Source organism: Amblyomma maculatum, chromosome 1 (assembly GCF_055883805.1).
Source record: "Amblyomma maculatum isolate TAMU_Amacu chromosome 1, ASM5588380v1, whole genome shotgun sequence".
Taxonomy (NCBI): Eukaryota; Metazoa; Arthropoda; class Arachnida; order Ixodida; family Ixodidae; genus Amblyomma; species Amblyomma maculatum.
Genome location: NC_139344.1, coordinates 96162025 through 96306203, shown reverse-complemented (window position 1 = coordinate 96306203; position 144179 = coordinate 96162025). Strand labels below are relative to the sequence as shown.

General features: G+C 44.5%; 4 protein-coding genes and 1 pseudogene across 5 annotated transcripts in view; 2 read left to right on the top strand and 3 right to left on the bottom strand.

The window, feature by feature from the left end:
• The window catches only part of LOC146203248 (palmitoyltransferase ZDHHC3), a gene marked incomplete in the record, with an annotated part of 32049 nt that extends 19040 nt beyond the window's left edge, over positions 1 to 13009 (bottom strand). Inside the window, 4 exon segments of the mRNA XM_084588614.1 lie at positions 5735 to 5816; positions 7246 to 7467; positions 9438 to 9750; positions 12660 to 13009. Coding sequence (XP_084444740.1) covers positions 5735 to 5816; positions 7246 to 7467; positions 9438 to 9750; positions 12660 to 12679 — 637 coding nt within the window.
• Positions 13010 to 25716: 12707 nt separating this feature from the next.
• LOC146203247 (uncharacterized) lies at positions 25717 to 28703 on the bottom strand. The gene has a single exon (XM_084588613.1). The coding sequence runs from the start codon at positions 28207 to 28209 to the stop codon at positions 26299 to 26301; it is 1911 nt and encodes a 636-aa protein (XP_084444739.1). The 5' UTR covers positions 28210 to 28703; the 3' UTR covers positions 25717 to 26298.
• Positions 28704 to 39977: 11274 nt separating this feature from the next.
• On the bottom strand, positions 39978 to 45401 carry LOC146203246 (cyclin-dependent kinase 2-like). The gene has a single exon (XM_084588611.1). It carries the CDS (start codon positions 45322 to 45324, stop codon positions 44392 to 44394), a length of 933 nt encoding a protein of 310 aa, XP_084444737.1. The 5' UTR covers positions 45325 to 45401; the 3' UTR covers positions 39978 to 44391.
• A 1238-nt stretch (positions 45402 to 46639) lies between these two features.
• On the top strand, positions 46640 to 116598 carry PIG-O (phosphatidylinositol glycan anchor biosynthesis class O). Of its 2 annotated transcripts, XM_084588610.1 has the most exons (12): positions 46640 to 47514; positions 53673 to 53848; positions 57575 to 57743; positions 62459 to 62641; positions 63908 to 64084; positions 64507 to 64707; positions 65591 to 65715; positions 71017 to 71311; positions 79296 to 79512; positions 85557 to 85852; positions 90179 to 90231; positions 116211 to 116598. In XM_084588610.1, exons 1-12 carry the CDS (start codon positions 46927 to 46929, stop codon positions 116221 to 116223), a joined length of 2493 nt encoding a protein of 830 aa, XP_084444736.1. In that variant the 5' UTR covers positions 46640 to 46926; the 3' UTR covers positions 116224 to 116598. The 2 variants fall into 2 exon arrangements, with proteins under 2 accessions (XP_084444736.1, XP_084444735.1); XM_084588609.1 differs by lacking the exon at positions 116211 to 116598 and having other exon boundaries at positions 90179 to 97429.
• Positions 104435 to 105207, top strand: LOC146203245 (uncharacterized; annotated as a pseudogene).
• Positions 116599 to 144179: the final 27581 nt, after the last annotated feature.

Here is a 144179-nt window from a genome sequence, read left to right as displayed (position 1 = left end):
AAAAGCCAGTATTTCTAGCACGCATGTTGCAACAAACTGGCTATTCTTATAATAGTTCCAGCAGGTTACAGAAGAGAATTAAGAAAGTGCTGGAACCAGGAACACAGTGAGACAGTGGCTTTGATATGAAGTTCCACGGTTGCGAGTTTCGATGCAGCACTGAGCTGTGAACTCGGACAAGCCATTGCACTTTGTTTGTGTGGTGAAGCCTTTTTACATAGATGCAACCACTTGTTAGTACCGCTACCGCACTGCACCAATGAAGGAGGCTGTGGAAGGCTTTACCATTTTAGAGCAGCTCTGGTTTGATATTCCTGACAGTGGGCATGCAGTAAAGCATCAAGAAATTCTGAAATGTCATTTCTGTGGCATAGTTTTTGCTCAAAAGCAGATGACCACTCCCTATTTTTTCATAAACTTACTGCAGTTTGATGTAGCTTTCTGATAGTCTTTTATAATGATTTGAATATTCGACTTTCAGATTATTCACATTTTGGTACCGCGAGAAAAAAAAAATTAATTGAAGACTTTCATAAGCAACATCCCTAAAGGAAAGTCTCTGAAATTTCGTGCGAGCTCATCGACAAAAGGCTAACGATGCTCAATGGCCGTGGTAGGAAAAGAGCTAAGCGTCCTCCTAATTTTTCTGAACTTTTCTCAGATATGGGACATAATCGCATAGGTGCCTGCTCGGTCTTTTAAGAAATTTTTTAATCCCAATAAAAGAGAGGGGGGGGGTCTTATTTTAGCACGGGCAGATGCTCGGTATTTCACGGTATATTATCTTTCTCTGGTAGGCACTTTTTATCATGTCTCATCAGCAAGGAAGAAAATTTATATCTTTATCACAGTCATCTCCAGTACGATGGAACAAGCATTCTCAAAATCAAACATTTAATCACACATTTTGAGATGTTTGGCTCTAAAGACAATGGAACCTTTTCAGGCAATAGCACTGCAAGAAAGATAGTGACCACTGTGCCACTCAGAGACAATCGCAAAAAATATACTCGATCTAGCTGCTAGCTTTCTTGAAATTAAATTTCACATTAAGGTAGCATTTAGTAGAAATTTTTGTTTTATACTATTCTTGATTAGTGTACATGCCTGATTTGGTCAAGATTATCATTAAATCTTTATTGTCTAAGGAAATGATGCATCAAAACAAGCTTTTGCAGCCATGGCAATGATAGTGCCATCTCCTGCCAATTCAGGGGAATGAGTGCCCTACCATAGAGGCCGAGGCGATACAGTACCTGTTTCCTCTGGTGGGCACAAGATGGCGCTACCGATGCCACACGTCGCAAAAGTGCTAGCCGGCAGTTCAAATCAAAAGGAGCTGTGCCAAATGACAAGGCTAGATATGCCATTAAAATGTAAGTCCTTGTCACCCAAAACCATGCTTCCACTTCAATAATTTAAAATATTGTAAACGAAGCTCAGTCACTAGCAATGCAACAATTCCTAAACGCAACAATTTTTTGCATGCTTTGCCACCGTTATAGCTTCACATACGTTGTAGATACCTACCTATTAAACAAAATACTATGTTTGCTAAATTTAATTGAAACAAGTGCTGCATACATTCTAGGAGAAATGATGATAGCCAATGCAAGCGAGCGGTTTAGAAAAGGGGACAAGGCCATCCACTCTGTACATTTGCAAACAATGAAAAAGAGCTTTCTATGCTGCAGAAGAACAGCCAATTCACAACAGTTGGTTGAAAAGACAAGAAAAAATAATTACAGAAAACAAGAAACATGATATATTCCTGACCGAGTTCTCTTTAAAAAGAAATGTGAACCTTTCATAAGATTTAAAATTTTTCTCTCCTGCACCCATTGAAAACCACATATTTTTTAAAATTTCCACCTTAAATTTAGTAAACCAATATTTAAATAGAATATAAATTTTTTTTACCCTTTGTTTCATATTCATGCAAGCAAACTGCAAAAAAAAAGGGGGGTATAACAACAAGGTACGGGACCTGGCTGAGTATTATCTCAGCCACGAGTAAATGCCACTGTTTGCCAACATACAGCCATAGGCCAAAAGCAGCAAGTGCAATGCATCATAGCATTATATAAGTGGCCCTTTACTTTTCAGGTTTCATTCCATAGCATTCAGGAAATAAAGACCAAACCACAGATTTTATTTTGAAATCATGCAGAAAATGGGCCAGTCTTAAACCTACTCCAAAACTGATGTCTCACAGGTTAGTTTTACAATTAGAAGAGTTGCCTTTAGCACTCATTCCGTAGGGAAACACAGGATGCTTTCCTTCACTAAAATAACCATAAACGCTTCGTTGCAACAACAAAGTACTAAAAAACTCTTACGTTGCACTTCTTTGTTTATTTTTGCTTTCATTATTATCTACAGAGTGATTCTTTCAACTGTTCACAAATTTGTACTTTAAGAACTATAAGATGGACCTGTGTGGTCTGTGCAGGTGGGTTTTACAGCAAGGCGGACATCATGCCCATGAGAGATCCTGATGATTAGTTGATTATCAAATGAAATCAACTAATCAACTTTTTATTCTTGATTTTAAGGAAGTATATTATACCTGTGAAATTCAAGGTCATCAATAAGAAAGATGAGCCCTAGTTCAAAATTTTATTACTTGACAGTGTGGTTCAAAATTACCAAATGCCTTAATTAAGTGTTTGAAAGCTGGCAGAGCTGGCTTTCTGGCATAGTAGATTTGTAATATAGTGTCTACTGCAATTCTTATGCAACAAATACAAGCGTGATTTTCATAATTGATAACCCAGAAGATGTTTCTGCAACACTGCCATGTGTAATGACTTCCTTATATAATTAAGCAATGCCAGAGAACTAGCTCAAAAAGATATAAAATGTGCATTTTTGACATTCGATACTTCCAATTACACTGCTGATTAACAAAATTTAAAAGGGGGACTCACCTTTGATGTTTACAGCCTTAACTTTAAAAAAATATTACCCCTTAAAATAAAAAAAAATGCTGAATACCTAATTTTACTATTTTAGTTCATTTAATCATCCAACCATTAAGTCCTATCATGTACCCCTGCGGACAGAAGTAAACGGAGCATGCTGTTTGCTTCTAAATTTTTTTCATGTGTTGCATAATTGAAACTGGCAGTCGTGGTATGTGCGAACCAGTAGTAGGCTCCAGGGCTCTTTTACCTGGACAAACATTGCTTTCTTATCACCAGTGCCGAAGGCGCGATTTTAATTTGAACGGAAAAGCGTGCTCCGTTTACATATGTCCGCACCTGTACACGATGTCTGCTTTACTGTAAAACCAGCCTCCACAGACGTATCTCTTGTAGTTTTTGAAATACATTTTTGTAAACGGTTTGTAAAAAAATCACCTGGTACATTTGTTACTCTTCAGTTTATATTCTAGCCCTGCAAGGCATCTGCATGCACTCCAACTGCAAAAACAATTTTTCAGCCTCGCAGCTGCCGAGTGGGACACACAACAGTTTTAGAGCAGCACAGGTAAACAAGACATAGCATTATGGCATAATGATCAAAACTAGTACTCTGTGATCCAGCTTTTACTGAATACTGTTTGGTCACTTCAAAAGGTGACAAGGATAAAAAAAGGGATGAAAGGAAAGCAAAATAAATTTGATCATCAGCGTTTAATTGCAATGCCGCTGTGAAACCCCGTTAGGGTTGCTACTATAAATTATGCACTGTAGTGCAGTCCACATATCTCCTCCAGTGATGAAATCAATTTTGAAAAAAAAAAAAAAAAAAAAAAAAAAAGGGTAGAATTGTGCTTTACCTGAAAGCAAAGAGTGATTATTATATGCCGCTCCAATTACTTCTGATAGTGAGTATTAGGCACGTTTCATTGATGCTAATGAATATTCTCAGAGGTATGTGAGCAGCAGCCAGTCTAAGCTTCTATTAATTGACAAAAGGACAGAAGTCAGGCCTAGCTGTGTTTCTGTGGCTTTTATGGTTCAAAAAACAATGTTCATACTCTGAAACAGTACATCCAGAAAGACAAAGCCAGCACATCAGCTGCTCTATATTGGCACTAAGAGCATTTCATGGTGCTCACAAAAGCCTCTAAGATTAAGTTTTGGCCATCTGCACGAATCTTGGAGGCTGTGCTTTGTTGTGTCAGTGCAAGGGGCACAGTCACCACCCCAAAGCGAGAAATTTTACATGGAAAACTATGCTGTACCCCACTTTTTCTACAAAAAGTGAAGCAGAATTACATGGCTCAAATGGCACCACCTCCAACAAGAGTGGCCAATAAATCCATCTCAGGTCAGTGCCACCGTCTTTCTCCACTACTGTGACTACTCACCCATGTGTTCTCCTCGGCATGTAGGCAATATATTTGTTCATGCTAAAATTTTATTTATTATTGCCCATTTGCAAGGTATTTAATACAATATGGCCCAGGACTAAATGTGATTTATTTTCCGATATCTATGCATACAAAAAGTATTTTCGAACTAGTTTTCTACGCAACTGTCAGTGGTGTGAAGAACCTCTTCGCACTTCCACACTCGAACGTCTTAAAAAGAGTAAGCACAATATTGCATATAGATGAATGGCACTGACATGTTTACTCAAACAGCAGTCTTCAACAAGCTGCGTGATTGAAGAAAGTTGTCAATAAGGCAGTGGCTTCGTAAGCTTTTTAACATAGTAAAACTATGTTATGTGCGACCTCAAGGGACTGGAAAAGATGTCTGAATTACCCTGAGGTCAACTCATCAAACGGCCAGAAAAAAAAAAAAAAAACTAAAAACCATTTCACACTGAAGAAAATTTAAAGGCTAAAAAAATGACAATGATGATCTGCTTTCAAGTGAAAATTGTGCAGCAGTGACAATTTTTCACAACTCCATCATCCTGTACTGCATGCCCACTTTCAGGAATACCAAGGCGGACCCAAAGCCATAAAAAACCTTCCGTGGCCTCCTTTACATATGCAACAGAGTAACGGTGGTGTCTTCTCACAAGTACTGGTGTCCATGCCAGGAAGCTTTACCACACAACAGACAGCTCACGATGAGCACACAGGCGAAATACCCTCTAAAAAGGGGAAAAATCAGCGACGTGCCAATCAGATTTGGAAACAATGCTCAGTTGATCTGTGGCCAATAGCCATCATCGCCATGGACTGAGCAGGCTGGTAGTAAAGCTCAGAAAACTAAACTACGCAACAACAGGGATGCTTTGACCAGACTTTAACTTCCCCCTTCAGACTAGTGGAAAAAGCTAAACTTTCACCTGACATGACGCCACAAACCTGACGTATCTATTCTGATAAACCACCCTGTCACTTGTGAGGAGCATGAAGTGGGTCAAAAATTTAGAATATCATGAATTAATCAAAACCACAGTATGGCTTCAAAATGCACTGAAGATACTTTTGGCTGACCAAAATGTAAAATCATTTTGAAATACCCATAATGCAAGTTATCCAAGTTTGAACCATATTGCAAGCCTAATACAGTTCCAAACGTGGAACCCTATGTGATAACAAAATTTCCTTCATTATATCGAGGCACAGCTGCAACAGAAATTTTCAACTTATTCAAGGATTAGTGACAAGCAAATAGTAAACAAATTTGATATACCAGTACAAAAGAAGTTACATGTCACCAAAAACCATAAAGTAAGCACAGGGCACACTTCGTGAATTCAGTCCCAGCAAGTACTGCACACTTTTGTTAGACACACAAAGAAAAAAAATCTAAGCAAGACTTACTGCTCCATTCGCTGTTTATGCATCCAACAAAATGGTTAACCGCCAGGAAAAATGCATGGCAGGAGATGACTGCTATGTACAACTGAAACAAAAACAAAAATTATCTTGACATAAGAGGAAGAAAGGATTTAGCAGGCTTAGCTTATAGTTAACAGAACTGCATTTCTGAAGAAGTTTAACACTTTCCTGTCCATGCCTATTCCTATCGATAGCCCACTATTGATGGTTTCACGATTCGAATTTTCCCGCTTTCGAAGCGCATTTGACAAATGGCGTCACCAGTGGGAAATAGAGGAACCCTTCTTTCAGTTTTGTTTACGGATTTTTTTTTTTTCCACTGTACCGCGCCCGTGGTCTCTGGAGTCAGGTGATCGGCGCTCCTTGTTTGCATCATGGCATCAGCGTCGCACGCTCCTGCTACACGGAAACAGCGTGGTTCCGCGAATGCTCACGCATTGGGGAGCTCGTTTTTGGATGCGAACAGCAGCAGTGATGACTCTGAAGACGAATTCACCTCATTAGACTTTAAAACTGACAGCAAAACTATGTCAAACCGACCCAAAACGTCGACAGCCACACCCCGATAAGTTTTGCTTTCGCCCTGAAAAGTTCCGCTTTTGCTGCACGCTGATCTGAAGAGATCACTGTTCTGAAGGTCAGAACTGTTATCTGCAGGGTGACGTTTTTTGGGCAGTATTACTTGCTGCCGGCAGTGCAGGGAGTCGTGTTTTCCGCTAGAGGACAGACAGGAGTTGACCTCAACGTAGTCAACCTCGACTACTGTTTTCTTTCCTAACTCAGCGAATATTGTACACAGAAAGCTAGAATTTGCTGCAATGTTGCACTGGTCCTTGTTGTAAAAAAAACATGTATTTTGAAAATTTATTGTTTTATTTGTGTCAAGAAACTGATGCTTTTGTGTGTTTCTTTTTCTTTAACTACAATTTTTTGCTGATAGGTTTTTTTGTTTGTTTTTTTTTCATTACTTACTCAAAAGGAGTAAGTAATGAAAAAGGAATTCTTCCTCTAAAATTTGATACTAGACACTCCTGTCCTAAGCGAGTTTTGTTAAAGAAAAAAAATATTAATTACACCACCCAAAAATCACCCCTTTTCCCATGGACAGGAAAGTGTTAGACTTATAGCAAAGTATGTACTGCCACTTTTACCGTGCACTGCACTGCGCACACACCGATTGATCCCAACACAGCAGGCATGAGCGCATCTAGCCGGTGCCTGGCATCATCCAGCACCCTCAGGATAACTTGTGTAAGCACAGCAAGAGCGTGCGCACGTGCCAGCAGTAGCAGTAGTTGTATGCACTAAGCATTAACAGTTCTCGTGGAATATTCTGCAACACATATTTTCCGGCTCTGAGCATTGCCCAAAGAGCTAAATGCAAAACTGACTCTACACCCCTCTGAGAGCGGTTTGAATACTACTGTAAATTTTCCTGAATTCCTGTAACCAAAAACCCTGAGTGGCTGCTTGCTAGCAGAAAAGGTGCTCACAGTGAAGAGGACGAAGAACTTCTGGTTGTTCTCGCCAATGCAGTTGTTGACCCAGGGACAATGATGATCCATCTTGCGAATGCACCGCTGGCACACACTGCAATGGTGTGCCCGCTCGGGCTTGAGGCAGCTGCACTTGGGACACTTGTAGACTAATCGTCCCTCGCGTAGACCCAGCTGCTCTACAGCTTCACGTGTGGCTGTGCCCCGAGGCACTGCGCCCTGCAGAGCCACAGGTTCGGTGAGTCCCTCAGAAGCTGATGTACGAGCACTTAACTCCAGTAAGAAAAACAGAAAACTATTGCGACTACAAGTTCCACCGAGTAGAAAGCAAGCATGGAAGCTATTATGCAAACCAGCAAGTGCCGGAAGTAAAAGGAGGAAATTTCTAATTGCAGAAGTCTTTTGTACACAGTATGTTCAAGCACTGATGAAATGATAACTCTGGAAGAAATAACCTCTGCTGACTGACGCACCACAGCCACAGTACTTCTACCCAACAGTAGTGAAAGTGATCACAACTATTCTGCAATAACCTTCCAGCAACTTTCAATGTCAAGGCAGCACTGAAACTGTTCTGCTGCACTACTGGAAACTGATACCATCAGCCTTATGAGCCTTGGAAGAGACAAGGCTATATGCTAAATGATGAGATACACTAGTATGACATCGGCTCATTTCATTTATCTGGGTGTTCTTGACTTGCCCACCCAGTTGCACTCGCTTTTTGTGGCTTCGACAGAACACAGGCACTCGTGCCTAGGCATTAACACTAGCAGGTGATGTCACGAAAGCTCCGTGGATCCTATTGAAAACTGCTTTCCTTTCTCGCTAAGCTGTGTGTTACAGCCATGCGATTTGGAAGAAAAACTTCATTGCAGGTTGGCCATACCATCCCACAGTTGATGTTGCTGCCATACAGGGCTTTAAGCAAGGCTTTGTTACATGTGACATTTCATAGCAGCAACATTCTACTACACTCGCCATTAAAATTCCCTTATGTTGCATTTAAATAAAAGCTTTGCATGACAGAAAGTTACACCATGGAACACCTTCCTTCATATTTTTTTTTCCCCTCAAATCTCTGCTAAAAGGCAATGGGGAATATGTAAACGCACACATGGAACATTTTCTTTTGAGCAGATGTATTTTCATTTATTTTTTGTCACACTTGTGACAGTTATGGTACATGTGGTTTAATGCCCCAAAGTGACAACGGTTGCTAGGAGGGATGTCGTCATGGCAGGCTCCCATAATTTCAACCCAATAGGGTTCACTACAGTGCACCGACATCACACAGTACACAGGCACCTTGCTGTTCAAATCCATCGAAAAGCGGCCACAGTGGAGCCAGGATCGAACCTGCGTCTTCAGGATCAGCAGTCGAGTGCCCTAACCACTGAGTTACCATGGTGGGGCTTGCAGTAGTTATGAGGATAAGGAGTACACTAGTCTTTAATTGCCTTTATTTTTCCTGGGTTACTATGCAGGTTAATGATGTACCTGGTATGAGCCAAACATATCAAAACATGCCAAAATATTTTAACAAAACATTTCTATAGGCACTCCACCACCCTCTACTAAATAAGCAATGCAGAATATACTAGGCAAACAGCTACATTCTGGCTTAACAATTAGAGGACTGCAGTAAAGTCTGCTTAAGAGTGGAAATGGCGACAGTTTACAGGACAGTTTTCATTAACTGCCAACATCATCATTATTGCTAACTGCGACGTCATTACCATCGTTACTATTATCCTTACGCAACACAAGGAAAATTACCTCTTCCCTATGAGCCCGGCGTGAAGTAGTGGTTTACGCACTCGACTGCGGATGGGAGGGACAGTGGTTCGATTCCCGGTGGAGACATTTTTTTTTTTTTTTAGTTTTTCTGTTAGTGCCAGTTTGAAGGACGTTTTCTGATGGCACTTTCCAGTCACACTTACTGTTTACACCACGCATAAGCCAAAAAAGGCTTTCGCCTTAAAAATCTCTAACTGATGCAGGACATATGAAGATTCTGCAAGCATACATAGATTAACAACAAATGTTAAATGTAAGAGTGCAAGCGAAATGTGCAGTTCCTAATTAAAGATATGCCTTACATCAAGTAAAATGGAGAGAAAACACAAATAATGAAAATAGCAAAACTAGAGCCATTCACAACAGCTCTTAAAAAATAAAAGCCTTACCGGGTCTGTCACCATGGTACGGACATGGGAGAAGACAGCCAAAAAAGCCAGCACTTCAAAGAGCAGCAAGTGGAAGGCTCCATAGTAGGTATGCAAGGATGGCAGTAAAATGACGCCCACCACCACGTACTGGGCGTACAGCACCAACAACCATGTCATGACGGCACAAATTATGCCACATATGTCTCGCACAAACCACAGCCGTTGGCCACAGCAGTTCAATCGGTCATCTGTTGCAGGTGAAACATGGCCTTGCATGGCCATCGGCAGCACAGGCCCTGCCTGCACCACACGATGGCTACGTCGCAATGGACTGCAGGTGAAAGAAGATTGAGAGACCCAACAACTGATATTAAACTGCGATATACATCCGGCAACCAACTAGTGACTTGCACATTGATTTTTTTTTTGTAATAGCGCTTCAGTTTACAGTCCAAACAGAAATAACAAAGCAAAAACTTTCCTCTTAACCAAAGCAACCTTAAACGAATGTCTCGACCTCTTGACCATTAATTAACTACAGAAAAATCTAGTCGCCATGCAGTACATTAGTACTGCACACTACCAAATCTCTTCGCTGTATTCTGGGTAAAAAAAACCTTCTTCAAATCCCTTCTTGAATGAAAATTAGAATTATTTATAAACATGCAAATCAACTAATATGGCCCTCAAACATTTCCTTGCTAATCATGGGGATGCCTTAGAGTCTCTTTTTTTTTCTTTAATTTGCCATATGGCTCACTGACACATGTTGACTTTACAGCATGCACACCAACAGAATCTTGAAATTTATACATGCTCTATAATGAGGCTGTACATAGCTTTTCATTTTTGTCTTTTTCTGCGCAAGCTGCCAAATTCTGGTACTTGCATGTAAGACAGAGATCTTGAGGGCTTTGTTGATGTATTTCTTCACTGTTCCTTCCCTCAGCTATCTCCCGATTCTAATAAAACTTGCCCAACCAATCTTAGAATGTGTCATTCTTGCAATACTTTATTTAATTTCTTGTTCAGCAACAAGAGTCTTGCCTAGTTCAGACAACAGTCAGCCACTTGGTTCTCTAAGTGAGATACACCAGGGAGGGTGACTGAGTAAAGTGGTCGGTCCATAAGGTTTTTTTAGCAGCCAATTTATCTCTAAAAATAATAAAAATACTTTTTAATGTTTGCTGGGAATCACGCTTGGCCACCCGTCGTTTGCCCCCCCCCCCCCCCCCCCCCCCACACACACACACATACATACATACATACATACAATACTAAAAGAAGATAGCACACTTAAATTTCTTCAATGCTGTTTGAGCCCAAAAAAGTATTTAAGTCTGGCCAACTTGCTCTGCAATGCTATGCATTATATTTAAAGCTCTAAATCAATTTAAATATCATGAGTAAGAATCACTTTACAACTCGATGTTGCTATAAGCATGTATGTATATTTACTTTGCCTCCCCAGATGGTCTACATTTATTTGTGCTCTCTTAGCCCTATGTTTGCTTACTGAGGTCGCTGCACAAAGTGATTCATTTAGCTTCAGTACTTTGCCACGTGAATAGCAACAAACAGCTCTAAGACTTACAAATAAGGAAGAGTAAACTTAGGCATTGCCATTTTCTCGCAAAGCATAATACTCACAACGGACAGTGACGAGTTCACCTTTTATGCTTTCTCTAAAGGTGGCAACCTGCTATCTGAGCTCACTGTCCTAGGAACCTTGTTACAATTGATAGTAGTGTTACGTATCTACTCCACAAACGAAGCCAGAACTCAGGCTGTATGCTGGTTTGGTCTCATTTATGGTATTTAACGTCCCAAAGCAACTCGGGCTATGAGGGACGCCGTAGTGGAGAGTTCCAGATAATTTAGACCACCTGGGGTTCTTTAATGCGCACTGCTATCACACAGTAATGGGAGCCTTTGTTTTGCCTCCATTGAAACACAAACGTCATAGCAGAATTTGAATCCAGGTCTCATGTTGTTACTACCACCCGGCACAGTAGCTGAACGCCCTAACCACTGAGCCACCGTGGCAGGGCCCAAGCTGAAAGCATTACTGAACAATGCAGACAACAAAGTGACATACATGCATGAAATCTGCGCTGAAACAAGTCATATCAGAGAAAAAACTTCACTAAAAGGTGACAAAAAAAAAAAATGCAAGTATCACAGCGATCACTGCTATACGAAAGTATAGATTACAGAAAATAAACGGTACTGCGCAGCCTTAGTAAAGAATCTATGAGTAGAAGAGTAAGCAGTTAAGCCACAGAAGACGAAATACACATTAAAGAACAACACATATTTTCCAGAAAATTATGAGGCTAGTTGTACCACAATGCTTGGATAGTAATTAGCACTTAAGGCAAGAGAAAAAGATGCTTAGTCTGTTCCAAACAAGCAGCAAGGTCCAATAGCAGAAACCTTACTAGCAAGCTTAACAAAGTGGCACACTACAATGAAGATTGGTGACATATGCGTTTACTTACGTAACCGAAATGCTGGAAAATTCATGTTCACTTGCGATATCAATAGTTCATGCTAAAAAACTGTAAGTGTTTAACGTACGAAATACACATGTATTAAAGAACACACATGAGAACGAGTATAGGAATAAAATTTCCTAGGTAAAATTTTCGAGCAGGTTGACAATGAATACGCTTGAAGACACGGACTTTTCTGCGCAAATTCTGATCTCTTAACAGAGTATAAAAGGTGGCAAGTAAGCATGAGCCCCTGAACTCTGATCTTGATAGGGCGCTTGGAGCAACGGTCATATAGATGATCATACGCTGCTCTTACAACTCGGGTGTAATCATTTCATCAAAAATTTGCGTAAGAACCAAGGCCGCTTCGCAATACTAGGCAGTAACTTTTCTGTTTGCAACCGGAAAGCAGCAGTCATAGCGAGAAAGTGCATTTCTGCAACTGATGGCTATCAGCCACAAATAATATTAGATTCTATCAGAAAATCAGCGCTCAAAACTCTCTTATACATTGCGCGCAGTACAGCACATTTACATCCACTACGTTTTTCTTTCAATTATGACAATGAATGCACGTACACCTTCAAATGTTGCAAGACTTCTGCTACAGAGTAATGTAACAGCGTGAATGTAGCCTTCGGCCATGGAAACTAGAGCTTTGGGTTTAGCTTTTGCTTCAGCGCTTAACTAAAAACATTTCTTCAATATGCGGCTAAAGGCGCGTAAATTTCCCCATACGTACCAATCTAGTCGCATTGCCATACCATTATTTAGAGCTCTCGAATCAGAGATCGTCGAGGAAAATTGTCAAAATCGGAATCACAAGTATTTACCACTACCCGCTTCCACACGTTTCAGCCGAGCCTCCCATTACCACCACTTCATAAAATGTGTTCGCAGACAAGAATGTGAAAATATCCAAGCAACTTTTTGCCAACTCGTCTCGGCTGCACTTTCAACTCGGGTTTTGTGCAGGCTATGGTTCGCGACTTTTGGAGTTGTCATCGTTATCCGGTCCGCCCGTCCATCGTTGTTGTCATAGCGACACTCACTCCGCCACCCACAACCAACCACACGACCACACTACGACACTACCACTACCTGCGCTGATGGCCTAAAGGCACCCGAGGCCCGTCACACAACTATAATTATTTTTTATTGTTTTTTTTTTTTTGTGCCAATGCCTTGAGAGCGTCGCGTCCATGACATGTCCATGGCGTAATTATCACTGCTCTATTGTATGGTGATCCTCCATGAGGGTCCAGCCACTATAATGAGGGGAACTAGGTAAACTAGGCGCAGACTGGGATGTTCTGAGCCTTTTAAATTGATAAAAATCACTAAATCTCGCCGCTGAAATTGACTGTTTCCGAATAAATGTCTTTATTTATTTTCCGAAAAAAGGTCGCAAAATTCTAAAGAGTTGTTGCAGTTGTCGGGTTGTCGCTCGACCAATCTCTTTCTCTATGGTTCGGCGCTGTACGTCCCGGCTGTCCTCCACACGAGTCATGCGAGTCACATGAGAGCCGACGCGGCCGATGGGCGGCTGTCAGTCGCTCGTCGCTGGTCCAAGGTCTAGGAGGTAATGCCAGGTAATGGCTGAATGCGGCTGATGGTATGGTCCCTGATATAGTAGTGGGGTCACAATCATGTCACAATGGTCACGTTCGGACGGACAGATTGAGGACATATTTGCGTTCGAGGCATTCGAAATTCCATTTGGTTATATCGTTATATGTTATACCTGCAGCGACTTTTTTTTTTTTTTTTTTTTTTTTTTGCGCAGCAGGGGCAGTCAGTTTTAGAGTTAATTTCTAAATATTATAATAAGAAACTCGATGGTCGTTGTTTTGGCAGGCTTTCTGGTTAGGCGTTAGGCCAACCAATGAGTTGGAAAGGTAGGGAGAATTGGGACAGAAAAGCAGTTCGAGGATTGAGACTTGAGAGGGAAGTGAAATTGTACGGTTATAGTGGAGCGGAAAACGAGGTCGGCGGGGTCGAAGGCCGCGCAGCTGCGAGTAGCGGCTGAAAAGCGGGTGGTGGCCGGCTCGGGAGGCTGGTTTTGCCATGGGTTTTGCAGATACCGAGTGCGCAATCACGTGACACAAAAGTAAAGTAGGGGCTACGTCACTTTTGCGCGCCCTATAAATTGTTGTTGGGTTTTTTTTTTTTTTCTTCTTTTTTTTTTTACTGGAGGGAGCGAGAGGGTGGCTGCAAGCTAGGTGGCGTTGTGTTAAGTCCCATGCGCGGGGAAAAATGAAAGGAGGCGATTGGCTCATAGAGAAAGAGATTGATTGGCTGTCGGAGCGGGGCTTCGAGCTGGAGGAGGGTAGGGTGCTTCGATATGTAGCGCTGGTATCGAGGCACCCTAGCTAGAGGGGGAGCGCCTAGCCTACGTCCTGTGAGCAAAGAAAGCACACAGCAGCCGCTTTCTGAAAGGAGAAGATAGCACCGGGTCGAGTATACGTCGAGTAAGCGAGGTCACCATCAGGGGGTTTACATATGAGACCGACAAAGTCGGGTACGGGGAGGCCTGTCGGGCTAAAAACCGGCTATCGGGCTCATGTATGCGCTATGGGGTCAAGCTAAAGGACCGTCGGGTCGGGTCCCGCCAGCCCGACTGCAGGGGGTGGGTTGGCTCGCCCTACCCGATGGGCGAGGGGCATGTATACTCTGACGCGTCGGGCAGGCGCCTCCTCTCTTGCCTCCTTGCTTGTCGGGGACGGGACCGTGAGCTGTTCGTCTGAGCATTCCTCTTTTTCCTCCTCTCCTGCCTGCGCCTGGTTCTCTCTTTGCCCGACAGAAACGAGCTCATGTAAACCCGGACGGGTCGGGCTGGCTCAGCTCGACAACCGGCTCCCCCCTACCCGACCCGCTTGCGTCGGGCTCATGTATACAAGGCTCATTACTCGACCCGATTTGTGTCTACATAAGCTCGCTTTCTAGCGAGTAAGTATCGCAGCGGCGTGTAGCGTCGAGATTTGAAGTTATTGTGCAAGTGTCTAATTACTTGTGTTTGATTCCGTTGTCTTTTACTATCGAGAGCTTCGATTAATATTTTGTATCATTCAGGGGGTTTACATGAGACCGACAAAGTCGGGTCGGGGAGGCCTGTCGGGCTAAAAACCGGCTATCGGGCTCATGTATACGCTAGGGGGTCGAGCTAAAGGCCCGTCGGGTCGTGTCCCGCCAGCCCGACTGCAGGGGGTGGGTTGGCTCGACCCTACCCGATGGGCGAGAACATGTATACCCTGACGCGTCGGGCAGGCGCCTCCTCTCTTGCCTCCTTGCAGGTCGGGGACGGGACCGTGAGCTGTTCGTCTGAGCATTCCTCCTCTTCCTCCTCTCCCGCCTGCGCCTGGTTCATTTGCTCGACGCACGGTGTAGCAGCGATCTTTGCCCGACAGAATCGAGTTCATGTAAACCCGGACGGGTCGGGCTGGCTAAGCTCGACAACCGGCTCCCCCCTACCCGACTCGCTTGCGTCGGACTCATGTATACAAGGCTATTGATGAGGGCTAAAAAGCATTCAACTTCGCTTACGCTCCTCGCCGCTCCGGTTGCTTTTTAATCTCAGAGTTCGCCATAACTCGACTCCCTGACTCGACAGCGTCTACATGCTTTTAGACAAGCGGGTCAAGCGAGAACCTATACCCCCTGCAAGCGAGTTAACGCGACCCGCTTCGCGGCTATTTTACTCGACCCGACTGCGTATACATGAACCCGACAACTGGTTTTTACTCGACAAGCTTACTCGACCCGACTCTGTCGTATATTGACAGCGCGGTTTCAAAACAGTGACGGCATTGAGCGCCGGTTCTGTCAGTTGCTTTAGTTCTTTTTCTTTCGGTGGTTTGGTGGGGTGGCTGGTATTCGAGGCGACGCAGGGATTCGGAGGAATCTTTTGCTTTCGTTCTTTTTCTTATTCCAGGCGACGCATGCAGGGACTCGGAGCACTCGGGAGTCGTGAGTCCTCGTCTTCGCAGCGCGCTGCACGGATCGTGTGTTTGCTTTCCTCATTGTAATGAAAACTTGAAGAGCACTGACCGTATGCGGGGCCGCACATATATTGAGTACCTGAGCAAGGGTTATCTGCACACACGCGCGCGCACAAACATGCAGTTTTTTAGTGGCAGAAAAGAAAGTACTGTCAAGATTGAGAACATCTTCCAAGGGAGCCTAATTGTTGACGTTTGGAATTATAACTGTGAGATTATACAATATGTTGCTTAACTTATATAGACAGACAATTTTTCGTCTCTATAGTTGTTTCCCATAAAAGGCGCAATCCAAGATGCAAAAACATCCTATTGAGAACTATATACGCGCGCACAGAAGCAGTCAAATCTTTAGCGCTACCTAAGCTGCCGCTCAGGCCAAATCAGCCCATACCTAACTGCTAAGAAAAAATAAACGATAGGACTGCTCTACGTGTTTTGCCGAGGGCAGCTCAAAACCGCGCTGTCTACGTTGGCTAGCCTGCCCGCTTTCATCCTTTCAGAAGGCTTGCGTGCGTGCTAGTGGGTGCTTTGCTCGCAGGACGGCTAGGCGCTCCCCCTCCTCCAGCTCGCCAGCCCCGCTCCGACGACCAAGCGCCTCCTTGCATCCTTCCCGCGGCTACCGTGGCCACCCTCTCAGTCCCTCCAGTAAAACGGAAAAAAAAAAAAATTATGATGAACACACATAGGGCGCGCAAGAATGACGTAGGCCTACGTCACTTTTGTGTCACGTGATTGCGCCCCCCCCCCTCCCCCTCTTCCCCCGCTCAGGACATAGAGAAAGAGATGCTCAGGATCTGCAAAATCCTCCCGCTTGGGACGCAGAGACGCAGACGGCGGAGACCTCGGGTCGGAATGGCGTTGCCAGAAGACGGAGTAAAGGCAAATTTTCCCGGGCGCCGGTGTCCGTTCGCCGCCTATCAAGCCGGGCCATATTTTCTCCGGCAATCGGCCGGTCAGGCGATCGGCCGCTGCCCAGAGCCGACCAGAGCCGTCCGATGACAGCACTGGCACTCAGCTCCGTGCCGGCTGCAGCTCATGCGCGCGACGACAACGAAAAACGTCGTGTGCTAAAGTTTGTTCTCCCGAATAATTAGGCGTATGTCAAAACTGTATCCTTCTTGAAGATCGCTGCAGCCGTACCGGGTCACTGGCAGAAGCGACAGCTTAAAGTTTTATACAAAAGAGCGCAGTATTTTGAACGTGTTTTTTGTTTACTCAGTTTATGACAAAGTGTTTTACAAAGAGAAGATATTTTTAAAGTTTGTTTTTGCTCAGTTTATGGTGCAAACAACAATTAATTAAGCGATCCTTGCACTCTGCCAGTGTGCTCGACAATTTCTTAAGTAAAACATCTTGCAATGATACGAAGCATTGGTAATTGTAATATGTATACTTTATTATACGCGGAACTATTTTATAGCATTTTGGTTGCGCTCGAGGTTAACAGTATTTACCGAAGCAGTATGATAGTGAACAAAGGACTGCAGAGAACTGCATGGATACAGAATGAAAATAAGAAAAAAAAAAAAATGCAACCTAGAAAGATCACTATAATTTAGCGCTGGACGCAGGGAAAAGAGACTAGACGGCTGGGAGCCGTTCTGTAGATTTGTGGAGGCTAGAAGCTTTGTTAGCCGCGAGTTGGAATTTACTTGTGTTCTGAGTGCATAGGTTCCCCATTTTCTTTCAGCCTGTGTGTAGCTCTACCGACTTTCATTCTTCCATCACGGATTTTGGAAAACATGCTACGAATCTTGCTGAAAATTGCACTAAAATTTTCTAAACGATTGGGACCAAATTTTCCGACTATCACTCAGACCCCTTCAGACCCCCCCGAAACTCCCCTGACCACAATACTTGTCTATAGGATTCCCTCGTTGCCTTTGAATTAAAGCTGCATCGCTTCAGAAGCACTAAAAGTTTTTGCTTTTAAGTTTTTTAGGTGTTGGAGTTTTGTTACTTGGCATCACTGAAAACATTTGTGCAATATCTGTCTTAGCTTGCATACAAAAATGAATCTGTGAGTAGGTGAAATTTCTTTAATCAAAACAACATTCCTATCGTAAACATTGTGCTGTAAGCTAGCTGCTTCATGATGCTCAACTGTTTTAAGGCTCATATGCAGCTAACTGAGTCATTGCCGTATATCGTTTTTTTTTTGCTCTAGAGGGAGGGAATCGTGAAATTCAGTAAGCCTCACCTGAAGGGGGGTATGTCAGTCGCACAGCTAAAATGAACACCATGCATCTATCGATTCCATCGATGCAGTTCATTATTTGCTCTTGCAGATAGGATAGGAAATAGCTAATTTCTCTAGGAAGGTCTTGTGCTAGTAGCAGAAGAGGTCCATCTTTCATTTTCTCACAGGGTCGGTGCCCCTATTCCAGGGCTCCGCTGAGCTTCGCTGCTCGCTGGGCGTGCTGGATCAGACCTAGTTGGCAATCCAGATCGCCGCTGGAGAGCCGGCTCTCCCACTGTTCCGCACTCGGGTCTTTACGAAAGCTATCATTATTTCTACATTGCCACGTGATGTGGTATAACGAAGGTTTGCTACCACACCATGGGCAGGTGTCCCGATATTGTGATGGATAAATTTTGCTTAGGATATGCAGGTTAGGGATTTTCGTTGTGCTTTTTGTGTGCTTTTCATCTGCAAGATGAAAAGCACAAGCTGAGGCTATGCAGATTACAAGGTGGTAACTCTTCCCCCACTCTCACAGTTGGCCACAACTCTTGCCTGTCATTCATGAACAGCCTCATTGAGGCTACTTAATTGCTTACAGTGCCACGAAACTGAGCTTTTCAGATGCACGTTTTGCTGCGGTTCTTGATGTTAACTGTTTCGATCTTAAGCACAGGCTTTTTTTCATCTTGTTTTAACTAGGTGTAAATACTGTATTTTACACGATACTTACCTCATACTAAATTTCTGTGGCTATGGGCTCAGTGCACTTCAGTTTCAGCAGTACATGTGGCGCCATCTGGGAGCTGCAGCTTCAAAGGTGAAAGCTACGGGTTTAACCTAGTTTACCCAGTTTACCCTGCTTGAGGCACCATCTGGGATGTGCCGTGTCAATAGGTGGATATTTAATCCTACTTAAACTTTTGACCCCGCAGCGGTGCCTCAGTTGTTACGACGCTTGGCTACTAAACACGAGTAACCTGGTTCAAACCCAGGAACGGTTCGAATCCGCTACAACTTTTTTAGTGTGAAAACACTACGAGAGTTCACCATCAGTCATTTGTAAGTGATAGGCTCCATGACTCTCTTTGTTTGCTGGCGAACTTGAAAGACATGTCGGGGAGAGAGTCGCACATTGGAGTCGCTCTAATAAACTTAGTTTGAAGTGCCCACGCGAGGTGCATGGTTGAATCCCACAAAATAGCTTAGCCAATCAGAGTGATTGCACAAACAAGATTAGACAAAATTCGTGGTTGGTGGTGGTGAGCGCATGAGTGCATTCGCACTAACGAGTGCATATTTGCAACTCCAGATCATTCCTAGCTGTCTCAGCGAGAAATATCCGAAACAAGATCAGCGAAGTAGTGCGTAATAGATATCTGCTATACCCATGCTTTGTGAAACAACTTTTCTAATTCTGACTCATCATAATGCCACCACATGAAGGTAGGAAACGAAAAAAGGAAATGGAAACTGTTCTTCTGTGCTCCATTTTATGTGCCTTCTCGCGGGAAAGTTCACATAGTGTATTCGGTTCTTTTGCCTGGTAGGCAGACTACGTTGTCTGCTGGGAAAACAACAAAAAACACTGTAAAGTACATGGATAAAAACAGCACTAAAAAATTGTTACTATGACCATGGTAAATTGTTCGAAACCTTTCACTCGTGACGACTTTTTCCTTCTCGGCAGTCATCAACTTGCTTGTGATCACTGATTCAATGTCGCACAATTGCATTGTGATCCAGCAGTTTTGTTTTCTAAATGCACTGTCACTGAAAACTGAATTTTTATTATATGATATCTCAAGGTGCTTTTACGTTGTTATAATTGGTGGTTTCTCTCGGCAGCTAAGCAATGTGGCTAACATTTCACAGCACTTGAGAGGCTGATAGTCTCTCGCTCAGCATGGCTGTATGATAAAGCGACTGTGCGTGCTGGACTGGGCCTTAGCTAGAAGTAGAGGATGAGCTGGTTAAAAAGTTTTTACGTAGATTGTGCATCATCATCACCAGCCCGGCTATGCCCACTGCATGGCAAAAACCTCTCCCATATTCCTTCAATTAACCCGGTCCTGTGCTAGCTGCATCCATTTCACCCCTGCAAACTTAACCTCTTTCGCCCACTTAATTTTCTTGCCTTCCCTTAAATTCCATTTCGTTACCCTTAGCGACCATTGGTTATTCTTTCTTTGATATTTGTGCCCTGCCCATGCCCATTTCTTCTTGATTTCGACTATAGATGCCACTAACTCGAGTTTGTTCCTGAGCCGCTCTGCACGCTTTCCATCTTTTAACGTTGCACCTTCCGGTTTCCATTCCATAGCTCTTAAGCAGAACTCTTTTCCTGAGCCTACACGTTTCTTCCCATAGCCTGATTTACTTTTTGCCTTTCACGTTCCTTTCTCGCAATGCACGACATCGCCGGCGCATGATTGTGCCAGTGCGCCAGAAGTAGACGTTCGACATGACTGGAGCGTTGCTTTTTACGTCGGCGTTATGCATGTCAGTACCATGGCAATCAAGAGAGTGTCTATGACAGTTTACGACAAGAATATTCCGGGTATGACGGCGCAGCCACCACTATCTATCATGCCTAGACAATGTGCATCTGAAAACTGTGAGAAACCAGTTTCTCTACCTGCTTTGAAGCCAAGCAGTGCAGCGAGGCCTCCTCTCGAGCTTGCCTCCAAAATGAAGAACTGTTGTTTTTGAGTTATAGGTGACCCATGGGCATTTCCTTTCCACCTTTCGCTTCATTATCAATTTCGTTCACCTACTGAGCATATATTTGGACGACGGCCCAAATAAACTGAAAATAATCAGCACTGCAAGGTTTTAAACACTGCTAACCGTTCCAAGAATTGCATTATATTTTTTAGAGAAAATCACTTATCTTCAATTTTTCCGCCTTGATAAAAAACCGGACATATTATTCAAAGCCAAAACTGGCTGAAATAGTTTTTGGGAATATTTCGCTGAGAGTCAGGTACTATGTGCCATTTTCAGCTGACAGACCAACCACCCAGGAATTCCGATCAAGGGGATCTTTTTCAGCAAAACGTTGTTTATGAACGCAATTTTTTCGTATTTTGTGAGACTGCATGGTAGAACTATTTGCGCATCATCTTTAGAAATGCTTACATTCTTTGTTATTGCTGTCAAAAACATACTATTCTTTTTATGGCAGTCTTACCTACTCGATGCGAGCGCAGTACAAAGTTTAAAACCGAGTGTTCGCTGCTATCTGACAATTAGACCAGTATTGTCGATTTGTCCATTACAGTTTCTTGCTATATTTCATAGTTGCATCACGATTAGAGGTGATGACCGTCCCGCTCCGATGAATCAGTTTTTAAGGCACTTTGCTGATTTGGAAGACTCCGTCTTGATGCTGGCGAAATGTATGCTTCCGTCTACTATGTGATGCAAGTGCAGTTAAAAAGCCGCAGGCGGTGTAAGTTTTTTAAATTCTCTGCTGCGCTGTCCCTCATTCTCAGTGCCTCTTTGGGGCATTAATCTTTAAAATCAAACCAAAAATATTGAGACCCTTAAGCTCTGCCTTTAACTGTTGCATTACTGCAAGAAAATGACCATTTTCCATAGGCCTCAGAAGGTATTTTTTGCCAGTAGAAATAATACTGCAACATGCAAAATTGTACATAATGGAATGATCTTTCCAAAAACATAGGCTACAATACAAAAAATTTATTAGGAAATATAAAAAAAAAATTGAAGAATTGCCATTTTTGTAGCGAGTTGATAAGGGTAAGATAGAAAAGGCACAATGTCTGCAGACTTATTATAACAAAGAAAATTTAGAATGTACATTTTGAAGATCAATGGCCCAGGAACATTGCATAAAAAAATAAACTATCTATACAGCACCATTCATCTGCATTAAAAAAAAAAACTTAGCTGTTGTTTAGCTTGTGGTTAAACCTGGAGTTACGCGAGAGCAATCTGCATGGCTACGCTTAGGTTTGACTTGAAAGTAAAGACATGGCTTTTGCACATAGTAGTTTACTTTATGGTTTCAGCTTTATTTATGCCATAGGGGAATCACTTCATATTTGAGCACCCCTTGCCTCTCGTTGCTGACCATTCTCATTTGGGTATAGAAGACTTCTAGACATTGTCTCACGTCGAACTCCGGGGCACACCGCCGTCACAACGTTCGAATGAACCTTCTGTCCTAGCAACTCACTGTTGTTGTTCACCTCTACCAACTACCAAGTAATGTCTTCTTCTCCTTTTTCTTCTTCCTCTTTTATTCTCCTTCTTTTTCTTCTTTTCCTTCTTTTTGTTGTTCTTTTACTTCCTTTTCTTCTTCTTCGTCTTCTTTCCTTCTTTTTCTTCTTATGGACAGACAGCGAAATGGCGAGACTGTGGCCAATGTAGCTCTTGTTACAATACTCCAGGTGGAAACAGTCTCATTTCTCGTGCCATGCGGTGAAGTAGTTCCTAGTTTTCATGAGGCGCACCAAACCACAACTGCTGCAAACTGGCTGTAAAGGCCGGGTATACATGTTGGACATGCGACGAACCTTCAGGAATGCATTTTCACGGAATAAAATCACCCGGACAGCTCACTAGTGAATAGCTGCCACCATTTAGGTAATTATCACCACTCAAAACCGCCAGATAATGAAGCGGCAATATGATTCGATATTTGACATGCTAGAAGTCTTTTGATCACAAATGTTTGATGTTAATGCTGCATTAGCATGAGTGGTAGGTCTTTTTTTTTCAAGCGCGGCCGTCACGGCCTCTTTCGCAACAGCACGTGCACATTAGCTCTCAAAAAGGTCCATCAAAAATCAGAATGTTACCAGAGTAGGTAAATTTCAACTGGTTGTACAAATGCAAGCAGTGCATAGACTAACCAGTGGTGGCACAGGTGCACGAGAAACAATTCCAACATGTCGAAATCTACAATTTAAAGCATCGATCACCGGTGATTGATTTGAAGAGGCATGGTAACGAAAAAGTTGAAGGTACGGACAACAGAGTTCATGGCTCCTGTCTGCGACTCTACTTGCGGATTCTCGCTTGTGTACATGTACTTTGCTACTCGCTTAATCACTAATCACTTAACTCGCGCCTCTTATCTTGCACATACTCATCAGCATAGAGCCGTAAGCTATAATGAAGGAGCACCCGCCATTAAAGCCCTGCTTCAACAAGGTCATACGAACATACTTGCGTGGCGGGGGTGTGGGAGGTCTTGCAAAGTGTTCTTACTCATTTTTTTAATGTCTAGTTACGTTGTCATTTTTTAATTATGAGATTTTTCCTCCTGTAGTAAGCAGTAGCTAGCTCTTCCAGTTTCAAGCAGTCCGAATCCAGCATGACCTTCGTGATCATGCCACAGAAAACAGTTGTGCGATTTCGATAACTAAGCAAAGGGCAATCTGAGAAGAGGTGTTGAGAAATGGTTGTACCACATTGTTGAGGCACAACTGCTGTGCAGAGATTGCTGGCAGACACTTAATATAAATAAGACCAAACCAACTCAACGTGTTTAACTCTTTGGAAAACACTGTGTCAGTCTCTGAATGCCAAAGTGCCAAGCAAAACGATGCCAAACCATGCCAAACAGTACTTTCACAAGTCCTAAATGGCTTAAGCGGAGTTGAACCTCGCGTAATTTTATGCGATAGTGGATGCAGCTCGTCACGTGGAAAGCCTTCCAGTACCGTGACCTGGCATCCAGTTGCCAGATGTGCCGGGAAAAAATACACGCTATCGTGCCAAGCCTTCGGTGTTGCCTAAGTGTCTCCCAAGTATTCTTCCTCCCATGCACAGAGAACGTTCGCCTCAACTTTTAAAAAGTTCAGGTGAATATGAAAGCTGAGCCAATATATAAAACCGGGCAAAGGCACAGAACAATATGTGCACAATCCAGCTTTGTTTTTATGTATATACACTAGAGCATGCTAACGCTACATTATAAGTGTTAGAAAACATTATAAGCAATAGAAGAAAGATAATGAATTAAAATGAAAACAACAGATAGAGCAACGTGACATCTGTGTCAGCCGCAGCGTCTTCTGTCTCGGCTTGCAGCTTGCCAAAGACGCCCTCCTCTTGAAGGCGAGAGAGCTCTGTCTCGAACCCGCATATACCACATCTCCGCATATCCCGGTTGTTCAGGCGTGATGGCTCAGTGGCACGCTTCTCAAACTCAAGGAACAGAGTCCAGAGAGCTCCCCGTCACTGAACTTTCAGCACGGAACTCATTCAGCCTTTGCAGCCCTTGCTCGAGTTGCTCTAGCCTCTGGTCCAACAGGCCTTTGGGATCCTCATCTAAGTAAAGTAAAATAAAGCAGCAAGTATAAGCAACTATTTCATTTCCAGCCATTAAGCCAGTGTAAGCCCCACAATGTTCACTGACTTCTGTAAAACCATCATTAGATGTTTATTTATTTTATTTTATTTATTTAAGCATACTGTAAGCCTTGGTAGGCTCTTACAGTAGTGGGTGAGTTGATGGGACCGTTATACAAAATGAAAAACATCAGAAACACAAAAAAATGGAAAACATACGCACTGCAACACTCTAACGGGCATTCAATTTTTCGCATATGAAGCACTGTAAAGAACCGCGAAGCGACGCAATAATAGAACACGTTAGACAATAGGTACTAATAAGATAAAATCCTAGACTGAACACTCGCAGTGAATAACGAAACACATTTTAGGAACGACTTTTTTTTTGTTTCGGGGCAAATGCCAACTCTTAGCTGCAATAAAACCTGTTCGGTGCAATGCGCTGTCACTCTATTTCATTTCGGGGCAAATGCCAACTCTTAGCTGCAATAAAACCTGTTCGGTGCAATGCGCTGTCACTCTATTTCTGCAGATTTACTCCCCCATGCAAGTCTGGCACATCCAACTGCATTTATCTCTGGGACCATCAGTTTATTACTTTCCACATTGCATGCCCTACCCTCGCAAATTTCATCTTGACCTCAGCGAAGGTATTTTGAATTTGTGCTTGTCGCCTAGCCCACTCCTTGCTTTTTTTACTAACATTGGCTTTATCATTATCAACAAATATCTATATTACCTGTTTTCTCCAAAGGTCTAAAAAAGATCATTTACCTACGCCGTATAAAATTTTGACAACACTATACTTCGTTTCATACATCAAGTGCAGCGCAGCGAAAGCTACGAAGTAGTCCAGAAGAAAAAAAAGGTGGCGTACCACTACGCGCTTGTTTCGTGGCCGAGTGGTTTCTGCAAAAATGGGCTCTATTCTAAGCATACACGTTTGCAATAACTTGCTTTGCTTGCCTGGACATCTTCACAGTGCGGATCTTATAGAAAAAATCTACTCCGAAGAGGCAGTCGAGGTCGCTGCGTTGCGCAGTGCGGAGGGTACCGCTGGCAGGGTTGCGGGGCAGCGAAAACGCGACATGAACGAAAACTACAAACAAAACATACAAATTCATCGAATCCAATCTTTTCTCCCTAAAAAAGATGCTTTTTATGTAGTTGATGGCAAATGTAAGATGTATTAAGCTTGCCGACAAAGCAACTATTATTTCCTCTCGTCAAGAGCAGGCACTATTTTTCATTGCGGACGCGGAGAGCGCAAACAAAAGCACTTAAGGGGAGACACTGGGGTTTGACCTTTTTTCCTTATTTCTTAAGCTACAAGGTTGAAATTTTTATTGCTGATGTAGATTTTTCTGCTGATAACAAATATGTAATTGGATTTTACCTAACTTATATAGATGTGAAGATATTCAATGTGTCATGTTGGACCACCTTGCCCAAAATTAAGGCAACTTGCAATGCAAATACTGGCCTATATTTTACATTTACATGCTCTAGAAGGACCAGGGAATGCAACCATAGCATAGGCATAATTTTAAACCAATCCCCAAAAAAGTTACAGACTTTGGAAATTTCTAGTCTGAAAATGAGATTTTCTTGAACCAGATAAATTGGCTGCTATTTATATTTATGCACAAAAATATGTAAATGTATTAGTATGATTGCAGAAAGCATCTCATAAGCTTTCAAATGCAACAAAAATGATGCAAATTGGGCCAGTAGATCTCAAGATATTGTGGGCAAGGGTTGTCAGCGTGGAAAAAAAGTCCATTTTGAGAAAACAAGAAAATAAGTTTTAGAACACCATAAAACTTTATTATGGCCAAAAGCAACCATGGATACGAAAGGGCTGACCTCTAGAATGCACCAGGCATGTAATCACTGTCTTTTACAACTGTGCGCTTTCTTTTCATTGCGCTGCGGAAGCTTTCTGCGCGTGCATGCTTTGCATCAGATGCCACAAGCCGACGCCTATCCTTCTCGGCTGACCTTTCAATGGCTGTAGTGCCATGGTTCACGCTCAGCTGCTGCAAAATGGCTTTGGTAGCGCATTCCTTGCCGGCATTGAATCTAATGACTGCTTCGGCCACAGCAGATTGCACTGCAAACAATGAGGCATGCTTAGTCTTGGGCACCAGGGACCAAATGATGGAATGGAGACTCTCATTTGAGTTTTGGGTCTTTCCCCTTTGGCAGCGCTGCAGCAACTTCTTGTCGGAGAGGCGGATGAAAACAGGCCTCAGTGCAGCTGCGACATACTCTGGCAAATTATAGCGGTGCTTTGGTGGTGGCTCATCTTTAGCCAAAGCCTGGTTATACTTGCACCAGGATTCTTGCCCTTGAGGGCAGAGACTATGGTTTGGCTCTGCATCCGTTGATGTCACATGGCTATATGTAGCAAGCACCGCATTGTGCATTTTGTCAATGTCACCCTGGTGCGTTTTCAGTGCCCAGCCATAGTACATGGTGAGCTTTGTAATGAGCTCACCAGTCAACTTTCCTTTCCCGCTGAGGCTTGGTCCATTTTCTCCCTTCCTTTTATGCACTAGGTTTCTAAGTGCTGTTCCCATCCTCTTGCTGACGTGGTTGGTGCAGTCTTCTTTTTGAATCTGCACATATCCGTACACATTCGCGTCTTGAAGACTGTTGAAGGCGCGGCTGTCACCATCACAAAGCATGGTTACATAGCGCAGTCCATACTTTTCAATTGACCGGCTGAACAGAATCTTGGCTGCTTCAACTTCCATCTCACCTGGCTTGCTGGAGGTGTTTTTCTGGCATTTGTGGCCCGCTTGCCACGCTTCAAAGTTTGGTTCGCCCTCCTTAGGACCAAAGCGGCATCCCAGGCAGAAATTACACAAAACCACAAAATCGAGAACATAGCCCGTAAAAAGCTCAATTACAGTTCCAACACATACATGTGAGGAATGGCCCCGAGTGAGCCACGTTCCATCGAACGACACAGCTATATTTCCCGTGTGTCCAAAGTTCAGGTTTCGGTAGGTAAGTTTCACAGTATCAGCACAGTCAATCATCACTTGTGCGGCAGCGTTCAGAGCAGCAGGGTTTAACTTGCCTTTCAAGTAGTCTTGGTATGTTTTACAGTGCATACCACGCCGCGAAATATTGAGCGCGGAGAAAATGTCATTCAACGCGGTCTGCCCGTTCCCCGTGCTTGCAGCAGCACGCGCGGCGAGAACGTTGACTTCGAAAGGCTTGCAGGTTGCGTTCGTGCCTACCCTAGGCGAGCTCCAAGTGGTTTTCACCTGCCCACAGACTTCACAATTGAGCGCGAGCTTAACAGCAAGCCCAAATTCCAGCTCACCTTTTGCAATGCTTACGGAACCGCCGCACACTTTGCATTTCACGCACTCAAGTAGCTCGTTCACGGAGGTTAGGGTTAGCACAGTGAACGGCGTTCCTGACGCGGGCGCATCTTCGATCGTTGATCCCAAAAGAGACCGCTTTCGCCGAGTGCCTGAAACTGACGAAAGTTCACGCTGTGCCTCCGTTGCGCGATGTTCTAGTTCTGTTCTATCGGCGTCGGACAGAAAAGGCGTGTCTACACGGACGGCTCTCCCGGCTCCGTCGGTTGTTGCAGCATTTTGAGACGATGCCGCAGCAGGGCTCGAAGTGTCGGCGGTCTCCGATGTCGGTGCATCCGGCAGCATTTCGCGTGACTGCAGCCGTTGCGGGCGCGGTTGCCGTCGTTTTTTCTTCTTTCCGAATGCGTGCGCAGTGCGGAACTTTCTATTACCACCAGCCATCGTAGCGTTGTAGCGTGTTCGAGAAAGCTCAATCCAAAATGGCGGACGCGATGGCGTTTTTTTTTTATCTTTTTAGCAGACGATTTCGCAGTGTCCAATAGGGAGGCAGGATTCGTAGCACGTGACACAAAAGCGCCAATGCGGTGCGAGTATTCTTTATTTTTTTACTGGCTTGTGGCTCTGCTGTTGCCAGACGCATGCACGGTTTCCCACTAAAAACGGATAGCAGAGAGCTTCATGCTTCAAACGAAACCAAAATGGTGGCGCTCCGCAGCGGCGTTCTTGTATGGCACGCTTTTGAATTTGACCGTTTTTTCAGTCATTTTCGCGAGGAAAACTGTCACATTGATGACTTTGAAGAGCAATAAGTCAATAAATACTTAACTGACAGTTATAATATTTTATGTATGGGTTCCTCAGAACATCTAGATTCGGAAAAAAAATACTTTGAAAAGTCAATTTTTTGGTCATTTTTCGGCCGCAAACCCCCGTGTCTCCCCTTAATGTATCAAATGGAGTATAGTGCTCAGAGAGTAAGAAACTCTATGGCTCAGACCAACGTTACTAACGACGCTGCAGTCAACTCTTGCTCCTTGCCAGGCACGTCATCTGCTACACGCGACGTGGAAGCATGGAGTGGCCGGCATACAGGTAGCTTTTGCGTGCTTCAGTTGCACTCTACATGGCTACAGTAAAATTATAACCACATTACGACAGCATTACGAAAAGCGGCCGCCGAGGCCAGGATTCGATCCCGCATCCTTGGGCACAATAGTCGAGCGCCCTAACCACTGCGCCACCCCGGCGGTGTGGAGTTCAATATATTGAACGTTCCGTTGTACAGGAGTTCGATAAATGCGAGCACCATTCCTATACTTTTGCACGGGATGTTCAAGGGGATCTTCCAAAAGTTAATTATAAGCAATATATAATTCGATACATTCAGGTTCAGTATATCCTGAATTGACTGTACACCAAATCAGGGGGTACAAGAAGACTTGGGATGGTCATCATTTGAGGACGGGAAATTAGGCTAAATGCAAAATAGAATTTTAGAAGCGATTGCTAAAAATGGGAAAAAAGTGGTGGTCTAGGCAAGTTTTCAGCTACCTGTATATAGGGATATTCTATTAATGTTGACAAAAATGAAGAAAGGGAGCTAAAATATTAGGAAGCTAATATTTGGAGAGCAGTAGAGGGATGAAACGGGAATTATCAGTTAAGGAAAAAGGTTAAAGAAACAGAGGAGGGTCTGTGGAAAGTAGGGGTGCAGACCAAATCAGCACTGAAAATGTACCGAACATTGAAGCAGGAAATAGCTAAAAAAAACATCTACGACAATTCTAGGGGTAGCTCATTTTAGTTTGAGGTTAGTACAGGACTATTGCGGACTAAGATGTATCGAGGCAAGTACGAAAAGAGGTATGTTATGTGGTGCGTGTGGAGGGGGATGGATAGATGAGTTTATTGCTTAGAAAGGCAGAGAAGTCAGCTGGGAAGTTGAATATCTGGCCTGTTACTCTGCACTAGGGAAGGGGAAGAGAACAAAAAGGGTCATGGTGGGCGACAATATGATGAAGAGGAGGAAACAATTGAACACGTAACAATTTTCTGTAAAGGGCCTCACCCATCTATTCACTCACCTGTCCATCTGTCTGTCTACGTACCCATGCACCCACCCAACTAACTGTTCACACCACGCCCCATCTAAAACATGTCATCCCTAAGGGTTTGTCTCTTGCAAATTGGCTGTGGTGTATGGACTCCCGGTTTCTAATTGTGGAAGACTTACATGGGTTAAACAGCAAAATGTCTGAGTGTGTGACTGAAAGAACATGAAAATCATCGCGCATAGAATCAAAGTCTTCATATTTGGTTGACCACTGGAATGTAAAGGGTGTGGACCCTTAATTTGAGCAAGGAGAAATGTTAGCAACACACTTGTAAGAAGCAACTTATAAATTTACCGAAGCTTATTGCATTTCAAACCATACAGATCATGTCTAATAATACCATCAGTGGGCTAACTGTAAAAGAAATAACATCTAGTTAACTTGTAGGATTAGCGTCCTTCAAATGTTCCTTGTTTGTGGCGTTTTCTTTTTTTAGGTATATAGGGTACCATATGTATTGTCTTGTTACGCAGCCTTTCTGCTCGGTGCTATTTGTGCATCTTTCACCCATCTCCTCCCCTCCCCATTTTTTCTTTTCTAATTCTCTTAAAGTATATTTTTTTGTCATGTCTTCATACCTTGTCTCTTTTTTTTCATTTGTCCTCTTGTCTTCTGCACTGTCTTCACTATGAATTCAACACAACTGGACCATTTTTACTCCTTACTACATTAAGAGTCACAGGTGATCAAAATTATTAGTTTTTCACTACAGTGTCTCTTATACCCAATGTCACTTTTGAGTGTTAAGCCCGATATACTGTGCCAAGATGCAAAGCAGACTACGCAAGTTGCAGACACTGCAATGTATTAAGATATATACCCATGTGCTGCAAAAAGGCTCAAACCTGCAGGTCAGCTCGACATAGCAATATTGACTTTTAGCATTAAGAACAAGTGCAACTATTATTCATATTTCTGCAAGAAAAAGCCATTCAGTCTGCCCACTATGCCACTGATGTTTCTGCTATGCAACAAACTCCCCATGCGTTCACCAGCACATGTGCCAGCACATTAAAGCTTTCATAGAGAGCTTACTGCTTCCAAGAGACATATATTATACAGATACAATTTTCTGGGGCAGCTATACTTTCTCAACATTTATAATGGCAAATGCCACCCAGGCATGATTTAATGGCAGCTTTTGCAGGGTACAATTTGAGTGGTTGTTGTATTAGCTAAGAGGGCTTTTACGACTGTTTTCATTAAAAAAAAAAATTGCAACAATTCATGATCCCTGAGATGAACTATATCCGCTAAGAGGGGGGGGGGGGGGGGGGGGGTCCCACGTGAACCTGGCCTATTTGTGCTGCATGGGAAAGCAAATTACTTTACAAGGGCCAACGGCATGTCTTCATGGAAAGGGAGATTAAAGGTAGTCAAGAACCACCGAGATAAAGGAGTACCTAACCAGTTTAGAGGAAATGCTTCCATTCAGCCATCAATAGGCACTGGACTTTTGAGTTTTATTTTCAGAAATTTCGCTGACTTTTTCCAGTGTTTACTACAGAGCGCAGCTTTTTTTTTTTTTCAGAGAACACACACACACATATATATATATATATATACACATATAAAGATGAAAGGTGAATGAGTTACTCGCTTTTTTCACCGATTTAATATTGCAATCCTCTGTGTTTCAAAGTCCATCTTGCTGTCTTTAATGTGGCCAGTTTTTTAGCAGTAATTAAGTTGCGCATGATAGATCTTGGAGCTATGCTTGTAAAATTAAATTGCTATCGCCATTGAAATGGCTTGTCATGCTATCTTTGGCTACCACACTGTAGAGCTAGAGGCACAGGTCAAAGGACGTGGGTCATATCACACGGTCTGCTTGTTGATGGCAACTATATAGGACTTTGTGCTCAATCACCACGGTAGCTGGGGCATGATATTTTTCACAACTGCTATTCACATTTTCGTGTCTGCGTCCTACACACAGCTAATAAACCTATATATTGTGAGATGGTGTCCGAACTTTCACCTCTTTCCCCTGTACATGCGCATCATTGTCACCATTCAGCGGTGTTCAGAAGATCACAAGCAGAGTTCCACATACTGGCTGAAATAAAGATGTTTGTTTGAGTGGTGGCTCACAATATAGTGATTAACAGCTCTCGCTTCCTTAGTTAATTTTGAACTTTCGCTGTGTTAAATCGCACTTAACAGTTGGCTAGCTATGCTTTGCATGCTAAGAATATTAAGCTTTTTTGGTTCAAACCGGACGTGGAGAACCTACTTCAGCTTAATTTTATTGTTTTTTAGAAGCTTCAACCACAAATTCCCACCTTTTTTTTGTTATATCTGCAAAATATCAAAGAAAAGTGATGGTTGTTGGTTATGGTGAAGTTTGATTTTGACAGGTCAATCAGTCACTTTTAATACTTTCTACCTTTTTCCTCTTTTGTTTCCAACAAAAGATCACCTTTAGATACAATTTACTGAGTACCATGACTATTAGTTACAGACCAGCAAGATGCAATCGCACCATTATCAACCTACCTGCACTAACATTTTCCAGAGCAATATGCAAATATATATCCCTTATTTTTCTGTGAACAAAAAAAAATAGAAAAAAATAAATTCACAAGAAATAAGAGCACAAGAATGCTTTTATTCTTGCAACTCATCTCTCCCATTACACTAGCTGATATACTAGCGTGGAACTGGTGTTGCGAGCAGTCGTCACATTTCTATGAGGAATGTAGCATAATCTTACCCAGTTCAGTTGCCTTTATGCTTTGCGTTATGAATACAAAGAAAAATAAAATACCCAGGACTAATTTTCATTGCAGCCAGCACAGAAAATACCTAACACGTCAGCTGGTGATAGGATGTCAATGTGCAGCTGCAGTGACTCGATTGCACATAAAACGGACAGCAAATAATTGTATCATTACTGCCTGGAGGAAAAAAAGATACATTCTGCCTTTTTCAAGTTCAGTTGTGTTATTGCTGTTAAAAAGCCATTGCAGAGAGACCATCAATGAAGCATATTGCTCGATGCATGCAACTCTCGAATGGGACGCAACATATATGCCTTTGCAAGAGGAACACGGCAGCGTAGGATAGTACAGAGGAACATCGCAGCGTGGGATGGTACAAAAGGCACCCCCATGCTTAAAGCAGAAGTAAGGGCATTGAGGCATCTTAGATCGAAAAATAAGGTATTAAAATAGCAAGTATTTCTGCATATCATGAATCAGTATTTTCTCAATGTGTCCATATCACATAGGCAGTACCATACTATCATAAACAAAAAGATCTCCAGGACAGAAGATTGGCAATTTTGATGACTAGTACATGTTGTCCTTAATTGTATGCCAACTGGTTTAATTCACTAGCAGACAGGAAACTGAAATGCACATCTCATCTCCACAAGTAGGGTCTAAAATCATTATAATTATCTGCACTACTATACCTACTGCAGGGCGAAGAGGTCTCCCATATTCCTACAATTAACACAATCCTGCGCTAGCTGCGCCCGCTTGACCCCTGCAAACTTCTTAACCTCATCCGCCAACCTAATTTTCTGCCGGCCCCTGCTAGGCTTTCCTTCTATTGAAATCCAATTTGTTATCCTTAGTGACGACATCGATTATTCTCTCTTCGCACTACATGTCCTACCCATGCCGATTTTTTCTTCTTAATTTCCCCTAGAATCACACTTCTTCGGGTTCAGCTGAAGGCCAGCTCTTCGGAAGACTCCAAGAATGGCATCAAGGTGATGAAGATGGCTCTTGAAGGTCGAAGAAAATACAATGACGTCATCAAGATGACATATATAAGCATGTCGTCCATTTGAAGCCATGTAAAAGAGAGTCGATCATACGCTCGAATGTTGCAGGCACATTACACAGGCCAAAAAGCATCGCTTTGAATTGGTGCAGGTCATTGGGAGTGACGAAGGCGGTCTTCTCTCAGTCCCGTTCATTGACTGCAATCTGCCAATAACTGGAACGAAGATCAATCGAGAAATAGCTGGCACCGTGCAAGCAGTCGAGAGCATTATCTGTCCTGGCCAGTGGGTAAAAGCCCTTCTTTGTAACCTTATTAAGGTGTATGTAATCAATGCAGAACCTCCAGGTATTGTCTTTTTTTACAACCACGACAGGTGACACCCGGGGGCTGCTCAAAGGCTCTATAATGTCTCTTGCCAATATCCTGTCTACTTCATCTTGTATGACGCGACGTTCAGAAAAGGCGACTCGGTAAGGTTTTCTGTGAATAGGGCTGGCGTCTCTGGTATCGATGTGATGAGTAACTAGGGGCGTTTGACCCAAGGGGCGGTCACCAAAATAAAAAATATCACTGTACGAAGTCAGAAGGCTCGTAACGATTATGACGCAAGTCAAGAACAACCATTCCTGATATGCGGGCTTCTAGAGGTGGGGATGGTCCAGGTCATTGCGGTACTTTAGCATTAGGGTCAGGTAAAAGAGCAGACACATTAAATTCAGACAATGGGGTCAATCTGGCAAGAGAAATGCCCTCGGGAAGCACTTACACAAAAAAGTTGATGTTCAAGACTGGAATATAAGTGTGGTTGTTCGTTACGTGCATAATGTTGTAAGGGAGAGTGATTCTACGCTGCAGAGTCGCATCGGTTATAGAGCAAACAACGTAGTCGCCATCAGGAACGAAGGGAAAAGGCGACATGAGCACATCATTAGCGGCTTCTGGTGGCAGGCAAATAAATGTAATGGAGTGGAGATGAAGCATTGAAGTTGGAGGAGCTTGTTTGTCAGGACAAAGCGGCAGGTCTAGATGAAGCAGTCCAGAAGAACAGTCAATGAGAGCGGAGTGTGCATTTAAATAAAATTAGCTGAGGCTTAGCTTTAGTTAAGCGCGGTAGGTTGCGAAAGCAATAAAAGCATGGCTACGCTATAGTTCAGCTCGTAGTGTAGCCAATTGTGGTGTACCATGTTGACCGTACGATTAACACAGGATACACGCGTCGTTGACGCCTAGTTGCATTCCTACGTTCTTGGCTGCTGAGTGAACACGTCAACACAAAGTCTTCACTGTTCAAAACATCCATTACATTCCATTCGGAGTCGTCACCGATTGAGGACGATTCAAGAGAAGCGCGACGCGCTCGTCTAGCTGCACACCTTGAGAGCGCCATCGAGCGAGACGCTGTTCCCGTTCATCTGTCTCCGTAGCCCGCTGTCGTTTCCTGGCTTCATTGAGGTGGCATGACTTTTCTTTCTGTTTATCAGGATGCGTAGTGCGTGCCTCAGCTGAGCAAGCGCAAGCATTTATATACCCATCGTTTTCCTCCTCCTCCTCTCTACTGCGAGAGAAGAGGTGACAGCAGCGCCTCCACTCGGTAACAGCGCTGTTTCAGCTGCAGCGCACCGTGCCTATCGACCGCCGCCCGACGACTCAACTTGGTAGCCCATCTCTCGCAGCTGGTATGACGTCACAGTGATATCATCTCATCCGCGGCACGCCGTGTCTACCAACCACCGCCACCCTACGACTCGACTTGGTAGCCCATCTCTCACAGCTGGTATGATGTCACAGCCATCTGGGGTCATTAAAGGTCAAACTCATCTGCCGACCGTGGCTGCGTGAAGGGCTGAAAATGGGAGTAGTATTGCTTTCACAATAAAAGTCGTGGCCTAATATAATGTCTTGAGGGCAACTGGTGAGGACTGTAAATAGCACAGGGATGTGGCGGTTGGCAGTGCTAATTCTCACAGTACAAATACCAGTCACAGTAGCTGTGTTGCCATCAGCAACACGAACGGTAGATGAGGTAGCGGGTGCGAGAATTTTCTTGAGGCATCGAAGGAGCGAGGAACTGAAAACAGAAATGTAGGCGCCAGTGTTGATAAGGGCAACTGGGACTACGTCAGCAAGTATATCGATGAGATTACGTCTCGGTGCATGGGTCAGTAAAGAGATTGCAGTCCGGGTCAATAATGCAGCGTCACTCTGGGGTGCTGCACTCCCTAGTTTCCCGAGTAGGTGGCGGCGTATGATGGGCAGGAGCTGCAACGGGGTACCGGTAAACTGGAGCGATGAGGCTGTGGAGATGGAGATCGGCTGGAGCGACGGACACTTGGGACGGCTTCGGTGTGAAGCTCATCTGGTTGAGTGTCCAGGTCCATCATATTCGGGCAGAGCTCCTCAGTGCGGCCAGGAAACCTTGAGGTCCATAGTAGTACTGACGATCAGCGTTGTAATAGGAGCGACGGGTGGGGAAGGTACGGCTATAGCAATAACTCGAAGTGTGACTGGCTCAACAGCAAGTGAAACAAATTGGCCTGTTGTCTGAGGTGCGCAAGGTAGCGACGTGTGGGGTTTGGTTGGTGGTTGCAGCAACCACTAACGGGATGTGATGGTGCAGCAACCACTAGAGGAACGGGATGTGATGGTGAAGGGGGCGGCACGGGGCTCGAGAAGAGGCCGACATTGGCAAGTTCCCGGCGGACAACGGCCTGTATCATGGCCACGGTGTTGGGAAGTGGAAACTTGGTGCAGGAGCTAAGGCCTCGAGCTCTCACCTGACGATCAGAGTCATGTTTGTTGGATGAGGAGACTGTTGCAGAGGGCCAGGTCATTGCAGGATGATGTCGCCGTGTTCAGAAAGTGCTCAAAACGATGCAAGAGACGTCATTGTTTAGCCTGCTTGAATTTTCGGCAGACTTGAAGCACTGAGTCGACGGTAGAGCAATTCGTACAGAAGTGAATGTTGAATGCGTCATCCGCGATACCCTTGATGATATATATGCCCTACCTTTTCACTTTCCATCATGGAGCTGTCACCTTGCGACACAGCGCAAGCACATCTTGAATGTATGCAAGGTAGCACTCCGTGGGGGATTGGGCACGAGATGAAAGTTCTGTTTTTGCTGCGAGAGCCTGCCCAATCGGCTTCCTGAACAAGTCCTACAGATTTCCCAGGTCACCAGCTCTTGTTTGTGATTTTGGAACCACGTGCGAGCTGTTCCCTCCAAATAAAAATTAAGGTTAGCCAGCAGGATGGTCGTGTCCCAGTGGCTGTTCCTGCTGCCACGCTTGTACTCATCCAGCCAACCGTCAACGTCTAGCTTGTCTTCATCATTAAAAATGGGAGGGTGGCGAATTTTCATGAGAACGACTGGCTGAGCTGATGTTGCCGCGGTGGTAGGGGCTGCCTCAGTCATAGAGGCTGTTGTTGACGTAACCTCATGTAGGTGGCAGCCACTGTGTAAATCCAGCTTTTGGTAGCGTAAATGGGCTTATTTGTGGGCACGGGCATCTTTAGTCACCTCCACCAAGGTGATACGTGGCAAGGTTGGTCCAAGAAACACAACAGATGAGTTGCGTGAATGTACTGGCAAGCGCCAACCTTCTTTTAGCATCAACCGTTGCTACCACTTTGTCTTCTGTTTCTGTTGTTGATTGTTGTCTTCTGCCTCCTGCAATGGCGTATATGTAACAATATAACTCGAGTTCGTTCTCTGACCCACTCTGCAGGCTTCTCAACGTTACACCTACCATTTTTCATCCCGTTGCTCTCAACTTAAGCAAAATCCTTTTGGTTAGCCTCCACGTTTTAGCCCCATAGGCGAGTACCGGTGAGATGCAACTGTTATATACTTTCCTCTTGAGCGATACTGGTAAGCTGCTAGTCAAGATCTGCGACTTCTTGCCAAATGCACTCCATACCAACTCTCCTAGTTATTTTCCTTTCATGGTATGGATCCACAGTGACTGCTTGTCCTAAGTAGACATATTTGCCTACCACTTTCACTGCTTTGCTACCTATTGTAAACTGTTGTGCCTTTCCCAGGCTGTTGAACATTACCTTAGTTTTCTGCATATTGATTTTAAGGCCTGCCTTTTTGCTTTTTCTGTCTAGGTCATCAATCATTCTTTGCAGTTCATCTCCCAAGTTATTTATCAAGGTAATTTCATCAGTGAATCGCAGATTACTGAGGTATTCTCCATCAACCTTTATCCCTAAGTGCTCCTATTCCGAGTCTGAATATTTCTTCTAAGCAAAGGGTCAATAGTACTATACTCCGTTTCATACATCAAGTGCAACACTGCCAAAGCTACAGCTCTTGTTCGCGCTTTCTGCATTCGCGATGAAAAATAGTACCTGCTCTTGACGAGAGAAAATAATAGTTATTTGGTCTGCAAGCTTAATACATCTTACATTTGCCATCAACTTCATAAAGAGCACCTTTTTTAGGGAGAAAGGATCGGATTCGGTGAATTTGTATGCTTTTTATGTCGTTTTCGTTCATGTCGAGTTTTCGCTGCCCCACAACCTGCCAGCTGTGCCACTAGATGGCGCTGGCTGTGCCCTCCGCGCTGCGCATCTCTTTTTGAGAAAATGGTTCTTCGGTGCGCATTTTTTCTATAAGATCCGCACTGCGAAGATGTCTAGGCACGCGAATCAAGCTATTGCAAACGTGCATACTCGGAATAGAGCCCGTTTCCGCAGGAACCACTAGGCTACAAAACGAGCGTGTAGTGATACGCCTCCTTTTTTTTTTCTTGCGGACTACTTGCGTAGCTTTCGCTGCGTTGCACCTGATGTATGAAACGAAGTATAGGGAGATTATATCTCCTTGCCGAATACCTTCATTTACGGGAATTTTAATACTTTCATTATGAATCAGTATGGTTGCTGTGCAACCACTATAGATATCATCCAGTACTTTTACATATGGCTCATCTATACCCTGATTTTGCAATGCTTGCATGGCGATTGAAGTTTCTATTGAATGAAATGTTTTCTCATAATCGATGAATGCTATCTATAGAGGCTAGTAATGTTTCGAGCACTCTTCTGTCACCTGGTTGATAGTATGGATATGATCGTTGAAGAGTGCCCTCCCCAAAAAATTTACTGATCCTTTGGTTGAAGTCTAAGGCTGCCCTGATTCTATTAGCGATTACCCGAGTAAATAGTTTGTATGTAATGAATAGCAAGCTGATTAGTCTGCATTTTTCAAATCCTTAGCATCTCCTTTCTTATGGATTAAGACAATGTTAGCGTTGTCCCGAACTGTCAATGTCATCATGAATTACGTATACAGGGTGGCCAGTTTCTTTAGCACAATATCCTTACCGTCCTCCAACAAATCTGTAGTTACCTGATCCTCCCCAGCTGATTTCCCCCTTTTCATAGCTTCTAAAACTTAACCTCATCCTTCGCTACTAGCGGAACATCATTGCTCTTCACTACTGCCAATCCCAATATTGCCCTGTATACCTGTTACTGTATAGTTCAGTATAGAACTCCTTGGCTACTTTGACTATCTTAATGACACTGCCTGCCTTGTCTCTCAGTACACAGGTATGATTTTTGCCTATGCCTAATGTCCTCTTCACCGCTTTGAGGCTACCACTTTCTCTAGAGCATGCTCGATTTTCTCCATATTATACTTTTGTATGTCAGACACTTTGCACCTATTGATTAGCTTTGACAGCTCTGCCAGTTCTACCCTGTCTGTTGGGTTGGAGGCTTGCATTCTTTGGTGCTTCTTTACCAAATCTTCGTCTGATTAAATAGTTTACCATTTCCCCATTTCCAAAATATATGTCGCATAATTTCGTTTTCGTTTTCTTTAAAGTCATGCCATCCCATGCACACTGTTCTAACGCTTATGCATATAACCTTTGTGTGCATCCATGTGCCACTTTCAGTACACTGAGGCTGCACGCTGGTCACGAGTTTCACTGTATTGCTTGCTTCCCCGTGGTGACAGCGCAGTGAAGCATTCTTAAATGTGACAGGGCTGTTTTGTGAAGAAGCACCACTGCCACTGCTACTGCGCTGCACTGTGAAAAGGGTAGCAGATGCCTTTACAATTTTGGAGCATTTCAACATTCCCAACAGTGTGCACAAAAGCAAAGCACCCGATGAAACCTGGAAACACAGTCATTCTCACTTGGGTTTCATATCAAATGCAGACCACCACCACCACGCAGGTGTTCATTACATAAAATTACTGTGATGCAATTGGTATTCAATAATACAAACTTTGTCTATTTGAACATTTCTTCTGGTGTCTACCAAATTAATGAGTTCACTGTAGTACTACCTTTTAAAAGTAAAAACCAACATAAGAGCAAAGACAAGTGAGTGTCACAAGTGCTTGTGTTTGCTCTCATATTCAATATCAGCTTGAAATGTGCCCGTTAAATCAACTTATCTAAAGCCACCAAGCAAGAGAATGCTTTTTGCCAATGAATAACAGGCTTCAGAAGACAAAGCAAGTCTCTGAGAAGCCTTATTGCATTGAAAATAGTCTCTTTATTCACAGAAACCCTTATTTTATAACTTATTTATGAACATAGATCCCAGCCTCACAATGTAAATACAGCTTCATGTAACATGCTATGTGCATTGTTTCTTTTGGTAGCAGGAAGAATTCAGTGTAGAATCGTAGTCACAGGTTTTGTTTAAGACTGTAAACGCCTGCTTGTTAAGGTTTCATCTTCAGCAAATGACAGTACACTTTTATGTCTCTGCAAACAAGAAACAAATACCTCTGTAAACATTGTAACTTGAACACTAAATGTGAAGAGTTACTTATAGAGAACCCTACATTGCTACCTTGTATTTAACCTAAATCTAGCATTGGAACAGCTTTTAATGCATTTCATTAACAAAACTCATTGCCAAAAACATCACACACACAACACACAAAAATAGGGTCAGTGAACCGGTTACAGAGCAAGCGCAGTGAAGTTATAGCAAATATAGCCTTTCATACACAAAACCATCCCCTAGGACAGTATCGGTGGCTGAGCGCTCTTTTCGGCTGGTATGTGGGCTCCGGGATCAGTCATGAGAAGCTTTAGAATGAGGTCCTCTCCGTCGGGGTCCAGGCCTGTGATGATGTCCACAAGCGACTGCAGCTCCCAGCATGGGAAAGTGAATTTGTAGTCGGGAAGTTTGGTTACGTCCGGCCAGTAATCCTCGCCGGGAGTGCCAAGGGTACGAAAGATGCGGAAGAGCTGGTCGAGAGAGCCCTACACTGCTACCTTGTATTTAACTTAAATCTAGCATTGGAACAGCTTTTGATGCATTTCATTAACAAAACTCATTGCCAAAAACATCACACACACAACACACGCACACAAAAACAGGGTCAGTGAACCCGTTACAGAGCAAGCACAGTAAAGTTATATCAAATATAGCTTTCATTCACAAAACTCATCCTCTAAGACATGACAAAAAAAAAAGTGCCAAATAATTCATTGTAGAGCAAATATAGTAAAGGGAATCGTACATAGTATAGTGCTTAACTCAGAAAATTCATCGTCAGATGGTGAAAAAAAAAAAAAAAAAAGCGGTGCTAATAAACTCATTGTAGAGCAAGTACACAACAAAGTATATTGTATATAATAAAGAACAAACAAACAAATGAAAAACGGCAGTAGGAATCACAACTTGATAATCAAATAAGGTGTAAGTGGAGAGGATAAACATGCGCCGCCAATCTAAGGATGACGGTTCACCATGGCCAGCACAGGTCGTTGAACGGTGATCTCTCGAAAGTATTGGTGGCTGAGCACTCTTTTGGCTGGTATGCGGGCCCCGGGATCAGCCATGAGAAGCTTTAGAATGAGGTCCTCTCCGTCGGGGTCCAGGCCTGTGATGTCCACAAGCGACTGCGGTTCTCAGCGTGGGAAAGTGTTCCAAGAGCACGAAAGATGCGGAAGAGCTGGTCGAGAGAACCCTACACTGCTACCTTGTATTTAACCTAAATCTAGCATTGGAACAGCTTTTGATGCATTTCATTAACAAAACTCATTGCCAAAAACATCACACACACACAAAAAATAGGGTCAGTGAACCCATTATAGAGCAAGCACAGTAAAGTTATAGCAAATGTAGCCTTTCATTAGCAAAACTCATCCTCTAAGACATTACAAAAAAAAAAAGTGCCAACCAAGTCATTGGAGATTATTATAATAAAGAGAATCGTACATGGTATAGTGCTTAATTCAGAAAATTCATCGCCAGACGTGACAAAAAAAAAAAAAAAACGGTGCTAATCATTATTGTAGAGCAAGTACACAACAAAGTATATTGTATAGTGTTCTACAACTCTATCGGAACCGGTCTAGGCGGGAAAATTTTCCAAGACGGTTCCGATAAAGTTGTAGAACACCATATAATAAAGAACAAACAAACAGAAAAAAGTAGGAATCACAACTTGATAATAAAATAAGGTGTAAGTGGTGAGGATAGGCATACGCCAATCTAAGAACGATGGTTCACCATGGCCAGCACAGGCCGCTGAATGGTGACGCCTCGAAAGTATCGGTGGCTGAGCGCTCTTTTGGCTGGTATTCGGGCCGCGGGATCAGCCATGAGAAGCTTTAGAATGAGGTCCTCTCCGTCGGGGTCCAGGCCTGTGATGTCCACAAGCGACTGTGGCTCCCAGCGTGGGAAAGTGTTCCAAGAGTACGAAAGATGCGGAAGAGCTGGTCGAGAGAACCCTACACTGCTACCTTGTATTTAACCTAAATCTAGCATTGGAACAGCTTTTGATGCATTTCATTAACAAAACTCATTGCCAAAAACATCACACACACAAAAAAAATAGGGTCAGTGAACCCATTATAGAGCAAGCACAGTAAAGTTATAGCAAATGTAGCCTTTCATTAGCAAAACTCATCCTCTAAGACATTACAAAAAAAAAAAAGTGCCAACCAATTCATTGGAGAGCAAATATAATAAAGGGAATCGTACATGGTATAGTGCTTAATTCAGAAAATTCATCGCCAGACGTGACAAAAAAAAAACAAACAAAAAAAAAAAAAACGGTGCTAATCATTATTGTAGAGCAAGTACACAACAAAGTATATTGTATAGTGTTCTACAACTCTATCGGAACCGGTCTAGGCGGGAAAATTTTCCAAGACGGTTCCGATAAAGTTGTAGAACACTATATAATAAAGAACAAACAAACAGAAAAAAGTAGGAATCACAACTTGATAATAAAATAAGGTGTAAGTGGTGAGGATAGGCATACGCCAATCTAAGAACGATGGTTCACCATGGCCAGCACAGGCCGCTGAATGGTGACGCCTCGAAAGTATCGGTGGCTGAGCGCTCTTTTGGCTGGTATTCGGGCCCCGGGATCAGCCATGAGAAGCTTTAGAATGAGGTCCTCTCCGTCGGGGTCCAGGCCTGTGATGTCCACAAGCGACTGTGGCTCCCAGCGTGGGAAAGTGTTCCAAGAGTACGAAAGATGCGGAAGAGCTGGTCGAGAGAACCCTACACTGCTACCTTGTATTTAACCTAAATCTAGCATTGGAACAGCTTTTGATGCATTTCATTAACAAAACTCATTGCCAAAAACATCACACACACAAAAAAAATAGGGTCAGTGAACCCATTATAGAGCAAGCACAGTAAAGTTATAGCAAATGTAGCCTTTCATTAGCAAAACTCATCCTCTAAGACATTACAAAAAAAAAAAAGTGCCAACCAATTCATTGGAGATTATTATAATAAAGGGAATCGTACATGGTATAGTGCTTAATTCAGAAAATTCATCGCCAGACGTGACAAAAAAAAAAAATCCGGTGCTAATCATTACTGTAGAGCAAGTACACAACAAAGTATATTGTATAGTGTTCTACAACTCTATCGGAACCGGTCTAGGCGGGAAAATTTTCCAAGACGGTTCCGATAAAGTTGTAGAACACTATATAATAAAGAACAAACAAACAGAAAAAAGTAGGAATCACAACTTGATAATAAAATAAGGTGTAAGTGGTGAGGATAGGCATACGCCAATCTAAGAACGATGGTTCACCATGGCCAGCACAGGCCGCTGAATGGTGACGCCTCGAAAGTATCGGTGGCTGAGCGCTCTTTTGGCTGGTATTCGGGCCCCGGGATCAGCCATGAGAAGCTTTAGAATGAGGTCCTCTCCGTCGGGGTCCAGGCCTGTGATGTCCACAAGCGACTGTGGCTCCCAGCGTGGGAAAGTGTTCCAAGAGTACGAAAGATGCGGAAGAGCTGGTCGAGAGAACCCTACACTGCTACCTTGTATTTAACCTAAATCTAGCATTGGAACAGCTTTTGATGCATTTCATTAACAAAACTCATTGCCAAAAACATCACACACACAAAAAAAATAGGGTCAATGAACCCATTATATTGCAAGCACAGTAAAGTTATAGCAAATGTAGCCTTTCATTAGCAAAACTCAACCAATTCATTGGAGAGCAAATATAATAAAGGGAATCGTACATGGTATAGTGCTTAATTCAGAAAATTCATCGCCAGACGTGACAAAAAAAAAAAAAAAAAAAAAAAACGGTGCTAATCATTATTGTAGAGCAAGTACACAACAAAGTATATTGTATAGTGTTCTACAACTCTATCGGAACCGGTCTAGGCGGGAAAATTTTCCAAGACGGTTCCGATAAAGTTGTAGAACACTATATAATAAAGAACAAACAAACAGAAAAAAAGTAGGAATCACAACTTGATAATAAAATAAGGTGTAAGTGGTGAAGATAGGCATACGCCAATCTAAGAACGATGGTTCACCATGGCCAGCACAGGCCGCTGAATGGTGACGTCTCGAAAGTATCGGTGGCTGAGCGCTCTTTTCGCTGGTATTCGGGCCCCGGGATCAGCCATGAGAAGCTTTAGAATGAGGTCCTCTCCGTCGGCGTCCAGGCCTGTGACGATGTCCACAAGCGACTGCGGCTCCCAGCGCGGGAAAGTGGATTTGTAGTCAGGAAGTTTGGTTACGCCCGGCCAGGAATCCTCGTCGGGAGTGCCAAGGGTACGAAAGATGCGGAAGAGCTGGTCGATCTCGGAGTCGCCTTGGAAGAGTGCTTTGAGCATGAGCATTTCGGCAAATATGCAACCAATGCTCCACACATCGACGGACGTTGAATAAAAGCGCGCACCGAGCAGAATCTCAGGTGCTCGGTACCACAGCGTAACAACTTCGTGCGTGTAGGTGCGTAAAGGCATTCCGAAAGCGCGTGCCAGGCCAAAGTCGGCCAACTTGATGTTCCCTTCGAGATCAATAAGCAAGTTCTGTGGTTTCAGGTCACGGTGCAAGATGCGGTGAGAATGGCAGTAGGCGATACCTTGTAAGAGTTGCCAGAGGTAGCTCTTCACCAGCTTCGCGGTCATCGGGGTCTTAGTTGACACTGCTCTGTCCATGTGTTTCTTGAGGTCTTCCGACATGTACTCGAAAACGAGGTACAGTTTCTTGTCATGAGGAACGACATCAAGAAGGCGCACAACGTTCGGGTGGCAGAGTTCTTTCAAGAGGGCGATTTCTCGTATGGCAGTGCTCGGTACACCTTCAGCTTCATGAGTAAGCCGTATTTTTTTTAGGGCAATGTACTTTCCTGTAGTGTTATCACGGGCCTTGTACACCACGCCATAGGTTCCTTCGCCAATTTTCTCAATTTTCTGAAACTTCTCATTGAATCCGTCGTCCATTAAGGCTTGAACACAGAAAGAGAACACTGTAACCCTGTAACTGCAAGGCTTCGGCGAGCATGTAGCGAATGCACATTTGCGCGCGCAAATGGCGAGATGATGATCGCTACACAGCGTTGCTAGATCGGCAAATTTTCCCCAGATTTCCCCAGATTTTTCCAAATTGCTATAAAATGCTTAAAAGTGACCAAGAATTAGCTGTCCATCACTCATTCTATTAAAATAAAAGCATGTCGTGCAGTCCCTAATCATCACTTTGAACGTCATATATGTCTGAGCGGAACCCATGATAGAATGGTAGAATTGCAGAACCTGCGGAGCGTACCATCGGCGATAACGAATTTCATGCAGCACATCATGACCACGGTGATCATGACCAATTGGCACATCTGCCTGAAGGCTAATGTTGAGCGAATCCGTACAATGGCATCCAAAGTTTTCAGCGATCTCTTGCTTCGGTACATGGTCTTCACACATGTGATTTGAGACTCGCTCCACAGCTGCTGCATTTGACACTGGGCATGAAAGACAGGCCAGTGCATACAATGCCAGTTCCTTGTAATGCTTTTCACCTATGGCGTTTTCGTACTTGAAAACGTTGACCCTTCGACACATAAGTTGCACAGTCCTCTGGAAGTTTGCCGTCGAAGCTGGCCAGCTCACTCCAAAGATGCATAACAATTATCGTGTGTTGCACTTCAATAACTTCCAGGTTTGCTTCTCTTGAGATTGAGCGGCCGCTTGCACAGCAGCGTCGGTGAGTGGTTTTCCCCCAGATATCACCAGATTTTGTCTGGTGTAGTAGTGGTGGTAGTTCGTGGACTTGGACACCAGGAGCTCTAACAATTCTTCAGATTTCCTGGTGGCGAATTTCACCAGATGGCAACGCTGTCGCAAGGTAGATGCTAAAGTACAGTCTAGCCACTGTAGCATAACTCTATGTGCCTAGAATATGACTGTAGTATACTGTAGCTAAAGTGCTAGAGCCGCTAGAGCCGCCAGAGGGACCAAGCCTGACGTGAAAGCAACCACTATTCATGAAAAAGCGCAGAGTGAATGAATTATTAAAGTTTATTATCAAGTGAAAGGTTCTTGGAGTTTAATAGTCGAGGGTTCTGCTAGCGCTTGCCGCATCTCGATGTACCAAACAGACGGTTGCTGATCTACCAAACAGAAACAAAAAACGATATAAACAAAAACACAACACTAACAATTAGGAAGCAAATAAATATCGTTTATAATTAGTCACTTAAAATTGTTGTCTAAGAAACAAAATATTTCTTACTTTTGATAAGACATAAATCCAAGTCAATTCGAAGTAGTGGCCACAAAGCGGATCTTGACCGTAGGCAGAATGTTTGAATGGTTTCTGATCGCCCAGTCAGTGCCAGTTGCGCATTCTTAGAATCTCCCGTAAAATTCCTACATTGAGGTGAAAGAGCTACTGCCTATTTGCGTATCGTTTATGAAGTTTTCGTCTGTCATTATTTGAATGCCGGACTCGTGGTAGGGCTCTCCGGAAGTTCTGTTCGGCATACTCGTGTGCCCTTCATCGTAACATGCTCACCAATCCTTGCGTAGGCTGTGTTTCGTGAAAACACAATGTACCGCTCTGTGGCATTAGCAGTTGGTGTGGGCATTGCTGCCTGTGGTGTCTGCTTGTTTTGTTGCGGCTTCCTGCTACAAAGACAAGCAGTTGAAGAACATAGTGGGTGTTCCGACAAAGCAGTCTTCTACCGGTCCTCTGGCGAGTTCACGACCTTGTCTAGTATGCACTGCTGGAATCCGGCGAAGTTCAAGAAAGTAGTCATTTTGCTCATCGATGCCCTGAAGCTGGAATTTACTCTGTATGGGCCTCCATGGGATGAGAACGAACGTTATCGGAACAAGATGCCCGTCTTCTCTCAATTGTCTGCTAAAAGTGGCCCTGAGCGCTCTGCACTGTTAAAGTTTGTCGCTGACGCTCCTACCACAACCGTGCAAAGGCTGAAGGCATTGATGACTGGAGGCCTTCCTACATTTATTGACGCAGGAACGAATTTTTACCAGACTGAAGTGCGGGAAGATAATTTAGTCCACCAGTTGTTCAGTATCGGTAAGAAAGTAATTTTCATGGGTGATGACGCGTGGGTGAATCTCTTCCCAGGGAAGTTTACCCGTGCGTACCCGTACCCTTCGTTTGTTGTCAAGGTAAGGCTATACCCGTAATATTTGGCTGTCGCAGCTGTAGCTGCTGGCTTGTGTCGGTTTTCAAAAGCTGAGTATTGTTGTTGGAGTGCAAGTCAGTATTACAAGCATTTCGGATGTAGAGCAGCGTTAGTGAAGTGGCTATGATTCGTTCAGTTTTGTTCCCACGTTTAATTTCGCTAGTTTAGTTTTCCATACTGCTCGTGCTACCCATATGTGCAGTCTTGGTCAAAAGTCCTGAAACCAAAGGATTTTTGTCTCAGCCGCAAAATGAACCCGTCACGCCATCATTAAATGCCAAAAGGCATTTAAACAGCCGGGAAATGATTTATTATCACAGCCAGAAACTGTCTGATAGCATTTCACGGCAATTCGTTCTTTAATGACACTTTGATGGCTTCATTTTGCGGCTGAGACAAAAATCGTTTGGCTTCAGGACTTCTGTCCATGACTGTACATAAGAAATTGTAAAAAGTAGCGTGAAACTGTAGGTGTTGTGGCTGAGATCCCATAGAAGTTGTGCGCATAATGAGCTCGCAACACTTTCTGTGAACAAACTACACCTAGAAACTGTTTTTCTGCTTCAAACGAATTCTTTTCTTGTTTGTTTTTACTAGACTATGCAGTGTGAAACCCTAAGACAATCTCCTCATGAAGAAAAAAAGAAAGCTAGCTAGGGGCTATTAAACATGGTTCTTCATGCTTTGTTATGCACTTTTCAGCGTCATGGACTGGAACCCCGCACTTCATGGGACACTTAAACTCTGATAATATTCTTTTGTTAATTGGGTAGTAAGCAAAGGCTGGCACTATCTTCAGTGCATATCTCAATCCAACGACTTATGCTACCTTAGGGAGAAAACAGCTGCAAAAAAGATTTTAGGAATTCTTATGACAAATTATCGCAGGCTAGAACATGTTTTCTTCAGTTCTTGTTTTCACACCCTACCAGGTGTTTATGCCTGTGTTGTGCAGCCATTGTCTTATGTCTTCTAGCCATAATATCTCTAACCAATGTGTTGTTGTATCTACTCTTCCATATGCAGTCAGTGTGCATTCTTCATTTTTCTTGCAAAATATCCTCTGCAATGATGCCTTCAGGTAAAATGTACATATTTAAATAAGTACTGTTGCAATCATGATATTGCGGGATGTCGGAAAGCGTACCAAAACTGCATTCTGTGCCATCTAATGGCACCGTCTGCTCTATCGCTTACCGCGATAATCTCTGTATTGTCATTCCTAATTTATGCATGTCATACTAAATTAGAACCAGCGCCAGGTGCCGCTTCGATACCAAGCTATGGTGTGTACCCCAGCTGCTGCAGTGGGTGAAACACATCGCGTGGCACTGTCGCAGAGACTGGAAAAAGGGTTGGGGGCCAGCAATATTGTTTTCTTTCATTTACTGCATTAGTGGTATGATCGACATTTCCCGAAAATGGCGGCATTTTTAGCATCCGTCGCCCTGTGCATGAGTCCCAGCAAATGAAGTCTTCACCTTTGAATGGGTCACCCTGCCCCCTTCCATCTTCCCAATTGATATGATGCAGTTTCTATGTATGCACCTGCCCACTGATCGGCACCCTCTGAAAGCGCTGCCTTCCTACAATACCCTCACTACATAGGGTGTTGTCATCTTCTACCTACCACTCCACCTGCTGTCACCTTCCAGAAGCACCACCCCCAACCTCCTCCTCATCATCTAAATAGTGTGCTGTTCCCATGTACTCCCTTCCCCACCTACTGTCCAATTCCTTTGACCCCTTGTGCTGACCTTTGCACCAACCGTCGCCTTCTAGAAGAGCCACGTCTCTCCCGTTGTATAGCATGCCGTCTCTGCAACCCTCTCCCATCGACCAACGCCTTCCAGGAGTGCCACACATTAGCTGCTTCCACCCCAGTATGTCCCACCTGCACAGTACCCAGTACCGACCTCACTTAACATAAACCCTGTACGAAAAACCTACTGCTAATTGAAATTGAAAGATATCCTGTGAGATTGATGAACATTAAACTGAAAGGGCAACTACTACTGCTAACTCAGATTTCTGGTGACACAACGTATGGACGACATGTAGTGTACTTCCGTTCATGCCAGAACAACTGACCCCAGAGAGTGCCATCGACTCTAGGTTAATTGGGTAGGCTTCGTTTTTACTGACTTGAATACATGCGGAGGCTTCTGATAGAATTAATGTCAATCAATTTCATGTTTTTGCTTTGTCTTTCATGTGAACAATAAATCACAGATTCCCTTCACAGGTATGTTCAGCAAAAGTGCATTTTTCAAAAAGGGATTGACAGTCCAAGGTTCTTCCTGACCAGGAGCGTTTAGCCATCCTGACATTCTGGGTATTATGCAAACATTCAATCGACGGGCGCGGATTGAAAATTCATGAGTATGTATACCAGTGAAGCCAACAGAGTAACAGAGAAAGCGTGATTGCAGGCCCCACGGTCGTCGTGCCGAGTTGTGGCACCGCGAAAGGTGGCATGCAATTTGCTTCACCCATCACAGTGACTGGGGCATATCGTAGCTGGATATCGATGTAGCGCCTGGTGCCGATTCCGATTTAGTATGATGAACAAAAAGTAGAAGTGATGATAGATTTCGCGATGGCCGATAGAGTGATAGGGTGCCATTAGATGGCACAGAATGAAGTTTAGCCACGGTCTTCGACGTCCTGCAATATTGTGATCGCAACAGTACATAAATTGTGGCATTTATACGTCATGTAAAGAATACAGAAATTATTTTTCAAATTAACTCAATGTTACATGCCTTGTTATGGCCAGGAAGGGTAAAATTTTCAATTTGTTGTGGGTCTTTTTGTTCAGTTTAGTTTCGCTTGGGGGGTTTAAGGTCCCAAAGCAACTCGGGCTATGAGAGATGCTGTAGTAGAGGGCTCCGGAAATTCTGTCCACCTGGGGTGCTTTAAAGGTATTCTGAATAAAAACATTGCCGCCGAGATTTCCAGCGCAGATGGTAGCTATCGCATTGGGAGTGACCAAAATGATCCACTTTATGAACAGAAATGAGCGGAAAGTAAGTATTTTAATGAATATTTCTCAAATCGCCGCACCTAGCGGGCTCCTGTGAAAGCTCTGACAAAACCGGATATCACGTCACAACTACCCCCATCGTGGCTTCGCACCTGTTCATTTTTCCTTTTCCCCGTGGCGCTCACAAAGCGCAGGGATGGACGTGGTTTTTTTTTTTTTTCTGCTTGTATTCCTGTGCACAATTGATCATTCCCTCCCACCGCGCAAACAATTTCCACAATACGCGCTCCCCATACGCGTCCCCCTCGACTTCCCTCGTGTGCAGCATTCCACACTTCGCAGCATTGCGCACGGCGCGACGCGGGGGAACCAACACTGCGTGTAGCCGGTCAACCAACTTTAGGTGTGGGAGCGACGGCGGCGAGGTCGCGGGGCCATGACGTTGCTGAGGGTAGTTGTGATGTCACACCTGCCGGCTCACAGTTGGGAGCGCACTACTTCTGACCCAGCGGCTGCTCCAAAAACGTCAAAAATACAGCCATCCGCTCAAAACTAACCCGAATTACGTGTTTGTACTAGCGTAATTGTGTCTTAAGAATGCAGTTGGGGTGGTTTCTGAATATTCTCGGGTATTTGTTCAGTATACCTTTAACGTGCACCAACGTCCTTAGAGACAATTGAAAAACTGCGCGGAGTGAAGTCGGTCAAAACGATCGCCGATCTGGCGTGAGTTGATCGCAAAGCGACCACAGCGCCCCTCTCCCCCGCTACGGTAAATGGGTGAGGCCATAGAGCTAATACACAGGCGGAAATTTTAAAATATTACTAACCTTTCTTTTCAGCAACACAATCGAAAATAAAACTGGTTAAATATTTAGGGGAATCCCCCAAGGTGGAGTATATTTCTAATAAGGGAGTAATTACTCAGTGACATTGACCCAAGCGCAGCCAACGGCTGCAAAGGAAAGCTGTACAGCTTTCTCAGAAATTTCGTAGCTAAAGAAAAATTCATCCTGATCCGGGGATCGAACCCCACACCACCGCCTTTCCGGGGCAGTCGCTCTACCGACTGAGCTAACCAGGACGGCCAGCAGATCAGATGGTAGGGCGAGAGTGAATTGTTCTATAGCTCGAAGTGGGAATGGTGTTGGTCAAATATTTGGGGGATCCCCCAAGGTGGAGTAGATCTAATAAGGGAGTAATTACTCAGTGACATCCACCCAAGTGCAGTAGTAGTCGGCATTGCGTGTCTGAAATATTCTTACAGAAAAATCCTGATCAGCTGACATTGTTAAGACATTGCAGCCACATGATCTTGTGTGGGAATTTCAAACACCCCAAATTCAAAATAAAGCTATATAATGAATTGGGAAAGGGTCCAAGCGAACCCAATGGGGAGGTGCCTCTAATTGGGATATTTAAGAAAGGATAAGTGATTCAATGAAATAAATTCGTCACAATTCGGGTTCAAATCCAGGTCCTCTGCATGCCAGACAGGAATCAAGTGTATCAAGTGTTTTAGAGGGGCACCTTGTGAATGCGTTATGGTGTGTATGAGTTGTTTGTGTGTTTAGGATGCATACTGATGTTACAGCAATAATAATTTTAAAATTGAAATAATTTAAATGAGAAAAATTAAAAAAAAAATGTGCAATGAAAAGGCAATGGTAAAGGCACTTTGCGTCTACTCATAATGAACTTAAGCGTCCCCCTAATTTTTATTCCAGCAGTCTGCTTTCTGTCTTTCTTTTGCCACTTCTTATTTTTTCAGAATATTTTACCTTGCATAATGGACCATTTGTGAAATTCCGCAAGTCAGCTTTGCTGTATAGCAAAATTCCTTTTACCATGGTGGCATGGCCCGACAATGGTGTTGAAGTTCGGTGCAGGGCAGAATACTTCTATATCAAGCCTCATGTCATGTACGAACCTGGTGAGCAGCATTGCTTCATTATTGAAAAGCTGGAAGGGAGGGGGTATTATGAATGGTACCTGCAAGGCACTGGCGCTCTCGATCCCTTAATCACAAGCGCAACACAAAGCAGAGGAGTGCTGGAAATGGACATGGTCATTATGTCACAAGAGACGTCTCCTGCACTGAACCCTATTTCTGCTATCAGAACAGGCTTTGGCACCATAGTGAAGGCGTTTTTGCTGTGCATAGAAGCTGGCTTGCAGAGTTTTGCAAAGGGTTCATAAAAAAAATCGTCCCCCCCCCCCCCCCCCCCCCCCTTCGTATTTTCAGAGACATTATAGGAAAAAGAAAATGTGCTTAAATTCGGGGTTACCTTTGGCTTCTGGAAAAAAGTAATAGTATACTGTAGAATAACTATTCAAGAAAGCTTGATGTCTGAAATTTAGTGGTATATTTTGTTAGCAGTGTAAGTTGTGTGTGTCCAAAATTGTGCATTAAATGTTTTAGTATAGAAACCATAACCAGTCTAGTTTGCAACCTGGAAGCGTGAACGGTCATGCATGGCTTCAGATTTAGGAGTTGTCACAGCCATGGATGTGGTTTAATGTAGGTAGTCAATATCTGCTTATTGTTGCAAGGTGCTCATTTATTATATTGTTTTATTTTTCTGGAATCACATCTTTTGTTTTCTTTTTGTGTGATGAAAATTTTATACACATACTCCTCACCCCCCTATACATTCTAGGACCTTCACCCACCATATTCAATTTCAAAAATGGGAAAAATGGGAAGCCGATCAATGCAAAAGAGAAGATATAAATGTACAATTGCTGTATCAGTCATACAATCGAAATGTACAGCTCACACAGCTAATGCAAGTTTGTTGCATCACTTTGCTTAATTATCTGTGACATTTTTTTCAATTTCTTTATTTCATGCTTTTCATTACCTTATGGTCCAGGGCACAAATAAAACTGAAATAATTAGTTTTTACTTATAAGGCTTATGATGGCTACATTCCCGCTCTCGTGAGTGTGCATGTTTATCTCTGTTATAAAACACAGGTCTTTTCCCCCCCGTTAAGATAAACCGGCATTATTTCTAGGTTGATGACGTTTCATTACCTCGTTCCAATTTGCGAACAATGACCCTGTGCAGAAATTTACTGCAAAATTTGCTTAAGCCTGTAAGCAAGTTGCTGAAACATGACTGACTGACTGACTGGTTTGCTGCTGTGCAGGATCTGCACACCGTTGACAATGGTGTTTTGGAGCATCTCTATCCAGAGCTGGAGAATCCAGACAAGTGGGATGTTCTTGTGGCCCATTTTCTTGGTGTGGACCATTGTGGTCATTGGCTGGGGCGAAATCATCCTGCTATGGCTGCTAAACTCACGCAACTTGACGAGGTGATTAGGTAGGCAGGCAGCAGCTAAGCTTAGATTGACAGAACGGTTGTTGCCCTCATCTCTTGTGGTCATTCTTACGCTGCCTACTACAGGCTGATCCAAGAAAATACTTTCCTGGGCAGTCTATGCTTGCCTGATGGTTCTACGAAAGTAATTTTAAAGGTCTTGGTAAGATAGCAAGTTGATTGAATGCATTCAGAGTGTAAGAAATTTGTTAAGTTCTTTTAGCACCATTATAATTTTAAGCCTTTCAAAGGCATGTTCTTTGTTTTTCTTAACTCTGCTTACCTCACCTGTTCAAATATTCAATTTGAGAAGTGTCACAAAATGGCCCATTTTTAGCAATCTGGGTCACTTCTGGACAAGTAACGCCATTAAATATGTCTCAAAAGGACTGTACTTGTTGCAAAATTAGAATTTTTTTTGTGTGTGAGCCGCATAAGAGAGTATAACTCTGCGTCAAACTTGTCAATGTAAAGCAGTATCATCAAGCATGGTGTACAAGGTGGCGTCTATGCCTTGCACTGATACTGCTTGGCAATGATGGTGCTTTCGTGATTGGACTGAATCAAGCTTAACTTTTTGAAGGTGTAAGTGACAGCTTTCTGTGAAAATTTGACATTTATTCGTTGTATTTTAATTTGTGAAAAGAAAGTTATGCTCGGCTCAGCCTCAACTTTTTTTATTGCTTTTGGGATGTCTCTTTATGAGAAATTTTTATTGCATTATGCCATCAGTAGCGGACACAGTTTTCTGCATATTGGCGTGGTGTCAACCTTTGCTATTGAACTGCATAATATCTCAAAGCACTGCATGTGAGATATTGGCTTTTTCTTTGCTGACCAAAGACATTATATTTAAGGAATATTGTATTTCTAAGCCCTCATTCCTGCCGTTCTTGAGCACAAGATGCATATCCTCGATTCTTTTATTCTCCTATTTTTTTGTACGTATTTATAATGTTTGTGAATTTTTGAGTAAGCCTCTGAAATTTTGCAAATCAGTGATTTTTTTTTCTTCATAAGCAATATATCCTGGCTTTGTCTTTATGTCATTAAACAGAAAGTTTTATTAGCTACACTGTGATGTGTTGTAATGAAGAAAAATTGTGAAATTTATGGATGAAAAATTTTTGTGCACACTACCCTGTTTTCTCTTAAGCAAATAGCTAATATAGTAGTCTCTAAAACTAGAATAACTCAGAAAAGCATGGCTCAAAGTGTGAGAATGCAAAGCAGCCAATAGTCATTAACATTGAGAAAAGAATGAGCAAGTCTTTCTTTTTCTAGTAATTGCGTGTGGCCAACTGTGTATGTAAAATTAATGTGTGTATTATATCAAGTGTGACATTTAAATAAAAAACAAAAGTCTTTACATTTTTTAAGTGCAGGCTAGTGTAATTTTTCTGTTCAGTGCATTTTAGTCCACAATGATGGTAGTGCTTCTCAGCTTAGTTTTCAGTGGAAGTCAAGGCACAAAATATTTGCACTTGTGCTGTTCCTTTCTGTCTTGTGTCTTCGTCTTTTTGTTGTGCTACAGATTTTTGAAGCTATGAACCAACAAGCCTAAAAGGCCACCTTACTACACAAATTATTGCCAGTCACGAGATTTTCTTTTTGCTTGCTTTATGAATAACATTGATGCACTTCTTATCTTTTAAATTTGGTTACCACATAGAAGTTGAAAAATTCAGTTAAAGAAGGCAGAAAGTTATAGGTAGGAGCAGCCACTGTTATAAGTTTATAGTGTGTTACTCTGCCTAAGAAACTTAATTTTTATCCACAGTGCATATCCTAATAGTTAATGGCTCATCTTGTAACCCGTACACTCAAAAGTGGGTTGCATATATCTTTTCCAGACTGCGTATCAAGATGGCAGTGAAATTGATTATTTTTTTCTATGCTAATATTGCATTCCACAAGCGCATAGGTTTACACGGATTTTGCATTTTTAACAGGGGTGGTTCATTTTGTGCAGGCACAAAAAGCAGGCACAAAAAGCAGGCACAAAAAGCTGCCTTGTAAAGTACTACAGGACTGCAACAAACTGAGAAATACCAAACCAAAAGGCTGGGTTATAATTTCTAACGGGTTCACGCAGCTGGGGAATAACTTACTTTACTTCTCTATATTTAGTGCTTAACTGCTGCATGCATGTGTCAGCAAGCATAGAGCGAGTACACTAGTTTTAAGCATGTTCGTAAATATCTAGAAGTTCTATTTTGACCTTATTGTGTAAACATTGGAGACGTATATGAGCACCTCCGTGAACTTCTTGTGTCATACAACTTGGAAATTTTTCTGTTGCGCTCATAGTTTCAGTCCTGGAGGGAATAAGCTATTACTTCTGCAGAAAGGCTGCAGTTTTTGAAGCCATAGGTTTATTTAGATTTTCTGTAGAAATTTGTTTTGTCTTCCATTTGCAGAGCAGTGGCAGTTTACAATAAACATTGGAATTGATAGCATTTAATTTTGAAGACTACCTCTGTTATTCTATCTTGACTAGGCTTGGTGTAAAATTTCAGGCAGCATGAAATATCTGCTTTTCCCAAGAAGATTATGATAGATGATGATCACAAAGGCTTTGGATAATTTTTTACCTTTACAAGCAACATTGGAAGTGCGCCTTGTTGCTCCAAAAGGCTAGCACTCACTGTTTGTATCATCATTATTTCATAAAGGGAGAGACATTTCTAGCTGGCCTGCATATACCTGTTCTGTGTTGTATTTATTCTTGTGTAGAATGGAATCAAAATGGGCAAGCAAGCCAAGGTGAATAATTAGGAAATTTGTACTTCCTTTTGGTTTTGTAAGTGACTCTAGCAAACGACCCCTTGCCTACCCATCTGCTTTTGCTTATTTGTAAACCTCCATCCTGACTGGACTTAGCCAAACCTATTGTTATGGACAAATGCCATAACAAATGGCCAAATTGTAATATTTGAAGCTGCTGGAGTTCTCTGACAGGGTGGTTTCTTGAGTGATGATTTCTCAACTGCCTGTGTCACACTGAAGGATTTTAATATTTGAGATGGAGGCTAGTTTCCCTGTGTAGTGAGTTTCTATTTTTGTTTCTTACTTGGGTTTTTCATCATTGTGTTTCCCTAATGTATTCATTTCCTAATATTTTTTAGTCATACCTTGAAAACGCAAAATTGCACCTTCCAGTTTCTAAGTAACTGATAGTGTTGAACTATTTATTTGTTTAATTATTTTATTGGATAAATTGGGTAATTGCTTAATAAAATATAGTGCTTCTTTTAATACTATCTTTGTAACTAATCAAAACATGTAATTTAACTCTGAGGCTGAAAAAGCTTATTTATCTATGTAATTAACAATGCATGTAGGAAGTTGGAACTGCTGCTTGCTGTGTACACCTGCCATTAATATTGTTTTATGTTTATTTCAGCAGTGGGTATCAGTATTATATTTAAATATTTGGCTCACATTGTGTGGGGAGCTCTGTGCAAGTAACATGTAAATTTGCTTCTGAAGTGACTTGCATATAAACTCTAACATAATTAACCATAGTAAGGTACACATTACACGAAGAAGGTAAGAAGAAACACATGCGGCATGTACAGGACGCAACTTCCAACTGATTTATTCTATAGAAGGTGGCTACATTTATACCAGTGTAGTTGCATGCATTTTTTATGCAATTCTTTGGCCTGCTAGGTTTTTATGTGCTATCACCTTATCATTGTACTTGTCTTCCTTGATGTTTGCTAGATCGGTTGCTTCAAAACTCACTGAGGACACTCTCCTTGTGGTGATGAGTGACCATGGCATGACCATTGATGGTGACCATGGTGGGGAAACAGAAGATGAAGTGGAAGCAGTCCTTTTCCTGCATGCCAAGAAATCTTTTCTGTCCCCTGACAGCAACATAAGCTTTTCGGTGAGGCCACTTTGATATTCTCATTGGATGCTTGATGACATTCATAGTGGTTCTACGCAATAACTGCATTGTGCTCTTTTATACTGTCAATTATAGCTTGTATGTATCAGTATTTTAATATCTGTTTAATTTCCATGCTTATATCATAATTTGCAGCAATTTTGTGCATTCAAATACAGGTATGTACTATCGTGCACAAAAGTTGGGAGACCATGGCTTCGATGGCCGGAGCGGCTGCAGGGACGCACCGCGTCGCTGCTATCTTGCGCGCCTCGCTCGTTGCAAGAGTACCCATCGTGATGCAAGAGTTTCCCTCGCTCTCGGTATGGCGCTTATCATGACTGACAAACTTCTAGTGTGGCATGATAAGCGCCAGCCTGAGAGTGAGGGAAAGTCTTGCGTCACGCCTGGCACTCTCGAAGCGAGCAAGCCGCGCAAGATAGCAGCAACGCAGTGCATCCCCGCAGCCGAAGCCGTGGTCTCCCGACTTTGGCACACGATGGTACATGTTCAGGTACATGGAGTCCACATTAAAGCACTGTGCCTGCACAAGTTAGCTGCAGGTATTGCATGGATGATTAACTAAAATAATAGTAAGGGCAATACTGTAAACTAATTCAGCTGCTGGTGGCTAATCGATTGGGCTTGTTCCTGGGTAGGACAGGGCAGCTTAGAGACATGAAAAGCTCAAAACAGGGTGTCGAACCGGGTTCAGTTCGGGCTCGGTTTCAGCTCCGGAGACACATTTCATTCCAGCTCAAACCGGTCCAACCCTGCCCAAACCGGTTCAAATGGGTTCAGAAAAAAAAAGCTTCGGGTGTATTTTTTACTTAAAGTCCCCTCCACCACATATTGAGGTTGGAGTCAGTGTCATATTTGCCAAAGAACTGCATTAACATTAATTGGCTCACTCTTGTGGCCGCGATGTGATGCGACCACCGTCTTGTTGCGCATCATGGTTGCCTGTATAGGCGCCTATATAATTCTTCTAGAACCACTTTGAGGCTAGACTGGTATGTTAAGTCGCACAATTTACAACAAGCATCACATGACATCATGGCTGCTCGCAAATATTTTGTTATGTGCCAGCGCAGAAAGACCGAAGGAAGAGGACAGTGTCGAGGATTGTTGAAGTCATCCAGGTTCGATGACATGAGAGGATATATACTTTATTCCAGAAAATGTTCTTGCGACACTGACTTGTCTAGATGGCACAGCAAGTGCTACTGCAGCAAGTAAATACATTTCTGGGCACCACAACTTTTCTTCTCCCGAAATTTCAAAATACTCGAGTCTTTGCTTTTCTGGGCACCTTTTCAAATGCATAGAGCAGACTCTATACTTCATCAATTTTGAGAGAATTGCCACTATGTCTAAGTCCTTGCAGGCAGTCTTCTCTTTCCATAAAAAACGCTTCAAGCTTAGTCTTATCTTTTAAGCTCTTAAGGGGAGATGCGCGTTGAAAAAGCGAGTTTTCCGAGTAATTTTTCAGTTTTGAGTTTTTGCCTGTAAAATTATCTTTGAACATTTAGCTACAACTTTCTAAAAGATCAAGGCAAAATTCGATTGTGAAGTTAGTAAAAAGTCCATTTTATTCAACCACGGTGGCTCGAGAAAGTGCTATTTTCCGCGCAAATAGTCAATTTTCGTGCGCCTATACTTCGAGAACGCCGCGTCGCCCGCCATTGCCGTTTGCTGGGAGAGGTTGAGCAAGCCTTTCTCTTGTAGATAGCATCTCTCGCAGTTTCGTATCTCGGCTGCAAATAATAAAAAAAACGTTTTCCGCGCACGCTTCGAGCGTCCCTACTGGACCTTTTAAATCACGTGGTGCTCTAGAGAGGCCGTCATTGGCCTAGACTGATACGACGCTGTGGCGAAGCCTACCTCCTGCTTTCGTTTTGTGCAGCGTTTGGATCGCGCTACATCGTGCTCTGCTAGTTCTTTTCAGCGGCCTTTTAGCATTTGTTGAGTTCGCGATGAACGACACGCAAAAGCGCAACTTCCGAGCTCGAAAGTCTCGGTCGAAGAACCCGTACCGAGGACGCCGTCGCGGACCTCACCGGAAAACTGCAGCGGGAGACGCAAGCTAGTCCTAACCAGGCCAACGTGCACTCGGACGAGATCGATGCCGCGGTGAACTTTGTGAGCACCTCGGAGGTGAAGATTGGACTCTTCAAGGAAGATAGGGCAGCATGCGGTCATCGATATTCTAAGAGTGTTGCGATATGCGAGATTAGCACGCTTACGGTGCTGGTAAGCGGTGCTGCTTGCCCTACGTGCCGCACCTGTACCCTTGCGGTACGCGAACCGGTGGAAAAGCGAAAGGGGATTTCGGCCTTTCTTGAGCTGCACTGTGAAAGTAGCGAGTGCCTAGCATCAGTGCTTTCTGCTGTGCACGCGTTGTGCCCGGTGGACTTGCAGATAGCGCCAGTGGAAATCGGGACTATCGGAGTGGAAGCTCTCGCGACAGCTTCGCCGTCAATGTGAAGGTGGTGGTGGCTGCGCGTGCGATTGGCATCGGACACGAACAGCTGTCGCGATTTTGTGCAATTCTTGACCTGCCGAACCCATTACACCACAAGAACTTTGCTGCTATCGGCAAGAAAGTTCATGGTGCGGCCATGAAAGCAGTGGCAAGAAGTTTCATGTGCTTTTGTTGTGTTTATGAAAAAATACAGATGTTTGAAACTTTCAAATGCAATTTTCTCCATTCGTAGTTTTCAGCATTTTTTACATTTTGTGCAACAAATTTTGAGTACTTTCAGTGGTCAGATTTGGATGAAATTTTGCGCACAGCCTCTTCAAAGTGTGTAGAATGTTGTTATCTACCTGGTTATAAAAAATCTCTTGAACTTTTTTTTAACAAAATTCAGAATGTTGACACATGGTGCCCAAAATATACACATTGGTGTTCCTGAATTTTTTTTACAATTATAGGATAAAATGAATAAATTTGAAGTAGCTTTCGACATACTATATTACCAAAGCAACATAATGAGCTATTGCAAGCTGGTCTAAACATGCATTTCATTATCAAAAAAGTGTGCACAAAAGGCCCTATATTGTGCTTTTGCAGACACTTCTACACAAAAACTAATAAAGATATGTGAAAAGTAAAAACATATTTGGAATCAGCATTAAAAACTCTATAAATGGCCAATGTTTCATAACCTTAGGTTCAATATTAAAGAAAAAGTGTTTTCGAGGAGCATCTCCCCTTAAGGGGATATTCTGCTGTCACCTGTAGCAGTACTTGAGTGTTGCCAGCGTACCTACGATGTCGCTTCCATTTGATGACCAAATGCTATTTTGCTCAACAACATCGCTCGCTGGTCAACAGAAAGTGGTATCGAGGGTCTCACGCTGTAGTTCACCGGTTGCACTATTATACTGCCATTTCCCCCCCCCCCCCCCCCTTTTTTTTTCTTATGGCCTAGTCGCAGGTTCCTTTGGTCCGCTTCACCTTGTCCCTCTCTCTGCTTTTCAAGGTTTTTGTCCAGACCTCCCTAGTCACCGTGCAACACATAGGCCAGGTTACTCATTAGTTAGTTGTCTCTCAGTAGTGCACTTATAACTTTCAATACCACTTTCTTAGGTAATACCACGTCTTAGGTATTTGCATTAGTGATGGTGGATAAAGCGATGAAATGCATTCTTTTTTTCGACACCCTAGTTTTATGGGCCAAAACGATAGCACCCCAAATAGAGCTTGTGAACTAATACTCCTACCAGTAATTCCACTGAGTTTCTTGCTCCACCCAGACTTCACATTTGAACATCGGAGCTTCAATCCTGGCATAGTTTAACTTGCCAAGTGAAATAAAACAAGCACTCATCGATAGGGACAAAAGGAAGAGAAGACAAAAGAGAAATCGACTTATGGATTCATCTTTGTGTTCAGTTCAGATACAACTTAAGGACAGATCAATAAATTGCTGCCCAAGGCGGCCTTTCCCCCCATCAGCATCGGCTTATAATTCTGAAGTCTCGGTCAACCAAATTACATTTGCTGGCGTCGCATCGCAAACGGCTGCTATGCAAGTGTCATGTGACTCATCGCGACGTCGAACGATAGGAAAATAAAATGATTTGCGTGACATCTTTTTATCAGATTTGTCATTTTGTTTTCGAGTTGTAGAAGATTATGCATTTATTTATCTAAATATGTAACTCAACTTACGAATTATCTATTTCACTCCTAAGGAAGGCTCTCGAATGGGGCAACTTTCTCCATGAGCGGTGCTATTGCGCAGTGCAGTGCCCAAACGTGTTCGGGATGAAACGATAGCCCGACACCAGAGATTGATGCTATGCATGTGGCAGTATATATATTTTTTTCTTGTCATCTTTTTGCAATGGATGATTTTTCAATAGTTGGGATGTTTGTCATGTGCAGTGGCGCTTAGGAAATAAGCGAGAGCATTTACAAGCAGCGGTACAAGAAAAAAACAATCAGTGTATGTTGCCAGCAAAAGTGGGTTGGAACCATACTGCTAACTGACTTGGAACGGTTCCTCCAATTTGTTTCGGTTTGAGTTCAGTTCCAAAATGGTGGAAACGATTCGTTTTCGGTTCCGGTTTTCAGTTCGGTTCTGGTTCAAAACTTGGAACAAGATGGCCATCGCACTGTTTTATTGCACCATGGTTGTAGGTGTTCTGTGTGTCTTTTTTATGTTGCTGTTATTGCATAAATTAATTTTTATTTGGTTCTGCAGGCTTACGTGACCGACCCACCAACTGTAGCACAGGTTGACTTGGCGCCCACATTAGCAATGCTCCTAGATGCGCCAATTCCTTACTCGAACCTTGGTTCTCTGATTCTGCAAGCTTTTCCGGGTGTCAGAGCAAAGGATGCTGGTCCAGCACAACTGCTCCCACTTTGGCTGAACGTGCAGCAGGTACATCAGCCAATCTTTTTTGGGCATCAGGCATATTACATAGATGTGATGTAGTCATCATATTAAACCATAGTTGCATTGGTGACAATATGATCATTGACTTGCTTGAATAACACCTGTGTGTGTGTATTTGACATGCCCTAGCTTGTCATATTTAATTGAAAAACCCACTTTACACTGCTGTGTGACTGTGCTGATGTAGCGGGCACATCAATTTACCTACTTCCCATCAGTCTTTAGTTTGTTTCTTAATAGTGGTATATCCTTTTGAGACCTGGATGTATTTTTGGTCAGTTTTTCTTCAGGCTTTCAGAATAAGTTATTAAGATTATGTAAGTTTAAAGTGGTAAATATTTTCACAATAGTGCTGATTATTTCAGTTCATTGCAATGTCCAGTATAGAGGATGAAAAAATTAATAAATATAGAAATGAAAGCAAGCGCATATACAGCTTGAATTTCTACTTCTGCACATTTGCTTCATTATTAACTGTGTTATAAAACCAAGGTTATGCTCTGAAAGCACGCAGATATATCAAAAATAGTACATACTTCTTCGGCAGGTGCATCAGCATCGCAGCACTGAATGCTGCCATTCTGCAACTCGTTCCATAATCTTGGTAGAAATTTGAACAATGTGATATCATCAACGCTGGATGTAGCCAGTAAATGTGCAACATTCAGGAGAAACGAGTTTTATGAGGATGAATGTCTTAGCAAAGGAGTTCTGGCTCAGACACTAATGTCCAGTATAATCGATAAAATGCCCATAGTCCTCTCTCAGGAGGTTATGTGATTAGCATTTTGTTTTCAAACAAAGTAAGCCCCACATGATGCTCGTTTCATGCAAGGCAGCACAAAATGTCTATAACTGCTTTCCAGAATGACCAAATGTAAACTTGTGCTTACCACTTCAACTTGGGTGTTACAGCTCTTGTATTTTATGGTTTGGCATTAGATAATTTGCCTTGGGTGAAGCCTTGATTTTTTAATTATATAAGGAAAAATTGTAAAAACTTTGACTTTTCTTAATTTTCAATCATGCCAAACAAACTCGTGCAGTTGAAAATAACCTAGAGTTTTTCATTGCAAGCTTTGTCAGTGTCCAGACATTATTGCTCAAGCATTAAAGGTTGTATTGATTTGGCATTGAAAGGAATGAATGGCAAAATCAGTAAAAGAGTGAATTATGAGCTGTCTTAGTTTATTACTGTTATATTTGGCATGACCATGGTGGCATTGATGCAGCACGTACTGCATTTTCCAGGTGGCACGCTACTTGGGCAAAGTTCCCAACACTCCCCTGCAACCAGAGCTGAGGCTTCAGGAGCTGCAACAGCTGTGGGACCAATGTCTGGGGGGGCAGCAAAGCTCTGAAGCTGCCAGGATATTTGTCAATGCCTCTCTGGTGTTCCTGCAGGATGCGCGACGTGCGGCCCAGGAGGTAAAAGCTGTGCCTCTGAGTGCAAATCTCTTTTTTTTTGCTCTCTTCTTGTTTTCTTGCCATTTCCCGTCTGCCTTTGTTCCCCTTGTTAACAGTGCTTCGAGGATTTCTTGATAAGTGTGTGCGTTATCAATTTTGCCTATTTTAAATTTTGGCCTTTGTTGAGGGCAGCATTTCACATAATAATGGGGCGGCTAAAAACCTAAGCACAAGGGGATCAACCACATCACAGTGATGTGCCTTAAAGTGAGCCTGATGTTCTCATGCAGTATACTTGTGGGTCCAGCTCGCCTTGCCAGAGATTCTCAACGTATGGGCAGGAGATGTGTCATCACACAAAAAGCCCACTTGACATTATTTGATGGAAAAGAAGCATCTCCAGTGACAGTAGGTTAGACTCACATATCTTTTCTGTGTCTTAGGTCTGGGCCACATTTGACATCCCTCGTATGTACACTGGCCTAGCAATCACTGTGCTTGGATCATTGCTGCTTCTTTGCTTCTGCCTTGGTCAAAATGGAGGAAAACCCATCCATGAATTACTGAAGAGCCCTACGTGTGTTTGTGCCGTTAGTTGGCTGCTGATGCCCTTCTCCAACAGCTTTGCTGTAGCTGAGCACAAGGTCAGTACTTTCATCAACTGATTGTGCTATTCAAAAGGTGCCATTCTGTGATGAACGGGACAGTGTTATTAGGTAACATATAATAACCAAGATGTCTCATGTTACATGAATCATACATACTGGTGACCTCTGTGAGAATAAAATTTTGGCAGTATTGTTGGCAATTTTAAAACTAAAGTCACGGAGTAGGCTTTTGTTATTCATTGATTAAAGAAATGTTAACCCGTGAAAAATTGCTATTTATTGGTGAACAAATTGTTTTGTAGTTAAAAGTTACAAAGTAAACTTCTGGCCAGCAGAAAGTTGTAAAATTCATTGTGAAAATGAACATTTAAGACATTACTGCCAAGTAAACTAAGCAGCCTCCAGTGATACTTTCGAAGCAGTAGTCTTGCAGAAGCACAAACTTTGAAGACGTTTACTTCAATTTTTGCTTGACAGTCTGTAAATGATGACAGGTAACATATACCATTGTGTGTAGAGGCAAAGTAATATAGGAACGGTTAATCTTCTCTCTTTAAGAAGAAAAATGGTGTAGCTTTTAAGTTTATGTGGGGCTTTTATTTGTTGTTAATGCTTCTGTGCAATTATTGCAACTTAAGTGTTCAGGCATACTCTTACAAAGCTATATAACTGGAACATTTTGACAACTTTGCATAGTTCAGCTTCGTATTCGTTGGCATAACTGGCACTAGTATTGTCGAATTTATGATGCAGTGGTTTTCAGATGAAAGTTTTAAAACTTGGACCTGACTTGCCATGTGTGCAGCGATTTTGTTTGGATAATCACAAGATTGTTTTGTCTTTTTTCATAGAGGAGTCCGTATTCGAAGAGTATCTGTACTTATGATCCCTAACAGGATGTTGTGAATGCTTGTTGCAGGTGGTGTTGTTCCTGTTCCAAACGTTGCTAGTGGCATCAGTCCTCAGTAGGGGCCCTGTCACATTGAACACAAGTCGAAACCGTGCCTTGGCTTTTTTCTTGTTGGGCACACTGGCAGCTGCAAGGTATGCACAGATACAATCAGTAACTTGGAATGGTCTACAAAGCAACATATAGCACAAAGTGATGGATTTTTAAAGGACCCTCTAGGATGCATGAAGATTTTGAGAAATATATGTGCGGTATGTATTTGCTAGTGGCTAGCTTGACAAAGCAATATTGCCATATGCTCATGGGGCAAAAGTTTGTGCATGTTGTTTAGTGATGTTACAGAGCCCCTTGCATGCAGACAGGTGCGTCTTGGGTGCCAGCATAAGCACCCAATGTGTTACTGTTGGTTGCAAGAAACTTTTGTCAAAGATGGTGGTGCTGACAGTAACACATTGTCTCTACAAAGAAATAAAACTAAATCTGAACTCCTTCAATGCAATGTTTGTTAAACATGATTCTTATTTCCTCAGATATACACGATACGTCACTCCTCGCATTAGAATAATTACAGAATGCATGGGGCTTTGTATGCTGTTTCGGTCTTGATGGACTCCCATTCATCTACACCTTATCTCAACATTTCAAAACTGTTCGCTCATTAAAAGCGCTCTTAGACTTTGCCTTCTTTCAACTATCTGTACTTAATACTATTTAATTAATCCTATTTTTCTCAATGCATTGTTCAGGCCTTGTCCATTGGGTTGTTTTATGCGATGTGTTGTGTTTCGTGCTTCAGTGGATGTATTGGTTTCATATTTCGTACTGATGTCTGTCTTTTTGAAACATTGCCCTACAGTGTTGCTGCTGTAAACATTTATCTGTAATTTTTCGCTTTTTTTTTTTCGCTTGGTGCTCGGGACCCCATCTGCCTTTAGCTCCGTCTCCAGGATTGTTCATAACCTGAAAAATAAAATTCCGATTACAGAGTCACTGCCACATGCAAATGCTAAAGAAAAGAAAGGCACACTACCATGATGTAGTTTTCTAATGCAGGCTCACATTGTAGAAGCTATGTACATGAGTGGCAGGCTAAGGATGGTCAGTTAGATAAGAGTGTAGCAATTATTTTGGAGCAGAATTTATTTGTCAGACAGCAGTAGTGGTAGCTGCAATTCAACTTTTCAGAACTTTGCAAGAGAAGGTATATTTGATAGAGCCTTAGTATTGCCAATTAATAATTAAATTTTTTTTTTTCACATGATGTAGTTTATGGGCACGTTAGGAATTCTGAAAAAGGCTTCTTCTTTAGTTTTTTTTTTTACTTTGAATGCATTTGACAGATAGCTTTACCTTGTTGTTCAAATTAGCTCACTTTAAGCACCAAGGTTATAGAACTCTTACTGACTTGCAGTTTCTGGTGTGCATCATATTGGCTGAAACATCGGCTGCTTGTGCACTTACTTTACATACTGCAACATGGAACTCTGAGGTCAATAGTATGATGTGCTATAAAGGTGGTGACTGTTGCCTTGCCACGTGGGGAACCCTGGAGTCTATGCGTCGGGCTTTCTTTTTGACATAGGAGAGGCAACAATATGCATGTTAACATACTCACTGAGCTGCAGCTAACTTACTACTATATTACTTTTGCTTAACTTTTACTTCACATTCATCAATACACACAAAAAAACCCCCATGCTTTAGTGGCTGTTGGCTCTTTTCTTATGTGGCTGCGAAACTGAACGTGATAAGCTGTATTGTTTTGTTGCCACTTTGCTGGCCAGTGTTCTTAGTGAGGTTCTCCTTTTCTGCTCTTTTAGTATTCTGAAAGTCAGGGGTTCACATCTTTACCTTTGGTCTGACATCATTATCCCCCTCATTTTTCACTTTCTGGAGAATGGTCTAGTTGCATCAAATAATTATTCTGAGACAAAACTGCAGTTATTTGCGAAATGAGGTGACGTGAAAAACGTATTGCTAATCTTCTCAAGTTCAACTCAATTTCAGCAGTTACGAATGGAGGACATGCTTTTGGTGATGCCACTGCACTTGTTGCACAGCAGTGCTTGTCCTCATGCCTGATTCAACTTTGTGTGTAGTAGCAACGGTCCATTTGTGGAAAACATCTTATTGCTCTCTTGCTAAGAACTGCAATCAAAGTGTTGCTGAGAATTCAAGTGCTTCTTACATTTCATTGTTTAACCAGACAGTATTTTGGTTTTTCAGTTTTGTTTGAATATCTGTGTTAATCTAGTTTGGTTTGTACCCAGGGAATAAACACGTGATTAAGAAAGTGAACTGAAAGGGCATTTATTTTAGCAGTTTCAGAAGTGAAAATCATGTAAAGACATTAAAAAAATTCTCTCCTCAAGAGGCCAGGAAAAATTTTCGAGCTAACTGAAAGTTTATTCGAAAATTTTTCCTGGTCCCTTGAAGGGCGAATCATGCTTGCTCTTAATAAATGTTTATCTCTCTCCCTCTCTAACCAAAAGTTTGAATGATTGAATGGGCCTGAAATAAAGTCTTGCAAAACCGTTTGCTTCACATTAATTTTGTCTGATGATGATGGTGGCATACTCTTTGTATCATATGGGTCATGAGGGTGGGTCTGATGAACACCTGTGTGATAATTGTCAATGTTTGTGATGAAACCCAAGAGAGAAGAAAGGTTTTTTCCGGGTTCATCTACTGCTTTACTTCACGCACCCTGCCGGGAATGTTGAAGAAGTGTTGCAAAATTGTAAAGGTCTTTGCTGCCCTTTTTTCAGTGCAATGCAGTAGCATAAACAGTCCTGTCACATTTTGAGGATGTTTGCCGCACAGTAAACGCGGTGAAGCATTGCGGTGAAGCTTATAGTGCGGTAAAACTGCACATATCTAGCACACAGCTTCAGCGTACCGGAAGCAGCATGTGGATGCATGTGTGGGATATGCAGTGTGCACAAAAGAAAGTTTTAATGTAGTGCTACGGCAGTTTTTGGGCAACTTTTTGGAGAAGTGCTATGGGAAACACAGCTTAAGCTGAAAAACTAGGAAACAAATAACATAAAACCTCAGTGCTCGAATATAGCTAGGCTGATTCATAGCCATATCTAATCACGTACTAGCAGGAAATATCTGAAGGCCCTTGCTGCACTCAGGAAGAAAAGCTGTTTTGTTATTGAAATAACAAACTTATTGTCAAACTTATTGAATCACTGAAACTTACTTCATCTGCTGGTGTGGACGGAATTAATTCAAAAATACTTATCAACACCAAGCAAATCTCAAGTATTATCTTGTCACATATATTCCAGCAGTCACTTATATTCGGCTCAGTCCCGCAAGATTGGAAGGTAGGCAAGGTCATTCCAGTCCCGAAAAAAGGTCCTTCACAGTCACCCAGTAACTACCACCCTATATCTCTTACTTATGTTTGCTCAGAGCTAATGGAGCGTATAATTCACTCACATGTCATAAAATTTCTAATGTCTTGTAATTTCTTCCATCCGAACCAACATGGATTCCGAAAAGGTTGCTCTTGCGAGACACAGTTTTTTGTTAGCATCATTCATAAATGATCTTGGCTCTAGTCACGATAGTAACATTCCAGTAGACGCAATACTTTTAGACTTCGAAAAAGCCTTCGACAAAGTTCCACACAAAAGGTTATTTTTAAAACTTTCCCGCCTTAATCTTGATTTCCACATTTATTAATGGATTTGTGATTTTTTGACTAACCGACAGCAATTTGTCCATGCTAACAATATTGCTTCTTCCATTTCTCCCATACTTTCAGGCGTGCCTCAGGCCACCGTCCTCGGTCCTCTACTCTTTCTAATATATATAAATGACATCACTTCAACCATTTGATCTACCATTCGCCTATTTGCCGACTGTTATTTATCGCCTTATTAACAATAACGCCAATGTTTTTGTTCTCCAAGCTGACCTTTTATGTATCGAATATTGGTGTAAAATGGAGTTAATGTCGTTAAATATCAATAAAACGTCAGTTTTTTTTCATCGTCGACACCTTTATCTAATGTCTAACTATGTATTCTGTGGTGCCGTTATTTTTTCTACGTCCTCATGTAGGTACCTTGGAATTAACATATTGCATAACTTTTCTTGGACCGCCCATATTATAGCGATCGTTAATGAAGCTAACCATGTACTTTCTTACTTACGACATAGTATGCCATTAGCTTCTTCTGTTACGTCTCTCACCTACATAACATTAGTTCATCCTAAGCTGGAATATGCATGCACAGTTTGGGACCCTCACATTTCTTATTTTACTAAAACACTTTAATCAGTTCAGAACTGTGCTGCTAGATTCATCCACTGAGATTACACTAATAATTCTAGTGTCACTGTCATGAAATCTAAAACTAACCTATCCGACCTTGAGACTCTGTGCAAAATTGGCAGACTTGGCCTCCTTCATAAATTCTATCACTCATCCCTCGCAAATATTAAACCAGCTTATCATATCCCCCTTTGCACCAACCACGCCAAAGCAGTTTATCCACCTCACGCATATACTGCTGCGCACCTGCATTCTTTTTTTGTTCAAACAGCAATAGACTGGAATGACCTGCCTGCCGAAACCGCACTTCACGCCAGTAATATTCATTTTAAAAACATAATCGAAAGTAATGTTCTTTAAATCAAAGTGTCTTTGATTGTATTGATATTTTGTATTGCCTTGTATTTCCCCTCATGTAATACCCCTATTTGGGGCATTTGAGGTGTAAAATAAATAAATAAATAAATAATTAAAATGTTTCGTTACACTTTCAGAGTTGGGTTACTGAGCCTTTCATATTTATATTAGGCATACAAGGAACAGCTGCAATGACAAGGGCTTGTAGTATCAAGCTGGCTGTTATTGTAATGCACACTGGAAGATTATACTTAGTATATGATTTCATGTTCGGGGCAAGTTTGGCACATTGGATGATTTAGCTAGCACCGCTTGGCTTACAAGTGCTCAGCTTGCTATGTCAGTGAGGATGCCCTCACTGGATGGGTGCCACACTGCCACCTGTAGCTGAAAGCACATCACTCCAGTGACCACAGAAGCAGATAGGACAAAAATAATAAAAATAGCTGTGGTGTCCCAGCTTATGTGCTGCATGGATACTGTTGTGTTGAAGTACACCAGCACAGGGAGTTAAAATTTTTTTCTAACTGCCGCATGAAAGCAATCACGGTGGGACCTTCATAGTGCTGAATATCATTCAGTTGTGAGTTATGTCACGAGACAAACATCGTGGCAGGCAGGCAGGTAGCTGAAGATGCATGAAGTCAGCCGGGTTGTCCACTATGATAAGTGTTCCTTGAATAGTATTATCTTTGTATCACCTCACTGTTGTTTCGCTGGAGGCATTCAGGTGGTGCTGCAATGTATGAACAAAGTGTGCATTATTTGGGCAATCTTTTGCTCACAGGTTTTCAGCGTTATTTTGGCGCTGCCGAGAAGAGCACCTAGGGCAGCCATGCGAGGAGAGTGTGCTGCAGAAGAGCCCTTCTGAGCCTCAGGTGTTGGGCCTGGAGCGAGTGCTGGGGGCAAGCGGCTGTGCCCTTCTGCTGGCATGGGGTGCATGGCCACCCAGGGCTTCCTCGGGCTTGGGTGCTGCTTTGGCACGAGTGGGCCTAATGGCTGCCACGGGAGCTCTCTTGGCACACTGGTTTGTCCAGCTCAAGCCACCTGCCACCATCCAGGGTGTTCTGGGTTCCCACCAGGTATGCTGTAGTCACTGCAGGCACTTGACGTACTTACACTTTGCTGTTTTTGTATCATTGTTATGCTTTTTCTTTGCTTCTCTGTTCAATATGCTTCACTTCAACTGAGTTAGCTGGAACCAATATGCTATCAGAGCTCTCTAGTGCTTCATACTGTGCCATGATTTAAATTTTGCTCTTCAGCATGATACAAGAGGCATGACATTGCTGTAAATGAAATTAACTGGTTATTGTAGCATAACTGTCATTCCATCATTTACACTTTCTTTTTTATTGTATAGTTGGCAGAGTTAAAGTATCGAAAGGTTGTAGTGTTTTGAAAATTTCAGAGTAAAACGATGTGTGTTTTGAGTCGTTTTGCTGTTTAATGTCTTAATGCAAAGTGCATTGTGCAACGCACTAGTAATTTGCTTTATTTTCTGATTGTATATTTAATGCATTGCAAACCACTTCAATAAAATTTTATTTGGGAGGTCATCATACTAAGCTGCTGTCCTTCATCAGCAGCTGACCCCAGCACTAGCGCAAAGTTTTGTTCACCCTTCATCCTTCTGCCTTTGAGCTTTGCAAATGTGCCACCTGTGTTTTAAACAATAATTTTGAAGCCAAGAAATACTTAGAATACTAAAAGTTTAATACTGAAAGTACAGTGTGTCTTGGTCCAAATTTTCCCAGGTCTGTTAAGGAAATGCAGCGCGCATATGAATGAATGAGTGTAGTGGAGAAAGGAGAAGCAACTGGAACTCCTTTTCCAGTAAATGAGCAATTACTCCTTAGCATTCACCCAAGCGCAGCAGTAGGCTAGCCTATTAGTAGGCTAGCCATACCATGTTATGGCGACCACAAAATGATAAATGACCTTGGAAGTGGGAGTGGTGTTGGTCCAACTTTGTAATTGGAAGAAATCATCCCAGTACGAAATACAAACCCAGAACCCCTGCTTTATCAGCACAGTCGCTCTGCCAACTGAGCTACCCACTTCATTTAGCTCGGTAGAGCAGCGACTGCCCTAATTAGGTGATGGTCCCAGGGTCAAACTCTGGACCAGTATGAATTTTTTTCAAATGTGAAATTTTTGTGAAAGTTGTATAGCTTTCTTTTCCAGCTGTGTGGCTGTGCTTTGGTCGATGCTAATAATTGTTCCCGTATTACGAAACTACTCCTTCTTGGAGGATACTACTAATCATTTGACTTACTTACTTTGCAAAAATTAGCTGTGTTTAACTCCACTTAAATCGATTAAGACGTGCGGAAGCACTGTTTGACATGGTTTGTCATGGTTTTGCTTGCCAGTTTAGCAGTGAAAGACTGCCACAGAGTTCGGCAATGCATTAAATGTCTTTATTGCACAACACATTTGGAGGTACATATGTTTTCGGATTGAATTCCTCTCAGAATCTAGCTTCCAACTTGACTAGCTGATGGATGCTGAATGGGAAACAAAATGTTATGACAATCACACTGAATTCTGCACAGAGATTGGTTGCATCACAATTTCGATATGGCACATGGAGGTCCATTAGGGATGCTGTACAAGCAAGTAGCGCGCCAGAGGCATTAAGGAGGAGAGGCCCTGCCTCAGGGCAGGCGCGTAGCCAGGGGGGGGGGGGGCTTATGGGGCTTCAGCCCCCCCCCCCCCCCCCCTTGAAATGTTTTCGTGCTGTCATGCACCGCCGACCAAAACAACCACCGGCGCTCAAAAGCATTCTGGGTTTTGTCTACAATATCTTTTTCTGGTTCGTTCAAAAATACATTTCGGCATGAACATTACGAACTTGGCGGCTACATTTCGTTGCAACGTCTGTGCAGACGGAGTCACGTAAAGCCAGGAACCATTTCCGAGCACTAAGTTTCAAGGGCGTTTAGATAGCGAGCGGGCTCGTCGCGTCAACTCGTACCGGCCGCGGAGGTGGGGGTGGACGATGAAACAAGACAGGTTTCCATTCCCGCTCAGTGTTTCAAAGGCAGTATTTCCCTCGCCTTCGACTCCCCGCTTCCTCAAAATCCCTGTGTCTCTCTTTTGGGGCTTTCTTTTTTCTCGTGCCTTCTGCGAATCCACACCATGCTGTAGCAGCTCTTAGTGGTACTCCCTCGCCCTTCTCCCCGTACACTATGCTCTCTCTGTGGTTGCGCTTTTTGTTTGTGGTTGTTTTTTTGTTTTTTTTCGTTTTCACGCTTCTTCCTACGCGCCGAAGAGAAGGAGGTGAACATATTGGCCCAGGAGCGTTTTGGTTTTTTTATTGCACCTCGTTTTTTTTTTCCTACACCGCTCTACGCCACCCTACGTATCTTGCGGACGCCGGTGAGCGACCGTGACCAAAAGGCATCGAAGCGGCGCCGATGGCGGCGCAGTGACCGTTTGTCTCCTGATGAGGCGCCCAAGCCCCCTCCCCGCCACCCCCTTTTTTGGGATGGAGACGGAGATGAGCTGCCCTTTCAGACCTTAATCCTTTCTGTGCGCTCTCTGTTGCGACTATAATTTCACTTAAATTACCCACAGTATACGACCGGTGACAGGTGTTCCTGTGCAATAAATGGAAAAAAGGACAGCGTCATTGGCTGTTGGACGTGTACAAAAATGTAAACAAGCGTCTTGGATGACAGATTCAATAAAGCATTTCCCGTCAAAGTGTTAATTTCTTGGCCTTTACATTTTCATATCAGCGGTATGCACTGCTTTGCTGGTTTCGAACTGATATAGTTCTAGATTTCGTTTAATATTTTCTGTACTTATTCAACAGACAGAATCAGGGAAGCATTGATGTCAGTTATTTCTGCCACAATGTTTGTCACATACATATATGTTCTTTTATAATAAAGTTAATATTTTACATTTGTCTTGGCAGTGCGTACTGCGTGGCATTCAAGAATTCGTTTGCAGCACCTAATACACAATGGCTATTGGCTATTGGCTGGAATTAATCATATTTGATCCATCGACAAATTCTATATGGAGGAGGACGCGCTGCAACGTGAACCCCCCCCCCCGAACAAAATTTCTGGCTACGCCACTGCCTCAGGGGTATCTGCTGTGCATGCCGTTGTCCCTCTTGCTGCTTCTGTGGCTCGACAACAACTGCCATCACAGTTGCTATGGCAACCAGCGAAGCACAAGCAAGATTTTTGCTAGGCTCTGATGGTTGTATGAGTACTTCTGCGCTAGTATGACATATCTCAAGCGTAGCAATGACCCATCTGGATTGACGGTATCAAATTGATAGTGATGAGAGTGTATATTGAAAAATGCCCATTTTAATTATTTTCTCCAAAACAGCTTTATTGCGATTCATTTATTTTTTCTTTAGCTTAAAATGAAGCCTGCAAAATTTCAGAATTGTCACATGACTGTGCACTCCTGTGTTCTTGGACACACAGTACAATTGATGGAATTTGGTTACAGAAAGCTACAATCGATAAACAGGTCAAAATGGCGCAGGATGGGCGGGGCTATGAGGAGGCGGCGCAAGGTGTTGTAGGCGTCGTCGCATGCTGATGACCACAGTGAAATGTCTGAGTTATTGCCGAGGAGCTCAGTCAGCGGGGCGAAAATGGAAGCAAAGTTCCGTATAAAACACCGAAAGTATGAGCACAGACCCCAAAAAAAACTCCTTAGTTGCTTGATGGTAGTAGGTTTCAGGAATGCAGTCACAGCTCGAAGTTTGACGGGATCAAGACGGATACCATCTTTGGACACAACGTGGCCCAAAATGGTCAGCTCACGAGCAGTGAAGTTGGACTGCAGACCGGTGTTCGAAAGACATGTCAAGACCTGCTTCAGTCGAGAGAGGTGGGTCGCAAAGTCCGGCGAGAACACCACGATGTCGTCAAGGTAACAGAGGCACGTCTTCCACTTTAGGCCACGCAGAATTGTATCCATCATACGCTCGAATGTAGCAGGAGCATTGCAGAGACCGAACGGCATGACGGCAAATTCAAACAGGCCATTGGGGGTGACAAACTTGGTTTTAGGGCGATCTTCCGCAGCCATGGGCACCTGCCAGTAACCGGATCGTAAATCAAGCGAAGAAAAGAGTTCAGCACCTTGTAAGCAGTCCAATGCATCATCTATACGCGGAAGAGGGTAGACGTCTTTCCTCGTGATTTTGTTTAGGCGACGGTAGTCAACGCAGAAGCGAATAGAACCGTCTTTCTTCCGCACTAGGACAACAGGGGAGGACCAGAAACTATTAGAAGGCTCAATCACTCCATTCTGTAACATTGTGTGAACTTGGCCTTCAATAACTCGGCGCTCGGTGGCCGACACTCGATAGGGGCGCTGACGCAGAGGAGCATGGGAACCGGTGTCAGTGGGGTGGGCAACAGTTGATGTGCAGCGGAGGAAAACGTCAGCAGAAGACTGGTCCAGCGCAAGAACCGGCGGTGTGAGTGCAGCCAAGTCAGCGGGTTGTGAAGCGGGTGTCACCAGGGAGAATAGAGTCAATGAGCTGGATGGTGCCAAGGCATTCACCGCGACGCAGGGATACGGGAAATGAGAACGGATTACAAATCCAGAGCGCGGCGAGGCCAGCTGACACAGAAAGTACGGCTTACGGCAGGAGAAGATTTTGGCGGCTTAGAAAGGTAGGCGATAGGATGAAAAGTTCATCAGTACAGCGGGAAAAAGACCAAGCGGTGGGCACAAGAACGAAAGAACACGCAGGGAGATCAGTATCTTCGGCAATGAGGACTTTGGGAAAAGGAACGTTCGGCGACAGTTCGTCTAGCGCAAAAAAGTCCAGTTTGGCACGTGCACAGTTGATCACCGCATTATGACGCGACAGAAAATCCAAACCCAAGATCATGAGAGCAGGAAGTCAAAACTACGAACTCTATTGCGTACAAAACTTCTTGAATGATGACTCGAGTGGTGCACACCGCTATACGCTCTACAGGCTGGGCACTTGCCGTGCATAGCGAGAATCCTGAAATAGGTGTCGTCACGTTGCGCAATGAATGGCAAAGACTTGCAGCCATGGCAGAAACAGCAGCGCCGGTGTCGACCAGAGCCAGTACTATAACACCCTCAACAGAAACTTCAAGCAGATTTGCAGGAGATACGTGAGGCCTTTTACAGTTCGCTCGTTGCGCAGTTCTCGCCTCAGGAACTGCGGCATTCAGTTTTCCTCTTGCGCATGATTGGGATGGCGGCGCAGAGGAGATAGGGAGCGGCGACGCGGCGAGGTTGAGCATCGAGGAGAAAAGGTAGTACGGTCATTCGCAACGGAACCTGCAGATGAATCGGCGGCTGCGTACTGATCCCGGGTTGGCTGCCAGGAAGCTGATGTTCGGCGCGATAGAAAATCATTGGGAGTGCGATTTCGGCAGTACCGGACAATATGGCCAGCACATCCACAAAAATAACAAATGGGGCGGTTATCACTTGTTCGCCATGGATTGCGGCGCTGCGGACAAGGCGGAACGAAAGGCTGCGGCACCTGAAGAAATTCCTGTGCAGGCGCTGGAGGCGTAGCGTACACCACAGGGTAGCTAGGTGGCCGTGGTCAGGCAGTGACCGCAGCGTACGTCAACGGTGCGACAGGAGGGGGGGCGCATGTCATTGGTGGAGCGACAGGTGGAGCGACGTCGGCGTATGCGAGGGTCTCAATGGCTTTTGCGGGCTGAGGAATGGGCGCTGGCGGATGGACAGGGGAAAGGGCGTCCGCAACACGGTCGGCGATGACCTGTCGAAGGGGCGCCAAATTACGGGAAAGCTCGCAGTTTGTGGGCAATAGTAATATTTGGCGAGCAACTTCCTCTCGGATGAAATCTTTGAGCTGCTGCAGCAGCGATGAGGTCTCAGATGTAGCGGGGAGGCCAGAAAGTGATTCCACAGGCGCGGAAGGCTGTCGAGGAAGGAGTCGCTGTTTGCGCAACTCATTGTAGCTTTGACAAAGGTTGACAACTTGTACCAGTTGTCAAATCCCGGGATGTTAACATGAGAAAGGTGTCATATTCGATGCCCTTCAGGATGTGCTTGATCTTTTGTGCCTCGGGCATCTGGGCGTTTACGCGACTGCATAGGTGGAGCACATCTTCAATGTAGTTGGTAAACGTCTTGCCGAGCCGCTGCGTTCGATCGTGCAAGCGTTGCTCGATGCGGAGCTTGCGTACAGTAGGACGACGAAACAGTGTGGTAAGGTTCGCCTTAAATGAGTCCCAATTCGTGATTTCTGCTTCGTGGTTACGATACCACAGGTTGGCGACTCTGGTCAAATAAAAGATAACGTTCGTTAACTTTGTTGCATCGTCCCACCTATTGTACGAACTCACTCGCTCGTATGAAGCAAGCCAGTCTTCACAGTCGGTGTCGTCTGTCCCAGTGAAGAGCGTAGGGTCTCGTTGGCGTAAGGAGCCAGAGCAGACGACCGGCGGGGTGATCGGGGCGGTTGGTGGGTGTTCGTCTTCGGCCATGTGAATTACCGGTAGCGTATGGGTGCGAAGCTTCAGCGTGAGGCAAGGGTATCAGGCTGCACCTCCACCAAGTGTAAGAGAAGGTTTGATTTATATGTCGAGGACGGCGTCGAGGTCAGCAAGGAAGCACACGATGATCAAACCAGCACGATGATCTGCGCGATCACAATTCCACACACTGCTTTCTCTTCATCAGCAACCAGCAAACAGGGCTCATCTTCACAAATGCTAAAAAACCAGGGACCTGATTTTGGCTGACCACATGAATTTGTTGACGATGGATGGGTGGGATGGATGGCTGTATGATATAAAATTTCGACTCCCACACAAAAAAAACATCTCTTAACTCTTTTTCCTTGCATATTGAACCCTCCCCTCAAATCATGAATTTTTTTTAAAGAAAAAGCGAGTTCATTACGTGAGTGAATGCGATATGTGGCTTCATATTGAGGTACTGCATTAAATATTAAACATGCTAGTTAATGCCGTAAAGACCTACTTTTTTTCCCGCTCTTTTTCTTACTTTGGGGAAAGAGCTAATTGTTTTGCCTATAAAAATTATCATTGTTGTGCTGTTAGCAAACTGATCAGAGAAAGTGCACAATATGCCAAAAAAAAAAAAGATTATTGCTACAATTGGTGAATTGTCCCATCAGGCTCACTTTGAAAGTGCTAAGCACACCAGCAGATCATATGCTTGTAGAAGCAGCTGCACAGTGAGATGTTTCTTGTGCGCTGAAAAATAATCACCTGGAATGCCTGCATATGAGCGTGGTTACAATCCAGTTTCTTAGCATAATGGAAAGAGGTTAGAATGTCAGCAAGAAAATTCATGTGGAACACACAACAGCAGAATTGTATTATGCTTCTCACTGAGCCATGTGTAGTGCACTCAGAAGACATAGCAGCCTGCTCTCTATGAAAGTGTCTGGGTATTTGAAAGCCAAAAAATGAAGCAGCATGCAGGCTTCATTTTGCAAAGGTGCTTTCCTTTTGAAGGCATCGTAGTCAGAGCTGAAGAACTTGCACGTAGAGACGAAGCTGCAGAAAATAATCTGGTCTTTGTAGGAGCCTGCAGATGGTTTTCATGAGGATTGTTTGGGTTGAAACTGACCTAACTCTCCTTAGAGGAGGCAAGCTTCTAATGACTCCAAGTCTGAAATATTTGTAGTCTGCATGATTAAATAACCATATTTTGTCTTACTTGATAATTATCTTATTATATGCTTAAAATCTTTGAATTCTCCTCGGAATCTTAAAAATATTCTATGTGAACGCCGACTGTGTAGAACTGTGGCTCAATTTCAGGGGATTATCATGCTATGCAGAGGAATGTGTTAAATATAACTAAATTTTGAATTTCATTTGATGTTTGATGTGGGAACAGAATCCTGGGACCCTTTTAATTGCTTCTGCAGGGAGTAAGAAAAAGGGGGGGGGGGGGGGGATTTTTTCCAAGAGAGCTGCGCCTGGCTACTAACAGTTTCTGCAGCAAATTCTGACTTGGTCTTTTCTGAATGCCGGTTTTAAAAGCAATAAGCATACTAATTGGTTGTTTCCATTTTCTGCTTAGGAGCTACTTCCTAACACAGCAATGGTGGTGAGCGTAGCCTTGGCTCTGCTCGGCTGGGCTGTTCCCCATTCTTCCCCAAGTTACTTGGGCCTCCTCCCTGCATCTGCTCTGCTGTTCCTTTTGACTCTGGCTGGTGAGAGCTATGCTGTACCACTGTGTCTGCAAGCTGCCGCTCTATGGGGCCTTACTCAGCTGTGGTCGTCAGCGCCTCCAACTGGTAAATGTGCTTTGTGAATATGCGGTAGACAGGAGAACTTGCAGGTACAATGAAAAATGTGTTTGTCTTCTCCCAAGTTGATGTTACCAGAAGTGCCCCGAAACAAGATTCTGGGTGTTGCAACAGTAAGCCCGCTGGGTGTGCCCAAACACGTTATATGAAAACAGTGAATAAAATGCCCTTTCAGCAAAAGAATAATTGCGATAGAGCATTTATTGCGTTATGCATAAAATGAGCTGATATGAGGGCACGAAAGGAGCTCGCATTAGTCTACTTGAAAAGTGCGCTTATAGGTCTCTTTCTTTTCACCTGCCCTTTTGCTTTCTTCTGCAGCAAGTCATTTGTGTACGTCAGAGTTTTAGTTTCGCTCCTGCTCCAGACTCATTGAAAGTGACCAGTTTGGTAGCTGTGTGTCTCCCTATGATGTCGTATGCAGCGCAGCTGTCAACTCTGCAGGCGGTCAGGTGTTTAGTTCAAGGGCACAAGCTTCTCTACTGCTTTTATAGTGACAAATTCATTAACTAAATTTATCCTGCAGGCGCAGATGTATGTATTAATGTATGTGTGTCTCACTTCCTCGTGCAGTAGGTGCCTTTGTCCGCCGCGGGCAGTGCACACAGTGACAATGCATGACCATTTCTGTGCTGCATTAATGTGTATTGGCGCATCGCATCAGTTGAAAATTTAGTGCCAAAATTTTAAGCGCAAAGTTGAAGAGCGAGTGAACTTCGTACACTTTTTGTCTGCCAGAGGCAACATGCGCGTGACACATATGCCAAGGTCAATGTACAACTGGTCGCGCAACTTGGAAGAAAACGCGTGCAGCTGCCTACTGCCAGCGGCATCAACTCGATGATGATGGCTCCTGCGAACTGTGAGGCAAATTACTATCGCACAGAAAATAAGATCTGCCAGAACTCCTAAGAACTAGAAAGTAAACATAATATTCGCGCTCAGGAATGAATGCAGTTTTTGTTTCTTGCGTAAGAAAAAATGTGCCACATTTTTAATAATATTTTAACTTGTTTCTAACGGCCTCTCTCGGCAACTTATTATCCACTGCGTAGTTGCCCAAAGCTCAGATATGGCTCAGACCAAAGCTTTTTTCATCCGCGGAATGGTTGCGTCATCGGCCCCGGTTCAACGTTCATCGTTGCGTGCTGCGTACAGAGTGGGTTATCTGTAACAAACAGTCAGTATTTCATTCTGCTGGTTGTGGTAGAGCTTTACAGCAAGGCGAAGACTGTCTGTGCTCGATGAGAAACTGATTGCCGCTGCATGTGCGCATTTCCGGACGATGGGACAATGCTGCGTCACAGCTCGGCGGCTCGGCTCGGCCTCCCAGGCACGTCGTAAAAGTGGTGACTTGTTTTACGGATACACGTCTGCATGAGCGGCGTATCGCTGAATGTTTGAATTGAGCGGTGAAGGTGAGATTTTATTGCCCCCAAGACGCGTGTCGCATTGCTCAAAGCCTTCCGTTCCGCTCCCTTTGCTGCATGTTTTGCTTACTGCGTCGTCGCACCAACGTTCGCTGAACGTGCTTTAGCTGTTATCACAGTGATGTTCCTATTGTCAATGGGATCTTTCTCATGAACATGTTAAATGCTTAAGTTGTAAATTTGTAACCTCACATTGACTCCTTTCAGTGGCAAATGAAGCGCAAGTAAAACATGGGAATCGTGAACAGGGCGAGATTTATTGGAGTGAAGCTATATCATAGATATTTTCACTTCTCAGACGCTTTAACTTCTAAATACTAGCAATCCCAATTTGAATAGCTAACCTAAGCTCTTACAGGTTGGCGTTCTAGCGCTAGCATTAGTTATTCCGTTCGTTTGTTTTTGTTGTTCTTTGACGCTGATATGTACTTTGTTTTTAGCAAGATCTTTTACCGTTTTATAATCTCACCGTGTCTCGTTTGGAGACCTACGCTCAGGTCATTTTGTTATCACGAGGATTTCATGAAGACCGTGACGAATGAGCGGTGGTCGCTTTCCTACACTTTTATTGTCGTGAAGCGTCTATGTAAGTAATCGTGAATTAATAAAGCCTGGCTTTCTATGCAGCACAGCTTCACTCATTTATGCCCTTAGTGAAATGCCTCAAGCCATGTGATTCTATCCATGTGCTTGCCGAATTCACTTGAAGGCCCTTGTTCACAAACGTGCCCAAAGAAAGCCCCAGAATGCGTTTACATGACGCGCGACGAAAGACTAGGCTAACGACGACGGAGGCAGAATGATGCTATGATAAGGTGGTTAAAGATGCCGTAACATTTCAGTTAACGTAAAACTTGACAGTAGAAGTCCATGTCAAGTAAAGTTGGCTGAACAGTTACGGTGTCAATTTTTCTGCCTTATCCGAGCATCGTTCTGCCTCCGTCGTTGTTGGCCTTGTTTTTCGTTCATAAGTAAAAAGACAATCAAATTCCCTGCCAAAAGTACGTCACTGTGACGTCACAAGCAACGTCACGTGTTTGTTGTGCCTCACAGTTCACAGGGGGCGCCGGAAAACTAAAGCCTTGCTCAGAGTCGACACGCAGGCTTCTATGGGAGTTGCGCTACCATTTGTTCTTCTACCATGCATATGCTGTGGTGAGACCTGGCCATGTCAGATCTCTGTGCTAAGTGCAGGCAGGTGTGACAATACTGTGTGTTCAAAAGCCACTGAGAGCCTGTCTTAGTATCTTTGTCAGTATAAATTGTTTATATTGCCATGAACCTTTGAAATCTTTATTTTGTCATCTTCAACAGCAGCTAGCATGAGGCCTTATCACTGTGACTGTAGAGCATGGAACGATCTTGTTTTCTTTGTTCATGCTTGGTGTCACGAAATGCGGCTTTATAATTTTTTTTTGTAGCATGAGATGCGCCGAGATTAGTCTTGAAAGATTACAGGCAAGCATAACTGCTTTCTTATTATTCCAGATTTTTCCAGTATTCCTTGGTTGGTTTATCGAGATGTTTCTGTGTCTACTTGAAATTGAGCACTGCTGAATGCAATAGGCATTCTTAGATCTACAACTGATGAGCACGCTTGCTGTTATCACCACCGCCGAATCGTTTAGTTCTTTGCAGGCACAAGTCAGCTCAATAAAGAGTTCATTTGAGCACAACTCTAGTCGCCTCATTTGTCACCTACGTCATTGTCACCATCATGTGACAATATAACAAGAGTAAACATGCAAATAGTAGTACTTGGAGCTGTGCTCGTTGAAGGAGTAGTTAGTCACTAAAAGAGTAACCCAAATTAAATAAGATAGCTCATAGTCAAAAACTCAAATGGAAGTGGGCTACTAAGGATTTGACATGTTATCTTTGGATTGTTGCACTGGGTTGCATTGCTGCTCAGCCATTGTGATAGCAAAGATATGACATTAAAGTGGGAGCATTACAAGCCCCATTGATCGAAAGACCCATTGCTGGCATACGACTTTCACAGTCCATCAGCAGCAATGTGAAGGAAATGACGTTGGAACCATTCATGAGAGAGCATGTGGAGTCTTGAGTGCCCAGCAAGCAAGCGGTGCGTAGCTGGGAGAAGTCGAATGACAGGCCATGGCGCTTCTTCCGTGCGCGGCGGCATGTGTCCTACAATTACAATGCTGGGTCGACATGTAGGATGTTTTGAAGAAGCGTGTGGTTTTAATGCTTTCAGCGTGTGAGTGCTTGCATAAGTACAGGTTTGGCGGCCATGCTAGGGCTGTAGGGTGTAATATGAAGAGGCGCCTATGGCCTTTGTGGTCTTGTTCATGCTTTCGTATTATCATAGCTAAGCAATCTTTTTTTATGATGCTCATACTCAGTTTCCTGGCAGTGTCCTACATACAGTTGATTAACCTACTGAGTTTTAACAGCTCTGAGTCAATGTTGATAGTGAACAAACAGTGCTCAGCTTGCAGGCCACAAGGGGGTGGTGCTTGCCAGTCCGCAGAGGCGTTTAAGCTAGTGGCACATTACCTCAAATTGCGTAACTGCATTGTTCATCTAAGAAGACCACCATTGCATCACATCCCTGGCTTTCTCTATTTACTTTAATTTCAACTTTGACTGTAACTTATGCTTAACAGCTGTGCCTTGCATGCCAAGATTATTGACCTTTTGCAGTTAAAGCCTGATCTTGAAAACTGAATTTAGTATACCTTTTTCGATTTTTATCTGTTTATATGAAAATGACTACCTCATATTTATGCATTCCTTATTCAACCAACCAGCAAAGTTATACATATATTCTATATCCAACTTTTTGTTTCTATAGTGTCCTCATTTCCCTTCTATTCCTGGGCCGTCCGTGATGGTGCAGTGGTTAGGACGCCCGAGTTCTATGACCAAGAATTCAGGATCGAACCTCGGCCATGGCGACCGCTTTTCGATGGAGGCGAAAAGCCAGGTGCCCACGTGTTGTGTGCGATGTTACTACACGTTAAGGAACTCCAGGTGGTCGAAATTTCCAAAGCACTCCACTACAGTGTCTCTCATAGCCTGAGTCGCTGTGGGATATTAAACCCCACAAACCAAACCAATCTTCTAGTTCTGCCACTAGCACCAAGTATTCCCCATATCATTTAGCTACTATGCAGCATCTTAGTGTGGTTCGCCGTTTCACCATAGCGGCTTTTGTTGAACATGATTTTGCTTACCTTTTTTTTTAAGTGGTTACATGTTCTTAAAATGGTGGCCTTTAATAGGATGTGGGGTCTTGTGGAAACAATAGCAATGGCAGTTGGGCCACCAGTGCCATCAAAGGGCTTTTAAAACTTAAAGCTACCCTAGAACACATTCAATGTTTTTTATGCTATTATCATGTGCAAGAAATCAGTCATGGCTCAACTCAAATTTGTGCTCTACGCTTAGTTGCTGCCCGTGGTTTCTCAACAATTTTAGTGCATAGCGTTGCTTTGCTCATGTGCGACATGTGAAGAATGTGTCTGCAGTGGCTGTGTAGTTTATGTTGAATATAATTGCACTGGACTAATTTGGGTTGTAATCATTGTTAATTGTTTTATATGATTAAATTGAAATTTATGCTATAGCATCAAGTCATGTAATGTTACACAACATGTGTCGAGTGTAATCGCACTGGTTAATTGTAGATATTGATAAACTACTCTTAATTAGTTAACTGTGATTAAGAATTGAACTTTAGGCTACAACTTCAGGTCATATGGCATTTAAAAGGTCTCTATGAGTAGAATCCAAAAAACCGAGGTAACGCTCATCTAACTCAACTCAAACTCATTTAAAAGAAAAATGCAACAGAAGGAAAACAGTAGCATTTAATACTTATGCATTCACAGCATGTAAGTTGCTAAAAAAGGGTGTTTTACAAAATGTGCAGGAAATGTGCTTTTGCGTCAGGAGAAAAAGCGAGATCAGGGGGGGGGGAGAAAGGTATGGTAACAGTCTCATCCTGGGTGGACAGCTGGACTACGCCGCGAGGGAAGGGTTGCAGGGCAGAAAAAGAGAGAGAAAGAAATACAGGTACATAGCACATGCAGTCCAGGATGCGCATCAATTTGCAGGATGACACATTGTTGAATGCATGAAGCTGTGCACTCGCTGCCCTTTAAGTGGGTTGGGGAGAAGTATCACAGGTTGAGGGACAACAGTGTCCCCTATGGCTGCATCGAAACAGTGAGTTTGGATAACCTTTCTTGTGAGAAAGGTTCATTAAAGTTATGCTCTTCGGCTCTACATTGCTCCCTTTGGTGAGACAAATTCTGTTTCAGGGAGCATTCCATTTAGGTGTGCAATAAAAAAGAAACTAACAACTCAAAAGAGAACTTAAATTGCATTGAGGAGTGTGTGCATGGTTTTATCCGCCTTTTTCTCATAGTGAAGGTTTTAATCCCTCTCCTCGCTACTGTGATCTTCCCTTTTAAAATTGATTACTTCAAGCTTTTTCAGTGAAAACCACCTCTGATGGTATAACAGACCACCTACATTTGTACTATAGATTCCACATTTTGAAGTTTGGCATAATCAGAAGCCTCACAATTTGTACAAGCTGCTCGTTGAATATGTCGGGCTCTTTCTTTGCAGATGTGTGGGTACCAGCAATGAGCTGGTTGCTACTGGGACAGCTGGGCTTTTTTGGCACAGGCCACCAGACAAGCTTCTCGACAATCCATTGGAAAGCAGCATTTGTGGGTGCACGTCTTGATCAGCCACCCATGACACTGGGTGCCTTCAAGGTGCTGCTGAACACTTTCGCGGGTCCTCTTGTGGCAGCTGCCAGCCTGCCTGTGATGCAGAGGTTACTCTCTACTCAAGTCTCGTGCTGTGGTCGGAAGGAAATCTTGCCACTTGCTGCCTTCTGCACGCTGCTTGTGCTGCAGGTGAGACACCTCTATAGCACTGACTTTCAGGCAGCTGCTCACCTGGCTTTGTGGGAGCAAACTGGTGCAAATCTTGTGATGCTCTTTCGGGGGCCTTTCAGCACTATATTACATATGCCATGGCAGGGTACTGCCAATATTGCTTCAGAGATTGCACGGATTTATAGGCATGAGACATGGGCTTTATGGGCAAAATGTAGCCATACTTCCCTGTGGTCATCCGACTGCCTTCTTACATGGGCTGTATCCGTAGGTCCGGGAATGCTCAGTGTGCCAGGAATTTTTCAGCTAAAGCTGAAGTTAGCTGAGCATCATAGTGTGTAATGTTGTTACGTGAGTCTTTACGTAACAATATATATTAGGCAGGGTAAAGGTATCAGTTCTTAAACCAGAGATTTTAACATTCTATCCACTTCACAGCAAATATATGGCTGGCCATAGCCGCTCTACAGATACTCCTATTTGCAGTACAGAAAATTTTGAATGTAAAGTGGCTTGTGAAACTTTTATATATGCTTCATGTGCGATCATTATTGTCTACTGGATATCTTGCTTGGCTTAGCTTAAGGGGCCCTGCGATGCAAATTAACTCCATTTTTTTCTTGAAACTTTCAATGCAACTCAGTGATCCATACTTTAGGGTGTTACAATATGGTCCAGTGTTGTGAACAGCAATGGTGATTCATACAGGTTAGCATTAATACTACAAGGTGGTGCCACTGCAGGATCTTCTAGTCATTTTAGCAATCATGTTGCGGAATAATAGGGTCTCTCTAGGCTATTTTAAAGTGAAATGATGATATTCTCAGCCAGATGCATGTGAGACTGCAACTGGGTTGGAAGGCATTGAGCACATTTTTTGCTCCTTTACTGCACAATCACAGAGATACTTCTGAGTTTTCACTTCACTGGCGCATCATAGAATTGAGCTGTGGCAACTGATGGCATATGTAATGCATCCCAGTTACATGAACCAGGAAAGGCTTTACATCTTCTCTGCACTTCAGCCAGCAAATGCTCACTGAATAGGGCAATGCATTAATCCTATGAGTGGGCTCCTGTCACTAGCCAGTGCTGCACTTGCAGTATACACAACCCTGTTTCTGTATTACTTGCTAAATATGCTGCCTTCACAAGAATTCACAAAGGCATACTCGCCTCTTCTGTGACTGTGCTGCTTGGCAGGAGCTCGTGCTTCAGGTCTAGCTTAACTATGCTAACGATGCCATCATAGGCACTGCTGCTGGCTGTCTTGGAAAAGCCATTATGATATGCAAGTTTTCTTTACATCACCAGCAGGCGTTGCTTTGATTCGTGAAAGCACCCAGCGCAGCCACTTGGCAAGTAAAATCAACAAGGCAGTCTCTTGAAAATTTGATGTCTTTGTCTGCTTATACAGCCGATGCTGGATATATCGAACTCGAAAAGGATTGAGGAATAGTTAGATATACTGATAATGAACTATATATGAAATGCGGCAATAGATGACCTTTTCTGTAACCTAGAAGCTTGAATATATACAATGCACCCACGCTAGCGGCATGTTTCCTGCAGCAACGTGCTGCTTGCCAGCATACTGGTAGCACGCTACACAGTGGGTGTCATCAGGCCTAGCTTCCTTTGCATTGAAGCCAGTGGACGGGGCTTTGGGAGAGGCCACTGTGGATCAGAAGAGGCATAATTCTGTTGCTGGTACACTTAAGTGCAATAATATATAATTTGAATTGGGTTAAAGTTGATAACTGATTTTTGCTGTCCTTCAGCCATGAAGCAGGGCACTTAAGCTCCACCTTTATGAGTGTGTCGTGGAAGCGTTAATGGCCCCTATCTGCCAGCTCCCTTTGTAGATTCTCGTTCGCATACATGCACTTCGCTAGTCATTTAATCACTATCCCATAATTTGTTCCTCTGTTGTCTCACAGATACTCATTAGCATACATTTGTAAGCTAGCGCATTACGTAAATTATACCACCTAACATAGATATAAAGCCCCATTTTAACCCTTTGATTGTCGAATGTTCCGAAAAAAATTCTCCCCCAGTGTCAAATGTTTTTTACACATACCCAAACGGCAAAAATGCCGCGGGACGGAGTACCTGCAGTACCTGTACGGCAAAAACAGGGTTAACCAAGCCGTATGAACATGCCTGTGTGGCCTAGGGGGTAGTGTGTGTGACTTGGAATCCAAGGGTCTCAAAGGGTTCGATTCTCATTTCACTCTCCCATGTCAAAGAAGCTATTCGAGTTGGCAACTCTTGCCACATCAAAGTGTGTTGCTGGCCGAGTTGATAGAAGAAAATAGGGACTTCCTTGTCCCTTCCCTTGCGCTATTTTTTTCTACCATAACTCTTACCAACTCGGCCGTTTCATGGGATCTTGGGATGTCACACAACCTGACAACCAATCAGTTCCTAGCCATGTCACCTGCCAGCTGCCACTTGTCAGAGGCATGCCTGCGAGTTTTCGTTCAGTGTTAGCACCAACAATGCTGATGCAGGATTTTGTGGAAAACGAGGTCTTTAATGCCATCATATTAATGCTTCTAGAAGGAAAGCGCTGCAGATGATGCGAGGGGGGTCACTACTGCTTTGCTTGGTTCTTTCTATCTGCTAACCTGAGTTCTTCCTTAACTTTTTTTTACACTCATCTACCTTTGTGCTAAACCAAGTTATTGGAATGCTGCCATGGTAGCTATCATAAGGACCTGGTAGAGACACTATTGTTTGAAAACACTTTATGGATTTGAACATAATGTTACTGCATTTTAAGTTCCTCCTTGCTCATTTTTTTTTTATAACAGTGCCTAACAGAGTTGTTACAAAGACTGGAGGGTTCGGAGTGCTTTGGAGAACTCATTAGTGACATGCATTCAGCACTTGGTGTCCTGCCTTACACATGCATGCTTGTAATTTTTAGAATAAATGTGTTTTTTTTTTACTTCTTTTAGTTTTAGCTACTGAGAAACAGTGCTAAAAACATGGATGTGAGAAGACAATAACAACGCCTGTTTTGCTCTTTCATGGCCATGTGCTGTTTCTCATAAATGAACTTCATGCACCAGTTAACTTGCCAAAATAAAGGCTCTTTTGTAATTTTAGGGCTCTTCAAACAGTGAAAGTTCAGCTCAGACTAAATTATAACTGAATAAATTCAGATAGCTGCGGGAAAGGCTAAAGTTGGTTTATTGAATAACAAATAGCATCAGTCAGTATATTCATGTAAAGGGGAAGAAAGCTCATATGCCTATTCATTTCTTTACGAGAAGAAAGATACTTCAGTTGGGGATTTGCACCTTTTAATTACAGAGAAAATGATTCCCTAACTTCAAAGGCTTGAGAAATGGAATATGCATGAAAATTTGCGTGTTGATGATAGATAAACTCATCACCAAAATTTCTTGGGTATACATTTGGAGCAGCTGCAGCAGCATTCCCACTCAGCCACCAGTCCACTCCATCCATGGTTCCTGTGACCTAGAATTGTTCAGCAAAGACTGTACATATCAAGATTTTGATGCAGTTATTTTTCGACATCGAACATGCATATGTGCTTTTGCAGCACAGTCTTTTCACTGCTAGTCATAATACTATATTAGCAAATCATTAAATGCAAACAAGGCAATTGAAATGTGAACAGTAAAGCTTTAGATGAGGGCAACTGAATACTAATGCATTTGATTTCCACTTGGCACGAGGTCGCTTCAGAGAAATGCTGATGCATTCATCCCACCTGTTTTTTTATCCAGACGCTAATATACTTTTATGAAGATGTTCAAATTACAGGTATCCTATTTGTGTTTCATTTGTTGCTGTTGGTGCATAAAACTAAGCCTGGAGATGTTACAAACAGTATAAAAATTTGAAAATGAAAACTCCACAAAAAAATGCTAGTACAAACAATCTATAACTTTGGTGCCTGCTTCTTCCATTTCTCATTCATGGTCAGGAAAACATTGTTTTAGCCTCTGAGAAGAGAGGAAACAGTGGAGTTGTGAACCTTGGAGGCGGCAATGACGTGACTGTATGGCGTGTTGAACTAGTGCTTGGGAATTGCAACACTAAAAGTTGTTAAACGATGGCTGAAAAAAATGTTTAGTGAGTTGTTGTTCAGAACTCAGATATTTGCTCAGATTACTTATTTCAGATATTATAGAGTACGTGTAGAGAGAGAACTTGTGCAAGGATGTTGTTCTAGCATAACAGTGCCTATGTTTCAGATCGGCTTGTATGTTGTTACATGTTACTCAATTGGGTTTTGTTGCTTGCTTTTACAAATTGTTAGCCAAATGATAACAGTCATGCTTATGATCTGTCTGTATCTTTCAGGTATGCAGCACAATGGTATCATGTTTGCTTCTGCGGCGCCACCTCATGATGTGGTCTGTATTTGCACCACGACTTGTTTTCCAAGTGTTGTCGGCAGGTTTCAGCATTGTTGCAGCCATCTGCGGTTGCATTGTGTCACGGAGAACAATGTTAAGAACACAGGTTTTGCATGTAGACTGACCTTTGTGATTAGCAATGCTAGTGTTTTGATTTATTCAGCTTGTCTCATCTAGGAACTTTCAAGCTTCAATGGGGATGGTGTATATTTGAAGAATTAAAAGTGCACACATTGTGTCACATTGCTATGCATCATGTTATCACAAGCTGGGAGGAAAATTAGTGTCATTCACCTACTTAAAATGTTAAGTTTCTGTAATGTTAAGTTTCTGTAATGCAAAGATGTAAAATTGCAATCCTTTACATCCTTTGCAAATGCATCCTCTGCATGCACATTCCAGTATGAGTAGCAGTATACTTCCTATTCTGTTTGCTTTAGAGGACTCTGTTTATAAAATGCCTCTATGTACAGTTGTGGGGACAATAGTAAGACCATGATTTGGAAGTCAAACCTGCCTGATAGGCTGCCTAACAAAAATTAATGGGTGTTAGCTATTATGAAAGTACATTAAGACCTCATTAAGGTAGAGCCATTAGGACTTACTGAAGCTGGACCGGAAATTATCTTAAATAATCGGAGGTGCTGGTAATCTAACCCTTTAACCTCACGTCGCACTACTTAGAGAAACGGCCTCGCATGCAATCAACCTCAACGTTACTAGAACCAACTTCATTTTACAAGCTCTCTGCCTCCACTGAACATCTCTGCAGCTTTGGGGCGTCTGCCATTATAGGTGGCGCGCTGATCTAAGCAGGCTCCTGACTGACACTGTGTAGCTGCAGCGAAAGCTGGCACGCAATGGGTGAAGGGCAGCACCTCACAAGTATTCATTTGTTGGATGCAACGATTCATGCTTAAGAGGGCTCACCAGCTAAAAGGCAACTTGGCTGTGAACTTTTTATGTCGATAGATGGCAGCACTTAAGCACCGCAAAAGTTCTATTCCGCGTCCAGGTGTGTGATTGGCACCGTGTCACAAAAGTAATTAGCTTTTCTGCGTACAAAAAAGTAGAGCTGAGAACTTTCAGTGGGCATGCGGCCTAACCTGGGGTTCTGGAGTGGGGACCAGAGTATGTACCTTTTCTCCAGTAGCGCATCCTTGTGGCGTTTTCCAGTTTGAGTCACCTGTGCTCCCTGCCACCTTTTGTGCGAAAATTCCTTCACAATAAAACAGTGGTAGGGTGAGGTAACTTTGCAGGCAGTACTCAGCAGGGCTGGTTTCAACTAGCAACCGAGATAGGTGCGAGTCATGTTTTGACAGAGTTGAAAACGTGTGAAGCAAACCGTCCCCCATACTAGCCTTGCGTTGCTGTAAAACAATCCATTGTGTTGGGGACTCTAGTATGTAGCCCCCTGATAAAAGGAAAGAAAGGAACTCCTAGTGCAAAGACACTCTTCCTGACTACAGTGTATCTTTTGCCTTTCCTTTTATCACCGCCATCATCATGTATTGGAACAGATTTCTTATTACTGGTTTATTTTCTTAAAATAATAAACATTGCGATGTAAAGAGAAGGAAAAATGGATCACCCGCGTATGACCTTTTTTACGCAAAAATAGGGCAGCAGCCCTCAAAGGAAATCGTCCAACCAATTCCGACTGGTTTGCAAGTTGAAGTTCCTTACCTCATATGGTTTGGAAGGCTTAGTATCCACCCTGCTTGGCCATGTTTTGTTTTTTTTATCGTTGTGTATTTTAGCACCCTTTCTGAGTGCGACTTTTGGCAGCATGGTGCAGGAGGTCCTGCTTGCTGCGACACATGCCGAGGCGGCTTTAACTGGAAGAGCAAAAGCAGTGCACAAATGCTTAACATATGTAAAACTGGTTCAGAAGTGAAACTGAATGATTTTGCCTGCCAGGCTGCGCGCCTTTGAGGTCACATTGTTTACACAACGGAGAGGTCTATTCTGGAGCATAAAGGTTTAGCCACTCATTAGCTGCTTTTCGCAAAGAGGGCACTCCCATGCCTTGCTCGCGTACAGTGGACAGCAGCTGCACTGATTACAACGCGAACATTTCGGCAGAGATCTGCCTGATCAGGAGGAAAATTAGAGAGAAAAGAGCGACACTCAAAGATTCACTAGATAACTGACATTTCGGTGCCGATTCGACACCTTTAGAGATGATTTGGAGCGAGAAGCATGCTTCTTAACCATTGTTCGCAGTTTGTCATCGTCTACAGGGTGTCCCAGCTAACTTTAGCCACATATTAAAAAAAAAAAAAAAACTCAATTCTAGCTGACCAGGATTGGTTGCATATTGTTGGCAGCCTTGCTGAGGACCTCAGGCATTTTTTATACCAAATAATTGGTTATTTGAAATAAATAATTTTTTGCAATCAATTCTATTGACTTTAGACAAAAATGCGACTGGCAAGTTGGAGGTGGTGGTGGCAAAAAAACCTAGTTATTGGTTTACTTCTCGTGTCATGGGCACGAAAGCCAATGAAGGCTTGTCTCCTTCGCTTTCCTGTCGCGCCCGTTCCGCAGGCACGATGGATTGGTAGCGCCAGGAGTATTTGCTGCTGCTTTCTTCACTTGTAGCCTACTGTACTGCTCACCTGTGTTGTGATGGGAACAATGCGGTTCTCCCACATGGATGGCCATGTGAGTCATTTGTGCTTTGGTACGAACAACGCCATATCGTGGGGCGGCAGGGGGAGGGGGTCTTTTTGACTGGGCCTTGCATCCCACTTCCTTTTGCTAGCTTTAGGGAAAAGGGCAAGAAAAGGAAAACTACTTTAGAAATACAGCCCAAGCTAGAAAAACGGACAAAAAGAAGTCAAGTCATCCAAGTTCTGAAAAAAACGTGCACGCATGAACACTGACAAGAAACAGGTTGGTGGTAGAGTGTAGTATTGTCAAAAAAGTTTGACACCAGATGGAGCCACGACGCAAATAGTTAAATTTGGCACAAATTTTCAATCCCCGCAGAAAATATATACACAACATTCAGAACCTGTAAAATACTAATATTACAGGTTTGATATGGATAAGCATTGTGGGTTAACAATCAAGAAGGAAAAAGAAAGGAAATGTTGCAGACAAAGTTTTGATATTTATCCTACTTTTTTTTATGAGATGACAAGGAAGACCGACATACCTAAAAACGCAATTTTTAGGAATATTTATCTTTGATTTAAAACAAAAATAAAAGTTTAAAAATAAAATCTGCTTGCAGCAGTCGTTTTGAATATGTAGTGACAGTGTGTGATGTTTGGTTGTGGCAGGCAGCAGTTCTATTTTTTAGCAATACATTATATTGTCACATGCTTTGGGTCATCTCGGAAGGACCGAAGAAGGAGCAGGAGAACGAGAGAAGAAGAAGCTGATGGGCCTTAGGCAACTCTCAGTGCCCCATGCTGTAAATAAACACCCTGTTACATACGCAGTACGTTAACTGTTAGCGGCTGCGTAATTTGGCAGAATCAGTTGAGACCGTCAGCATTTCCTGGTAAAGTTATCTCGAGTTTCCTAGTTTCTCCTGTATCTTCTTGTGCGGACAGGCATGCAGCATGTTAGCATAAAGCTTCTCATCGGCACTTACATGAAAAAAAAAAAGACAAGGTTTAGCCAAGGAAATATGTGTTGTGCGCATGCTGGCAGCAATGAAAGCAGAGGTAGAGCAATGGCGCTGCATGATGCGGAGGGGAGGGCTGAGGATATGGGAACGGACACATGAACAGGCATTGTAACTACAGATGTTATAGCAACTTGGGTAGGGGAGCAGAAAGGAAGCTGGCAGCCGAGTAGAATAAAAGGCATTCCAGCAAGCAGATGTCATTGTGGTGCTGGTGTCTCACCGCAAATGAACAAAGGAGCACAAAATGCAGTACTTAAAAAGAAAATTGACTGACATGCTTGCATATTTTGCCTGTGCATTCGGACACTTGAGCGATACACTCTGCTTCCCTTTTTCATTCTCGTTGCCACACTGATGGTACTCTAGCTTTTGTCAGAGCTGTTGACAGCCATGCTTTAGAAACTACCAAAAACTACCAAACTACCAAAAAGATTCATTGGAGAAACTCAGAGAGACCTGCATATGTGTGCTGCGTATGGGTTCAGGAGTATGTTGACAGGCAAGTTGGCAGGGCAATTTGTTGTAAAGAATTGAAGTTAGCGAGACAACCTGAAGAGGGATAGAAGAGAGAATAAAAAGAGATTTTGTTGAGTGTGCACATCTCCTTTTCTCCCCCTTTTTTTTTTTTTTTCATATTGATACACTAATGTCTTCACACCGTGGATTGTTTTGTATTTTCGGAATTTTCGTTAAGCAGCTGTCATGTTATGCTTGAGCCACCCGTTGACTTACAGTGCAGACTATCACAATAGAGGGGCCTTTCACATAAAGAACTCCCTTTACAGTCATGTGCATGCTTTCAAAACGAACTTGTCGGTGAAAATAATGAAGTGATTCTTTTGCTATTTTTGCTTTCGTTATTTGGTACAGTGGCCGACTTGACACACCATGCTTTCCATCTATGGGATCTGTAACTCATCGTGGCAAACTTTAGTAACGAGAAAAAGAGCAAGAAATACTGAATAGATAATATTCCTAAAGTCTCTGGAGTTGATGGCAAGCCTGTGCTTCAACTAACGCGTGCACAGCTGAAACACCTACAGCAGCCTGCTAGGCTCTGGACTGCTAAGGCGTGGTTGAACTGCAGTGCCATTTGCCGTCAAGGCAGTGGCAACACTCACCGAGTTTGTAAACTGAAGCTTGTTTTAGTAACTCATGCTACTGACATTGCTAGTGGTGGGAGGAGGTGCTTCGATGCCAGCGCCACCACTAGAAACTGCTGACGTTACTGAAACTGGCATCCCCTGCTATGTTGCAGCGAAACACATCTCATACACCGCAGACACGCCCTTCAGCGGGCCGCAAATCTTACCATGGACTGGGTTTCGTCCTTGGAGTACTATGGGCGGGGCATTTCACATACCATGCATTAGCACCTCTCTGCAGCGTTGCCGCATCGCTTTGAGGAGCCGTTACTATACCGGTTTGCAATGAAACCAGTATCGGGTACTTCTGCATTGCACCCTCACGTCTTCTAATTACCCTATCTGGTAGGCCGCCACAGCAAATTATCCAACCAAATTTACATTTTAAATTAGATGATCACAAATATTCCCGGAATTTCAAATTAACCGAGTTCAAATTATAGAGGTTTTACTGTAAATGCCACCTGTGATTTTTTTTTTTTCCATAACAGAAAGGAAGTATTGGAGCGCAAAAGCATGGTCCATATTGTGTCCAAGACTGTACATTTCTGACTAACTAGTCATTAGCGTCAATCTTAGTTGAACTGTCATAGTGGATTGTGCTAAATTTATCGGCATTCAGTGTATTTTGAGGAAAGACTAACTTCTGAAGAAGTGTATACTGGTGTTTACAATCAGTCTCCAAGTAGCTTTGTGATGATTTGTTGCCGTTGCCCATTTCTTAAACTAAGGTTATCAATAGCAAGTCATGATAACCCAACATTTACATGCTGTTTGTTAAGTTATTGTTTGTTAAGGCATTATTAATGCCATGAAGTTTAGCACTTTTCCTGAAGTTAAGATTTGAAATAGTATGGGTCATTTTCTTGCTCTCACTTAAACAGTCCATGAAAAGCCTTTGATAGTCATATTCTAATGCAACAAATTTGTAGAGATGTTTGTGGTGAGTATTCTTATTTCCTTGTTTTCGTGCTAATTTGTTGTTTTCGCCTGAATATGCCATGCCGTCTTTCTTATCTATATTTGGGTTAGGCGTGCGTTTGGCAGGTCGGAGGTTATCACTGAAGAGCAAATTTCAGATGGTTTCATAAATTGAAAGTGTATCATGGGTAATTTTGTTTTTTCTGAACATTAGCTCGTTAGTGTGGATAAATTGAGGTAGCTTTTTGGTTGCCCTTTCTTTGGAAGTGTGGTTTCTGTGCAAAGATTTGGTTCATGATCTTTGTTGTCTCCATTCTGCACCCTTTAGAGACAAGGTCATTTTTTAGTAAGCCTGAATGCATGATTGTGTGTTATCATTCAGTGTCTGTCTGTAGCAGTGAGCTCGATTTTACGTGCATTTTAGTTGCATAGACACTGTGAAACATATTTTGCTTGAATTACCCAGCCTAAATGGACAAGAAAACAGTCTACCAGCTCAGTATGGAGATGGGTGACTCAAAGGCCACTGATGCTGTGTAGCATATTTCATTTCATTTCATTTCAGTTTATTTAAGACATTTACAATGGCTGAGAAGAAAGGAGAATTGACTCCTTTGCCTTACTATTTGCAGGAGCATGGAGATTAGAGCTTCTTGACTTGTTTTCGCTTAAACATTTGTTGTTCTTGTAAAGTAGTACCATCTCTCTCTGTATAAATTGAAGAACTTCACTTTCATAATTTTTGAGGGCTATGGCAACTTTTTAAAAGGCTGGTGACACCAAATTTTATGCTTTGCAGGATGCATATGATATTAGCAAACATTTTTGCCAGTGCTCAATAAGTAGTTTGTAATTTATTTTTCTATCTTTAGCTTCAGTTTGTTTCAGGTTGCTAAAGAATAGTTGCGGCATTACAAATGAGTATCAGGCTGCGTTTCGATGGAGGCGAAACGAAGTGGCATCTGTGTGCTGTGCGATGTCAGTGCACGTTAAAGATCCCCAGGTGGTTAAAATTACTCCACAGCCCTCCACTACAGCTCCCCTTTCTCTCTCTCCACTTTCACTCCCATCTTTCTCCCTTCCCTTATGGCACGGTTCAGGTGTCCACAGAGCAAGTGCGACAAATACTGCACGTTTTCCTTGCTGTGAACCAATTATTGTTATAACATGAGTTGCAATACAATCGTTGTTTTGTACATTTATTTCGCACCAGTTTCTTATGCTAAACTGCTCTGGAAACCAAAATGACAGCAACTGGTCAAGGCACTAATATACCAAAGTTTTCATGTGCCTCGTGCAATCTCGTACTCACTTGTGACATTGCAACCTTCTGCCGCCTACTGAAACTAAACCTCTGTAAAGGTTGAAATTCAATTATAAAGCTTTTCACTGAGTGTAGGAGAATTTCATGTGATGATCTATGTTTACTAGAGTCTTATGCATATTTCTAAGGCAGAGGTACACTAATAAAAATTTGGTGTCTCAACCTCTCTGAGCATTTTCTTCTTTTTCATTTTCTGCCCCTCATTTTCAAGGGCCAGTTTGCCCCTAACCCACTTCCTTTAGCAGGCATGCCTATTAAAGAATGCCGACTGAAGTGCTTGCTCTTTAATAAAGAGCTGTCTCTCTCTCATTTCCGATTTGTTGTGGTTGTTACTTCTTTCTGCCTGTGCAACAACTGGGTGAGTTTCTCGGCTCAGGGAAAATCCCTTCACGAGTTGTTTTTGAAGCAAACATTATGTGCCGCTGTGGAACCAAGTGTGAGGCTGGTGTTTGTGCAGACCCTGGATGCACTTGTCATTTGGCACATAATACACAATGATTTTCTTCCATTCTTTAATTGGTGAATTTTTGGAGATTTTCTTAATTGGATATGGATCGTGCTAGATGGGAGAACTGAACCTAATTTCTGCCCGATAGGCCTGATGCTGTTCTTTAATGAAGACATTATTTTCATGCAGTAATCTTTGCTTACAAGGTACTCAAAGGGCCGCCATAAGCTACAGCAGTGATAGCTGATAAACTTCACAGATTTTCTGCAAAATCAAAACTCATCTGCGGTGCTAAGCAAATAAACATTACATGGACTGTTAGCTTAGTTGAGGAGCTATTCAACTTGTATTATTTATTTTTTGATAGTTGGGAATAGTCCTCTTCTTGGTGTAAACAATGCTATATCAACGGGTGCAATACGCACCTTGATAAGATAGGCCTTGATGCAGATTTATCTGTTGTGCATGTCCGTGGCGCACTCGCTGTTTCTGTGGCCAGACGACAGCTGTTGTAACGCCATCTTTATGAGTGCATTCGAGCATTGTCACAAAGATTTTTTTTGCATAATGTGGTTAATTAGGCTTTCACCTTAATAGATCTCATCCGTCCAACTTAAGGGGAAAAATTGTAATGGATCTGTCCAATGTGCCTTTAGCTACAGCCTTGTTTTAGAGCACAGCTCCTAGGCGCACATTCCTGGCTGTCCCAATGTGCGAAATCACTCACTCTCACCCCTGACCCAGTTTGCATGCGTCGAGCATTCCTCTGCCACCTTTATTCTCCTGATTAGAGGTGCCACGGCCTGTTATTCTTGCTCAGCTGACCAGAAACATGTGCACTGATGACATGGGCTGGGGCGCAGGTCTCTTTGTCTGGTTGAGTTTGAGATTATGTTCAGAGAAACACACCGAGGCGAGATGAAGAGAATGCTGATGCTGTGTCATTCTCTTTTATGTGCCTGCTTCTTTGCAAAACATGGTCACTTACTTGGAGCAGGCATATTATTTCACTTAAGTGTATACTTCAGAAAGACCAGCAGCTGACCTGAATGGGACATGAAATTATGGGGAGAATGAAAATGTTTTATTTTGATGTAATCGTCACATTGATATAATCAAGCATGATACTGGCAGTGAAACGAGAATTATTAGTTTTATTTCAGGTCAGAAAGTCAAGAAAACTAGCTGACTTGGGGTGCAGCAGTGGAACTTTATGTATGTCCCACCTCACGACAGCATACTATTGCTGTGTAAACATGTCTATTGCCAAATGCAGCATGTTTGTTTTAAAGAGTTTTGGGTTATCTTATGAAAGTATGTGCATGTATTTAAGCAGAGCCTGCTGACAGCATTTCCTTGTCTTAGAACTTGCCTCAATGTCTTTTTTTTTTTTTTTTTGGACTAGATGTGCTTCTATGACAGGTACTGCTGTTGATCAGAATGCAGCGAACCACTGCTGCTGGGTGGCTATAGCCATGTGTTTGCAACTCTTTGTCACCTAAGCTGCGGGCATGTTTTCACTGGTTGGATGTAGCTCTGATATCACTCATACAACACAGAAATTCAGTAATAAGGAACTTTTCTGAAGAGCAGTGGGCATGCACTAGTTATCATAGTTCTATTGCTGCTGTCCTGCCAGCTGTCCACTACAGGGCTTTTGTAATAGTAAGAAGTCAAGCAAAAGCAACAAAAGGAAAAAGAAAGGAAAGATAAGTGCTTCGTAAATGCATATGCTAGCTCAGTGCATGAACGGTGTGTACAAGGTCCATAGAGCACACTGCTCAAATGAGCATTCAAACAAATGTTTTGCATATAAAGTTGAAACATAGAACTGCCATCTGAACAGTCTTTGAGAAACTGCCCTGCTGCGGTGGTGCAGTGGTCAAGGCGTTCGACTGCTGTGCCCAAGGATGCGAGATCGAGTCCCGGCCTCGGCGGCTGCTTTTCAATGGAGGCGAAAAGCAAGGCGCCCGTGTGCTGTGCGATGTCAGTGCACGTTAAAGAACCCCAGGTGGTCCAAATTTCCAGAGTCTTCCACTACGGCGTCTCTCATAGCCTGAGTCGCTTTGGTACGTTAAACCTCATAAACTGGTCTCCAAGAAACACCCACTGCTACTCTCAACGATCTTGAATTCTGTGCACTCCAATCGATGTGTGAAACATGTTGATTGGCGCCAGTCAATCCAGGTAATGAAAGGGGCTTCCTGCTCAACGTTACTAGAACAAACTCAGTTTCACAGCCCCCATACCTCCCAGCGGAGGAGTGTGTCTCAAGTGGTAGTCGCGAGAACTAGCAGCGCTGCAGTCAACTCTTGCTCCTTGCCAGGCGCATCGTCTGCTACACGCGGTGCAAAAGCATGGAGTGACCAGCACACACGTAGCTTTTGCGTGGTGCCATTGCAATGTACGTGGCTGCAGTATATTACGACAGCTTTGGCTTCGAAGCGACGCATTACCTTGGAGAACGCGTTTGTGTTACGCGAAATTCACTTGCTAATGCTGTGAAAGAAGTGTGCGCACTGTCGACTTGCTCACAAGCACTGTTTCTTGCTTTACTCCCTGGCCTATGTTTTGTAGTATGTTCTTTCAGGGCATAGATCCTGTCATGCAAACAAATTAGCCAAATTTTCAGTGCATAAGAGCACTCTATCTTTAGAAGGTAACACAGTGGATTTCGCGCTTACTGCTGCGCTGCGCAGATTGCCTCCATTACAGGCAGAAATCTGCTAGCCTTGGCAGCCTATTCATGCAGTGCATTAAGTCTGGCTACTCGCGTCAAACAATATAGTGAACACATATTGCAAATAAATGGCCTCCGTTGTCGCCTAATCAGGAGCACTTTTCTTAATGTCTCACTTTCGAAGTATTGCGTGGAACATAGCTCTGAATCGGCACTCTCGCACTCCCGTGTATAGCAATGTAAAAAAAAAATTATTCCTTTGTCACCTAAAACAACGTCAGATGTGAAAAGTTATTTAATGAATTTACTAAAAGAGGAATCAGAATGGGCGCGTTCACTGCGAAAAGAAATGACTGAACAAGTGCATGTGCCCCTCCAGGGTGGCGCAGTGGTTACGGCACTCGACTACTGTTCCCAAGGACGTGGGATCGAATCCCGTCCTCGGCGGCCGCTTTTCGATGAAGGCGAAAAGCAAGGCGCCCGTGTGCTGTGTGATGTCAGTGCACGTCAAAGAACCCCAGGTAGTCGAAATTTCCGGAGTCCTCCACTACGGTGTCTCTCATAGCCTGAGTCGCTTTGGGACGTTAAACCCCACAAACCAAACCAAACCTGAAAAAGTGCATGAGCCTATTAAAAAAATTTATATTGCGAGTAATCAAGTCGCGCCCTTGAGAGATTCCCCTCCCCCTTTACACACACACACACAGAGAAAAGAAAAACGATATAATTTTACTGCTTGTAGGGGTAATTGTAATTTCAAACTAGCACTGGACTGCAGTTTTAATACACGATATTCAAGGTATCTACAGCGCTGGAAAGGGGATTAGAAGTGGATTGCATGAACCTCAGTTATTTATTAATGCAACAAGAAAAATGAGCAAAAATGCAATATTGTCAACAACACTAATGTCGAATGCTAATGAAATGCAGCAAACAACCAGAACTTGACTTTATCAACATACACAAACATCGCAAGGTTGCAAGCAATTAAGAGGAGAACATTATATTTCTTTTGGGAAATGTTTGAGTGAGCATAATCCTTTTTTGTGTCTAGTGGAAAATGAACGTTAGCATTCCTAACTTCCCCTGACCATCTTTTTTTTTGCATGTTATTTTGTATTGCTTCAACAGCAAAAACCATATTTGCACCGAATCCACTTCAATGCATGCATTAAGGAGCTCATATGCTTGGTAGCATATCTTGAGCTCATTCAGAAGCTTATAAGCTTTTGTGCTTTCCTGTGTCACAAAAATGCAGCCGTTCGACTTGTCATACCTCAGTCCAGGCAGGAGCTTGACGTACCAGTCATTGCAAGTCTGGAAGGCCTAGCTTGTAGATGCCGATCTAGATTCTTTTCTGAGCTTTTTAGATGCTTATTTTTTAACTATGAGAAACAGCTTGAAGTACCGTGAAGAAGCGATAAGCTACACTTTCATCCCTAGCTCCTACCCTAACTCCCTAATTACCCAAACAGCGGCCGAGAGTCATCCCTTCAATGAAATAAAGGCTTTATTCCTTCATTATCTTTTTTTCTTTTTCTTGTCAGCTGTTGCAGCTCGCTGCATTTTCTACGCTGCATGCTCAGTTATTTTAATGATATTTAAATTTTTGTGATCATCTTGCTTGTTGAATTTCTGTGCAGTTTTTATGATGTCTCCTCTCTTCGCATTAGCTCTGAGTTGGAAGCCCCGTGCACAGTTTTGCTTCATTAACATGCTTCAGAAGAGCTGTAAGCAACACTCAATTCACATGATATGAGAACTTTATGTGCAATATATCATTGCCGTAACAATTAACCGCTCAGTGACACCTCGCCCTCATGGCTCGTCTATTTCCTCGTCACAAAAATACTCAAATCTCCTTCAAATTGCTAGTACTGCTACAAACTCAAAATGATCCAAATCAAAATTCGTCTATGCAGCTAGCTCAGCTGGGCCGATTTGCGCTATGTACACTGGCTCTTGGAATATTACAAGTTCTCTAGTGGCATTGCTGTCGAAACACACGGGGCAGCGCGATTATTAGGGTGCTTTCTCTTCAGCATATAATGCTTTTTGCATTCGAAATATGTGCCAACAAGAAAATAAAGAGCCTTGCTACACGAACTATCATAAGAGTACTTGAATATAGTTCCTTTTCTAAATGCAAATCAGGAATTGTTCACTTCAAAGTAAGCTATCTCTTATGTGCAGAGCTTGTGCCCACCTTTTAATCTTTAGGAAGTGAAGTCTATCAGTGACACGAACAAATGACGGACTTCCAAGTAATCGTTTCAATAGGCTTCGTTTCCCCCGTTTTAAATTTGCATGTAGGCCAGCATGAAGAGGCCTATTGTAAAAAAAAGAAGCGTCGTCTTAGGAGAGGACGTGATAACACCTTTAATGCCGTCTCTTCATTCCGCCAATTTTAGGCATCTAGAGGCTGGCATGTAGTTTGCAAAGCGTTCGTCTGTTTGTTTTTGATTTTAGGGTAAAGACTGCATCTTCTCGGCGCACACCCTACGGTTACAGTGAATGGGATAAAATTAATGTCACATCACAAATTGGACTGAAACTGGAAAAGAAGGTAGATGCTAAATAAGAAGGGAAAAATTGCATGACAGCACGCTGAACGCTGCACAGTGAATGGATACGTCATAATTTAATACGAAATGACTTTCGCATCAGGATATCGCATAATAAAAAGAAATGAAACCGAAGAGCAGACAACGTTACTAGAACGCTGGTTGAGCAAGTCAACAACGCTGTCACACTTGTTTCACAGCATTAAATTTCGCATCACACAAACGCGTTCTCTGAGGAAATGCAAGTCTTCGAAGCCAAAACTGTCATAATGTAGTCATAACTGCACTGCAGCCATGCAGAGTGCAACGGCAGCACGTAACAGCTACGTGTATGCATTCATGGGCAGTATCAAAGATACATGTATCTTCGATACATTTTGTGTATTGTTATTAGCTATCGTGTGTTGAAAATGAAAGTATCAGAGTATCGGTGTCGAAAATACATTTTTTAAGTATAGTGTATTTTGAAGATACTCGATGCTAAAGAGAATTTCAAATATTGAAACCGCTGTGGAACTTTGGGTTGACGGCGCTCGCTCAGACAGTAGTACAGGCCCTGAGACAGCTTGTTTTTTAGTACCGCCTGAGTTTCCTACAAATGCCCCGGCCCCTCAGCGTCAACCACATTTCCAGATTCCCTTTCTTTAAAACTGAAGCAGGCAATTGTAAGTAGGTGCTCACGAGGTGGCTTACTTATGAACACCGAATGAAATGCATGCCAAATGAAATGCAAATGCAAATTTCCAGCCTAGTTCGAACAACAAATTATGCTTTGTCATACAATTTTTTTTTGTGTGAAAAACGTTGGAGCGAACCTTGAATAAAACTTGTAAAGATATCTCTATCTTAAAAAAAACAATAACTTCAGTTTTTGAAATATGATTGATTGGCATCATATTCACTTTCTGTTAAAAAAGATACTTCTATCTTTTATCTGCAACCAGCCATAGTTCTCCAGCGATGCTAGTGAACCTCGAATTTCCTAACTACCTCCAGGATGCTTGAGTCAAGGTGGCTATGGTTCATCTTACACGCTGGTAAAAGGTATCTTCATTGAATGCAACTGCGGTGTGCTCGTGTGTATGTAGAGAGGCTTTTCTCATTTGTGTCGCTTTTATCACGCCCTCATCGCCCTCTTTCCGGACTAACGTTCAGCCATTTTATTTTGTTTTCCTTCTAGCATTTAACAATGTGCAGAGCTACAAAAGTTCGTTATCGCACTGTAGTGTTTGTAATCGGCATCTAGCCGAATGTTACCACTCTGTTGGCCACTATGGAATAAAACATGGCGGCTTAACTAACAGGCTCGCTTCATCAGTGTCTCGCCCAATCTAATCAATCGTACCCCATCACGGCCTCCAGGAACACTAAGATGGTGTCAGAAGTGCTCTTTTATCTCATGTGAGTACCACTACATCAAGAGTCAGTCCGTCAAATCACCCATCAGCAACAAGCGGCTACCGGTAATTGTAGCCATGGCACATGTGCTCCCTGCCTTCCCAAGTTTTGACCTGCGCGCTACCGACGACAACAATATTGGTCACGAATGTACGAAGTGGATAGAAGGGTTCGAAAACTTTCTTTTAGCGTGCGATATCTCGGCAGATGCACGCAAAAAAGTGCTCCTCCTGCACTACGTTTGTGAAGAAGTCTACGACATGTATCGTTCGCTCCCCGAGAGTGCTGCGCAAGATGCGACGGCTACAAGCACGACCCAAACCACGCAGAGTACATCGACGCCAGAATACGATGCCGCTCGAGCGAAACTGAATGCATATTTTGCGCCGCGAGTGAACTCAACATTTGCTATCTATAAATTTCGTCAAGCTCAGCAAAACATTGGTGAGTCACTGGACGCCTTCTACGCGTGCCTCCGGCAGCTTTCTCGCCACTGTAACTTCGAAAACGTAGACTCTGAAGTCAAGAACCAAATCATTCTCGCCACAACGTAGTCTCGCCTCTGAAAGTATGCCATGCTTCATTCCCTCACGTTACTGGACTTAAGCAAGGAAGAATGCTCGAGGATGTCGAACAGGATGTGTCCGTAATCGAAAAGCACGTCGATAACAATGCGGTGGTGTTCGCACTACACAAGGAGGAACAACACCATGGCCAACACCCAAGAAATGAACGACAGATGCCACGGCAGGCCTACACACCGCAACGACCTCGTGTCTCGTCAGCAGATTGTCACAACTGTGGCGGCAAGTGGCCTCACCAAGACGGTCGATCCAGTTGTGCTGCATGAGGCAAGACTTGCAAGGCATGTAACAAGGTTGGTCATTTTGCATGATTCTGTCACTCAACCAGGAGAACAGTACACGCAGTGGACTGTGACAATGACTCAGACACACAGCCTGCAGTAAGAAGAGTTCAAGTAATAGAGAGCCTGCAGCCACCTGTGACACCAGTCCAAGCAGCGACGAGTACGCTTTTGTTGCCATGATTTCCCCTCAAGCAAGTTCATCTAAAGGCTGTTATCACTGTCAACAATGTGCCAGTCACTTTCGTAATCGACACGGGTGCTACAGTGTCAATTGTTGGCGAAAATGACTTCAAGAGCTGTCGCCTAAATGTGAATCTCCAAGAAACATCCATCGGAGTGTTCCCATACAAATCAATGTCTCCACTTGAACTTTTGGGCAAAGTCTCTGTTATAATGAGATACAAAGATAAGTGCATTGAAGAAGACATTTTTGTCATTCCAGGAAACTGTGCACCACTCTTAAGCTTCACAGCAGCAACCAACCTGGGGCTTGCCCAGATCATGTACCAAGTTTCTGACAATCCAGGTGACAAGTCAGTCGTGGAAGCATTAACCAAATTGTTTAGTGGAGTTGGAAAACTCAAAAACCAGCACATCCACCTTTTTGTGAACGACTCAGTCCCACCTGTTGCACAACCACACAGACGTATCCCGTTTGCCTTACGTGATGCCAAAGAAAAAGAACTTGAACGCCTCCTGTCAGAAGACATCATAGAGCCAGCCATCGGACCTACGCCGTGGATGTCCCCTGTGGTTATTGTGCCCAAACCACATCAGCCTGATGAAATTCGAATCTGCATTGACATGCGTGTTGTGAACAGTGCCATTCAACGTGAACGACATTTGTGTCCGACAGTTGATGACATCATTGTTGCCTTAAATGGAGCAACAGTATTCTCCAACCTTGATCTGAAGAATGGATATCACCAGTTGGAACTTGACACTTCTTCAAGGCAGCTCACAACTTTCTCGACACATGTTGGCTTGTTACGCTACAAATGTCTCAACTTTGGCATCAGCAGTGCGGCTGAAATCTTTCAAAACACCATCCGCCAAGTGCTCAATGGCATCCCCAATGTCCTGAATGTTAGTGACGACATCCTTGTTTTTGGACAAACAAAACCAGAGCATGACGCCTCATTGAAAGCAGTTCTGCAGCGACTCCAAGAAGCTGGACTGACACTCAACGGAAAAAAGTGTCACTTTCATCAACGAGAACTGAACTTCTTTGGACTTATTTTCTCAGCTGACAGCATTTGTCCTGATCCCAAGAAGATAGCAGCCTTCCTACAAATCAAAACACCAGAGTCACCACAAGAAGTAAAGAGCCTGCTAGGCATGATCAACTATTCAGGCAGATTCCTGAGAAATCTAGCCGACCTCACACAGCCATTACTTGAACTGGCATTGAAGAATGTTGCATGGGAGTCGACAGAATGACAGCAGAATGCTTTTGAGAGCTTAAAGCAAGCCATGTCTGATGCATCTACCCTTGCTTACTTTGACCCATCCAAGCCGACAGAACTGGTAGTAGATGCAAGTCCTCAAGGACGGGTGCTATCCTCACACAACGTGTCAGTGAACACATTGTAGTGATAGCCTATGCAAGTAAAGCGCTCACACCTGTTGAAAGCCGCTATTCCCAAATAGAACGTGAAATGCTTGCAGCTGTATGGGCAATGGAACACTTTCACCTTTATCTTTGTGGAATTCGCTTTCTTTTGCTGACTGATCACAAGCATTTAGTGAGCATACTGGGAAACGCAAGATCATCACCATCTGCCCGCATTGAGCGCCTCGCTCTACGCATTCAACAGTACAAGTTTGATGTACAGCACACCGCAGGAAGTAGCAACCCTTCCGATTACCTTTCCAGGCATCTGGTTCCTGAGATGAAAATACATGCCCGCATCGACAAAGTACCCAACGAGTGTGTTAACTTCATCCAGTGCCACAGCATCCCAAATGCCTTCTCAGTTCAAGAAGTTGCTGAAGAAACTGAAGCAGACCAGCAGCTACAATTGTCAGTGCTATCCAGCACCCCACACCTAGCAGCTGGGTCTCAGTTGAACTGAAGCCATTTGCCTCCATAAAGCCTGGACTAACAACAACACCTGAGGGCATCGTCCTTCGAGGAATGCGCCTAGTTCTTCCCACTAGCCTGCAGAAGCAAGCAGTGATGCTCGCCCACAAGGGTCATCAAGGCATTGTCAAAACAAAACAAATGCTGAGAGAAAAAGTTTGGTTTCCAGGCATGGACAAACTAATACACACTTTGATTAAAAGCTGCCTACCATGTCAAGCAGTTGTTCCCCAAGCAAAGCAAGAACCACTTGCCATCACTGAACCACCCAATGGCCCCTGGGAGGAAGTTTCGGTTGACTTTTATGGTCTGTTCCCAGATGGAAAGTACGCTATGGTGGTAATAGATGACTTCTCGCGATACCCAGTACTCGTGATACCAAGTCACACATTCCACGAGTGCGAACAATGTGCTCCCCTTGCTGCGACGAGTGTTTTGCCAGTTCGGAATCTCTGCACAGGTAAAAACTGACAATGGACCACCATTTCAAGGCAGAGAGTTTGCTGCAATCTCGAAAGAGTTAGGATTTTGACACCATCAGATCACACCTTTGTGGCCTGAAGCTAATGGTGAAGCTGAACGGTTCATGAGAACATTGAAAAAGCATGTTCACACAAGTCAGCTTGAGAACACAGATTGGAAAGTAGAGCTTGACACTTTCCTGATGTCATACAGATCTTCCAAACATCTTACAACAGGAAGATCACCATATGAACTGCTGTTTGGCAGACCAATGAGGAATCTTCTGCCCTGCTACCCTGAAGCTCCTTCGCACGATGAAGACTTAACAAGGTTGAAAACAACCGCGCTCGAGAAAAAGGCATACAGCAAACATCATGCTGACGCACGAAAACATACTCAACCACATCGCTTCTCTATCGGTCAACGAGTCCTGTGCAAGCAAGAGAGACGCGACAAGTTCACTCCATACTATGATCCAGACCCTTATATCATTGTAAGCATTCATGGATCACAAATCAAGGCATTGAGAGGAAAAAGAGTAATAACGCGCAACTCAAGTTTTTTCAAGGATGTCTCTGGCCTCAAACAAGCATCAGCCACAACACCACTCGACCGCGATGACATCATATATCCACCACCTGTAGTGAACCAGCCTACACCTCCTATATTGCACCCGCCTACACCACCTGCATTGCACCAGAGTTCTCCAACACGGCACTATCCACAGAGAAACAGAAAACCTCCACGTCATCTGTCTGAATTTTAGACCTGACTTTGTGACTATTTGCCAGTGAGAGACCTTTCTACAGTGGTCTGTGACAGTGTGTGCACATCCATTTAACTTTCCCCAAGGAGGGTAGTGTAGTGTTTGTAATCGGCATCTAGCCGAATGTTACCACTGTTGGCCACTATGGAATAAAACATGGCGGCTTAACAGGCTCGCTTCATCAGTGTCTCGCCCAATCTAATCAATCGGACCCCATCACAGTCTCCAGGAACATGGCAATATAATATATAATTGGTTAACAGGAAAGGAAAGGCGCAGTATCTGTCACACTTGTTCTGTGGACTACTTGACGTAAGGAGAGGGAGGAAGGTGGGAGTGAAAGTGGAAAGAGAAAGGGGAACTGTAGTGGAGGGCTCCGGAGTAATTTCGACCACCTGGGGATCTTTAACGTGGACTTCGTTTCGCCTCCATCAAAACGCAGCCGCCGGCGGTCGAGATCAAACCCAGTACTCCGGCCCAGTAGTCGGGCTGCCTATACTCCGTTTCATACATCAGGTCATAGGGCTTAATGAGGTTAGGAGGCCGAATGAGGCATATACTGTACTGAAGGATGGGCATGTATTGTGTTATCGAGGCTTACCAGAGAGGCGACAACTAGGAGTAGGTTTCCTTGTCAATAAGTATATAGCAGGTAATATAGATGAATTCTATAGTATTAATGAGAGGGTTGCAGGCATCGTAATTAGGCTTAATAAGCGGTATAAACTGAAGGTTGTACAGGCCTATGCACCTACATGTAGTTATGATGACCAGGCAGTTGAAAGCTTCTATGAAGATGTAGAATCGGCAATGCGAAAAGTAAAGACGCAGTATACTGTACTAATGGGCGATTTCAATGCCAAGGTAGGGAAAAAACAGGCAGGAGACAAGGCAGTAGGTGACTGGCATTGGTTCTAGGAATAGCAGGGGGGAGTTACTAGTTGAGTTTGCAGAGCGCAATAACTTACGAATCATAAATACCTTCTTCAGCAAACGGAAGAACCGGAAATGGACATGGAAAAGTCCTAACGGAGAGACTAAAAATGAAATCGACTTCATAATGTGTTCAACCCCCGCCATTATGCAAGATGTAGAGGTAATCGGGAAAGTGCGATGCAGTGACCACAGGATGGTGAGGTCCCGAATTAGCCTAAATCTGAAGAAGGAACGCAACAGATTAGTAAGAAAGAAACCCATCAACGAATTAGCGGTGAGGGGGAGGGCAGAAGAGTTCAGGATCTCGCTACAGAATAGGTTTTCAGCTCTAACTGAGGATGGCGACATTACCCTAGAGGCAAGGAACAATAATTTCAGAGATATCATTACTGAGTGCGCGGTAGAAGTAGGCGGTAGGATAGTTAGAGAGGATACCGGCAAGCTGTCTAAGGAGACGAAAGATTTGATTAAGAAACGCCAGAGTATGAAAGCTTCCAATCCAACAGACCAGATCGAATTGGCCGAGATATCAAAGCTAATCAATAAGCGCAAGGTGGCCGATATAAGGAAGTATAACATGGAGAAAATTGAGCATGCTGTAAAGAACGGGGGAAGCCTTAAAGCGGTAAAGAAGAAATTGGGCATAGGCAAAAACCAGATGTATGTGATAAGGGACAAGGCGGGCAACGTCATCACTAATATGGAAAAGATAGTCAAAGTAGCCGAGGAGTTCTATACAGATCTCTACAGTAGCCAAAGTAGTCAGGACCGTAATGAGATTGGCGGTAGGGAAAAACAGTCAGACTTTCCACCAGTGACGAAGGACAAGGTCAAGAAAGCACTAGAAACTATGAAAAGGGGGAAATCAGCTGGAGAGGATCAGATAACTACAGATTTGCTGAAGGACGGGGGGGATATCATGCTAGATAAACTGGCCACCCTGTATACGCAGTGCCTGGTGTCATCGACGGTACCGGAACCATGGAAGAATGCAAACATTATCCTCATTCACAAGAAAGGGGACTCTAAGGACCTTAAAAATTACAGACCAATCAGCTTACTGTCTGTTATGTATAAGGTATTTACTAAGGTAATCGCTAATAGAATCAGGACAACCTTAGACTGCAATCAAGCAAAGGATCAAGCAGGGTTTCGGAAACGGTACTCTACTATCGATCATATCCATACCATCAATCAGGTGATAGAAAAATGCTCGGAATATAACCAGCCCTTATACATAGCATTCATTGATTACGAAAAAGCATTCGACTCAGTTGAAACCTCGGCGGTGATGCAGGCATTGCGAAGTCAGGGGGTAGACGAGCCGTACGTGAAAGTGCTGGAAGATATATATAGTGGCTGCACAGCAACCATAGTTCTGCATAAAGAAAGTAACAAAATTCCCATAAAGAAAGGTGTTAGGCAAGGAGACACAATCTCCCCAGTACTATTCACAGCTTGTTTAGAGGATGTATCCAGAGACTTGGAATGGGAGCAGTTAGGGATAAGGGTAGATGGAGAACACCTCAGTAATCTGCAATTTGCTGATGACATTGCCTTGCTAAGCAACTCGGGGGATGAACTGCAAATAATGATTGATGACCTAGACAGGAAAAGTAGAAAGGTAGGCTTGAAAATCAATATGCAGAAGACTAAGGTAATGTTCAACAGCCTCGGGAAGGAACAGCAGTTTACATTAGGTAGCGAAATACTGGAAGTAGTAGGCGAATATGTCTACTTAGGACAGGTAGTAACCGCAGATCCGGACCACGAAAAGGAAATAAGAAGAACACGATTGGGATGGAGCGCATTTGGCAAGCACTCGCAGGTTATGACTAGCAGCTTACCGGTATCGCTCAAGAGGAAAGTATACAACAGTTGCATCTTGCCTGTACTCACCTATGGGGCTGAAACCTGGAGGCTAACCAAGAGAGTTCTACTTAAGTTGAGGACAAACCAGAGGGCTATGGAACGAAAAATGGTAGGGGTAACATTAAGAGATAGAAAGCGTGCAGAGTGGGTCAGAGAAATAACTCAAATTACCGACATTCTAGTAGAAATTAAGAAGAAATGGACATGGGCAGGACATGTAGTGCGAAGAGAGGATAACCGATGGTCGCTGTGCGTAACAAACTGGATTCCAAGGGAGGGAAAGCGTAGCAGGGGGCGGCAGAAAGTTAGGTGGGCGGATGAGATTAAGAAGTTCGCAGGGGTCAAGTGGATGCAGCTAGCACAGAACCGGGGTAAGTGGAGAAATATGGGAGAGGCCTTCGCCCTGCAGTGGGTATAATCAGGCTGATGATGATGATGATACATCAGGTGCAACGCAGCGAAAGCTACGCAAGTAGTCCGCAAGAAAAAAAAAAAGGTGTGTCACTACGCGCTCGTTTCGTGACCGAGTGGTTTCTGCGGAAACGGGCTCTATTACGAGTATACATGTTTGCAATAACTTGCTTCGCGTGCCTGGACATCTTCGCAGTGCGGATCTTATAGAAAAAATCCGCTCCGAAGAGGCAGCCGAGATCGCTGCGTTACGCTGCGTGGAGGGCACCGCTGGCAGGGTTGCGGGGCAGCGAAAAAGCGAAACGAACGAAAACGATAAAACATACAAACTCATCGAATCCGATCTTTTCTCTTATGAAAGGTGCTTTTTGTGGAGTTGATGGCAAGTGTAAGATTTATTAAGCTTGCCGACAAAGCAACTGTTATTTCCTCTCGTCAAGAGCAGCCACTATTTTTCATCACGGATGCCGGGAGCGCAAACAAGGGCCCTAGCTTTGGCAGTGTTGCACTTGATGTATGAAACTAAGTTAGGTTCGGTCCCGAACGCCGGCGGCTGCGTTTCGATCACCGAGCAAGTACTCCGTGGTTTCGATGGAGGCGAAACGAAGCGGCGTCCATATGCTGTACGATGGTGCACGTTAAAGACCCCCAGGTGGTCGAAGTCGAAGTTACACCGGATCTTTAACATGCACTGACAACGTACAGCACACGGATGCCACATCGTTTCACTTCACTTCACTTAATTACCTTAAAGACCCTCGTCAGAGGGTATGACATCAAAACGCAGCAATATAACTGCTCAGCTCTCCAGCTGCACGCAGGTTGCACCTTTGTATTTGTGTGTATAGCCTGTACTCACAGGTCGGTTCACAGAAGAGTTTTAGTTTAAAGAAATATTTCGCTGGGCTGCTTGTGGAAGTAATCGCTTAACTTTAACCATGGCTTCAGTTCAATGTGAAGTTCTGACAAGGACAGCTGCCCAAACAATAACTTCGTGCTGGCGTATTCGTTAAGCCCTTTCAAAAAAAACTACGCACTAGGAATGCTCTAAAGATACCAGAAAGCATGGTAAAATTCCCTAATGCCGCGCTAATCGCAATACCATCTTTACTGCGTTAGAATTTTATTGATGTATCGAAGATACAGTAGCGAGTATCTGTATCGGAACTCGATTTGGATCCTATATCTTGTATCGGCATCGGAAATACAATTTTTAGAGTATCGGTATCGAAGATACTTTTTCGAAATATCTTGCCCAGCCCTGCTTGTATGCCGGCTGCTCCATGCTTCCGCGCCATGTGTAGCAGACGACACACAGCATTAATGTGACCGGTAGCTTGGCATGTGCCAAAGTGACAGTTGTATTGCTCAAAGAAGCATTACTTTTGCTGCTGGCATCAGGTTTTTGTTTTTCATTTTTGTGGCAGTGTGGCAGGCCCTTATATTATTTACATCATCTGCATACTTGAAAACAAGTGTCCAGAGTGACAAGAAATAAGTCTGAAATATTTTCTAGTGTTAATTGTCACGTAAGTTATTACGAAATCATGCACTGAGGCTCTTGGAACATTGCAAGTTCTCTACTGGCATTGCTGTCGAAACACGGGGCAGAGCGATTATTAGGGTACTTTCTGCAGATTGAAATCATGCAGATTAGACACTGCTGCGGACAAGCCTTCTGCTGTGGCAGATTGGACACTGCTGCCACAGCAGATAAGCTTTCTGCTGTGCCAAACAAACAAAAATATGACTAAAATCAGCTGTCAGACCTTTAATTGAGTATTTGTAATTATCTCGTTAATTGAATTTCATACTCTCTTCCAGTCTCTTAATGTTTATTAGTATTTGTAATCCTCTCTTTAATTAGATTTAATACTCCTGTTTGAATGGGTATAGTTACGTGGTGGCATATGGCAAGTGACACAACAGAAACAGAACGACGTGATGATATGACCATGAAATATGCTTTAATGGCTAGCGGGCCTGGCGCGAGCGCTCCGCTACACATCACTGCCCGCTTCGTCGTTTTCGCATCATGACGCGGGGCCCGCCACCGAGCGATTGTTCCGATCGATTATGTGACGATGAACACAAGCGGAGGATTAGAAGATGAAAAGTTTGCCACCACAATGAATGTGAAGATGGGATGAATGCTTGCCCCCTGAGCATCAGGTCCAGTTTTCACCGTTTGCCGAAGGCCAAGGCCCGTGGACACGCCGGTTGCTGTCTTCGCTCGAGTGGTCGTGAGGGTCGGTCGGTTCAGCCTTGGGCTCTTCCTGGTCGTCGTGTATTGTGGTCAGGGCTGGGGAGAGTGGCATGGTCGGGTCTGAGAAGGAAGGGCTGAGGCGGTGCTGTGCGGCGATCTCCACGGGCTTTCGGTCGACGGTCCCGACGAAAGGTTGGCGTCGAGAATGAGGATGAACCGCACCTCCAACCGTTACGATGCGGCAAGCCGATGCACACAGAACAGAGAGAGAATATGGTCGATGACTGAGATGATTTTAATTAATCTCAGCGGGCCTAGCGCGAGCGCTCCTGCCCGCGCCACTGCCGACATGAAACCTGGCCCAGGATGCTTCATCCGCGAAGCCAGAGGGCCGGGCAAGCAGCTCACGTCGTGAAATTTCATCCCTAATGATTCCACGAATGGCACAGAGGAGACTTTGCGATGGAGATTCTGCGACGCTGGCCACGGTAGTGACATTTTCCAGCCGCCCAAACTTCGGTGTTGCGGCGTGTGTTGAGGGCCTCGAATGTCCGGCAGTGTCGAATAACGTCGGTGACCGAACTCAAGTTGTCCTTGGCAATGAGGAGTGGTAGACGTATTCCGCAATGCCCTTGAGCAGATGGCCTACCTCGTCTTCCTCGGTTGACGGTGTTGCATAATTTCAGTACTGCCTCGATATGCGTTGCAAGTCTCATCTGCTGTCTTAGCTCTCTGAGCAAGTGTCTGCTCGGCCTGCCTCTTCTTTGCAGTTAGATCGTCAAAACATTCTTTGATAACTTCTACAAAACCCTCCCAAGTGGTCAGAGAGTCCTCGTGGTTCTCGTACTGTAAATCAAGGCGGTCTTCGTCAAGAAGAATACGACATTCGCGAGGATCGCCACCGAATCCCAGTGGTTGAAGCGGCTCACACGTTGAAAATGAGAGCCACTCATCAACATCTGCCCCTGCTTGACCGGCAAAAGAACGAGGCTCTCGAAACGATAGCGTCACGTTTGAGGCGGTTGGTGGTACATCACCAGACGGGGACAGAATGCTTTGCGTTGATGTTCATGACTGCTCAGTTGTCTGTTGCATTCTCAGAGGAACGGGAGCAGTGGCGTCGCTAGGGTCACCCCCCCCCCCCCCCCCCCCCTCCGTCCTTGCGTTTTAAGCACTAAATCGCAACTTCTTGTCTGCCTCCTCTGTCCTCACGGTTTGCTTTGAAGTTCGCTCTGCACCCCACCATGCAGTGGAGTGAAGTGATATTTCTTAACACGCAGCGATCGTGCCCCATGACCGGCAAAACATCACATCAAAGGCACATTTCCGAATGAGGCAGAAACACTAGCACGTGCAAGTTGCAAGGAAATTCACTGCTTCACTGAGCAAGCGGCTTAAGACAGGTGATTGCCCAGTATGAGATCATAAGAACAAATGGGACAAACGTGCAAGTTGACTTGCGCATAATGTTACACACGTATTGATGTTATACCAACCGAAAATATAAAGCGCGAAACGGCCTTTTGGAGCTGGGAGATGGTGGGCATCTCCAGGGTCATTTTTTTTTTTTTCATTTTAACATTGACTTTGCCTTTTTCCTCTGAAAAAGGCAAGAACCGCATAATAAATGTACTGCGTGAGCAGCCTTGGGTACATTAACTCTCGATTCCCCTTTTAAAACCCCTTAATTGCCTTGCTAAAGGGGCCTTCCCTCTCATTATTTGTTTTTCTAGTCAGCGCATTGAACAGACTTGCCATTCCATGAGCAACAGGCATTCCGTGACTTTCAGCGTTTTGAAAGTGTGAGGCGGATGTGTTACTGAGCGGAGGAGCAAAAAAGGCACAGGAGATAAATGAACCAGACAAAGGACTGCCGCAAAGATACTCCAGCGGTCATGCTTGGGAAAGGAGAGTTAACTGCACATACACAAAAAGAGGAGATGCGGCGGCGTGGCCGACGACGGGTGTCGTCTAACATGCTCTCGCGTAAGGGTTTCCAATGGGTATCGAGTTAATGCTGGTGTTTCCAGGGTACACGCACGTACACAGGACCGGTCCAACATTAAAATGGCGTGGAGTCTGGCATAAACTAATGCATGTGTTTTCAAGCACTCCTCTCAACAGAATAATTCGTTTTACGAGATCTCATTTGCCAGTCAGTATCTCAGCGGCCCCAATGCGCGCCTTTCCTTATCGTTACACAATAATTCATTTCGCCCCCCACCTTTCCTCTCCCTCTCACTGCCCAGCTGCACCCCCTGAGCGCGGCACCCGGCGTCGCGGTCCGCACCCCCCGCATCCCCCTCGCGACGCCACTGAACGGGAGGAAGACCAGCGAGGCGACGGCTCCGGCGAGGCTCCAGCGGTTGAGGATGCGTCGTGATGGTATTCGCACCCAGCACCTCTACCAAGTTCTTACGGCGGGGGTCTGACGTCGGAGCGCTGCACAGGTCGAGGAGGCAGGAAACTCAGCTGGTCAACGGCTGCGGGTCCGGCACGGGCACGAGAGTCTCAATGTCTTTCTCAACGTGTTTTTCCCTGTCTTCTATGTTTTGCCTCTTCTTCGGGATTGCTAGAATATTATAGACTGGTACATATTTGTCTTATAGGCAGTAGCATTGGTTTCATAGGTTTATTTATGGGTTATATAAGAAAAGTAAACCAGTACAGAAACCCATACATCTTGTAGGCTGGTGCATACTTATATCTTGTTGACCAGTACATATTGGTTCATGGGTCTGATACACCAGTATGCCTTTATTTGTTTATAGGTATTACATATAGGATTAGTCGGTTGGATATTTTAGTTGTTTTTTCATTTCTTCGCTTTCCATCTCGCACAGATTCGGCAACCCATCCACATCGTGGAGGAAGGCGACAGCCGTTCCCTTGGCGAGGTGCTGAATTTCATTGGTGAAATTCGTCAGGAAAACTGTCGCACTCGTCATCCAGGTCGACAAGACCGCGTGTAATAGCCACTCCGTTCTCCAGCAAAAGCGAAGGGTTACTGTCCGCAATACCTTCGTAGTCGTGAAACCAGTTGTTCCTCACTAACACTAGCACACTGGACCGTGGTGGCAGCATTACGTCATCTTCGACAATACGCAGAGCGTTGACTCTTGAGTCTTCTTTGTCACTGTGTGCCACGGCTTGCTTTGTCGAAAATGTAACTCGCGCCTATGTAGGTCGACCACAGCACCGTTTGCCTGAAGAAAGTCGAGGCTCAGGATCAAATTTCTCGAACACTCGCGCAAGACGACGAATTCACCGACGTAGACGAAACCGCGGATGCCGATTCGGGCTGTGCACCTTCCGGCCAGGCTAATAAGGTGACCTCCAGCCGTGCGAATGCTAGGGCCCAACCATGGCGTCAAAACTTTACTCAAGTCCTGGGCGAGGGCGTGGCTCATCACCGAATAATCTTCACCAGTATCAAGTAAAGCTATAGCGTGAGTACCATCAATTGTCACGCACAAATCAGAGGGAGCGCGTCGGATGCTGTCTCTACCCTGCCCCTGTGAGGAAGCAGCGTTTCGGTGTATCGGCGGCGGAGGATCTTCAGTTTTCCCGACAGCAGCAGCCTTGCCTCCGGAGACCGCTGGAATTTGTTTTCCCGACGTGGACTGAGAGAACGCCGCTCAGGATAGCCGGCGTCTCGGCGAGGACTTGGGGAACGGTAACGCCGAGGAGTCGACGATCTAGAGTCATAGCGGCCGTATGTCCCAGGCCTCTGGCGGTCCTACAGGCGAGCTTCGATTTCGAATGCTCTTTAGCCTTTCCGTGGGAAAGGGTCGTCGGGCGCGAAACCACGCAGGCCCACTCGGCGATATGGGCAGGCCCTGTAAAGATGACCCGCCCCACCACAATGGTAGCAGAGAGGCCGCCGGTCTGATACACACCACACTTCTCATTTCCATGGTCGGTGATAAGTTGGTCGAGCAGGCACATGGGCAAAACCAGACTGCTGCACTGTTTGAGTCGTGGTATTGACAGTATTGACATCGTAGCCAGGTGCTGGCGTCCGGCAGAGTACAGATGCGTAGGTAGGTCTGACCTCAGTCTGGCTAGGACCCTCAGGGAGTTGTTGCTGCGTTGCTAGACGCACTTCGTCCCGGACGACTTCCGACAGCGATATAATAGAAGGCGCGCGGGAAGGCAGCTAGAGGGCTTGTAGTTCCTCCCTTGACGATCTACCTGTTTAGGTCACGTAAAGCGGCCACATCGCTACCTAGCGACATCGAAGAAACAGCGGGGCCAAGCGTGCTCTCATGCCGATTGTATTGCCGGGCTCGTTGCAAGAGCGTTGTTTCCGTGGTGGTCGCCTCAGTGAGGAATTCGGCAACAGTACGCGGTGGACTGTGCACAAGACCGGCAAAAAGCTTCTGCTTGACCCCACGCATGAGGTGACGAAGCTTCTCTGCCATGGAGGGGTTGGCACGCTTGAAGAGGCGCGTCATGTCCTCCACACACATGCGGACGCTTTCGTTAGTCCGCTGGTTGCGGGTGTGAAGCGCAGCTTACGCTTTCTCCCGGCGATCTGCGTTGGGGAATGTAGATCGATTTAGGCGAAACGTCTCCCAGGTGGACAGACTGTTCTCGTGGTCTTCGAACCATGTCCTAGTGGAGTATTCAAGTGCGAAAACGACGTTATCGAGCTTACAGTCGTCGCTCCAGCCGTTGTAACGAGCGACCCGCTTAAAAATGTCCAGCCAGTCCTCCACATCTTCGTATACATCGCCGTGAAAAGATGGCGGTGTTCGCGGCGTGTGGTAGAGGATGGGCACCGGGGACCTACTATCTGCTGCCATTTCCGATGGGACTGTCGGTCGAGGCTGCGTCGTCCTCGTCGGGGTGGCAAGATGTCCGAATTCAGGTGACTGGCCGCGGAGGCGGCGGCTAGGGTGCTGATGAACCGGTGTAAGCTCCGTGTTCTTATCTCGTAGGAGTACGCAGGTCGGGAAGCATGCCCAGCACGACTCCACCAAATGTGTAACAGTTGTTACACAGAAAGACTCGCTGTCTCGGTGCCCTCTGAGCGAGAGCACCGAGACAGCTGAACCAGCGAACGATGGCACCAGGAACGGGGCCCACACTTCAACGTCGTCTACTTCGTCCGATTGCGCTCCTTCTTCAACCTGTAATTCACGTGTCAATATTTTCTACAGCTGCTTACAAACTATTGCTCAGCATTGTGAGGAAGACAATACTTTACCAGTGATGACCCTCTTCTAGGGCGAATAAGTCACTGCAATACTTTTAGGATGCACGTGCCCTCATCCCGCCGTGCACTTCCCCCCCCCCCTCATAACTTAACTAGACTGGAGGAGGTATCCCTTAGAAGGATAAGAGCTGGGGCGGCCCTTACCCCGTTGGTCACGTGACGATAGAACTCTCAATACATAGGACCGGCCACCTGCCGGAAATGTTCAACACCGGCTGCAGAGGTGGATGTTCGCCACCTGCTGTGGACTTGTATAGGGACGAGGGCGCCAAGTACACAGATTCTCCAGGAAGTAGGACTGTCGGCGACGAGGGAGGAGGATTTCTCCAAGTGGCAAATAGACAACACCAAAAGCAAGAGCCTTCTCCAGCTTCTGGCAGAAAACGAGGTACATATGGCTTTCTATAGGGCGCCTTATGACAAGTTAGCGAAATAAAAAGAAAATAAGCTAGTCACTGCGATACATGTGCCTTAAGTTGGCTCAAGTATGCACGAAACAGCACATTTTATGTTCAAGTTTGAATTTATCTTTGATCACACATTACAGCGTTGCCATGGTGGCATAGCCGAAAGGAAGAAAATATCAGATGACTAGGCTGCTGGCATTTCAGTGCTGCTAAAACGTATAGTTCAACGCTTGTAATAATAATTGGTTCACAGGAAGGGAAAGGCGCAGTATCTGTCACACCTTCTTCTGTGGACACCTGAACCACGCCGTAAGGGAAAGGAGGAAAGTGGGAGTGAAAGCGAAAAAAGAGAAAGAGGGGCCGGTAATGGAGAGTTACGGAGTAATTTCGACCACCTGGGGATCTTAACATGCGCTGACATCGCACAGCATCGCACCGTTTCGCCTCCATCGAAAGGCAGCCGCCGGCAGTAGGGATCGAACCCGGGTACTCCGGCACAGTAGTCGGGCATCTTAACCACTGCGCCACCGCGACGGGGCAACGCTTGTACAGTCACGAGTAAAAAATATTACCACAAGTGGCTGTCGACCAGAGCTGTCATATCACATCACGCTGCGCTGCGGCTCGCAGACATGCCTATTGAGCCGTTCCCATTCTCGCAGCACAGGTGTGGACCTTTATCAAGTGTGCCACCCCCCGAGCGTCAGAAGTGCGGCCTACGTGATTGCGCATGTGGCATTTGTTTTTATCTTGGTCATGACGAGCAATGATGGCTTCTTCTTGTCACTTTTATATCAGTAAACATAGATTTTTCGGGCCCGTGGCAGTTTGTTGAACTACCCTAATACTGAAGAACGGGAACGGCCACGTACTCTCGTTATCTGCCTCTCGTCAATCGCAGCGCCACGCGTTGTCATTCTGGGGATCCGTCATGTGTGCTAATGTTTTTAGTCGCGACTGTGCTGCATTACAACAATTTGGCAAAGCTGATACAACACAAGGTTTTTTATTCAAGAACAAATATTAACACCATAACCATATGCATCCAGTGCCAAGCATACAAGCAGAAGCAAGAATAATGCAACAGCAAGACAGGTATTCTGTTTACTTCCAGTTCCAGGTGCTATTCACAAGTGTTGACAAAAGTACAAAAGCGGTGTCTACATAATCTGCCAGGCGGCTCTTCATCCGTTTAGCGCATAGTGCTTCTGTTGAACGTCGCCAAGCGTGGCATATGCTTCATCCTCCGCTGTCGTGCGCAAGGCGAAGGTGGGTTCGTGAAATTAATGTTGGACGCAACTGAAGAATGAAGCGGCATATAAGCCTCATTAAATTTTCAAGCATATGGCGTTGATCGATTCTCATGACGTCTTGGATAATGCCCTTGGACCTGCTAGCTTGGAATCGCAGTGTGTGGCAGATTGAGATTCGTCACGGACGGCTTAGTCGGACTAGCTTCAACATGTGCTGCTTCGTTCCCGAGTTGTACGCCTTATCACAACAACATCAGGTATCAGCAAACCCGTTTTTCACAAAGTAACTCCTCTCCCTCTTTAAGCGGCGATGGCATTCGCTTGCTTCCGCAGTATACTGCTGCGACAATCAGCTGCCACTTGCGAGGGCAAACTCCACCCGCCCTAAACGTGACTCGAAAAATCGCGACATGCTCGGAACGTGCAAGCACGTCTGACAGAATGTTAGCAGCGTTGCCAAAACACAGCGCCTCACATTTGCTTTCGTTCAACTTGCCAGTGGAGAGAGGGGCACACTCTGTGTACACATGGGTAATGCTTCCCATGGCTGCCTGCAAAATTCAAGAGCAAGGTGACATCGTGCGCATAACCTTCAGCTTCACCGGTGCCGAGCCCTGCAACGCCGCAAAGAGGGCGAAGGCAGGCAACCCTGCATGAGGCCCAAAACGTTGTAGCAGACAACGAGGTAGAAGCCAAAGATTTCTCCCAGGCACAAGTGTTCCGGCGATCGAGTGCCATTTCTTGATTCACGCTGACTGCGTTTATGCTAGCCTCGCGTACATTTGTGAGGCTTAATGAATATCCCAAGTTAGGATAGTGAGGTGAGAATACTACTACGTTGGGGGTACAGATAAATATTACTAGAGGCTAATAAATGAGGAATTGGGTGGTGTGGTTAGCAGGAATAGCTGTCATGATTTTGTAGTATATGTTTAGTAGAGTAATATGACACCAGCTATATGGCTGTCGTCCGTTTTTTTTTTTTTTTTTTTTTTCTGATTTTGGGAACATGATTCCACCCCTAAGAAGCGAGCGCGGAACCAAGTCCAGAGAAAGTGCGCCGTCAATTGTCTTGCCCAGCTAGCACCGAATTTATTCTTGGCTGAGAAGTGCGTAAGAAGAGTACGCCATCGATGTCTGGAGACGCGCCTGCGCTCATGCCCTGCAGAACGGATATCTCCTGAGCTCACCAAGTAATGTTGCTTCAGCTGTGATTTGGATTCACAGGCGCAGCGAGGATAGAGAACTTGACACACATTGCCGCCAAAGTCCGGAAGTGGCGCACCTAAACTTGGAGGTCGGCACCGAATCGGCCGTACTCAAATTAGGTTGGACGCTATCTTAGATGAGATTTGGACGAGATCAAATTTCGGGAGACCCGAGGGCCAGATTTTGGGGTTGCGGACAGGCACTGGAACGTATGGCAATCTTGTGCGAAGGCTTAGAGAGCGGCGGACCTGGGCTTCGTCGTTCTGCTCAGAGGTGGACAGATATGAAACTATGTACTAGTTCCAAAAAATTCTAGGACGCACTTAGATCTCTTCAGAGCTCTAAGGCGAGAGCCTTTGGGGCTATTTCTACTGGTGCCCGTGTATTTGACAGAGCTGTTTTTTGTAGTACACTAGGCTAGTCACTGGCGTATTTCGTGTGTCGCTAGTCACTACTGCGCATGCGTCGTAACCATGGCAACTAGTTGCTCCAAGTCACAGAAGAAAGGAAGAGAGAAGAGGGAGGCGAAGAAGCCGGTCAAATGGAGCAAGATGCGGAAGACGCCAAGAAGATAAAATGGAAGAACACGAGAAGAAATAAAAGATGGAGAAAAAGACGGTCAAATGAAACAAGATTCGGTAGACACCAAGACGACAAAAGGGAAGAAAAAGAACACGGTAAGAAAGAGAAGGGAGAGAAGAAGAAGAAGACAGTCAAATGGAACAAGAAGTTTCGGAAGACGCCAAGAAGAAGACAGAAGGGAAGAAGAAGAACATGGGAAGAAAGAGAAGGAGAAGACGACGGTCAAATGGAGCGCGTAGATTAGGAAACGCCAAGAAGAAGGGCCGAATCGCCGATCACACCATACTGTTTGCAGCCAGTGCATCAGCGACGAGAACGTTTGAGTTGGACTGTGTGAACATTCCGTTCGGTAGCTTTTGTTACGCATATCCAGGCTTAACCAAGTTGAGCCGCCATCAATTTTTTTACACGCACTTTGTGACAACTTATTCACTCGTCTTGATCAATTGGTGTTGCTTCATCAGGAATGCAAACGTCCTCTTGAGAAATGGAGTCTACTTGTGTCTGTGTGTCCGTTGTAATCGCTGCTATCGTCTCACTAACTGTAGAATCATTGTCATTGCTACTGTCATCCTTGCCCTAGACAAGGACCATTACGATCTCTTTCACACTTGCCCTGCGTGGAGTAGCGGTTTGCAAGCTCGGCTGGGGATTGGAAGGATAGTAGTTTGATTTCGGGTGGAGACGACTTTTAAGTGCCAGTGTGAAGGGCGTTTTCTGATCACAATTTCCGACCGCTTTCTGTGCACGGTGCGCGTGAGCCAAAAAAGACTTTCGTTTAAAAATTACTGCCTCCAGTAACTGAGAGTGGATGTAAGCACGAAATGGTTAGGACACCGCGACGGTCTTGTTGATCACCTTCGTGAGCGGCCACACAATAATGCCGTTGTCGGTAGGTGCGAGCAGACTTCTGTTATGGTGTATAATTAGCAAAGCAATAAAACCGAAAGACTGCCCCTCCTTTCATCGAGGCGGTGGTGATCAAAGCTTTGAATAAATGAAAAAAATAAGAGTGCAGACCCAAAAGTACCCTTTACATAAGTTGTGCCCTTAGTCCGGGACGCCGTCGGACAAAGTCGCCGCCCTTGCCCGTTTGGCCAGAGCCCGTTGGGTCTCTAGCGATGAGCAGCTTAGAAGGGCCGTCTCCTATACGCATTCGTTGCTCACATGCCTCGGAGAGTGCGTAAGCACGCAAAATTTTAGGGATGGCCCGCCTAAATTAAAAATCTCTTCTGGGTTGGTCGTATTAAAATTAGGTTGGACACGAAATTTGTTCAAATTCGGTTGAAGTCGATTTTTCGGGCCGAGGAACAAATTTTCGGATGGCCCACCTAAATTTGGAAGTCACAGCTGAGTTGGCCATAAGCGAATAGGGTAGACAGTGGTTTTTGTCAAATTCGGATGGAGTCGATTTATGAGGGCCAGGGGGCCAAATATGCTGGCCCATCTAAATTTTGAGGTCATCATTGAATGGCTATAAAGTTATTGGACACCAATATTGGTCAGTCAAACGAAGTAAAATTTCGGGGAACGGGGGGGGGGGGGGGGATGTCAAATGTTTTATTGTAACTCGCCTAAATTTGGACCTCGCCACTTAATTAAGCACACACAAATTAGGTGGGCACGATTTTGGTCCAATTCGGACGAGGTCGAATTCCCGGTGCCCAAAAGACCAAATTTTGTGGGTGGCCCACCTTATTTTCGAGGTCATCACTGAATTGGCTATACTCAAATTAGGTTGGACGATAACTTTGGTCATATTGAAGCGAGATCTAAAGTTTGGTGTCCAGAGTGCCAAATTTCGGGTTACAGACACTCTCTGGAACACACGCCGGTCCTGCATCAGGGCTAAGATAGCGGGAAACTCGTCTCGTTAAATTTCTTTCGGTGCCCAGATGTTCCCGTTTTTGTGCCCGAATGTTGGCTCGACGTCACCTCAAGGTCGCTGACAACGGGAGCTAAAACATTTCATGTTTATAACACGCTGTGTCGCACCGTTCTGTGCCCTTCCCGTCATTCGCCACTAGCACGCTATAACAACGGGTATTGGCAATCTATCCGCCGCGTTGCATACCTAGGTGCAATACTTGAGGGCCGCAGATGGACTGGCTGCACGCTGCCATGCGCTCTGCGGTGCGTATGCCGGTAATGCTGGAATCGCAAGCAGGCTTATGCCCCCGGCTTTTACCGCAAAAATGTTTGAAATGACCGCTTCTCCTTCGCGCGTGATGTACAGCCCGGTTGGATGCTCGCGCCATGCCATCCTTTCTTGAGCGCCTACCTCTAGTCGTGCGGTCTCAGCTGAGATTGAGCCATCGACGTTGCGACTGCGTCTTGAACTTCACGCGAAGCCTGCGGATCCTGCAGGGTCGAAATATCGTCGCCAAATACCGCGACATTACCTAACCTAGTCGTAACAAAGCGCAAGAGAGTCGGTGATGATCTGGTGCACGACACTGAACGAGTGCAGTCAAAAGCTCGTCAGCAACATGGAAGCGATCGAGCTTGCTACAAGCCTGCCACGCGCATGGGTAGCCATGATGTAATTTCAAGAAGGCGTCGTCGTCGTTTTTTTTTCAAGGGGAACGTCGAAGGGGGCTCGGGATAAGCAGTTTGCGTCGGAATGCTTGCGGCCAGACTCTTAGACTCAGAAATGTCAAATTTCTGAGAACACAGGCTCCATCGTGTAAGGCGGCCGGAGGGATCGCTTACCACCGTGAATGGTCTGCCGTATAGGTAACCGCGGAACTTCGAAGTGGCACAGACGATCGCGAGGCACTCCTTCTCGGTTGTGGGGTAATTGGCTTCGGCTTTTATGAGGGACCTGGTAGCGTACGCGATAATTTTCTCCTGTCCGCCACTCTTTTGAACGAGAATGACGCCTAGGCCGACACTGCTAGCATTGGTGTGAATTTCAGTCTTGACGTTTTTATTAAAGTAGCCTAAGACAGGAGGGTACTGTAAGCGGCGCTTGTTTCTCGAACGCTTCCGCTTGCGGTGGGGCTTCCCATTTAAAAGGGAGTCAGCTTTTGCAAGCTGAGTCAACGGCGCGGCGATGCGCGAAAAGTTCCCGATAAATCGTCGGTATTAGGCGCATAGCCAAAGGAATCTGCGCACAGTCTTTTTGTCGGCAGGCTGTGGGAACTGTGCGACGCAGTTGTTTTCTGCAGGTCTGGGCAAACTCCTACCTTGCTCTCAATAGGGCCCAGGAACAGCAGCTATCGTAGGCAAAGTGGCATTTATCTGGCATCAGTGTTAGCCGTGATGATTTGATTGCTTCCAACACTGTCCGAAGCCTTTTCTGGTGTTCAAAACTCGAGAAGGCAACGACGTCGTCTATGTACACCAGGCAAATTGGCAATTTAAGCCAGCCAACACGGTATCCATTACACGCTGGAACGTCGCTGGTACAGAACATAGGCCGAATGTCATTACCTTGAACTCAAAGAGGCCGTCTGGCGTGATGAACGCGGTTTTTTCGCGATCTCTTTCGCGGACCTCGATTTGCCAGTACCTATGTCTTCAGATCCACCGACGAGAAGTACTTAGCGTTGCAGATTCGATCCAGTGTGTCGCCGATGCGGGGAGCGGGTAGACATTCTTCTTTATTATGTTGTTTAAGCGGCGGAGCAACGAAGTGTTCCGTCTTTCTTCTTTACCAGAACGACGGGAGCCGCCTATGGGCTGTTCGATGGCTGGATGACGTCGTCACGAAGCATTTCATCGGCTTGCTCCCGGATGGCTTGGCGTTCTCGCGGCGATATATGATAGGGGCTTTGACGAAGATGCCGGACGTATTCTTCTGTGATAATGCGGTGATTTGCCAACGGAGTCTGTCGCACATTTGATGCTGAAGAAATGATCTCGCTGTAGCTTTCAAGAAGACTGCGAATCTGGCCTTGTCGGTCTCGGGGTAGTGCTGTGTTAATGTCGAACGTGGGCGGCTTGGATAGGTTGGGTGCATCGGCTTCGGGTTGGCCGGGGAGGGCGAAGACATTTCGGCTGCCCGCTAGCTCGTCAAGAAAAGCGATCTTCGTGCCCTGAGCCTGTCTTCCTCGGATATGGGCAACACCTCTTGCGATGCCAAGCCCTCTTTCCAAAAGCAGTTGGGTGCTTCCCTCGACGACGCCTTCGGCAATGGCGATTTCTCCTGTACCCACAGAGACGATGACGCTTGATCGGAGCAATACGGTCAATTCTCTGCCGAGGACGTTGAGAGCGACGTGATGTGTTGAAGTTGTCGTAGCAGGTATGGCTTTGTCCGTCAAGAGCTTGATAAGCATAGATCGGATGTTGATGATCACCCGATGTTTATTCAGAAAATCTATGCCCAAGATCACGTCGCGCAAGTATTGCTGTAGGACGACAAATCTGGTAGAGTAGGCACGTCCATTTACTCTAACCCTTGCGGTGAGCGGTGCGGATGAGCGGGCCATCCCAAGTGGTCATCACTTTCTTGAGCTGGTCGACGAGTGGTCCACTGATGCCATAGAATAGTCAGCTCCGGTGTACACTAAGGCAGTAACCGTGCGACCGTCGATATTCACTTCAAGGTCACTTGTTCGTGTTCTTGCATTGCGCGTGGGCCTTGGCATCCGATCTCGACTCCGTTGTGTACTGAGGTCGCAACCGGAGCACAGTGTTGTCACTTGCCTGGGCGGCAGTGTCCGCTTGAAGTCTGATCGCGTCATCGTGGATGCTGTCGTGCGTAGCGTTGGTGTCACTTTGAAGTCTGGGCGCGTCGAGGGCGTCTTCATAAGGAGCGTCGGCGTAATAGTGGCGTCGTCGTTACTCGTCGTCGGCGGCGGAGGATCTTCATTAGTTCGCCGTGAAGCAACGCCACCTCCAAATTTTACCTTCAGTTTCCCCTACGGGGGCTTGGGGACCTTCGCACACTGTCATCTTAGTTGCGGCCTGGCGACGCAAAGCGGGCCCTATACGGCGATGGGGACCGGAACCGACTGCTTGGTGGCGCAAACTCATCATTACGCAGATAGTTCTCGATTTCTTGCGGTCGTTCACCAGGTCGGGGTCGGGGGGGCATCGACTGCAAATCCGCGGAGGCCAATTCGTCGATACGGGCAGTGGTGGCCGGATTCACCGCAGGGGAAGCATAATGGCCGGTTGTTTGCAGTCCTCCAGACATCGCACTTCCTGAAGCTTGGGGGTCTTTCGTAGCTTAGCGGGCGGTGGCCAAGGGGCGCCGTTCAGTAGCGGCTTTTTCGTGACGAGGGGGTTTTGCGGGTATCTTCAGAACGCAGGATGGTGTAAAGCACCCGCATAGTTAATCGCAATGGGTTCTTGTGTTGCAGCCGTCGGAGATGTCGCTTGATGAACACCCAATGCCGGCTGAACTTCTTCACGAGCGATGCTAATTAAGATCGCATGGACGATGACAGGAGTCGGCGCAGCTCTTCCCGGACTGCTTCACAGATAAGTTTCCGCCAGACGTTGTTAGCAGTGTACACATTTTGCGGGCAAAAAGCGCAGGCTTGCAATGGACGGTTCTGTTGTCGAGTTTGGACGTCGAGGGTCCCTTCGACGTTGGAGGCTTCCGTAACGAATCCTTCAACGGTTTTCGGAGGGTTTTTGACGAGGCAGGCAAAGAGCCTCGCTTTACAACTCGCATCAGAAATTTCACCCTTTTCTCCTCGCTCATCTCAGGGTTGGCCTGACAATAAAGGCCTTTCATTTCTTGCACGTATGCGAGGGCAGGTTCAATTTGCGGCTGGTTTTTGAACTGAAGGGGGAATTCAGCTCCTTCCCTCCTCACGACGCTCGCAAATACCTCCAACAGCGCCTTCTTGAATGCTTCCCATGTTGTGGAAGACTTGCGGTTCTTGAACCACGTACGTGCGGTACCATCAAGCTCTGAGATGTTCAGGTGCTCGAGAACATCGTCCCAGCTTTTGAAGGCAGCCACTCGCTCGTACTGGTCAAGCCACTCTTTGGTATCTTCTCCCTGCGGTGCCATGGTAAACGGGCGGAGTTCAGGGCTGCTGCATAACTAACTGTAGACTGGGCCATCGTCAACATTGAGACCTTTTTCCGGGGTCGAACGGGGTCTGGCAGAAGACCGTGTTCAGGTTGGAGCCCTTGAAGTCGGCGGCTGGTTCGGTCGCCTGTTGGCTGGTTCTCCAGGGCGGCAGGAGCTGTGGTCGCTTGAAGGGTGGGCCGGAACACGAAGGCAGTGCCTCCACCAGATGTCACGTGGTGGTGACAAGGCCGTACGCATAAAAAGAGAAGACTGGTGTAATCGCACTGAAATCATCTCTTTATTGGGCTGACTTGACCCTCAAAATAACTGAACAACTCGGCGGTGGTGATTGCAGAAAACATTCTCTCTGATCGTAGAACTACGAATGCTCGTCTCACCCGTCAGCATTCAATTTAAAGGCGGCCAAGAAACATCGAGATAAAGCCGTAAACGGTGACTGGCACAGCCTAGAACATTGCAAAAACATAAGCGAGTGACCAGAATCTCCGAGACACATCTCGGCGCATCTTGCGCGACAAATAATTTTATAAAGCTGCATCTCGCGATAACGAGCATGAACAAACAAATAATGCAGAACTGATCCGCATACGAGAATCAGAATGATAAGGCCGCATGCCGACGGCTGTCGAAAAAAGAACAGAGATTTGAGTGGTTTGCGGCAATACATAACTCGACAGTGTGCGTTGTTGACCTTCGCAGTTCGAGCGAGTCCAGAACACGAATAAAATCTCTAATAAGCAAGAATAAGTGGCTGTCCAAAAGAAGGTGAAAGGGACGATAAGAAACCGTTGGTCTGCAGGTGGGTACTGACGCGCATGAAGCCACTGCTGGAAAACATCGAGCGGGTAGACCCTGTCCTCTGTATCAAAGCTACAGTAACAACCATACAATGAGCTTAAAAATAATATTCCCAGCTTATGAATTAACTAACCGAAAATAACTCTTTCACAGAAAACCGCTCATTAAATTTAAGCTTGCATTTAGCGGCAGTTAAGCTAATTGCAGCCCTGAAGAAAAAATCAGGGGTTTACCCTGTAGTTAAACCCAAGATTGAGCGATATTTGTACGATCAATTTCGAATTCTATAGTCGTCGAAACCTTTGCAATGATATATGACTTGATGTTGTAGCATATTTATATTTTGATCACAATTAACTAATTAACCGTAAATGATTAAACATTTGGGATAAGCGCTATTCGCTTTCAGCGGGTGGAGCAACGTTAGCTGAACGGCAGCATTCGGTGCCAACACCCATAAATATCTCATCCTCAGTTCAAAACGTTTTGCCCGATTTCTCACATCCGCTCACATCCTAACCTCCTATATTTCCTTTTAGTGTCATCGGGATATGCTTCCTGCGAAGGGGGGCAGTTGCCATATAGAAGATGCCAAAGATGACGACTGGGACTACGAGGGTGAGGCTGGAAGAGAAGGAAGCTTCAACACAGGACTCTATTCCGGTTTACCATTAAACCATTTTATCTTCAGGCCCTCTGGGGTTCTATCGAGGCGCGGCAATATTTAATCACAATTACCTAGTTAAAGCTAATTAATACCTAAAAGTAGTAAAATTAAATTTTACTCGACATGAGCTGTCGAACGATATATCACATGACATCGTAACAAAAAGTTGAACGTTTAACCACAAATGTAGAAGTTTTGTAGCGAAAGCTACACTGCGGTAGGTTTCCAAGCCATCGGCGTGGCACCGTGCTGTCGGGGCACCGTGCTGTCGGGGCACCGTGCTGCCGGGGAACCGTGCTGCCGGGGCACCGTGCTGCCGGTGCACCGTGCTCCGTGGCACCGTGCTGCCGTGGCACCATGTTACCGTGGAACCGTGTTACCGTGGCACCGTGAAAGACGAAGAAAAGAAAGGAAGAAAAAGAAGGAAAAGGAAAAAATAAGAAGGAGGAGGAGGAGAAGAAGAAAGAAGGAGAAGGAGACAGATAACTCGGTAGTTGGTAGAAGCGAACGACAACAGCGAGTTGCTAGGACAGAAGGTTCATTCGAACGTTGTGACGGCGGGGTGCCCCGGAGTTCGATGTAGAGACGATGGATGTCATACCACTAGAAGTCTTCTACACCCGATTGAGAATGGTCAACGACGAGAGGCAAGGGGTGCTCACACGTGAAGTGATTTCCCTATTGCATAAATATGGCTGAAATTATAAAGTAAACTACTATGTGCAATGCCATGTCTTTGCTTTGAAGCCGAACCTAAGCGCAGCCATGCAGATTGCTTTTGCATAACTCCAGGTTTAACCACAAGCTAAACCACAACTAATTTTTTGGTTTAGTTTAGCTTATAGAGTTTAACGTCCCAAATCAACTAAATCTATGAGAGACGTCGTAGCGGTGGACTTCGGAAATTTCGACCACCGGGAATTCTTTAGCGTGCATTGGCATAGCCCAGCACACGGGCATCTTGCATTTCGCTTCCATTGAAAAGCGGCCGCCGCGGCCGGGATTAGATGCGGCATCCTTGGGCACAGTAGTCGAGCGCCCTAACCACTTCACTACCACACCGGATGTTAACATAAAAAGGTGTAATTCATCATCACCATCATCATCAGCCTGACTATACCACTGCAGGGCGAAGGCCTCTCCCATATTTCTCCACTTACCCGGTTCTGTGCTAGCTGCATCCACTTGTCCCCTGCGAACTTCTTAACCCCACCCGCCCACAACTTTCTGCTGACCCCTGCTACGCTTTCCTTAAACTAGCTTCACTAGGTAGGGTTCTAACGTTAAACGTTGCCAGGGTCAGTTTCCAATGGCGGCCTGTCCAGCGGAGCCAGAAGTTCTTAGCACGCCCTGCTGCGTTACAGGTTCTGGTGAGGGAGTGCGTTGTTGGAGGTGTCACCGGCTTCAGGTCGCACCCCAAACCTGTTTATGCAATTCCATCGACACGCGGATTTTCTTTTTAAATCCGGTGGAGAATTGCGCGGCACCGGGATTTGAACCCCGGTCCTCTTGCATGCGAGGCGGATGTTATACCGCTACGCCACCGCTGAACCTCCTGTAAAGGTGTAATTAACACCTGCCAATAGTTCAGTGCAATTATACTCGGTATAAGCTATGCAACGATGCGTTACTTGATGGTGTAACTTAAAGTTCAATTTTTAGTCACAACTATGTGACTGTAATTACGATGCGTAATTAGTAAAGCGATCAAGTGAAGAATGTACTCATAAACGTGGTGAGCATGTCACCAATTCATTATAGCACACTATACTAAGTGGTGGCACAGTGGTTAGAGCGCTTGACTGCCGTAACCAAATATGCGGGATCGAATCGCAGCTGCGGCGGCCGCTTTTCGATGGAAACAGAAAGCAAGGCGTCCGTATGCTGTACGAACCCCAGATGGCCGAAATTTCAGGAGCCCTCCAATACGGCTTCTGTCATAGCCTAAATCACTTTGGGACGGTAAACCCCAGAAACCAAACCAAACTAAGCGAAACACCAGGCAGCACCGAAACGTTAAAGAAATGTTACATTTTTGTTTCAGTCGAACGTTATTTGGTAGTTGTTAATGTCCTTTTCTTCTAATGTAGCATTTTACATATATAGGTAAGAATAATGTTTCAGTACACATTTCAGCAAGATAAATCTAGATTTATGCTACATAAATGTAACATTCTTGAAAATGATAAAGCAAACTTGCACGAGCATGTAGACCCACCACACGTGATGGTACACAACCTCACTGCTTTGCAAAACCCACAGCAGAGTACAACTCCATAATATAATACAACTACACTCACAACTGAACAAAGACCATAGAGTAAGCTTTTATATCCATCGCCGAGGGGTGTCCCATGAGTGATAGTGGCTAATGGATTAACAAAATAATGCATGCATGCACTCTATTGTAGGCATCATCTCAAATATTTAGTTGCGAAGAGGTGTTATTAAAAAAATAATGGAGGAAAAAGTTCAAACGTGCTGGAACTCAATACTTCAAATATATTTGTTATATTATTTTACAGTTATGAATGAAACATTAACGCGTCGAAATCATGTTTTCTCTATAGCATTAAAACAATGTTTATAATACAAAGTGAAACATTATATAAAGTTATAACATGTCAAGAGGCAACATTACGATGTTGCCTTAGAATTTTCTACTAGTGTTATTTTATGTGACAAAATGTTAGGCGACATTCAGGCAACTTTGATAACAAATTTATAACATTATTATAACGTTCAGTGCTAGCTAGGACTTGTAGGAAGGCTGTCTCAGGTTAACCTTGACTGTGCTTGAAGGTCATCCACAAATACCGAAGCGGTCTCTGGGTTTGTACCTGAAATAGTAGAGCTACCGCTTTAAAAGAAAGCCAACCTTCTGGGATCGTGCAAAGTGAACAACCTCTCGCTGCTTTTCCATCTCACTAACACCGGACGTTCAGCGTGAGGATGTTCAGGAACAAGCTGAAGGAGGATGAGCGTAATCCCCCCCATCCTGCCGTCGAATACTGTCCGCTGAAGCAAATACATCCCCTCGTCAGAGAACTCACTCTTGGCGAGTTTAGGCCCGGTTTTTCAGAGGTTTTCCGGAAAGTGCCATGGGAGACGATATCCACCTGATCCGTCTATGCACATCTCCTGTGTAGATGTACTCATACGGCTCTCTGCCCCATCTTCCGCAGCTGCAGACCTGGTAGTTGAAGCAATCGTGACAGCCGAAACACGTGAAGTGCTATGGTTGGCTGCCCATTGCGCTGGTTGGTTGGAAAAGTCCCGTGGAAAAGAAGCAGAGTGTAGAAATATATCATAACTGGAAAAGGCAGATCAGGCAGGAATCTTTCTTTGATAACTCAGCAGACAGTGCCCTACTTTTTGAAGCTAGATATGGGTGCCTTAGAACGCGCGGCTACAAAAAGAAATTTAACCAAGACGATGACACATGGGCATTAAATCCGATTGAACATCTTATACTCGAATGTGATGGTATTCATCCGGATGTCGATACAGGAGCAGTCACCCTTCCTGACGCCCTAGGGTTTAGAGGCACAGTTGATCGGGCGAATGAATTTGCGGTGCAAGTTATCAAAAAGCGATTGGACGATTGATGGATGAAAAGTATATAAACATGACGCAAGGTTAGAAGTGTAGAAAAAAAAATTAAAAAAGCCGTAACCAAAATGGTGAAGTAGTTGATGAATTAATAACAACATTCAAGATTATGTAAAGAAAATAAAAACAAGTAGAACGCATATTTTCTCAGTGCAAAAAATACAGACAGGTCGAAAGAAGGAGACAAACAAGGACGTTCCTTGTCTGTTTCCTTATTTCCTCCTGTCTGTATTTTTTGCGCTGAGAAAATAAGAATTTTGCTCCTCAAGACCAACTAGTCCGTCTTTCTACGTTGAAAAAACAACTCGAACATGGTGCCAACTGCCACCGCCCCGTTTCAAAGGGTTCCATCCATCTACCCACCTCGGGTGCGTCGGCGCTCTCCACTGTTGGGGCTGCGTCAGCTTGGTAAACGCTGCTGAGCGAAGTTAGTGGTGGCCAGTTTGTATCCAACCGCAAGCTTGTGTCACCGCCATGTGCGTCTTGCGGTGGGTGCAGTTGGCGGTAGTATGAGCTCCACCCCGCGTCTTTAGTATGGTGCTGTGCAACTCTCGGTCGCCGAAGACGATACAGTCGTGTGGTCGACACAGCGACACAGACGACACAGCGCCGCGGTCGTGTGGCCCGCCAATTTCACGCACACTCGATTACCCGATTATAATTTTGTGACATTGAATAGTCCTGAAATTTTGTTCCGGGGAGAGCATTTCCAGTCGGACCACTCATGTGCCCGTGAACTTCATTTGGTTGCCTTTGAGCCGCACATGCTGTACACCGCGTGGTTTTCCTTACTGTGCCAATAGAGAGATCTAGCTTGCCGGAGACGTACTGACGTAGACATATACCGGTTTACCGCCCCCCCCCCCCCCCCCCCCCCCCGAACCCCGTTTCGGGACTCTACGGCGGACGGCCCAGGGAAAGTTGGCTGACGGGCAGAAGGTAGCTCAGTGACGGCGACAAAAACAAGAGAAACAGCACTTTGCGGTTGTAAGGGGTGAAATGAATGCAGCTCTCGGCCGCGTTCAATTAAAAATTGACGCAGAATTCTCGAAATAACGCTCGGTAATCGTCTGCGGCAAACTCAGACATAGAAACGATTTCACGAAATGTTTAATAATGAACCAATTGCAAATTGCAGGCAAACCTGGTAGCATTTCCTGTCGGAAACATCGGGATAAATCCGTGCTTAGGCGCCTCTGAGTACGAACAAGTAAACGTTACAATGCTTTCCAGCAATATGTCGGCCGGACAGTGCCGGCTGATGAAAGCCAGGCTCATGCGTCGGTTTGTGACTAGTTTTGGGATCTTGCTGCGGCAACCGCTACGTCGTGGCCGGGGACGTGGCAAAGTGTCTTAACCACATAATCAACGACACGTTACGGCGTGCATCCAAAGGAGGCTTAGGCAGTCTTCCAGGCCCACTGGTCGCACCCGTCGAACGTGCCAGGGTTGGTGAAGTTGGCGGCACAACTGTCGAGCGAACCTCGTCTTCCAGCCGAATCTGAACTCGGTAAACGTTCCAGTGAAGTCTTACCTGCGAGACATGCCGTCGAAATGGCAAAGGGTATGTGCTGTGTGCAACAAATAGAAGAGCTTTGTGGTGCTGTGACGGCGACGACGAGCGCATTTCAGCTTATAACGCAGCAACGTTAGCGTATTGTGGAAAATAAAAGAGAAGAGTATGACGAGAGTAGCGGAATCTGTCATGCTCTCTCTTCAGCGGCTGCTGTTACAAAGCGCTCCGGCTAAGCAGACGTGCTCCGCTGAATCGAAGGCGCGTCCCCTTAAAACAGGGGTAGGGTTGGCAGGTGCCAAAGTGCAAGCTTATTATATTAATTTGGATATATTGTTACATATATGCCCTGCATCGCTGGACATTGAAGAAGACGACGATCAACAGCAGTGACATGGAAGGAAGACGAAGCTGTAGTAACGGTAGCGTGCTACGAGAGGGTTGGCGCCAACCCGAACATTCACTCAAGTCATCAGCCGTTGCGTTCTCGAGCTTACCTTCTTGCCACGTATCAATATTCTTACCTATCAGTCAAACTTACCGGTACACAAGTTTGCCATTTTTTACATGTAAATAGTACTGACTTTTACGTTTATTTATTTACTGAGTCCAAGGACATACAGAGGCGAGGGCCAAAAAATACATTGGTAACCATAAGCACAGTATTGAAAGTGAAATGCCTCATTTAATATTAGCAACGCAGAGCATTATATAATACTAACAGCGGTTGCTTTGAAGACACTGGCGTCAGTAATGGCAGCAGTAAAAGTAATAGGAGCCGCCGGAGCTCCTATACCAGATCTAAAATGTTACGGGGCTTCTCAACGTCACACACCCCATTGACTATGTCAGCTGCGAGCTGCCAATGCCAAAGCACCCGACAACGTGGCCACGAAATTCCCTGATTGGTTGAGAGGTTAATGACGTCACGTGATCTTGTGACGTCATATATATACCGCCGTCCAATCAGTGATCAGGCAATCTGACTCTGTGACCTGATCACAGAGCGCTAATTGGCCGAGAGGTTGGTGAAGTTCGTAAGGCTATGTGTCCTATCTCGATAAGTCAGAGAATTCATGACATATGCGGCTTTTTCTCGGAAAGTGGACTTGCTACTAGTACAATGATGAGATGCATTTGGATTTGGAATATTTGGGGCCGAAAGTTAGCGGTGAAAGTCACAATTATCCCCGATTTGCTGATCCCATTAGGTAAAATTGCAGCGCATTAAAAATTAAGACGATGTACTGTCGATGATCTTTATAAACTGTGCAATACAATAAGTCGCTTCCCAACAGGAACTTCTGTGCATTATTCCTGCAAAAACTGTGCTGGTCGCTGCCAAAACTATTTTAGACCCTTTATGCGAACCTTCAGCCACATGTACAGGGCTCGCTTTCTGCGAGATTTTTATGCAAATTTCAGCTGTGGCTATCGGTCACCGTGCGACCACCACGTTTATTAGACCTTCATCTGGTCCTTGGTCTGGTTGTTGGCCTGCCTAATTCTGGCCAACAAATCGCCACTAAAAGTCTGGTACTTTTTAACAGCCGGTTCAGAATTAAATAAGTCGACAATCCAAACTGCGCATCTTTAAAAATAGCCTGGCGAAGGAGGGTCGCTACGTTTGTAATGCTGGCAAAGAGGGCATTGTGCTGCAATATGTTCACCGTTCAAAATTAGATGCATGGGTCTCTTGCTACTTTCTAGGGAAAGTAAAAGGAAAAGAACTGCTAATTTCTTTGGTAGGGCGTTCAGTCTAAAACTTCGAGCCGGGCAGTTGGTTCAGGTCCATTATCCCCAAGATTTCTAAAGGACCATAGAGAAAATAATTTATTTATGATAACTAATGTATAACTTTTATATTATGCCGCTATCCCTCATGTAATGCCCCACACCTGGGGCCTTTGAGGTGTATTCTAAATAAATCAATAAATAAATAAACAAATTATGACACATGGCGCAAAAAATGCTAATCAGCATACAATCAGAAGTGATGATAGGAGTAATGTATTGCTAAATGCTCACTCGTGCCTACAACCCGTCTTTGACACTCGTCTAATGAGTGTTGAGCGGGAAAAGAACTAGATTTGATGTTGTCGTTTTTGGTCTCATTGCATGCACAATTTCTGACAGAAGAATATCGATCACGTTTCGGCGGTCAGTCTTCTGGGCCGTTATCTAGCTGTTATCAAGGTATGTATGATGCACACTGATGCAATACGATGTTGATGCATATATTTGAGGAGGCGATCGGTCTGAAAGACATTAAAGTTGGTCGGCTCCGCAATCAATACGCAAGTGAAATTTACTTTTGCCTTCGCACGCAAGGACAACAAACATTTCTGTTTTCATTACGCAGCGCTGCAGAAAAAATGTTCACGCTTAATCGTGGCCGATATTATTTTGTCCACGACTTTATACTGCAGCCCCAAGAGTGCATTGCTCTGCTTAATTTCCGTCGCTTTCAACAAGCAGCCTGTGCAAGGCTTAAAAAATTGGAGGCTTATCAAGGTTAAGCCCAGTGGATGCGAAGTATGTTAAGCAGCTGCCTCAGTGTGGATGGGGCTAAGTAACGGAGACGTGGTTTTAGGTTAATCGTCGTACTTTATTCTTTGCAGCCCGACAAACACACTCTTATGGTCCATAAATGCATGACTCTGTTTGCACATCACTTACGCATACACGCCCGGCGCAAAGACGCTGGCGCGGTTGCGGGCACAGAGACTGACGCGACGGCGGGCGCGCGCCGCTTCATCCCTGGCGTGACGTCACATATCACGTGATGCAGCGATGGTGGCGCCGCCGCCGCGTCGCGCGCGACGGAACCGAAGCGTGGAGGCCACCGCCGGGATATAGTGCCTAGAATAGCCGGGAGGCGACCGACGGCGCGATATGAGGCCCCATTTGCAGCCGGTGTGACGTCATCACGTGACGTCATGTCAAGTGACCCCACTTCAGGGTCAATGGTGGCCACCGCCGGGCGTCGCGCGAAGGCCCGAAACCTACGTTAATATGCTTCGCATAAAAGAAACTACACCGCCTTCACGCTGTAGCAGCTCTCTGAGACAACGAAGATAATTCTTGCGTATTATGCACGCCTGGACCGTGATAAAAAAAAATAATACAGCTGTACTCACTCTGTTTTAGAGTGTTATGTCTATCAGCTCGTTCCTCAGGGGGCTCATGGCAGGTGGAAAACTAGAGGGAGAGGGAGAGCAAATTTCCCCTCCTCACATGTTGGTGAAAACAGAAACGGGGAAAGGAACAATGTAGACAGGATGGGAGGCTGCGGGCGGCCTAGTGCATGGGAGAGTATGGCGAGAGTGGAGGCATGCGCAACCGCAAGGTGGCTGCCACAGGGAGAGCTCGGGGGTGGCAACGGATTGATCGGTCATGCGATCGATCGATTGATTGATTGAAAACACGTTTGTTCCGCTTTATTCGTCTACAAGCACCGCGGTGTAGGAAATGAGGTTAGTAAGGTAAGGGGAAAAGCGGCCTGCAGTTCACGACGCCAGTGTCCTTCTGGTAGCAGTGCCATGATGCACGTTGCAAAGCAGGTCGCCAACAGGGGGCTCTGACGGGTCCTAGTATGAACATCAGAAGTGCAAGTCACAGCCTATTGGCGTACTCTGGCGACACGGTGAGCTCCAGGCAGGACCGGAATCAAGGAGAAATCAAAGCTCCCGGCAGCACACTGCCGATGGCGTGTTGTTTGGGGACTGTCTATCTGGTTCTATCCCAGAGGTCATAATAATAATAATAATAATAATAATAATAATAATAATAATAATAATAATAATAATAATAATAATAATAATAATAATAATAATAATAATAATAATAATTGGATCACAGGAAAAGAAAGGCGCAGTATTTGTCACATTGGTTCTCTGGACAAGGGAAGGGAGGAAGGTGGGAGTGAAAGCGGAAAGAGAGAAAGGTGTACCATAGTTAAGGGCTACGGAGTAATTTCGATCACCTGGGGATTTTTAACGTGCACTGACATCGCACAGCACGCGGATGCCACTTTCTTTCGCCTCCATCGAAACGCAGCCGCCGGTGGTCGGGATAGAACTCAGGTACTCCTGCACAGTAGTCGGACGTCTTACAACTGCACCATCGCAGCGGGACAAAACCCACAGGGGGGCTGCCTTTCAGGCGGAGGAATGTGCTACCGGAAAGGGGGGGGGGGGGGTTGTCAAGCACACACAAAAAAAGCGTGTCTACCGGGGAAGGACGTTATTGGGAGATCGGAGCAACGTGCAACCAGAGGGCAGCTGCTGCTGAAAAAACTCAGGGAATGGGGAGTTTGGAAGGGGAGGAGGTTATAATGGCGACAGTGGAATAATGTTCAACTGGAAAGTGGCTACAAAAGAAAAAAAATCCGAAAACACTGCAGAATCGGTACTGGAGAAATGCATAAGCCTGAGCGTTGCTGTGTTGTCCGCGAGATGTGTCATCGGGATACTGCGAGTGACAGATACTGCGCCTTTCGATCCTTTCCTATAAACCAATCATAGAACGCCGGTGAACTTTGATGCGCTCAACTGAACGTTAGGTGTGTTGACAAGAGGAGCGCGATGTACCTTGTGCAGCACCAACGCTCAGGTTTACGCATTTCTCCACTGCAGATTCTGCAGTGCTCTCGGAATTCTCTCTTTACACACTTCCTAACCAATCCCACCATTTGCGCACGCAAATCATGCCCTTTCCCGCTCGTTCACGTTCAAACATTTCAAATTTCCCGCAACCGGAAGGCTTACGTCACCGTAAATCGAGTACCACGTGACCCCATTTGGACGTCGCCATTGCCCCTCCGACTATTTAGATGTTTCATTAACCTAATTGACTCAAATTAATTACTTAGTTAACCCACATGCACAAAATTATTTCTCCTGCGAGGTTTTTGGTCCTCCATCTAATGCAACCATTCGCTTTCTTATAACTCGTTTTGTTCGAACGTAATCATGATGATAATTCCCGCGACACGAAACTGCCGACATACCTACTTAATGCCTACGCATTAAAAAAAATTGGGGATGGGGATATTAACGCTTCGCCTTTAAAGGTATGACGCGACTGCGTTAGTGGCTCCCGTCTGCAGACTACTCTTGCGGACCTTTGTTCGCGCCCATTCACTTCTCTGCTCGCTTAATGGCTCATGAAAAAGTAACAAAAGATAGGAAATGCATACAAGCAATAGGCGTTCCATCAGTTCTCTCTAAAACGCAATAATTTTTAAGTTAGTTTCGATAGCATCAAATATATCGGCGATCGAAAAGGACACTCCTCGTCTCCCCCTCAACTCAGCGCATACGGGCGTGCAAGAAAAATAAAGCCAGTAGCGACGGCCTCTCACTGCGTTCCGTTCCACTCGTGATACATAGGAGTGTCCAATGACCGGGCGCCCCCACAAAGCCCCGATGACGTCAACGGAGAGGGAGCGTGCGTAGGAAGTGTCGGAGCACTTTTAAAAAAATATATGTGTAAATTATAGGCTCCAAGCAGAGCATTTATATTTGACTCGAATACTCACAGACTACCTCTATGGATATTTGCATTAGAATATTTCCGCAAAAAAATATTTCATTAAAGGAACCCTTTAATGAGCAATCTTTTATTAGAGCGAGCAAAGCTTTTCGGTGCCCGTTCCTGGCTTGAGCGGCGTCGCCGTAACCGATTGGCAGCTAGGGGCCGAGGGCATCACTCTATGACAGCACTGGCTTGCTCGGAGCGCGAGATTATACTTGTGCTCCAGCAACCCGCCATGGCCGTCCAGAACACAGGCGTCTCGGACAGTCTGTTCAATGGCAGCATTGGGATCCTGAAGGACCTCTTAACGCTCTGCGTCCTATTCTTAAAGGCGAAGTTTAAGTGTTTCCCCAAATTTATTTGCACATTCAGAATATTACCCGGTAGTAAAATGCAAAAATATTGTAGAGGTTCAATTGTCATTGAACCAAGTGTCGCGAATCAGAGGAGGCGCTGCACGAGCGTAAGCCTTTGGCCGCAGTCACTGCTGTCGATTATATCTTGGCTCGCATTCGCGCTTGGCGGGGTTCTCGTCATCGGGCTGTCTGGCTTCTTGTTGTACGATGGTCTCGGCACTCTGTTTGGCATGGCTGCAGTCTCTGTCATTAGCGAGAGTGACTTTGTATACGCCACGCCCTCTTTTTGTCACGCCGCCTGGTGGATTCGCCCGACGCTACGCTTGCGGACCTCGCCCGAACTCAGGCAAATGATTTATGTGTATGGCGTATTTACCTAGTTTAAATGAAGGAGAGGCGCAGAAGAAATTTCATGTAGATAACGATGTTCACTGCACAGCGCGCGAGTGTGTTGCAGTTTTAAACGAGGCGTGACAGGCTGCTCTTGAGATGTTTGTATCGCGATGTAACATTATCATGAGCCATTTGAAAGGCTTGTCCGGAGGGTGTATGCTGTTTTTGAGCAATACAGTAGATATGAATCACTTGTCATATTGCATTGATGGTGAGAGGCAGTTCATATGTTGTGACCTCGCCATTTCGGGTCAGCAGTGGCGAATTGTTTGTGTGTAGGCGCCTGTTAAGCAGCAAGCTAGGAAAGTGTTTTTTTTTTTTTGGCACTGGGCAACGTCCTGCGCAAGGATATGAAAATTTTACTGCTGGTAGATTTCAGTTGTGGATGTAACAATGATCGATTAGAATAATGTTATGACCACAGTGCTGCTGATTTCTCACTGATTTAGTTTGTGAGCACAACCTTGTTATCATCGGCCGACTAAAAAGCGATAATATACCCTTTACGCACTTCCAATCGTCTTCGAATGTCCGACTTCGAATAGGAGCTACGTTTCGGCTGGCACATTCCCTACTGTGAAACCGATATATTTTAGCGACCACTGTATGGTGTCTGTTCAGATAGGAAAGCATACTAGACGCCTACTCGAACCGGAGTGAGAGCTATGGAAGCTAAATAATTCCCTTCTTTCAGATGAAATTTTTCAGCGCGCGGTAGTTTCGTGCTTCAAAGACACTTGGGCTCGTGCCGATCTCTCAATCTTTCAAAAGTGGGACCTTTTAAGCAGGAGGTTAAGAGTCTTGCAATTGAAGCATCATTCGTGAATTGAAGCTCACCTCGGACAAAGCTTATGAGTAGGTAAGAATTTCTCCGGGGTCGCATCTTGATGATGTCAACAATATTAATGCACAGTTACAACAATTTAGTGCAGAAAAATATCAGAGTGCCTTGATTAGGTCGAGAACACGGAGTTTCGTTAATGAACAAGCATCTCACTGCGCTTTTAATGGTGAAAGGCAACCTGCTGTTTCCAAGGAGGTTTTAGAAATTCGTTGCGGAAGTGATACGCACAGCATCGCCCACTCCTAGCTGTAACAGGGTCACTGCTTTCAAAGCTTCATTTCGTCCGACTAGGCCATACAATAAAGGTTAGTGGCAGGTCATGTGAAGCAGCACGTCCCGGCCCCTCTGAGCTTGCACCACTTTGCGTCGATATGCTGCTGCGTCGGACGCAGTGTTGTTATGAAAGCAGTGACCGTGCTATAACTAAAGGTGGATGACCCTGTACACTGGCACGCCAAGTATTCTTGGCGCCTTCTTTAAGTATTATGCGTGCATGGTTCTTTATTGGTAGTAGTAACTCGATCAATGGGTCTGATTTCAGTCATTTAAAAGAAAATTTTCCTCATCTTGGAGATGAGCAGCGGGCAGCCATTGTGGGGTCAAGACCTTTAGATGAGGTCAAGTCGGCCATTTTTTCTTTACAGGGGATAGAAGTCTCCTGACGCGGATGGTCTAAATAGTGAGTTCTATAAAACGTTTATGCCTACCTTAGCACCGGCCTTATTGGAAGTTTTCAGTGCAGCTTATGACATAGGCTTTCCTGCCAAAACGAGTCAAAACGTGTCAAAACGTGGCTTCGTGCAAAAAGGAACTTTTGTGCCACGGTCAGTGGATTGTCGCCTGCGCCAGCAGCCAGAAATATAGATCATTGCTTTGCGCATTGCCGTGATGCAGTGTTTTTTGGGACATTCTTCAACGGACTTTTAAAAAGGACATCGATATTACGCCCTATTATAAGATTGCCTACAATGGAAGCTTCTGAGGTTCCATGTGATCTTTTTGTGCCCATGGGACTGTTTAGCCTATGAAAAAGCATGACAGATCGCCAAACAGAGCCACCACGTTGATCGAAGTCTCAGTTCAGAAAACAGTGTGCCATAGTGCGGGCGGGGGGGGGGGGGGGGGGGGGGGGTACGTATAGCAGATACGCATGCGTAGCGCCTTCCAACCACATTCCGCACCGAACGCTGCCGCAGACACCGACACGTATACCTGTATCGACTAGCCGCTATAATAGAGCACAGCTTCCCTCAATAAACGCTCATTCTGTTCTGACCTGTCTTGACTGTAGCTGTTGTCAGAAGTGGACCGGCTATTGGCGTTTCAAGCAGTGCCGTAAAGAAGAAACAAAAAGACACCGCTTACCGTCAGGATAGAAGGAGCTAATCAAGCCGCCCGACCAAATTATTCTGTCTGAGAACATAACAAGTGGACGCTGTTTAGACAGAACTTCGAGCTCTTCCTGAATGCTACCGCGCCGACCAAGGAACTAAGGACAGAAGCGGCTAAAACATGCTGCTGAGTGTTGCTATGGACGAGGCGCTTGGGTTATTTAATAACTTCACTTTTTCGGAGGAAGAGAGTAAAGATGACTATGCAACAGTCGTAAAGAAGTTTGAAGTTTACTGTCAAGAGCAGCAGAATGATGTTTATGAGAGATACGTGTTCTGAACAAAAAACCAGGCAGAAGGCGAACCCTTTGGACATTTTATACGCGACCTTTGAAAGCAAGCCCAGAGTTGTAATTTCGCATCATTGAATGACTCCATGATCCGGGACCAAATTGTGTTCGGCACAAATAACCCGAAGCTCCGGGAGAAAATGCTC

Bases quoted from the DNA above. Each gene is read 5' to 3' on its own strand.
- LOC146203247 (XM_084588613.1), bottom strand. From the start codon at position 28,209: ATGGCTGGTGGTAATAGAAAGTTCCGCACTGCGCACGCATTCGGAAAG.
- LOC146203246 (XM_084588611.1), bottom strand. From the start codon at position 45,324: ATGGACGACGGATTCAATGAGAAGTTTCAGAAAATTGAGAAAATTGGC.
- PIG-O (XM_084588609.1), top strand. From the start codon at position 46,927: ATGTACCGCTCTGTGGCATTAGCAGTTGGTGTGGGCATTGCTGCCTGT. The intron at 64,085-64,506 runs GTAAAAGCTGTG...TCTGTGTCTTAG, and splicing joins CGCGACGTGCGGCCCAGGAG to GTCTGGGCCACATTTGACAT. The intron at 79,513-85,556 runs GTAAATGTGCTT...CTTTCTTTGCAG, and splicing joins GTCGTCAGCGCCTCCAACTG to ATGTGTGGGTACCAGCAATG.